General features: G+C 39.4%; 6 protein-coding genes across 7 annotated transcripts in view; 3 read left to right on the top strand and 3 right to left on the bottom strand.

Moving 5' to 3' along the window:
• The window catches only part of ugt8 (UDP glycosyltransferase 8), a 16,860-nt gene extending 952 nt beyond the window's left edge, over nt 1–15,908 (bottom strand). Inside the window, exons 1-6 of the mRNA XM_087806399.1 lie at nt 15,752–15,908; nt 9,790–10,619; nt 5,519–5,661; nt 3,866–3,942; nt 2,669–2,888; nt 1–1,963 (exon numbers count right to left, since the gene is read on the bottom strand). The exon at nt 1–1,963 is cut by the window's left edge and continues 952 nt beyond it. Coding sequence (XP_087662525.1) covers nt 1,582–1,963; nt 2,669–2,888; nt 3,866–3,942; nt 5,519–5,661; nt 9,790–10,617 — 1,650 coding nt within the window. The 5' untranslated portion in view covers nt 10,618–10,619; nt 15,752–15,908 and the 3' untranslated portion in view covers nt 1–1,581. The remainder of the gene's footprint in view (nt 1,964–2,668; nt 2,889–3,865; nt 3,943–5,518; nt 5,662–9,789; nt 10,620–15,751) is intronic.
• Nucleotides 15,909–26,778: 10,870 nt separating this feature from the next.
• On the top strand, nt 26,779–41,136 carry spock3 (SPARC (osteonectin), cwcv and kazal like domains proteoglycan 3). Its single transcript, XM_087806386.1, has 11 exons — nt 26,779–26,913; nt 27,003–27,125; nt 32,644–32,683; nt 34,416–34,524; nt 36,445–36,553; nt 36,619–36,727; nt 37,848–37,961; nt 38,026–38,247; nt 38,342–38,404; nt 38,487–38,624; nt 40,262–41,136. The coding sequence occupies exons 2-11, from the start codon at nt 27,003–27,005 to the stop codon at nt 40,420–40,422; spliced, it is 1,188 nt and encodes a 395-aa protein (XP_087662512.1). The 5' UTR covers nt 26,779–26,913; the 3' UTR covers nt 40,423–41,136.
• Nucleotides 41,137–48,598: 7,462 nt separating this feature from the next.
• Nucleotides 48,599–58,064, bottom strand: slc44a1a (solute carrier family 44 member 1a). Its single transcript, XM_087806376.1, has 16 exons — nt 57,816–58,064; nt 57,603–57,689; nt 55,488–55,630; nt 54,168–54,304; nt 53,995–54,088; nt 53,746–53,915; nt 52,922–53,011; nt 52,609–52,751; nt 52,346–52,532; nt 52,028–52,196; nt 50,919–51,075; nt 50,724–50,807; nt 50,516–50,653; nt 49,630–49,866; nt 48,952–49,026; nt 48,599–48,862 (listed from the first exon to the last, which is right to left on the bottom strand). The coding sequence occupies exons 1-16, from the start codon at nt 57,837–57,839 to the stop codon at nt 48,839–48,841; spliced, it is 1,959 nt and encodes a 652-aa protein (XP_087662502.1). The 5' UTR covers nt 57,840–58,064; the 3' UTR covers nt 48,599–48,838.
• A 6,919-nt stretch (nt 58,065–64,983) lies between these two features.
• On the top strand, nt 64,984–124,361 carry dlc1 (DLC1 Rho GTPase activating protein). 2 transcript variants are annotated; one of them, XM_087806366.1, is made up of 17 exons: nt 64,984–66,485; nt 69,374–69,502; nt 69,585–69,677; nt 77,963–77,996; nt 106,324–106,395; nt 107,543–107,624; nt 108,427–108,490; nt 109,819–111,443; nt 112,248–112,427; nt 114,222–114,381; nt 115,238–115,445; nt 115,836–116,052; nt 117,590–117,704; nt 119,634–119,849; nt 121,057–121,274; nt 121,341–121,514; nt 122,504–124,361. In XM_087806366.1, the coding sequence occupies exons 1-17, from the start codon at nt 65,031–65,033 to the stop codon at nt 122,601–122,603; spliced, it is 5,142 nt and encodes a 1,713-aa protein (XP_087662492.1). In that variant the 5' UTR covers nt 64,984–65,030; the 3' UTR covers nt 122,604–124,361. The 2 variants fall into 2 exon arrangements, with proteins under 2 accessions (XP_087662492.1, XP_087662485.1); XM_087806359.1 differs by having other exon boundaries at nt 65,001–66,485; nt 69,582–69,677.
• Nucleotides 124,362–130,136: 5,775 nt separating this feature from the next.
• Nucleotides 130,137–141,925, top strand: lonrf1 (LON peptidase N-terminal domain and ring finger 1). Its single transcript, XM_087806449.1, has 12 exons — nt 130,137–130,823; nt 131,762–131,880; nt 132,222–132,344; nt 132,766–132,963; nt 133,100–133,313; nt 133,576–133,678; nt 133,748–133,862; nt 133,931–134,052; nt 134,387–134,545; nt 134,624–134,786; nt 136,232–136,381; nt 141,010–141,925. The coding sequence occupies exons 1-12, from the start codon at nt 130,244–130,246 to the stop codon at nt 141,166–141,168; spliced, it is 2,205 nt and encodes a 734-aa protein (XP_087662575.1). The 5' UTR covers nt 130,137–130,243; the 3' UTR covers nt 141,169–141,925.
• Nucleotides 141,926–142,365: 440 nt separating this feature from the next.
• The window catches only part of cabp4 (calcium binding protein 4), a 19,857-nt gene continuing 18,043 nt past the window's right edge, over nt 142,366–144,179 (bottom strand). The window contains exons 7-8 of the mRNA XM_087806484.1: nt 143,788–143,935; nt 142,366–142,409 (exon numbers count right to left, since the gene is read on the bottom strand). Coding sequence (XP_087662610.1) covers nt 142,381–142,409; nt 143,788–143,935 — 177 coding nt within the window. The 3' untranslated portion in view covers nt 142,366–142,380. The remainder of the gene's footprint in view (nt 142,410–143,787; nt 143,936–144,179) is intronic.

Here is a 144,179-nt window from a genome sequence, read left to right as displayed (position 1 = left end):
TCCTCCCACAGTCCAAAAACCTAATAAAGTTATATCAACCGCTAACTACTCTAATGTTTGTTTAGAATCGGAAAAGTCCACCTTACGAGTCTCTTAAGTGTCACTAGTACTATGAGTTGACCAGAAAATCATGTCATATAAGTGAACCTTTAATGCAAATAAAGGGGGCAGGGCCAAGTGAATTGTGGCTTCCTATTGGCTCTCAAACATGGAGTGGATGTAATCCCTCCCACACCATCTAGTTACCGCTTTACTGGTAATACTCGTCTACTTACGCTGTTAGTCAACAATCTTATCTCTACAAGTATTACTAGCAAATGAAAAAGAAATCAATAACGATATTTTACCAAAATTACCAAAAAAAAAGTTTACTAGTAGATTCTATTAATGGTACTAGTAAACAAGTTTTAATTTGAAAAGTATTCCTAGTTAATGCATTTGTCTAGTGAAAGTTGTTGCAAGTGGGCCTTCCTAGTAGAAAAAATAGTACTAGTAAATATATGAAGCTTTATTGGTAATACTTGTGAAAGTAAAGTGTCTTCTAATAGTTAGTCGACTTTGTCACTTATTTGTTCTAATGAGACATTTGTTTGACTGGTTAGGTGTACTTGTGCACTAGTAAACCCAAGTTGAGTACTAGTTTGGTAGTATTTGGTATTATTGGAATACACAGCTTTTGATAGGTGTGAGTCCTCTCACCCTTAGTGATGAATGGATAAGGAACTAGTTAAGGTTGTATATGCATGAGTAAAAATGATGTGTTTTTACTTTTTTAGACAAAATATTTGGGATTTTTTTGGTGAATTTTAAAATGATGAATAAAATATGATGAGTTAACTATTCTTCATTGACTTTTCTTTTTCATTTTATTTGAAAAACAAGGCGTTTTAATTCCCTTACTCATGGACGATAATTACTATGACTAAGAATCATCTCGGTTAATGAAATACTGTGTAATATCGACTCATTCTTGAGCATACCTTGCAGTATCTGAACCGGTCAACACGATCTAACGTGCATGTGTATAAAAAGAAATCGAAATAAATCCATGTGCCGGTGTTCATCAATCAAATTAATCAAATTCTTTTTAAAAAAAGGACGTTGAGATTCTGCATCGAGATCATTTGTTCTGCTGCACAGACGTGTGTAAAAAGGAAGCATCTGAACAAATGAAAAGATGACCAAGAATACTGTGGTTCTAATGATGAAATGAGCTTGTTTGTGAAATAAAGGACGTGATGTGTGGATGGTAGCTTAGAGGGAGTGCAGATCCACCACAACACTATACGAACATCTGTAAAATAAATAAAATAAGACACATACATATTCATTTGTACAGAAATAAATAGATTTGCTCCTATATACAATTCGACAGACTAGTGCGTAGCAGTGTGACTTAAAATGCTAAACATCTGGAGTTTCCATTTCCTGTACCGTTTTTTTTTTTTTTCAATTTGCTTCCTAGAGACGCGGGGTTGGCTTTCAAATTTTGAAGTTGCTTTTGTTAGAGTGTTTTCGTTAAATATGTCGTGGAGCTTCCGCTTCCTGTTTGCGTAACTCCACCGTTGGTGTCTTGGCAGATCAATTTATCTTCTTCTCGTTCTTCAAAGAGCCGTTCCGTTTGTGGACTCCGTTGACCATGCCTTCGCTATGGCAGTGTCCGTTGACCATGTTGCCCTCGTCCCGACGGACGCCGCTTTCCTTCTTCCTCTCCGCAAACTTGGCCCTCAACAGTCGTGACAAATGTCTGAGGGAAAAGAAGGCGAGCGCGACGAGCGCCCCGACGGTGACCACCACGTCCAGCAGGAAGTACTGGTACGGCGACACCTGGTATACAGCAGAGCGTAGGTGATTGGCACCATTGTGACGGAGGAGGTAGCTGATCCAGTAGACGGCCCTGGTGACGGGGTGGCCGGGCTGGTCTTTGTGAATATTGGAGAGAACTATGGCTCGTTTTCGGTACCTGCAGAAGAAGGGTTAGGAAAAACTCTTTTTACATCAGGACATTGAAACCTGCACATTTTAAGAGTTTAAAGTGCGACTAAAGTGTTGATTTAAAATGTCTCCTAAATAGATGTTGGACTCTATGGTTCTCATCAGTATGTGTCTGTTTGTACTTGAAATATTTAACAATGTGCCGAAGTCCGGCACCGAAAAACAATTGGTTTTTCTGGAGATTAAATCTTGTTTACCATAACTACACCCACTCTGCTGTTATTGGTCAAGCATTAAGGTTTGTCCCCAAGGGTCATCAATCCCCGGACCTCCCATGGACTTGTTGTATAAACAAAGTGGGGCGTGAAGCCATTATTACGTCATAACGTACTCTCCTAACCTCTCGTTCGCTGAGATTTCGGTTCTTCACTGAGCTCTCAAACTCACACATCAAGGGGTTGAAAGTGCAAAATCATAACCAAACGCAAGGCGCTACCCTAAGGACACCAGACATGGAAAGTCAAAATAGCGGATGTGTTTTTCCACGAACCCAAGTTCAAGTCACTACACAAACATGTAGCACGAAGCATGAATACAGTCAAATACTCCAGACAGTGTCTTTCACCATAGATAATATTTGCACCATATTTGAATGCAGCAACGTATTTTTTTAACGCATCTGAACCTGACTGGTCAACGGACTGTCGCCGACTTTGAGAGGGATGGATCATACCTGGAGTCTTTGATGACAGAGGTCAGCGCTGTGTAGAGGTCATCCTCGGTCATGGTCTTCCAGTGAAGCATGATTCCCATTCCTTTGGCTGAGACACGAGTCATGGTATCGTAGTGGTCGCCAAACAGGGGGACCCCCACCACTGGCACGCCATGATACATGGCCTCATAGATGCTGTTCAGACCGCCGTGACTCAGGAAGGCCCGTGTGTTGACGTGACCTTGACGACAAGATGAACTATTGACATAACAGCCATGACTTGGCAGCAAACTTCTCTTTTTTCTTCATCTTCTCCTTTTTTTAGGGCTGATATAAAACCACAAATCTATCGACTTCCCAGTGTTTACCTTATACTAATAAGGAAGTTACAACTGACGTTAAATTCAATTATCTATTTAATTTAAAACATAAATCTTACTGTATAAGGCTAAGGTTATGATGTATTTTTTTTCCAAGTTTCTGTTATGATTGTTTTCTATGTTAAACAAGAGTCTGAGCGTCTGTCATTACCAATTTTTTTTAAATATAAGGATTTACAATAATTCAGTTACACTATTTCGACACTAGAGAGTGCCAGAAACATCATTGTCAAAACTACAGACATGGCCTTTAGTTTAAAAAAAAATGAAATGTATTACTTTTCTTAGATAATTTACAGCTGGAATCTAGTGTATCAAGGATACACACAAGAGAAACTCCATTCTAAGTTAAAAATAAATAGAAAATTACATTAAACTAAGCAGAAAAGTGCAAACAATATTCTAGACAAAGAAACATGTATTGCAGATAGAAACACTTTTTTGTGTTGATGATAATTGAGTAACTGTAAAGCATTTATTTTGTGAAAAAAATGGTATTTAATGTAGTGAAACCAAAATAAATGACAATATAAATAATTCTAATGTTATTTTACTTTTAGCTGTGGTTTGCAAACAAGCATATACATTTGAGAACATTCTTGTAAATTAATTTCTCTTTCATTGAAGAAAACTTTAGTTTTTGTTTACTGTTGATGTGAAAATTGACTTTATTACTTATATTGTAGTCCATGTTGTTGTTAATTTTTAATAATAATATCCATCTTATGCTTTGTTATTTGTTATTGTCTTAGTACTTTTTTTCTAGCCTACATGAGGTACCAGGAGATATCATTATAAAGTGAGAGTATATATTCTGTACACTTTATTTTTATCTCACCTAAGAGGTCATTCTGAGGCATCCAGTCGACCAGATGGGTGTTGTTTCCAAGGTTACGGGGCGGTTCACCTGAGAACCTGAGAGAAAGAAGAAAGATCAGAGTCTGGGGTGAATAAAACACTTTGTTAATATTTTTTCATATATTCATATATCTACTAAATCACTCGCCTCATGAACTTTAACTCATTAACAATGTTCAGGATATTCTGTTCTTTACAACTAGAACATCCAATCAATGATCAACATCAATTAATGATTGTGATGATTATTATGTCAACGTATGATTCTAAAGGAAAGACCTTCAGTCTGGATGTGATGAATGAGGACATTGGAGATTATGAACCACATACCAATCATTCATAAAGTAGTTAATACTTTACTGACTATGAATCAGCCTAGAAGTATTGTTCGATGTCTAACATTCCACTGAGAGTTCAGTCAATACATCGATGATGTGTTGAGTAGATGATCAACATGTTGATCTTCAGCTCGGAGCTCACCCAGCAAACATGTATGTCAAATATGTCAGCACAAAAATCCCTGTAGATTGCAAAACACCAACATTCTTAAAAATGTTGTCACAGGGAAGTAGACTAAAGTGATAGTTTACCCAAAATTTAAATTACACCCATTTTGTACTCACTCTCATGTCGACTAAGGGTTTGGATTCTTTTCAGAATAATCTGTTCCTTATAGGCCAGACTGATGTTCATGCTAATGTAGCGACGCTAGTTGTCTTCATCTTCATGTTTGTCCAAATAGGTAATTGTTCCCAAGAAAATGTAATAAGTCTATATTTTAGTCTTGTTTTAGCAGAAGATCCCGGACTATTAGCGTAAATCTTAGCATGTGCATTCCATTACAGACCTATTAGATGTTTTCAGACACCAGTACGGAGGTATTTGGATGATTTTAAGTGTCGACGAAAATGAAGAAAAAGACAACTGAGCTCCAGTCATTACGTTAAAATGGACATACATTTTTGCCTATAACTCTAAAATAACCCTTGGTCGACGTGAGGGTGAGTAGAAAATGATTGAAATTTGAGTTAAGATTGAAGATTTATGCAAGGAATTCATATATTCACTTCATCATGGTAACACATCGTGCATATAAAAACATTATACGGCAAAGAGCGCCATCTAGTGGGATCTGATAAAGAAGAAAAAGCTTCATGAAGCTTCATTACCGGGTAAGAAAAACATAATAAATGACGCATAATGACGATATCATTTCCATTTATTCATAAGGAATAATAGTCCTTTAAATTGTACCTCATTTAATTGAAACTTTTGCTTTATTTGTTGTTATTAATTGTTATCTAGATCGATACAGTAGATGGATATTACGTTGTTGATTTCTTGGGGAAAGCTACTTTGAGAAATTGGTTCAATTATTTCATTTAATAGATTTGTTTTGATTGTCAAATTGATTTGCCATAGCAGTATCTGCGAACGTCTGCAGTGAACAAGGTGGTTTGAAAAGTTCAAGTGGAAATGCAGTTTATTAACCCAGAGACCAGCACAGGAGATCATGAGATCAACAGAGTTTACAGTGGATCTCTCAATGGCCCCCAAAAGTTAAAAAGGAAGTAGATGACACTCGAAGGATATCCTTCACTTAGCAATGTCAGGCGACACCAATCAAAGTTACCTCCAAATGACACTCTGAGGAAGCCTGGCGAACGCTCCGGCAAGTTTATGAGCAATGTCGTGGGAGAGATACTTCACACCAGCGCCGAACGACACCACGATGAAGCCATGTTCTGCTGTGTCATTGACCCAGGTTTCGAAATCCTGTGGGGAACAAAAAAAATAGAGCTTTGCTCAGAGAGAATATCTTGCACTCTGATGAAATTAGGTCGCGATCTGTAATCTGTATAACTGTCACAAAATAACAATAACTAAATGTTACATTAGCCATTAGCTTCGGGACAGATTGGCTAAATGTGATCCAGATCTTTTGTTGCAAAAGAAAACATTGCTTTCTCAATGGAAACAACCAATTAAACAATTGTGTTGGACCTTAACCGAGTAGAGAATTTAGGACAGACTTTGGATCTTATCGGGCCATTGCTGTATCAGAATCAGAATCACAAACTTATATTGCCAGTGTAGTAAACACACTCTGTGCCAAAGGCGTTTCGCAAATCCCGGTTTAAGATAAAATAGATGACAGCCTTATCAGCATATACAATCTTATCACACAATTCATGAATTGAGAGAGCAAAGACGTCACATTAAATAAACTGTCTTACTTTATTACGTTTATTTTTTTCATTTAACTTCACTATATTATCATCGACATAAGCTTGGGGTAGTTTTATTTGAGCAAATACGATCCAATGATGAAGCTTCATGAAGCATTGTACTGATATAAGAACCCACTAGATGGCACTATTGCAATACTTTCTCTTTGAGCAACAGATTCAAACCTCAACAGCCTTTTAAAGCCAACAGCGCCATCTACTGACTCTAGTACATAAAGCTTCATCACCAGCAGTTACTGTACATATGAAAATTGTCTCTTAGTTTGAGCTTTTTATTGAAACACAAATATGGATGTGACTCTAAAGGGACAGTGAGGCTGGAGGGATTGTGAAGAGGGTATTACACCAGTGATCCAAACAGCAGACAAAGGAAGGAGGAGGGGGTCAGTGGTCCAGCTGTGGCTGCTTGAGGCAGGCACTGGCCTCGGATAAACACTGGGCCCTGTGTCCGAGGCGGCGCGACCCTACTGTCGCTATAAATCGACCTCAGTGACCCCATAGAAAGCGTCTCAGTGTCCCTGGTGCTGTGCCGGGAACAATGCCCTTGTTTTCTCTCTACACTTCCATTCTAACTCCCTCTACATTGTACAATGCTCCCTATTGGCCGAGGAAACATTCCGAAACCACCCGCTCAACACGCCAACAGCTCTGGCTGTCGGAGAATAAGCAACATCCCATCTTGAACCTAAAGACTTCTGTTCCATTGAACAATTAGACACGTTTGTTTTGAGCAACATATAGCGACAGACAAAGAACCGCCTTTTCTCTTGAATCTTAATCCTCGAATAAGAATGAACGTTTCATAAGAAAGTCTTTCTCAAGTCTTCAAATATTTCCTAATTTAAAAAAGACAACTGTTTACTACAGCTTTTACTGTGATACGTTAATAATGTGTTATGATACTTATTTTCTACTCACCCTCATGTCGACTAAGGGTTGCGATTATTTTCACAGTAATCTGTTCCTTTTAGGAGGTTTAGACAAAAATGTGTGTCCATATGATGTTGAGCTCACTTTTCTTCGCCCACAAAGACACTTAAAAACATCCAAATACTTCCATACTGCTCGTATGTAACGTCCATCTTGTATTGAAGCCTCGACAAGAGAAATTGTAAAAAAAAAAAATTAAATTAAAGAGTCTATTTTATGATTGTATGTAGCAAAAGATTAAGGGCTAACATTCTTCACAGACTGGAAACACTCCTGGTAAATATCGTGATGTTTTAGGTTTGTCTTTCCGGACGAAGAAAAGTCAGCTCCGGTTGCGACCATGGGCATACATTTTGGTCTATAACTCTAAAAAGGAACAGATTACTTTGGAGACAGTCCCAACCCTTGGTCAACATGAGGGTGAGTAGGAATTGATCCATTGACCACCTGGTCACACTCTGTACATTCCTAGTTTGGCATCAATCACAAAATATCAACTATGTATATTCATTTAAAAAACTAAATTTGCAGTGGCCTGTTCGGGATCATCTCCTCTTTCACATTACCAGTTCTCTCTTTCATTTCTCTTGTTTGTTTTTTTTGCTTTCGAAATTTTTGCCGCAGACAGGATTTGAAGTATACATTCCAAACATCCATAAGTAAGATCCAGGTATATCTTTTCCAGGAACTGTGAACACCAATCAAGTGTCTTTATGACTGATTATCGTCAGATATCTTGATATTTGATACGGTGCAGAGATCTGATTGGTTGGACTGAGACCTATTCTGTATTCATTCAAGACACTTGGGCTGTGTCCCATTTCGCGCACCTCTGCACTTACACTTAGCAGTGTGCGAAAACTAAATGGGTAATGAGCACTAAATTGGCGCACTCAAATGGGCAGAAAATTTAGTGTGGATCGATGGACACTTGCCACCCTCAACGACCACCATCTTAGCTACGTCACTGTTGATGCGATTTTGGAGCAGATACCGGCGTAAATGTCTCAAAAAACACAAACTTTTACCACAAAGCAGCAATAATAACACAATGAAACACAACTTAATAACTTATTCCTATTGGCGAAAAGCGCTACAAGTGTCAGTGATAGGATTCCAAAGGCTGGTTGCGATCAGCGTTAAAAAGTAGTGGAAGAAGAAGGTGTCGAGTCATTTCCGGGTTAGTGTGTAGCGACAGTGTTTGATTTGAGACAGTACTACCCTGTTGAAAATTTGCGCAATGACCAAATAAGAGCACTATCTTAATGTGTACTATAATCCAGTGCATTCAGAGAAGTAAACAATTTGGGACACAGACTCGTTACCCCCAAAACACAGAGCAGATTCCTGGACGAAGCGACCGAGAATTAGCAAACTAAATAAAACTGTTGAAATGTCTCAAGGTAAATGTGTACAATTTAATTTGAGTACAAATGTTTTCATCCAAGTGTGCTTATTAATGTAATTTTACCATAAAGTCATCATAAAGTATAATTTTTGCCATTCAAAAACTTTAATTTGATTTATTCTGGAGGAATAAGCGACACAAACCGTTCAGACAAACACAGGCGAACTGTAAATGATTGTAGTTAACCTGTGTTTAAGTGTTAACCTGTGGACTGTTAGTAGATTCTCACGTGAGCCGTCTTCGTTATCTTGGTTCTGTCAGTGTTACATCTCCAGCCCAATTCTCCTGTTTAGCTTTGATTCAGTTTGTCAAGCCTTCCTGAGCCATTTGGACCATTTTGAATATGAAAGACCTAAACATGGTTAAATCAGCTTCAGTGCTCAGTTGTTCAATCCAACCAGAAAACACAACTCCTTAGCCCTTGACATCGATTAAGGGCAGTGAGCTTCTACAATTCCTGCCATAAATAACACATAATGAACCGCTGAACCTCCACTGACGCTGTGAAGTCCAAAAGTTAAAAATGGACCCCATTTATTTCTGCAGATAAGGTCAAGCGACTGCTGTGCAACACTGGCTCCAGCAGTCTTGTGATCTCATTGTGTTTTCCTGAAAGCAACAAACTTGTTCCTCTTATATTATCTTTTTTATTTTGTACTGTTACTTCCTGTTCTCTCCTTTACCATTTTTGTTTTGATACATTTGAGTTGACTTAAGGCACATGGCTGGACCTCATCAGCAACCAACGCTCGTCATTTCATCGGTGGATACTTCTAGTTGGGACTTCTTGTAATTTTGCCCCTATTGTGCCATATTGTTTTGTTTTTTCATGTTTGTTTGCTGGTGTTTTGACCCCAATGTATTTTTTTTCTGTTTTCCGGGTAAATTTCATTTCGTTCTACATTTTCTACCTGGTTTCGTAGACACTTTTGTTTTGGGCCTTTTAGAGATATTGGACTCTGGTTTTATTTTAATTATTGTCATTTTCTAAATTGTGTTTCATTGTACTTGTTTTTTTATTTGTTGGCTGGTTAGTCTCAGCTTTAGTTGGTTTCTGCCTCATTAAAACCCCTTTATAACCCTAGACTACTTGAGATTATTTGGGCCCGTTTTCGTAATCAGCCCACAGATCCACAGTTACCTGAGAACCAATGTCCAGTGGTCCCTACATTTTAGGACAGTTATGGAGTTACTGCATTTTAAGTCATGGATATTTGGTATGTAATTGAAAACCTTGTGTCTTAGAATATAACAAAATGGTTCTGAAATAAAAGAAATGGTAACAGATACTTGGCTCTGAAACGTTCTTACACTTACCTTGGGCAGTGGGTTGGGTGGCTTGGTGAGAATCCCTCCAATGTAGACCACATGTGGAAGAGTTGGTCTTGGAAATTCCAAAGCCATGTCAGTGCAGAGCATCCACATCTGACTGCCTTGGACCAGGTCCGACATGGGCACTTGAGGCGTCACTCCATACTTGTGCATAATCCGGTCATATTTGGGCAATGCAATATAATGCACACCGAAGCGCTGTACAAGGTAAACGGCTGTGTTTGTGATCCTCTGGAACAAAGACATATGGTCTGTGAGTAAGGAATTGAATTCAGGAACATATGAAAGTGGGGCAGGAGCCCCGACCTCAGCAGGGTACCACAGACCTGTGCTGAAAACCGCGTATTTAACACCCAAAATGTGGGCGATTACAAAACCACACATTTCATTAGGGTCTACTAACAAGAGGTCAAACTTGGCTTCCTTAAGGCGCGTCATGACCTCCGTGCTGCCGACAACAGCGTCGCAGTTCTGAGAGTAATGGTCAAGAATGTCAAAAAGTTCCAAAAAGGTGAGACGTCCTGAGAAGATGTTGCTGACTTTGGACTGGAGGAAGTTGTCAGCGGTGGTGCTGTTAAAGATCCCCGGGTAGCGCTGTAAAGTGTAGTGCGGGGACGATGGCACGTCGCGCCCCTCGGAAACTAGAAAATGGGTCTCGTGGCCCTCCTGGTCCAAAGCTGTGGCCAATGTCTTGAAGATATAGAGATGTGATTCAAACATGATGGGGGGGACGACGATGACTTTAGCAGCCCACGATAGACTGGGAGCCCAGGTCAGTAGGCCAAGAAGAGGCAGCAGGGTCGAGGGTTGCATGGCTGCAATGAGAAAACATAAACAATGATTATGCTCCACAGTGATAAAAAAACAACAGCGCAAATGGTTTAAACACACACAGGGACTATATAAATTTGAATTTGGGGATAAATTTGGGGAAGGAAAATATGATGTGTTCTAGTCTGTTAATTTTTGTTTCCTTGTTCTTTATACTTTGCATTTTGTCATCCCTTGTCATCAGCTATTGTTCTTTGTTTGCACTTTATTCTTGTTTTCACGAAACTGTACTGAACTGGAAACCCAATTCCCCGAAGGAGATCTCCAGAGGGATTAATAATAAAGTCAATCTAATATTTATAGTTATAGTTATTCTGCTTGTAGACAGAAAGGTCTGTTTTGTTTTACGGAGTAAGATTACTGCCACTGTTTGATCGAGTGTGTCTTGGTTGTTGTACACTCAAAATCACATTTTGCTGCACGCTGGACCAGTCATATACACGTGTTCAACATGTTACATGCGCGCTCTAGCTGTCATACACGCGCTCAACTTCGCTGCTGCGCACTCAACATTTGTCTGCTCACAACACCAGTCTCGCTGCTGCTTGAAGCTTTTTAAACATCATTTGAATATTGTTACCATGGTAGTGAACTGAGTTGTCAGAACGCTCAATGAAGTTTGACTTTATCTGACTGTTTTGTGGACATTCCCTTTAGCACAGCTTTAACTAGTGGATGCATAACGCAACCCCAGTCAAACGTTTGAGTGAATCTTTTATTCTATGCAGTTTATAATCCGGTGCGCCCAATTTATGAAAACAGTTCTAAAATAGGCCATTCATTGAAGGTGCACCTTATAATCCGGTGTGCCTAATAGTGCGGAAAATACGATACACAAGCATGACAAAGTATCATTTATTGTTGTTCGAGTTTGGTACTGCTCTGGATATTACGATGATTGCTTTAACTATAACGTTGTGCCATTTTATAAAAAAATTAATCCACCTCATCTACGTAAACATCAACACTTAAACATGCGAATAAAGTGAAATTAAAAAGTTCCACAACAAACATCTTCCTTCGCAGGAGATATTTTGTCGAATCCATCTCTATTAATCAGCATTGTTTTCTTTTTCTTTCGCCGCATTTCAAAACCTCCCCGCTACTCCTACTCTGCGCTGCCATCGCTGACATGACGTGGGTCGCACGAACGTCATTCAAAACCTCCGACTTCTCTATTCACAGACGTAAGACAAAGAGGCCTTATCATGGCCAGTGTCAAATAAGCGCTCACTTTAACAGCCTCGGACTTGGATTAATCATTAACACAGGGGACCTCTTTGAGCCGTCATTATCCATTCTCTCCTCACAATGACTAACCTGAACACTCCTATCAAGGGCGTAACTCTTAGGGGAATGTGCTGACCTGCGGTGGAACATGGATATGGAACATAGATGTGATTTAGGGCTTTGACGTGCTATGATGTGGAGGGCAAGTACATACAGTGGTGCGACTACATACGTACAAGTTAAACCAATGTTTCATAAAATGTTAACACTCCAGACTAGTGTTTATTTCAATGACAGGAGGATGAAAATAATCCAATTACTCAAATATACGACAATAATATAAGCAAAAACATTCCTACAATATAGATGAGTGTCGAGACTGAGAAAAGACCCAACCTTAACCTGACCAAGAATTTTCCAGACTTAGAACAAGCCAGAGATCAAGACCGACCAATTTCAATCAACTTACTGGTTTTCATTTATTTGTTTAATTGAGTTTCATTCAGTCCAGGTTTATTTTTGTGTGAATTGTTATTGTCCCACACTATTGCATGTCTTATTGTCAAATATTGCTAACGTCGGATGACCAACATTTACTATGTGTCTTTTCATTTGTCGTCCCGTTATAAAGATCCTTTGATGACAATATTTTGTCGTTCCTTTTGTTTCTTAAGCAACTTTATTAGCCAAAAAAAAGAACCACCATCCTTTTGCTTCGACACCACTGGTACATTCCGAGAGCGAGCGGGACAGACGGAACCGTCGAGACGAACAACAAGATAACCGGAAATGGTCTTGAGACGACAACAGTACTCTCATGAAAAGTGACATCATGAGAATTCCTCTGAAAGTCTTTAGCTTTTTGAAAAAAAAACTTCATTGTTCCCTTAATAGCATTAGTCTGGTGATCAGAGGAAGGAGAAGAGGGAGACGGAAAAACTACAAATGACTACTTTCTTTGTTTAGAATGTCAAAAAGTTGTTTGTTATTAGCACATTTTCTAGGGATAATATTCTTGCTCTGGTTTTATCCAGGATAATTGAATGATGTATCAAAACAGACCCCGGTGATTCATCTAACAAGGATTAAAATGTACTAAAGCAATGAACACCTCATGCTGCAAACCAGGACACTTAGCTTATCATTGATATATGAAGGGAATAAAACTTCAACCTTCAACTCTCAACGACTTTCTGATATTCATTCACGAGCGATAATGAAGACGGACAAAATTTAATCTTTACAATTTGTTTACTTTTAAGGAAAAGTGAGAAGTTGATGTTTTCTTATCTAAATTTATTTAACGGATATTTGAATTGTTTTTCATCTCAGAAGCTACTTTCTAGTACAATTTCTACTTTCAGTGTAACACAAAGACATGTCATTTATTACATATTTTGAAAGAGAAATAAAGTGGATAGTCACTTAATAGGCAGATTGTGCACCAGAATCATGTGGACTCAAAGTCACATGCGACATTATCTCAAAGCCCAGGGGCCAAATCAGGCCCCTTTACACAAAGGTTTCAAATTAAACTCACATAGTTATCCCACTTTACAACTTCTTTGTGGAGTAAAAATCCTTGTTGTGACATTAGCCATTAGTCAATAGTATAGTCTCAAGGCCCTGTTAGTCCAAATGGTGACATCAAATTGTGGCTCCATAGGAGCAAAAACTATCTTTAAAACCAGTGTTTCGTTTACGTATCACGATACAGGGACAACAATAAGATATATTGCTATATATTACGATGTGTTGCGATATATTGCGAAACTGTAGGAACAAAGATATATTTGTAGTGCTGTCCGAGTGCTTTGTCACATCAAAGTCGTAACTGCTTTAATTTATTTTGAAACCAAAATTTGTTCAAACGTCAACTTTAAATGCTGCTGGAGTGGACTGCATCCTCTCATCCTCAGTCATCGCCGAGACCTCACAGGATTTCATTGTTCCTTCAGCTGCTGCTGCTTATGTCACTAATATTTGAATGTTAAATGTATTTTTTTAATTTTTTTTAAACAGTTGTGTGTCTTTGTTTGTCCTGCGACAGACTGGCGTCCTGTCCAGGGTGTCCCCCACCTTTCTCCCAATGATACTGGTATAGGCTCCAGACCCCCTGTGACTCCCATAAGAGATTCAACTACATACAAAAATTAATGAATTAATTTAAAAAAACGTATATTTTATTTTTAAACACACTTTCTTGAACTGTAAAACATAAAATAACTATAGTAGACACTTAAATATGATGATATTTTAAAGCCAAAAAAATGCTAACAGTCACCACTAGTGTCAAACTTAATCACATAATGGGCTGAAATCTTTTAGCCGTTTATGTCGAGGACAATCTAAATTTATATTTACCTTAACCGTAAGTACGAGTCTGAGTGTGATACTATTTTTCCATTCTTTGAGGCTCAATATATCTTATAATGGCATCTGAATAATTGTTTAGAATGTTTCCAATTTCATTTTATAGCTTAGATATAATCCAAGATAATGAAGACAGAAAAAACACCAGTCAAAAGTGCTTTTGTTTATGAAAATCCCTCTTGTTGTGCGAGAAAGTGAACCGTCAACTGGGCCACACTAGAAAGACAAGACTGAAAGAAGATGACGGCAAAGGTCCACAGGGTCTGAGGGGTTAAGGTACCTTGCTAATACCTTAATAGTGTGTATCATATGGCTGACCCGCACCCGGTCCCATCACCCCTCCACCGATATCCCTCACTGACCACCTGTGCAACTCTCAACACAGCTGGCCCCTTGAGGTGACACCTGAAGGTGGCCACAACTTTTTCTTCATTGTCCAGGTGATATTCGCAAATACACTTCTACAAACACTGTTGCCGGTAACCCACGGCAACACTGCACCGTCTACCCAGGACTCGGGTGCGTCATGACTTAAATTACTGACAACGGAGTCCGGTTACTCTCGACACTGCAGGCCAGGAAATCTTCTATTTCCGAGCCTTCGGAAATCTGGATTTTTCGTGTGCAATGATGTCAAAGTTTAAAAATGTGTAAAAGAATGAAATCATTAAATGGAGAGTGAAGTCAATAATTGATCGAGTGTCGGTGATGTTTATTTTACTCAGGAAGTCAAGGCTGTTGCTTAAGTGTTAAACTTTACAATGTAGAAAACATTGACGTGAGCGTTCGTGTGCAGAACAAAAGTCTTGGGCTGTTATCAGAGTTTCAAAATCACTCAAATAATGATAACACCACATAGAATACAACTTTCTTTGCAGTGTATTTAGCGGTGACTGAAAATACCAATGTTGCGTTTAATTAAATCAATTCAGTGGGAAAATATCATCAAAATATAAAAGCACATGTTAAATGCATGTTAAATATTTGTAACCAACTTAACGATTGATATGGTTGCAGACTTAGTTCCCTGGAAATGTATTTGAATGTAAAATATATTTATATATATATATATATATATATATATATTATGGTTACATATATTATCAATGCATTATTTAAAGTCAAATGTGTGTATGAGCAATAGGAGGAGAGCAAGAATAAGAAGGGGGAATTTAAAAGAAAAAGAAATATATGACGAGAACTATTAACTTTTCAGAGAGATTTATTAATAAATATGTTACAGGTGGTGTTTCAAGCAAAGATAAATTTGCTTTGCATCCAATTAAAAGTAGTAAGGAAGTAATAAATCAACTTGACATCAAGCTCTAAAGCCATAATTTCAAGCGGACTTGAACGCACCATTGACACTAAGCAGTCTGGATTTTTCATAAAGAAAAAACCGAGTTGGAAAAACGATCTCAGCACTTTTTTCTCTTCACAAATCGATCATTTAACGCGAAAAAAAAAAAAACTTTGTCTGCAATGATTTGCTCCACCTGACGCCACTTCTTACCTTTTCCAGGTGAGTTCAGCGGGAGGAGAAAGTCGATTTTTTAAAAACTCCCCCGAGTCCCCTGGTGCATTCTTTAAAAATAAAAATAAAAGGTTTAAAGGATAATTTATCAAACCCCCCCAAAAAAATGACGTGGGTCCCCGAGAGTGGAAGTGACCGATCGGAACAAACAGTTTGTGGAGTGTGGAGCGGGTACGACGCGAGGCGGGACTTAAAGAGGCTTTTGATTGACAAGGATCTTGGCCAACCAGGAGAGGAGGGAGGACGTGATAGAGGTCACTGTCGCTCACAGGTGCGTCTGTTTCCTCCCACATGACTTCTTCAGGTGGATGCAGGTACAAAGGTTTATCGATTTAGATCCACCAGCGGCATTTACAAACGTAGTTTCACACCTTTCTAAAAATAAAATTGTTTTTAATATTATTGTGTATCAATTACTGTTATTATAAACACAAAACGTTTTTTAAAGGAGTATATACAAGTGTTACAGGATAAAAAAAATGAATAAAATAAAGAAATGAGGTTTCAAATGTCCTTAAGTCAACTTTCCAAAATAAAAAATAAAGAAAGAAATGTATCATTTCAACTCATTTGTCATTATTGCTCCACTGAATCGAAGGGCGAACCCACATCACCACGTGTATTTGCACATCAAACAAACAGAGTGACCTCATCAGATGTGTTCCTGAGATTTCCCACAATGCCAAACAAAGTTAAGAGGGCGAATCCATCAAAGGACGTCTAGCAAGACATGATTAATTGATGGAAACTTCGAGAAAGGGACGTCTTTGAAACACTTAGTGTTTTTATTTCATATTTTTGAAGTTTACATTTACTTTTTTCATCTGAAATACCCTGAAATAATGACACTTCTTCTGTTAATATGTTGACACTATCAGAAGAAATCTGAAGTAAAAATATAGTAATCAAATTACCCATGAGTCATTGCAGGTCAACAACACACATGTTGATCAAGAGGAGCTGTGGCTACTACAACATTAAATATAATTGATTTTGTTCCCTGAAAAAAGAAACATTTTGACAAAAAATACCATAAACTTTTAACATTAGTTTATTTTTAGGAAATAATTGGATCTCATGTTGGGAGCTTTTGGAGACAAAGTTTAGGTGAGTCTAATCTTTGCCTTTGAGTCGCTAGTTTAATGAAAATTCCAACCATTTAAAATGTAACAGCACCATCTACTGAGCTGTGAAAATGATGACACCGCATCATGAAGCGCTCGAATCTACTGCACCTGAGAAAGCACTTTAAAAAAAAACAACAACTTTAAGGTGTTGTTGTAAAAGAAAAAAATAAATGTGGTGTGAACATTTGTAGGGAGGGGGGTATTCAAGAGAGGATGAAACATAACCTGCTGGGAAATGCAAAAATAAAAAGGAAGAGCCGTGAAAGGACGGTCATGGTTAGACCGTGAACGTCCCATTTAACTACAAAGGAAAATATGATTTTTCTTTCAGAGCTCAAGTTCAACCTGTTTCGCAATGAGAGCCTCGGCCGTCCATGACCCCTGGTGCTGGGTAACAACCTCACACTCATAGAGATCATTGCTGCAAGAAAACATGTCATAAATGAGTGTGTGTTTATGTGTGTGTGTATAATGGAGACAACTTTAGAAGTACGATTTTTGAACAATTTACTGTTTTTAAGTTAAATTTGATCGTTGTACCAATTCTTTTCTGCTGTTTTGTTGTTCGTCCTTGCTTTTGACTTTACATTATGCCAGTATTCATATATTTATTTGCTCAATAGGGTCATACATATACTGTACTTACAAAAAGCAATTTAACTGCACAATATATATTTTTTAATGATCTGAATTGGATTAAATGCACAATTTGAAAATTCAGTTTCCGCGCATTTACTTTACATCGCTCTGCAAGACATGAAAAACGCATTTGACAAAATACTTTAATGTATTAGTATATGCATTAAATTAAACGGAAAGGTATTAGTTGTAATAGCTCGTATACTTTAAATGGGGTTTCATTTATGTAATAGATACCTATATTATAGGGTTTAAACTAGAGCTGAACAATGCAGCAAACTACACCGACATGTATTTTATGTTAATAAATACTTTATTTTGCGTCAATATTGTGTTTGTAGATTAAAAAAAGAAATGTAATATAGAGCACCGGATGACAATAATGCCCTGGCGGTGTCAACGAACTAAATTACTCTTATTGTTTTACACATTTAAGTTGAGATTTACATTAAATATGTGTCACTAACATGTTTGCACAATGAATGTTATGGCACTTAGTAAGTAAGTAAGTAAGTCATTTTTATTTGTATAGCGCTTTTCCAGACCAGGGTCACAAAGCGCTTCAACAATCAAAACAATATTCAATAAAGTATATACTTTAAAGGTCAAGATAAAACTGATAACACAACAGGAGTTCCAGAAAATCAAGGAAAAGTCTGAACAAATAAAAACGTCTTAAGATGTTTCTTAAAGGACATTTAAATAAATATATACACTTTGAACAAATCGAAATTTTAGGATTTTTCGTTAAAAAATCTTATAAACCGTGATTTATCAGGGAAATTTGAGTCGCTGCCCGGTCGTAGTAAAGAACTAAAAGGTGTGGTATATAGAGTTGCTGGTGTGTCCCATTAAAAAAAAAAAAGATACGCATCTCCACAATCAACAGTGTGTGTTGACTTAAAACATCCCCAGGTGTGTTGGTCTCACATGTAAAACAAGGGTTATAATGATTCAGTTGAGTAAAAGAAAAGCACAAAGGAGGGGTGTGTGTGTGGGGGGGGGGGGTCCAGTGTAGCTTTGCTGACACAACTACACACATTAGTGTGTTTACACATCAACACAAACCTGCACACTCTCTAAAATCTCTAACAGTGGTGGCGTTGTCACTTCTTTTGGTTTTTTTTCAAATGTATCTTCTTCTTTGGTCAATCCATTCACTTAACTTCCTTTTTTTTTATCTGTGTATGTCTCACTCTCTCCATTCCTCCCCCCTTCCTGGTGAACCGTCGCCTCTGCCTGTCTGTTCTCCCTCCACCCACCCACCCCCCCCACGCATATCAGGTGTGTTACCTGAGCTGCTTATTAATTGTTTATCACCCTGGGACACCCAATCTACACTGCACGACAGAATCCTCCCATGGAGGTTTTTTTTTGCGATGTTAGCCTTTTGTGTGTCTGGCAGAAAATGCGTGAGAGGAACAACAAGGAGAAGTTGGTGATAGGACACTTATTTTGATGAACATCTGAAAAGAAAGACGAGAACGTTTATTGTTTGGATTGTTGTCGTGGAGGGGGGGAAAAAAGAGGTTTATGACTCTGAGATATTATATTTCATAACCCAAAATGAGGATGTACTTTTGAGTTTATTGTCATGATTTACTGAACTGACATATTCTATTCTTTTCTCAAACAGTGCTCTTTGAGGCCATCTAGGGGATATATTGTAGCAGTACAACAAGCAGCTCTGGTAAATAAGTAAGTACTGTAAGTAAGTATTTTTTATGTAAATGCAATTTTATATGATTAAACAATGAATTATCATTGAAATCATTGTTTATAAAAAGGCGTCCACGTACTCTGTAAAAACCACGTCAACCTGTTTATAAAAAGTCCTCAATTGTAAATGATCCTAAATAATATATTTGTTGTGTTTTAGTGTTATTTAAGTGCATAAGCATTGATGGGAAAACAGGATGGCCAATTGCAGTAGCAGCTAACAAAGCTAGGGTTAACCAAACAAAGACCAGGTGTACAATAATAACATGTGTATTTACAGTGGGTCATATTTCACCTGCAGTCACACGAGCAAGATTTAATTATAGAAATGTATTTATAACTGTCACTAAACAATACTCTTTCTTGACTGTTGTTCAAAGACCTACTCTGTCTGCATCCTGTCGAAGATTAATCTTTCAAAGAATAAAACGATTAAAAAGCTGTTAATTACATTATGTATGTTTAAGTGTCATTGTAAATTAAAATAAATAATAATAATAAAAATACACAATGTTTCACATAGAATCATCTGCTCTATAAAGGATGACACGATTTAAAATGTCACACATCTTTTTTGAGTTTGATAATTCAAGTTGAAAATGTCGCTTATTGTTTGTTGTTTCCATCACGACTGAGGGAGCAAATTATGATCTGCATTTAAAGCACTTCAAAATATACGATAAATATATTTTTTTTCTATTATATTCACTTGGAACGACATAACAAATAAAAAACACTAGAGGGAGACAAAGTATAAAGCTTAGAGTCTTCCTGGCTTCAAATAAATGGTTTGAGGTGTTTTTATTCCATTTATACACAAATATTGGTCAATATTACTACAGGTTTGTTTTTTTTAAATAAAGTTTTATTTGCATATACATTAACATTAACTTCAAATACAGGTTAACTAAATATTCCAGTCTGTTCTTCTAGAATAAAATACACAAGTTAAGCATTTTTTTTGTTTTTTTCAAGTGAAGACTTTCTTTTTCCTATTACTTATTCAGTCGTTGTTCTCCAGCCCTGCGTATCTCTGAGCTTCTTCGCTCACGCCGACTCCGTTATCAGTCGTCTCAGCTCCACACATTTGTGTTCGTCTGCATTATCACGACTGTGCAGTTTCCCTTTCTGTCATTACTTTGCTATTAGTGCTTCATCCTGGAGCTGAAACACAGGATTCCCACTGACCTTGCACTGGCTGCAGTACTCAAAAACATCTGTCTCTGTGAGATAACGGCGCCGCCCTAGCACCTCTCGCTCACATTTCCACTCCGTCTTTGGGCACATTTTTGCTTTTCCCGAAGAATTAACAGTCAATTACCAACTCACACATTGTTCAAAATGTTATCCGGCAAACTGCTGTTGGTGTTGGGGGATAAGCTACACAATGCTACACACTCAAAACACCACACTTTTCAAAGTAAATGATTGTTTTGTTTTTTATTGAGTAGGGAATTTAAAGTAGTCCAACTTTTAAAACGCAAACAATCTTTTTTTGTTGTTGTTAAGACAACAGTTAACAAGACGACTTCCATTTCCTGCTGATTTTGTGGCGTCAGGTTGAGGGGTCACCTGGACTCACCTGTCCTTAGAAACTACAACATGTAGTTGTCAATAAAAGTGCCACTAATGTCAAACTCCAACTCTCCTGACTCGCTCACACGTTTCAAATGTTGAAGTCTTCCTCTCCAAGATGCAGTAAGTCCCTCATCATGACCATGTTTTGAACTTATTACTTTATAAAGTTGAAATCTTGGCGAACAAGAGGTTACGAGAGCGGATTGGATTATGACGTAATAATGGGCTTGTATTTGTTCAGGCTTTTCCTTGAATTTCTCGAACTCCTGTGTTGTTCTCAGTATAATCTTGATCTCTAAAGTATGTACTTTTTTGAGTATTGTTTTGATTGTTTAAGCGCTTTGTGACCCTGGTCTCGAAAAGCACTATATAAATAAATATTACTTACTTACTTACTTACTTCACTCCTCCTCCAGCCAGCTGTAATCACGCCCGCTTTGTTTATACAACGAGTCATTGGAGGTTGGAGACTTCCGGGATTGATGACACGCAGTGACAAACCTTGATGCTTAACGATAACAGCAGAGTGGGTGTGGTAATGGTAAAAAAAAATGTTTCAAGTGGGCGGGGCTTAAAATCATTTTCTAATGTAAATATTATAGTTTTGTTCAAACAGACACGCATTGATGATACAATAGAGTCCAACATCTATTTAGGACTTAAATAATCACATTAGTTGACCATTAATATCACATTAACAAGTCGTAATCTATAAAATTAGACAATTATATCATGACTCACGTTTCAAAAAACAGTCGAGGGAACGACTTTCAATTATGTTTGGTAATGAGTATTTGTTGTGTCCTATTTAGGCCGTTTATCTCTCCTAACGTGTGAAATCTGTTAAGCCGCCTCAATTCACGTGTGATGGGTTTCCAAACTTCCCTCGACCCCAAATCTCCTCAGCTTTCCTCCCACCACCTCGGAGAGCAGGTGCACACCGACGGAGTCGCCGAGCCGTGAAATCATTGCTCCTTGAGAAGTGTTTTTTTTTTTACTGCGTTTTCCAAACACACTCTCTCGTACACATTTCTACCCTGTTTCACTTCAACAGCCACGTCCTTACGTTTCCTACGGTATCTGCGATCTCTCAAGACCTTTTTTTTTTTTTTTTTTTAATTTGACTGCGCGAGCGTCAGAGTGTTTCGTGTGTAATTCTGCTTCGTCAGTCTCTGACCATATCTACATCTTTAATGCCTCCGACTCAATAATTTATGAACTCTTGGGGATGGAAGAAATTGCACACAGACACACAAAACACCTATTTACTGCCTCTGCTTTCACCGAGGTCTTAGATAACAGAGCTATTCCTTCAGCAACACATTTACACCAGGCCCCGTATGCGACCAACATCTTATATCCACGGCACAACTATGCATCAAAGTACAAACACACACTCTCTCCCTCCAGACAAAGACACCTTTACCAACCCATTTCCTGTCCACACTCGCACTCTTCCCGTCACTCCTCTTTACCGCTCATTCATCTCCTCCGCCCGTGAACACTCCGGGGGCGACCAATTTGACTTTCTAATATCGGGACTCTTGACGTCCATTTACACTTCATCTAGCCCATGAAACAAAGAGGTCAAGGATGGTTTCTATGGCGACTGCATAATGGTGTCCTGACCCCTGTGACAATTTGCCTTAGCACTCAAGAGGCTCTTTAAAAATGTATAAGCGTCAACTCTCCCACCGACCACATGGTGGTCGAAACAGAACTAAGAAGAAACTGTGTCCACGTCGGTGGGATCTCCGTATAGAGCAGGTTCTGATGTCCAGTCATGGACTGCAGGAATACAGAGAAGCAGAATGAGTGCACGAATGCTCCTACCCAGGTGCAAAACAAATAGACTCAAGGACTCATTCATCCCTCGGGCTATTAAATTGTACAATTCTGAGTTTGGGGGCAGGAGTGGAGTGAAAGTATCTGGATGTTCTGTTCTATGTTAGTCTTTGTATCCTTTGTCTTTGTTGTTTTTCTTTGATCTATGTTCTTTATCTTTAGACTTAGATTGTGTAATTGTGTTCTTTCTCTTTATTTCTCTTGTTCTTATTTTATTTAGATTTATTTTTGATTCTTTGTTTTTTATCAACAAACATGTATTGGCTATTGGAAAAAAAACAATTTCCCGAAGGAGACCTCCTGAGGGATCAATAAAGTTTTACCTTACCTTACCTTACATTGTCACACTCTCATGTTCTACTTTTAACTATTCAAACAGTGTCTGCACAGTCAGGTATGTAAGCCAACAGGGACAATGTTCAGTCCATAAGCATGTTGTAGCTTCAGCCTTGTCCACAATGGAAGCAGCCGGTCATTTCCTGTCCCATTTGGCGCAAGAGTCCTCAAGTCTGTGTACTTAAGAGCGTACCCTCCGTATGATCTACATACTTTTGACCTTGGCTCCCTTTTCAGCAGTATGTAGAGCACCCGTTTCCACCGAAAAGGTTTTTTTTCTTCTCAATGGCCCTTGTCTTTGTCCTGTTCCCGGCTGATCAAGACATCTTACTTTCAGATCTATTCATGGTCAGGCTCCTCCTTCCATCAGTGATCTGATCCAGCCTTACACCCCAGCTCGGGCTCTGAGGTCTGTGGATCAGAATCTACTGATGGTTCCTGAACACGGTTCAGGACCAGAGGAGAGAAATCCTTCCAGACTGTTGCTCCTAAGCTTTGCAACGATCTTCCTCTCCCTCTGTGTTTGATGATCTACTGACTCCTTCAAGAAACATCTTAAGACGTTTTTATTTGTTCAGGCTTTTCCTTGATTTTCTGGAACTCCTGTTGTGTTATCAGTTTTATCTTGACCTTTAAAGTATATACTTTATTGAGTATTGTTTTGATTGTTTAAGCGCTTTGTGACCCTGGTCTGGAAAAGAGCTATACAAATAAAAATGACTTACTTACTACTTACTTACTTTAGTGGAAGTCCTCAACAGTGTCTTCTACTGCAGTTTTTTGTCTTTTTGGTGACTGACGAGTCTTCTATTATGCTGTCTAACTACAGCCCGGTGTTCCGTGTACCATATAGTTGGATCCCAGAACCTTCTGCTTGGTTTGCAAGATCATTCTATTTTCAAAAATGTTGGCTTCTGAAAAGCTCTGAAAGGAGGTTTTGCCATTTTGCCATTCCATGCTGACTACTGCCAGGCGCTCTTTCTTAGACTCCGTTCAACTTGTGGGTCATGGGCAGGTGCAAACCGGTCGGGGAAAAGTGGCCCCGGTGTCACTGACATCCCGGCCCACTACACGGTGAAGGAAGCCACCCAGCAAGTTTTCTGTACCTTGATAAAAAACAGCTTTTGACTTTGTTTTGAACCATAGTCATATAATAAACCTGGAGCCTTCAATACCCTACGGTAGAATGTTTACAGCAGTCTTCATTTCTAAGCATGTAATGATTTTAATGCAGGTTTCTAAACAGGTCCTTATTACAAAATAATTTGTCCGACCAATTTGCCAGGCTGTTAGAGCCACACTAACAATACCCTGAGTACACTATTAAAAGGATACATAACAACAATAATAAGCCCATTTCCATTAAAATGTTGTATAACAATAACGTTGCATAGTCAGGGTTCCTCTCCTCGGTCCACAGGTAGATCATCTTTAATCTAGATACAACATTAGGAGAGTTAATAGATTACAACATCTTCATCAGCAAATATTTTAACAAAATAGTTGTATATATCGGTAAAGTATGTACATGAGATGATGTGCTGCAAGGTTATTAAGCCTTATGAAGACAGACACACAAATTAGAGACATACAATTAATGACATTTTCATCATGATCAAAGTGAAAAATGACAAACATACAGTACTAAATATAGCAGAGACACGATGATCCTATGTAAGAAGGGCCATGTATAGACACACAAATAAACAAAAGATTAATTTGACAGTCACAGTAAAAGTGCCTCAGACACGAATTCTGAATAAAATCAATATTTTTCTTTGTACAAATGTATGTGTAACATCATCTATGGGAAGGTTGAGTAAACAAGTTACATCTTGTCAGCTAACATTGAGGATTGTTGCAGCATTAGCTTATGTTAGCCAAATTAACATTTTGACCTAAAGTATCAAACATAGTTTGAAATATAACTTACCATCAATATACTGCTGGTTGCATGAATTGGTTCTGTTCTGATTTTCTGCTGGAAGTTCCTCAAGGAATTTGTTTGTTTATCCATGAGCTTGTCAGCAACACTTTAACATCATTGGGCTTTTTTTTAATTGCTTTTTTTCTAGTGCCGTTAGAGCAGCGTGATTAACATGTGCAATAGGCCGAGCAACGGGTAGGACTTACCACAGTGACGGAAATTTGATTGGTACAGTCCATCACATCACATGCGATAGACTTTTTATCCAAATGTATTTTTAATTTTCTCACGACCGAATGGTATTCCCCTACGCCAGTCCGCCCCGGGTCTTAGGGGCGGCAAGCAGCCATACAATCTTTTCAAGTACAGTCCACTAGGAGTACATTTATCCCACTTCTTTCGTATTGGTATATCTCGTAGCGATAGCTTGTAGAGGGCGGAGCATGCATGAAGTAGAAAACCAAGGCTACTATGGTAACCATGGTATAGGATACAAGTCAAATATATCATATAATGAATGTAGATAACAATAATAAAATATATAATTCAACAGAAACAAATGCCTGAAGAGCAGGAGAAGAGAATAGAGTGGTTGTGAAAAAATGAGTGCGACTAAAAAGCAGGAAACATCCAGAGGCAGGAACTGCCTGGAGGGTGCTGCCGGACCCACCATCTGTGGTAAAAAAAAAAAAAACTGGCACTGGGGGGAGTCGCCGGTCCGACCCATGACTCTTGACACAAGAGAGGAGATGACCTAATCTTCCCGGATACGTGATATACCACACCAGGAGCCAACCAGATCTGAGGGCCAAAGTACCAGGAGCCAATGAGGGGGGAGTGGTGCGCTACTTCAACTGTATAAATGCCACTGTTTGTAAACCATCCGCGGTCAGTCACCATAGCAAAGCACTCGCTAGGTATTGTCACTGAACCAGAATTCTGAACTTGTGTTAAGACTCCTCTGTCTAAGTTAGAATAAATACTCTTTGACTTTTGGTACTCTTTGAGGTCGTAGTTGGAACAACGAACGCGCAGGAATAGGAGCGGGACCTCCACATACCTCCACAATTATTAATAATGTATCAACAAAAATATGGTAAATTATTGTTATTATGTGTTGTTTAATTGAGATTAATAACACCTCAGAACGCTCACCGATAACAGCGCTAAGCTAACAATGTTAGCTTAAAAAGTAGGGATGTATATTTGCAAGAATGTGTTTAACAGAGCCACCGCACCAACAAGATGTACAAACACACACTTCCTCTCCAGACAAAGACATAAAGGAGCAACAATACGATATACTGCGATCCTTTTTTTAGTATCACCAGAGTACAGAGAGTTAACAGAATGTATAGACCGTGTTGCTTTTGTCAAATGTATCCTCTCGTCCACAGTCATCGCTTTTGGTTCATTTAGCTGCGAAGGACGTAATTGCCGCCGCCACATAGAGACAAAACCTGTGAATATTCGTATGGAATTCTAAATATACATTCATCCAGTCAACCATTTTACTATCGCTTATTCCCTTATGCGGGGTGCGGGGTTGGGGCCCTTCACCCCGCACCCTGCATAAGGGAATAAGCGACACGCTCATTCCAATGGACGACTTCCCCCATTCATTTTATTTATATACTGTATATATGTTTTTTTCTTCTTTTTTTATCGTTTTTAGTTTACATTCCAATAAAAAAAATATCGTGATAATAGAACCACCACCGCCAGGGAGGGAGTGATGATCGAGTGTGATCGGGCGCGGGCACGCCAAAATGCGCGCTCCCGACCTTCTGCGCAGACAGACGGTGCAGAACGAGAGAGAGAGAGAGAGAGAGAGAGAGAGAGAGAGAGAAGGGAGGAGGGGTGAGGTAAGAAGGAAGGGAGGGAGAGAGTGAGGTAAGAAGAGAGAGACTATCACTAGTGACAGTAAAACCAAGACATCTACAGTCTGGAGAGGAGCTGACGCGACAAAGGTACGAGGGGCCACACCGAGGGACCCCCCTTGTCTGTGATGCTTTTTAAAAAACCACCGACCGGGTGTGTGTGTGTTGTGTGTCCGCAGATGCTGTGCGTCGCCCTGCTGTGCGTGTGCGTGTGCGCCCTCGGCTGCGTCTCCGCTCGCTCGGATAGCGGCAATTTTCTGGACGACAAATGGCTCGGAGGGAAATGGGACAAATTCAGAGACGTGAGTCGCATCTTCATCTTCCTCCTCCTCCTCATCCTCCCGTTCGCGTGACTTTCCTCTTTCCCTTCACGCGTTGAAGCGACGCGTCACGGGCCCCATTGTTGTTGAGCGTGGCGAGGCGGTGCGTGCGCGCAGGCATGTTTCGGTTGTTTTTTTTTGTCCTCCTCTTGGACCCCGGGGGGCCTCCTCGGCTCCAGTCGGTCTCCTTAAGGGGCCTAATTATTAGGCAGGTGAGGCTGCAGAGAAAGGTTGAAAAAAAAAACCCGTAAATCAACCTCTCTAGACATCAAGAGAGAGGCGTAGTTTAAGTAGGATTTATGTATAAAAATGAACTGCTCACTGGCAAAAAACTTTGTGTTGTTAAAAAATATGTTGCCTCTTGATGGACAACTACATCCATCTTAAGACGTTTTTATTTGTGCAGGCTTTTCCTGTGTTGTTCTCAGTATTATCTTGACCTTTAAAGTATATACTTTATTGAGTATTGTTTTGATTGTTTAAGCGCTTTGTGACCCTGGTCTGGAAAAAGCGCTATATAAATACAAATGACTTACTTACTTACTTAAAATGCCATTTTAGTCGTTATTGCTGATGGATGAAACGGTCCAAGAGTCCCTTTTATCTAGTTTTCTTTACATGTTTATTTTGTGTAACTCTAAATATGGTGTTGAAGTGATAGTTCCCCCAAAAATTCCAATTTCACTCATTTTCTACTCACACTAATGTCGATTTACAGTTGATATTATTTTTAGTAATCCCTGTCTTTTTGGAGTTATATTCCTGGTCCAATAGGACACGTTTTAAATCATCCAAATACCTCCATTACTGCTCGTCATTGAGGTACAGACAGGACACAAAAAATATTTAAACAAGTCTATATTTTAAACTTGTTATTACTGGAAGATTTGTGTAAATTGGTACAACGCGACCTTGAAATACATCTTAAAATATAGACTTAAATTATCTTTATTCCCCCGTTATTATTATGAGATTAGGCTGAAAACCCGACGACGAATTTGGATGTTTTTTGGACAGAGAAAAGATCCTTAGTCGACAGGAGTAGAAAATTTGTGAAAATTGAACCAGATCTTGGCAAAAATGCGGCCCTGGGTCCTCAGAAAAACTGTTAATTTATAAGAGTAACTCTTGTCTCTAGAGTATTGTGGCATAAAAGTCAATGAGCATCTTTGTTAATACAAGAATGTGAATTTTTGTCACTGGATTATGAGCACAAAATCCTGAATACATTGTAAATCAACGTTCATGTCTACTTTTACAGACGACGATGTAGACGCACACGATGCTAAAAATAATGTTTTAAGGTTCCACAAGTAACTCGGATAACAAGACAAACAACGAGATAAGAGTCTGGCTTCAAAGTTGTTGTTTTTTTCCGGGAGCTCGCAGCATGAACTGCAGATCTGGGCCTTTCAACATTTTTGACGCCAGAGGGAAGTGGAAGTAAAACAAAACATTCCTTGTGCTTTTTCATGCTTCCATCGTCAGCCCGAATTATCACCGGTTCAAGTCATGTGATTAAAAAAAGAGAAGAGAAAAGGATTTCACGAAAACAAACAGGCTTGTGTACTCGTGCACATAGAGACAGATATTCAAACACAATTTTGAGTCGCTCCAGTGATTATTTGAATGTATCACAGGAGACAGACGAGTTAAAAAAAAAAAAAAAACGCCTGTGAGTGAGAAGGTGAGGCTGAAGCTTAAATTATAGGCCTGCGGCGCACAAGTGCGGTTCATCTCTGAAGACCACGCTCAGGGGAACACATTTGATTGCTTCATCCAATGTGTGTTAGCGTGATAAGGTCATGTATATGTTGCGAGAGTATTATATTAACATATTTATTTACTTAACCTTCAAGATATCTTTGAACTTCATACAGAAAGCTGCTTCTACCTGCAGAGTATCCTATTGAAAACTGGCATTATCTCGTGAAATATTTCCCCCATTTTGGGATTTTCCTTTTCCTGATAGTATTGTTCGACATTTATTTCATCAATTTTAAGTGACACTCATTCCCCACGTTATCCTTGGATCCAGATGGTAATCCAGGTTGAATCGTCCTTATCAACCCTTCAAAATGTATTCAAATCTGTCCATCCCTTGTCGACTTTTCTTGCTGACAGAGGGATGATAAATAGACTTGAAAACAGTCAAAGCAGGTCCAGGACTTTAAAGGTAGTGCTGGATCGATGAAGCTTCGTGAAGCATTGTCCTCATTTCAAGAGCCAATTACAGTAGGAGGCGCTCTTGGCTCTATAATCTTGGCCTTTTAAGATACTATTTAAATGGAACCACCCATTGTTTCAAAGCCAACAGCGCCATCTACTGAGTTCTAAAAATAAAGGACAGCGTTTCGTGAAGCTTCATCGATCCAGCCCTCGTAATTTGTGATCACCTTTGAATCTCTAACTGGATTCAACGCAACTTAATGATGCCACGACACTTGTGTTTTGAATAAACTATGTATGTTATTTATAGGCCGATACAGATAATTTAAGCAACACATCAAACATTTTCCTTGTGAAAAAGATCAAACCTCCCACATTCATCTTATATTTGATGCTACGTTAGCAACCATTTACATAACATCGGTTTTTCATGTTTCCTGGCAACTGCAGTCAAATCGGCAGCTCATTTGAATGTCAAAGTTCTCCAGTAAATGTCAGTAGGAACTGGTTTCTAACTTGAATTCTACATATCATTGGCAATTTGGATTCTACATTAAAGTCACAGACAATGAGAGGAATTGGGTTTTCTACAGAGTATCTTTTAAAGAGAATTAAGTCCATTGTGAAAATTATCTTGCGTTGACCTTTTATTTCAACCAACGCAGGTTGAATGGTGTATGCAGTGGAGAGCATTGGTCCATGAGGCGTTTGTTAGCTTGTTTAATTTCCATTTTTGATTATTACCGACTGTCTTTTATTTATTTAAAAAAAAAAAAAGACAAAACATTTTCCTGCTGGGGCGAATTATTTAAGGCACCGAACGAAACGCTTGACTATCGTTCGGTGCCAGGCTTCAACAACCATGTGTGATCCAGACTAGATAATGGATAACTTCACTGGTACGTTCAAAGGCACTGAAATAGTAGTTATGTATCTTTTCTGTAAGAAAAAAATTGTTTTTTACTTTACCAAAGCTGAAAAATTCAACTTTAGAAATTAGTACTTTGTGTGATGTAATATATACTTTTTCCTTTTTGTAAAGGATTGTTCTAGGAATCCGGAGTACTAGCATTGATATCAGTACCATATTTTCGATCGCCTGTGATACCCAAACCCAGTTCCCGGTGAATCCGCGTTATATATTGTTTTTTGATGTACATCACAATCATTTCTTTCTGAGAATTCTACTTTATTTGTTCCTATATTAATCAGAAGGCCAGTCAGTGAAAGCCATGCTGATATTAAACCGGTCCATGATGCAAAAAAAAAGAAAAAGAAAAAAGGTTGGGGACCCCTGATTAAATGAGTGATACATTTAATAAAAACTCAATATACCAAAGAGGTGTGATGAAATTAAACTTTGGTTCATTATCAGACACAATACACTCTGTTATATGAACGACACAATCAGAGTAATACCATCATTCAAAGTATAAAAAACCAATAGAATCATTCAGCCTCCACGTAGTCTTGTACCGTCACGAGACATGAGCTCGGGCCCGGTACTATCTCTGACAAGTGATGTACTGAACATGCCACAATAATGTCTGGAGCCGCCCCGGGGCCTCCTCATGCTGCACTGTTGCATCTCAATCCACTCGTTTTTTTTTTTTGCCAACTCGACCTGGCTGCACGAGACTGATCGGCTGTTGAGAAAAAAGCGGGTTAACATCTAACCGTGGAATCAGCCTTTGCACCGACTACAGATTACACCTTTTTTATCCCTTCATCCCTTCTTTTTGTCGGCTGTTGTTCACGTCTGTGCAGTTTGTCACTGAGAGCTGATGATGTGGAGGTAGAGAGCCCAGGGCTCCTTCCACTTCAAAGCATCTTTGTGTGTGTGTGTGCGTGTGTGTGTGTGTGTGACATGCTTCAGCGAGACAACCAGAGCTGGAACAGAGAGAACAGGTAAATATAGAGGGAGACGTCATCTCCCGGTCATTGGAGAGTAGAAATTAGGTCGTCGTGTAAAAGGAATAGAAGTCCCATAGAAAAATATCGTATGAATGACGTCAATGTGCTTCACCCCTGATTTCTTCACAAGAATGTGTGCACTTAAGAGTGAAAGACTTGTGAACTGAGGAGGTGGAGAAAGACGGAGTGATGACTTAAATAGATGCTATTTTTAACACGCACTCGCTCCGACATCGGGTCGACTGTTGCGTCCTGGGTTTCCTCTGGTTCTGGTCTGGTTTGTCGTGCACTCTGTCCTCTAGATATTTGATGTTTTTGTTGTTCGGGGTATGTTGTGCGTTTGCTAATGCTGGGTCTGAATCCATTAACGTACCAGGCCACAAGCTCTTTTGTTGTTGTCTTGCGTGGTCCAGAGGTCCACCGCAGTTACAGTATCCATCATTCTCATTATTCAGATTGGACTGACTAATGGAAATGTTACTCTTATCTTTCGAACCTGTGCATTTTTGCTTTTCGCGTTTGTGTTCTCATACATCCTCACATAAGAAATGGTTGCTTGATGTTCCAGAAAAGACTCTTTTTTTTTATATAGACTAATTTTATATAACATTTGAACACTGTGACCTTTAAAAGGAGATCGAGAAATTGAAAAGGAAATGAAAAGGGCAGAAACTATAAGAAAAAGAGGCAGAAAAAAGACATTCTAAACTAAAAAAACTTGTGGGGTTCTGGATGTCCATCTGGATTCCAGAATGTATTAAAGAATTGGTTAATTAGTATTTAGTTTGGAACACTGGGGACAAATCTGGCATTTTATGTGGCCATAGAAACTGATGCTGAAGGAATGGCATTTGTTTGAGTTCAAGATATATAATTAAAATATAAATACAAGTCTTCTAATTCCTATTAGGTAAATATTCTGTCCATTTTGTTCGACCCTCAACTGAACCTGCTTAAAGATTTTTGCTCCTTGTGTGACTGAGTGATCGACATCCCTGGTTTGGAACAAGAAACAAAAAAGTCGAAAGAGAACGGCATACAATGTAATCACTAGAATTAAAGAACTTGCCGTCCGATCCATAATTCAAACACTTGGTATAAATAAATACTATCTTTGTAGTTCAACACGTAGTCAATTTTGCTTTTTATTCAACAGTTTTATATCACTGAAGGGTAATAGTCAGATCAGGATTATAAAGGTAAATAGAGTTTATAGGGAAGATTTAAGATTTCAGCTCAGCATTCGGATCGTTTTTTTTATCTACCACGATGGACAAATGACAATATATTGAATATTTTTTTCTGTCTCTGTTTTTTTGCTCTCTGCTGAAGGAAGTGGAGGTTTGTACAACTGCCTAATCGCCATTTTATTGGGGCAAGATCCGGATTTGTAATGAAGGCTTGTGCTTTTTCTCAGGAGCCCGGAACCTGGACTCCAACCAAAACCTTCGATCAAGGTCGGTCGTCCCTCTCCGGTTTATCTAATTTCCTATTTAAAACCCAACGTTTATTGACACGGCGTCCACTGGGTCATGTGCTACGAATTGATTGTGTCTTGAAACGCAACCACGAGTTAAACGACAGGCGGCTCATGATCAATCCGAGCGTGACATCCGGGGTGCAGTTACACAACTCGTGAAATAGATAACGCGATTAATGAGAAACAAACACACCACGATCATGTCCTTGAATGCAACACAGCACATTGTGTCCACTGAGGGACACCGTACAACCCTTTCAATGTAAAATTGGAAAAAAAGAATGACAAAAGAATGAATAATCTATCGTTATGTTTGGGAACACACCGAACATTTAATCGGCTTAAATAACAAATGAAATGTAGCAGCTTTAGGGAAATTAATTCATCTGCATTGTTGTGATGCAACACCTCGAAGCTGACAGTAACTAATGGCGTGTGGATTCGCAGCTGTGCAGGACAATGGTCAGGCAACAGGGCGACAACCGACATAAACTCGCAACAACAGCAGGGAATCTTTCAACAGGAGTAATGGAGCGTTTACGTTTGCACGCTGTGAGCTAAACACCAGCTGAGACACTTGATGTCTCATCATTAAGATATTGTTTCCATGTGCGAGGAGGCTGGGAATAGCTGATTGTGTTTCAATTAGTAGAAGATTGAGCCAAAAATGGCAGTGAAACCACACAAATCTACAACATTCTGAATCTAATATGGATTACAGACCCATAAATTGTTAAATGTAAGGTGTGAAAAAGAAAGAATGTCTGTCGTAACATGTTAATTGAATTGATAGTATGTTGTGGTGAGAAGTGTTAACCTAAATAACAAGTATTAAGGAAAACATTTGTCATCATTCTCGCTTCAACCAAGAATATTTTTGGTGCATTTCAAATTTAAATCCATCAGAAAAATCGAACATAACGAATCAATCGCATTTTAAAAAAGCATTTTTTTTTTATGATCCAAAAATGTTCTCTGCGTTAAAAAAAAATTCAGCCGTTATCAAAAGGAATTTGGAAGATTTTCTCTGATCCCTGTCCAGGTTGCTCCGGAGTGTGAGTCAAATCATGAGTCAGTTTTCATTTCCTTTTAACCGGTAGTGGCACCCGAGGACACACACACTCCCACACAGACACGTCAGGGAAACAATAGCATTAGATAGCACGTTGGAGGATGGAGGATGGATAATCTGCCAAAGCTGCTCTGGGATTACAGTAAGGTTCTTTAGAGGAGAGGTCATTTGAAAACTGTTCTCAGATCAGTTGAGTGTTTAACAACCCATCCATGGATTTAAAGCTGACAGCAGATGAAGGGTCCGTAGATTATCGATGAAGATCACACCTTCAGTTCTGGATTAAAGTTGTGTTCAGTTTCGTTTACGTCTGATTCCAGAGCAGTGTCCGCGTGTTGACATTCGGTCACGGCTATAAGTAGATCCATCTGTTTTTAGCCGTAAGAATACTTAACAGTATTACCGCCGTCAGTCAGGCGTGAGATCGTGCGGTAAGAAGTGTCCGACAGTTACACGCATCTCACATGGATCTGATCGAACCAGACTGAAATAAAAGATGTCCAAGACGTCAAAGAGAAACATGAGTTTCCTTTTAAATCCTTGTTTGCACTGAGATGGATTTTTTTTTTTATACCCTCTAATGAAAGTGGCATTCTTGAGGAAGTCACATTGTTCTCATCCACGCTCGTGTTTTCAGGCCTCGATCCAACCAAAGACCCTTGTCAGAAGATCAAATGCAGTCGCCACAAGGTGTGTGTGTCCGAGGATTACAAGACCGCCACCTGTGTCAGCCAGAGGAGAGTTGGGTAAGGAACACACCGAGTCACAGTTCCAACATGTGTTTCACGAAGCCTCATTTCCAGAGCACACTGGACGGCTGTATAATCTTGCCTGTATAATCTTGCCTTTGAGCAACTATTGAAATTAAACCACTTTCAATCATTCTTAGTAGCAACTACTGAGCTCCGACAATATAGACAATGCTTCATGAAGCTTCTTCAGTCCGTCACAGCTTTGATCAGGACCCGCAGCAGAAGCCAAAACTCACAATATCTTAACAAGAAGGATCTGTCTCGCCTGCAGTTGATACAGAACTCTGCAGCGAGAATTCTGACCCGCTCTAGCAGAAGAACTCACATTTCTCCGATCCTTAAAACTCTTCACTGGCTTCCAGTTTCTTTCAGGATCAACTTTAAAATTCTGGTTCTTACTTTCAGATCTATTCATGGTCAGACCTTCCATCAGTGATCTGATCCAGCCTTACACCCCAGCTCGGGCTCTGAGGTCTGTGGATCAGAATCTACTGATGGTTCCTGAACACGGTTCAGGACCAGAGGAGAGAAATCCTTCCAGACTGTTGCTCCTAAGCTTTGGAACGATCTTCCTCTCTCTTTGCGCTTGATGGATCTACTGACTCCTTCAAGAAACAACTTAAGATGTTTATATTTGTTCAGGCTTTTCCTTGATTTTCTGGAACTCCTGTTGTGTTATCAGTTTTATCTTGCCCTTTAAAGTATATACTTTATTGAGTATTGTTTTGATTGTTTAAGCGCTTTGTGACCCTTGTCTGGAAAAGTGCTATACAAATAAAAATTACTTACTTACCTACTTACAACTACGAACAATTTAGACCGTAAAGCTGAATCATCAGCACGTCTAGACTGGTTTTGGTCCCTTATTGAGATCATATTAAGCGGTTTACGAATCAAGACCTGACTGTTGTAAGACTAACAGGCTAATTGTTAGAAAATCAGTTTTTTTTTTCTCAAAACAGTCAACGGTCTGTGGATCCAGGCCATAAATGCATCACGGATCGGTCCCAATCTTGGGGTTCTGAGACGACTGATTTAGAGTACTCGATTTACTTCTGATTTCCAATAACAGCCCAGAAATATGCAGAACAAATAGACCTCACACATAAAGGAAAACGGTTGAAAGTCATTGAACAGAACTATTTTCGTCCAGAAGGAGAAACAGATTATAAAGGTGCGGGACGGCTCCTAACCCCATTCAGTACCCGCGGCTTCGCTGTTTGCGAACATTTTGTAAGCTCCGTGTCCCACTTAAAATCTGGAAAGGATGCCAGGCACACAAAAACACACAACCATTCACATACACTCATACCTATTGGAAATTTCCCCAAGTTCTTAATCAACCTCTGTATGTTTTTGGAGGAAACCCACGCAACACTAGGAGAACATACAAACTCCACACATAAAGGTCAGAAGTTGGTTCCCTCCCAACCCGGTAGTGAACTGTCAACCCCCTATTACTCGGAAGCTACTGCGCCACCGGCACCCCTCACAAATAACCAAATAACAATTGAACCAAATTGACGCCGACATGGTTAGCAAAAACAATAAAACATCCGATTTAAACTGAATCTTACAACCCGAAAATGAAGGACCCGCTACAATGTATTAGAGCTAAATCTAATCTTTTTTTTTCATCATGTGGTCTACATGCTGGTGACCACTCAATCCACGGAATCTATTCTCATTTCCAACCGCCCTTGTTTGCGTTTCTCGGCAGTCGTGTGATTTCTATTTGACATCGTTGTCCAATTACCAGAAGCACTCATCTACAATGCCAACTGGCAAGAACGAGGCCTGAGTGTGTTTAAAAAGAGGTTTCCATGAACACGGTTGCCTGACCTCATTCCACGGTGCTGAAATCTTGGTCTCAGTTCTGAAATGACCCTCTTTTTTTTTTTTGGTTTTGTTCAGTATTAAAGATGACAACTTGTATCAGAGCCCCAGGTTAAGATGTGCCACCTGCCCGGTGGTCCACCCTTCTCCCGTGTGTGGAACCGACGGCCACACCTACTCCACCAAGGTACACGAAATGACAGACCTCGTCTCCCGTGTTTTCTAACTCACCGCCTCGATGTTCGGTCACAGTGCAAGCTGGATTACCAGGCCTGCATCAGCGGAAAGAAAATCACCCTGAAGTGTCCGGGAATGTGTCCTTGCCCCACTCGGCCTAGAAGCAGGACTGCAGAGAAGAAAGGTGAGTTACACAATGTCCTGAAATAGAAGCCACTGCTTGTACGTGTTGCAGTGAGAGAAGCTGTAGAGACTGTAACACCACCATTTTCCTTTCTATTTAATCTCAATTTTAAAGACAATCCCTAAAGTGATTTTAAAGACTAATTTCCTGCAGATGTTGACTGAGGGCTAGATGGCCGGGAACATTGCTTATTTTCTTCGTCCTCCTCGTCTAAAAAGACACTCAAAAACTTCCAAATACCTCCATAATGTTTGTAAACAATGTGACATGAAGAGAAAATAATTAAAAATATACTTTACATTTTCTTTTCTTAACACAGGATAAATGTATTAAAGTTAAGAGACAATATGATTGGGCCGTATAAATCCAGACCAAAAAAAAATGTCTATCCTCACTGTAACATTTGTCACTGTGGCAGAAACAGTTTTTCCAGAACATACCATCACAGCAGGCTATAAAATTAAATCATCTTTATTATGATCAACTTTAACCCACAAAAATAAACCGAGCAAACGAGAAATAATGTTTTGTCCCTCTCAAAATGCAAACCATTTTTAAAAAATAAATAAATAATTTAGTTTTTATTTTATTTTTCCGTTTGTTTTTCTCATGTCCTTAAATAATTGTCAGTGGTTCAGAGACTGTGCTTTAATAAAATTAGGACAATTACAGCTTAAACTACATTTACAAAATTGTATTTACAATATTCCGACACTTGGGAATATCAAAACACTATTTTAAATCTGAGGATAGGACCTTTAACATCTAAGGTATATATTATTTTATATCCCTTATCAGAGACCCATGGACACACCAGTTAAAGGCATATAGACAGAAAATGTCTCTATGACGGTATCGACCAGAGACCACATTTCTTCGTCCAAAAAGACACTTAAAAACATCCTAATACGTTCATACTGTTCGTCTTTGTATTTAAACATTCACTTGAGAAAATGTTGAACAATTTATATTTAATCTTGTTTGATGCAGAAGCTAAAAGGCTAACATGATACACAGATAGGAAACACATACTGTATGAACATAAATTTCCACCTACGACTCCAAAAAGGAACATATTACTCTGAAAATAATCCCAACCCTCTGCTCTTGTTCGTTCCAGTGTGCACAGAGCTGGAACTCAAGGAGGTTGTGAGTCGGCTGAGAGATTGGTTCAGAGTGTTGCACGAGAACGGAAACCACAAGAGGGTGAAGATCATAAAAACGGAGATGACCAGTAAGTTATGGCGACACGTTGGGTGTCTTTCACACTGAAGTGTAATATATATCCACCCGTGCAGAGTTTGAGATGGGCTCGACGCCGTTGTGCAAGGATCCTCTTGGCTGGATGTTTTCTCGACTGGACACCAACTTCGACCTTAAGCTGGACCCGTCCGAGCTCAAGAGTCTCTACCTGGACAGGAACGAGCCTTGTTCCGACGGCTTCTTCAAATCCTGCGACACACACGGCGACAAATTGATCAGCAGCTCTGAATGGTGCACATGCTTCCAGAGATACACAGGTGCACATGAGGATTGACACAAGAGACCTCTCTCTCTTCAGATATTATAAACATCATCAGTTTATCTCTGTCCATGCCTTTCTCTTCTTTGCAGATTCTCCCTGTAAAGCAGAGCTGTCCAGCATCAACAGGAAACAAGCAGGGAAGAAGCTACTCGGTACGAGGAACTCGGGATAAACTTATTTAAACCTCAAAGATATTTATCTCAACTCATCGCGTCCTTCTGTGTGTGTGTGTAGGTCAGTATTTGCCGTCGTGCGACGAAGACGGCTTCTACAGGTCCCACCAGTGTCACAGCAGCAGCGGTCAGTGCTGGTGTGTGGATCGCTATGGTAACGAGGAGGCCAGTTCTCGCACCCATGGACCAGCAGATTGTGGTGAGTTGAAACCTTTACGCAGCGAATTCCTCAAATTTCATTCCTTTTTCTACTCGCCTTCTTGTCGACTAAGGGTTGGGATTATTAGAGTAACCTGTCTTTTCTTTTTGATTTTCTGGACATCTGTTGTGTTTCAGTTTTATCTTGCCCTTTAAAGTATATACTTTATTGAATATTGTTGTGATTGTTTAAGCGCTTTGTGACCCTGGTCTAGAAATTATACAAGCGTTATACAAATAAAAATTACTTACTTACTTACTGTCTATGCTAGCGACTAGTGCCAAGTCTTCATTGTCCAAAGCTGTGTCTCAAATCGCATACTTGCGTTTTTAAACTTAGTATTTTTAGTTCATAAGTGCGTCTCAATTCTTAGTATGCAAAATGAAGTGCGCCATGCACACTCAATTTCTGTACTCAAACGCCGACAAAACAGAGTATGGATCGATATGGACACTTTCTACCCTAAACGGCCGCCATCTTAATGACGTTGAATATATATATATATATATATATATATACAGTATATATATATATATTTATATGCATATACTTACAGGTGCATTTACAGCCAGCAGTAGAAGGATGACACGTCCTCTGTGCCGATACCGGCGTAAATATCTCGCAAATATTTCATTTCTCATATTTCTTGATCTAAACTTGCAAAACGTGCTACCAGCAGGTGTCGATAGTGTTCCTACAGCTGGTTGAAATCATCGTTAAATAGTAGCAGAAGAAGAAGCTGTTGCGTCATTTCCTGTTAGTGCGTAGTGGCAGTGTTTAATTTGAGACATACCGTCTGCGTACTAGTTACTACGTACACTATCCTGGTGCATACTAACCGCCAGTGCACTAAGAGAAGTGTGCGATTTGAGACACAGCACAAGTCTATACTTTAAGGTTGTTTGTAGCAGAAGATTAAAGGCTAACATGTGTTTTTCTGTCATAGCATTTAGCATGTTAGCCATTTTAGCCAGACTTTACAATGTTTTTTCGAACAATTCCTTATATGCGGGTTTCAATCCAAGAGGGACGTTACAGACGAAGTATGAAAGTATTTGGAGGTTTTTAAGAGAGTCATTTTGGACTAAGAAAGTGGTCTCTGGTCACGACTGTCATAGAGACATACATTTTCTGTCTATATCCCCTTAACTGGTGTGTTTATGGGTCTCTGAAAAGAGATATAAAACAATATAACCTTAAATAAGTATCTTACCAGATGTTAAAGGCCCTTTCTTGAGATCTAAAAAATTGCAATATACAATGTTGTAAATTCTGAGTGTAAATTTGTTTACTAGATGTCCTTGTTTTATCTTTCGCGCTTCAAAGGTTTAAGTACTTACGACAAAGCACTGTCTCTGAACCACTGACAATTGATGAAGGACATTTGAAAAATAAACGATTTGTAATACTTGATGTAAAGATGATTTACTTTTATAGCATGCTGTGATGGTATGTTCTAAAAAGCAGTTTCTGAGAAGAAGCCACAGTGACAAATGTTACAGTGAGGACGGACATCAATATTTTTAACATCATGCAATAAGGGCATATAATCCGTTTATTATATTAAACCATTATAGCCTAACATTATTAAATGAGGAGGAAGGTTTTAACATGATATTGTTCTCATTTTTTCCTAGGTGTTATTTTGGAGTCGTCCGGTGACTTGGGCAGCGGTGACTCTGTGGTCACCGACGATGATGAAGATTCATTCGTCATCAACGATCAGGTTGGACTGGATGATGAGGACGATGAAGACGAGGACGAGGACGACGAGGACGACGACGAATATCTGTCGTAATTTCAAAAACAAGAAAGAAAAAAAAAAAATCCTCCCGTTTTGTTCAAAGTGCACGTTTCTAGGTGACTCCCCCGGGCAGATCGTTCTACCTAAAGCCTCTGGACTCTCTGTGTCTTTGTTCATCAGTTTAAAAAAAGAAAAAAAAGAAAGAAAAGAAAGTCACGTCCAAACAGCTAAACAAGAGGATATGAAAAAAAACTTGACAATCCATTGGATTTGATCTCAAGAACATTTTCATAGGACGGTTTATGTCCCCTAGTATCTCGTCTTTGTGCAGCCTTCTGATGCCTGAGTATGTTGATGCCTGAGGCGAAGAGTTGTAAGAGATCCTCCTCCCTCATCCTCCACTGCTCCGTGACCACATGTCCTCTGCATAGGTGGGACGCTGACGATGTAGATAAGACGATATTTCACGCTTTTCTTTGATCTGAGGTTTTTACTGTGACTTAAAAATGTGTGTAACAACAAGATAAGAGTTAGACATGCTTCATTAGGAGGATTAATTTAATGCAGTTGGATTACATTCAAGCCCAACAAGATTGTTGTTTTTTTTTTAAAGATAAACCGACAGATTATTCCTTATATATATATAAATATAGCAGAGAGGATTATTATCTCCATTTTAATCCATTGTTGGGGAGCGTTGACGATGAACAGATTGGGTGCGGCATGTCTAACGCTGTTGTTTTACTCTTGTGGAATTGAAAAAAAGAATTGCTTGAGGTTAAAGCCCTCAGGCATGTACAAATAATCTTAAATTGCATCGCTATGAACTGCTGGAGCCACAGGAAGTTAAAAAAAAAAGAAAAACAGCGAACTGATGTCGGAGAGATGAAAGAAGGCCTCGTCATCAGTGAGCCTTTCGGGGGTTTAACGTGGCCGAGTGAAACAAGGCGAACCTCCTGCTCGTAAAAGTCATTGAATCAGAAAGTCCAGGGGGGGTGACAAGGTGTGCCTTTTATTGTGAGGACGGAGGAAGCTGAGAGTAGCACAGTGACTGGACAAGCTTGGTGTTCGAAGTGGATCCAAACAACTGAGAATCAAAGAGACTCTTATCATTATCTTATCATGTTCCATCACAAGACCTTTTAGCCCATAACTCTGAAAAGAAACAGTGTAGTCCGAGAACAATCCCAACCTTTGGTCAGCATGAGAGAAATTTTGAGAGGGAACCATCACTTAAACCGAAGCAAACAGCAACACTAGCTTGTCGTCAGCATACCGGTCACCTTTGACTGCGGAAAGCAACAATAAGGAAAGCTTCACAAGCTAACGACAATGCTAAGTAATTCCAACCAGCTTTGCCATTCGCCATCTTATACATTTCCAAAGATTATCCTTCCTTGGAATCTCCAATAGGTGGCGATAAGTTGATCGTACACCATTGCCATTTTGTTAGTTCGTTAGTTTTAAAAAAAAGGCAAGAAGGTTGGATACATCAATACACGTTTACTCATCGTTTGATCGTTAAAACCACCTTTGATTCTCAGTTTCACACTTTCAAAAAGAAGGTTTTGTCGTGGCTTGTGTGCTTGTAAGAGTGTTATATGTTTAATCTGTGCATAGAATGTAGAGAAGCACAGAATAACTGGAGCAGAAAGAAGTTGCTAGACTGGTTAGAAACGTTGCTTTGGTTTGGCTAGCCATGCAAGAAAATAAGATAATTGATTTGATGTATTTTCTTGTACAAAACTAATCTGTTACTGATCTGCATTTAGCCAATATCTGGATTTCAACTCAAACCAATTGCACATTTGAGTATTCTGTAGCGCTTTCAGGACTTTTTTATTCAGACCTGGGACCAGATTTGTTCACAGACTTCTCTTTGCTGGGCTTCTTGAAACAAAACATCACTTGAAAATCCATGTAAAAAGTGCCATCCATCCTCTTCAACGCTTCTATTTCATTTCCTTTTGTCATGGATTTTTATTTTCTTTGGACTTTGTAAGCTCGATGTGTTTTTGCTTCATGAGTGTGATGTTTCGAAGACCTCCGACACTGTAGCCGCTCTCAGATTCCAAACAGTCGTCACACCTCTGATCGATGAGGATAATGATGCATTTTCTACAGTGTATGTATAATTTGCTGAAATAAAAGCTATATTGACCAACGTCTGTGTGTCTAAACACATTTATGAAAGGATACACGGAGATGTTGAGAACTTTGTGCGTATGTTTAAACATCTTAAAAATGTCGTAAGACAGCGACTCTCAACAATTATAAAGTCTTATCACAGACATTTTATTAAATCAAATTATGAAGATACAAATAATTGTATAAGAAGCCACAATATTAAAAGATTCCCTGCCAGATGGTTGGCTAAAAATCAAAGTAAATTCTTATTCATATTTATATCACGACCGTTATTTATATAGAGACTTATAGTAAGAGTATACCTGCTGTTGTCAGAAAGTAATTTAATGTTAAGACGTCAAACACAGAGATCCTAAGGTTAGATTAAGCCTTCAAGAAAGAAAAAAACAATCGGATGCATTCCTACATTTAAAGGACAGTTAGGTAAATGTTCTCTTGTTTGATTGAGTTCGACACCCCAAGTATTTGACTAAAAATGTATTGTTAAATGAATTTGTGTTAATAAAATATGCCCGTAATGTAACATCTCCCTTTAAATTAAAGTATATTTTCATGCATTAATGTACGCTGGACTTCCCACAGACCGACATAAGCTCATCTTACAGTTCTGCCTAGTTTGACTCAATTCCCTTCCTTCCTTGTTTGTTGCTTATTCTTATGGATCTCTTTGGACATCTCCTTTTTTTGGTCAGTGCTTTTAGTTACTCAGTTTTGGTGAGTTTCACTTTGATTTTTTTGTCTTTATTCATTCGTTTTAGTGGTTTGTCAGTCTGGCCGCCAACACGTTTGTGGACATCCTCCTTTTTGATCGTTTTCATTCATTATTTATATTCCATTTAATGGTGTTAGATCATATTGTATTTTAATTCATTGTATTGTATTCATCTATCTTTTATTGAAAAACATTATTTTATGCTTTTATTATTTAAGGCTTGGCTTTAAAGTGATGGAAAATCGGTAGTAGAAAATAAGTGAATTTTAACTATAATAGAACTAAGATTGTCTCCATATATTGTCTCATAAAACAAGAGCTGCAAACTAAGCTTGAGCGCCATCAGCACAAGTACAGGAACATGTGTGTATTATTCAGGAGAAAACAAATGAATATTTCATGAACAAACGACAAGTATAGGTAAACATGTGGGGCTTAAGTGAGGATAAATATACACAAGAAAAAGAAAGTGCCATCGCAGACCTCTGATTATTTTCTTTTTCCTCCCGCATGTGAAGTTAGGAAATTCTCCTTGTAAATATAAGAAGTTATTTCCACACACTGTGCCACGGCCAGAGGATTACGGCTGATAGAATCTGCGGCTCATTTCCACCCCGCTACATAAATATGTCGGCCGGCGCTACATGAGACAGGTTGACGAAGCGTCCATGGGAAATTGTTGAATAGCAGGAAGCACTTTTCCTGTTCGGAAATCAGGTTACTTGGATAAGTGGCTCTGCCGGGTACAACAGGCGTGTGCACCAAAGAAAAACTAAATTCTAAGAACCGTGTACATTTGTGTGACTTAATCCAATCTCACCAACGTCACTTCTGTGTGTGTAGTTTAACTCCTGCTGCTACTGTGGGTGTAAGAAACTATCTCTACTCTCCTTGTTTGTTTTTTGCATTTATTTACAATTAACATGCAAATATTCACAGCAATTGTTAATCTTTTCGCTGCAGTAACACCACTGGCCACAATGTGGCAGCAGTCCTCTGCAGCTAAAGAAACAATGAAATCGATGAGATTCTGGCGATGACTGAGGATGAGAGGATACAGTCGACTCCAGCAGCTTTTAAAGCTGACGTTTGGACATATATTGGTTTTAAAAACAAATGAAAGCAGTTACAAAATCACCAAGAGTCACATGGTCTGTAAATTCTACAACACTAGAGTCAAGTACTCAGACAGAACTAAAAAACACAGTAATATATTGCATCATTGACCCCTGTAGCATGAGACATGGTATCGCTAGATTCTTGCTAATACACACCTCTACATACCCTGCTGCTACTGACCTATTACTCCTAGAGTCTAGGAGTAACACTCCTAGAGTCTAGGAGTATAACTACACAAAGCTCCTACCCACTGTAAAGCTTGGAGTATAATTTTGCGATATCGTATCTCCAGCAAGACTTGGTTCTACTACTTTATAGTACTACTCTGCGAGGCTCTTCGCCGAACTGTGAGGCTTTGTGGTATAACACCCCGATATAACACAGTTTTACTCTGCCCTACTACTAAGGTTTGTTTCTTTCTTTGTTCCTGGATCAGAGCAACATCCATGAGAAGTTTCAGTCTGGCTTCCGTAAACATCACTCTACGGAGACAGCTTTATTGAAAGTGTCCAGTGACATCATGATGTCGGCTGACTCTGGTAAATTCACTGTTCTGGTTCTCTTGGATCTGTCGTCAGCCTTTGACACAGTTGATCACCAGATCCTGCTGAGAAGACTAAGGGATGAAGTGGGACTGTCTGGGTCTGTGTTAGAATGGTTCTCATCTTACCTTTCTGGGCGCAGTTTTAGTGTATCTGCCAATCAAATGAGGTCTGAATCGGCAGATCTGTTGTGTGGAGTCCCTCAAGGTTCTGTTCTGGGTCCTTTATTGTTTTTGCTGTACTTGATTCCCCTTGGTAAAATCATTCAGAGATTTCCAGATGTTTCTTATCACATTTTTGCTGATGACATCCAGCTCTACTGCTCTTTTGACCCAACTGAGCCCCAAAGGCTGAACAGCTTAGTCAATTGTTTGCTAGAAATCAAACAATGGCTGAGTGAAAACACTTTACAGCTTAATGTGGACAAAACTGAAACTCTGGTGATTGCTCCTGATGATAAGATTCCAGGGTTGAGTCAGTACTTGGGTGACTTAGGTCAGTCTGTCAAACTGAGCCTGAGAAACCTGGGTGTTGTATTTGATAAAGACATGTCTCTTGTTCAACACTGCAGAAAACTGACCAGAAACTGTTTCCTTCAACTGAGAAAAATCTCTAAACTTAGGAAAATGTTGTCACAACATGATCTGGAGCTTGTAATCCATGCGTTTGTTTCTTCTCGTCTGGACTATTTGTAACAGTTTGTTTTCATGTCTTAACAAGAAGGATCTGTCTCGTCTGCAGTTGATTCAGAACTCTGCAGCGAGAATTCTGACCCGCTCAAGTAGAAGAACTCACATTTCTCCGATCCTTAAAACTCTTCACTGGCTTCCAGTTTCTTTCAGGATCAACTTTAAAATTCTGGTTCTTACTTTCAGAGCTATTCATGGTCAGGCTCCTCCTTACATCACTGATCTGATCCAGCCTTACACCCCAGCTCGGTCTCTGAGGTCTGTGGATCAGAATCTACTTATGGTTCCACGCACACGGCTCAGGACCAGAGGAGAGAAATCTTTTCAGGCTGTTGCTCCTAAGCTTTGGAACAATCTTCCTCTCTCTTTGCGCTTGATGGAGTCTACTGACTCCTTTAAGAAACATCTTAAGACGTTTCTATTTGTTCAGGCTTTTCCTTGAATTTCTCGAACTCCTGTGTTGTTCTCGGTGTTGTCTTGATCTTTGAAGTATGTACTTTTTTGAGTATTGTTTTGATTGTTAAAGCGCTTTGTGACCCTGGTCTCGAAAAGCGCTATATAAATAAATATTACTTACTTACTTACTTACTAAGGTCCGCCGCACTGTAAAGCTATAGAGTATTACTTTGCCAGGCTCCATAGTGTTACTCCGCAAAACTTCACTACGCCACAAGTCGATGGAATATTATTTTATGATGCTCTGTAGTATAACTCAGCGAGACTTTGTAGTATAACTCTGCAAAGCACTGTAGTATTACTCCTAGAGTCTAGGAGCATCGTAAAATAATATTTCATCGACTTGTGGCGTAGTGAAGTATTGCGAAGTAATACTATGGAGCCTGGCAAAGTAATACTCTATAGCTTTACAGTGCCTCACCGTTCCTCAAAGAGCCTCGGAGAGTAGTACTATAAAGTAGTAGAACCAAGTCGAAATAGTAGAACCAAGTCAAAATTATACTCCTAGCTTTACAGTGGGTAGGAGCTTTGTGTAGTAATACTACAGAGCCAGGCGGAGTACTACTATGTAGCATCAAGGTGGAGTTTTTTTTATGTTACCCAAGTAGTGCTAAAACATTTTTGACTGTTGTAGAGCGGCGTGAACCACACAAAAATGTGAGTCACTGGGGCTCATTAATACAAACAACAACAATCGTTGCATGTTAATATTTGTCACACATGTATCTTAGGTTGCACATATGCTGATCTGGGAGCAGCTGAGTCGGTAGAATGCTGAACAGCTACACCAGTCGATAATTTGACACACATTGGTTTCGGCTGAATCCGAAACATGCCGCACTGGGAGGCGTGACAGTGTGTGTAACAGAAAAGACATTTCATTTATGGGGCAATAATCAAATAAATGACATTCATCCTCGGAAATGTGCTCTCGTGTTGAATTATTAAACAGATCTGCCAACATTACAGTCATTTAAAATTCATTTTGAGACGCCCCAGTTAGTTTGAGAGGTTCGTCGCTGCACGCAGCCTCAGATATAACCTGTAAAGATTTAAATAAATAAGATTTTGACCTATTTCTTTTTTTTTTTTAGCATCAGACTAAAAAGAATCAAGTATCGTTCAAGCATAAACGATGAGCTGCCTTGAATTTAAAGGCTTCCAGGAAGTGTGATGTAATTACCTCAGGGATCACTTAGAGTCATGAGCCGCCATCAAGCAGCTTTCCCGGTGTTCCTGTGTTTTATGGAAGTGGACAGAGAGCTCTCTCATCAATAAGCTCGCTGATGTAGTGGCTGCACTCCCGCCGCCGGGTCAGCGTGATCTGGGAGGAAATCAGAGGCGATGGTGCAGCAGTTACTGCTCAGGCAGAAAAAAAAGACAGTTGAAACGGTTTATTGTTATGGATTATGTTTTGGTTCTTCAGTGATGGTGTTGTGGAGAAGAAATGTTGGTTCACATTTTTCTAAGTAGGTTAAGAAATAACAAATAAAAAGAACTAAATACAAGCTATTTTGTCTGATTGTGATTGTCAATTTATTCACAAAAAAAAATACATGAAAATAATGTGCACCAGAAAAGGTAAAAATGTGCTGTAAACTGTCAAATAAATCAAAAATAAACCTGTTTCATAAACTTTACAGAAACATAGACCATTTTTTGTCAGGATTTTCATCATTACAATAATCAAATGTAGTTCTTTGATACAATACAATGTCAACAAAAATGTAATTTCTTAGATAAAAGCAGGAATTTGAGACAGTGAAGCCAAGGTCTCAAGCAGGAAACTACTACACAATTTATACGACTTGTTTTCTGTTAACAATCACTGTAACACTGTAACAACACTGTAACAATAACTTGAGAAAAACAGATTCTGACATCACCTTTTTGCTGCGGTGTATCATGAGTCAAGGATCAGTTTCAGCGCTTGGGAGCAGGGACGCTCAGAGGAAGCAGTTAAAGAAACACAACACAGAGGAAAATATTTAAAAAATATATATATTATTATTAATGTTATTATTAATTAAAGAAAGGATTTTAAGGACTATTTTGAATCTTAAATTTAAAGTAGTTAAAAATGTGTCAATGGCTGAAAATATATTTTAAAGATTTGTCATAATTGTTTATGTCATAAAATTATTTTTTCATGTGATGTTTTGTTTTTTATTTGTGTTCAAAAAGGAACACAAAGACCAGAAAGAAAGAAAAAAAAAAGTTTCAATATTGACGCGAGTCTGTTCCGGAAATGACATCATCAGTTTGTCTCAAATATGTCCAATAAGAAAGTTATTTTTTTTCTCCTCCCCGTGAATTCTACTTTTTAACCCTTTAACAAAAAAGCTATGTTTAATATAATAAAATGCGTTAATAAATCTGTCGTGATCGGTCTTCTTTTCCCAAAGGGGGCGTGGCCTTATCGCAGGACCATTTTATTTTTGGGGTCTGCTGCCCTCAGGTGGTCAGAAAACCTCCAAACGCCAGTTGAAAACGACCAATTGATTTAGTTTAATTCATTAATATATTCAATCAAGAAACCTGGGTAAGCTGAAGAAAACATGAACTGGAAACACAAATGTTTATTTTAGTAGAAATTTTAACAAGAAATCCACAATAACATTCAACATTTTAGAAAAATAGTAAGAACCTTGAAAAAGCTTCACATCAAAAGTTAAAATAGCAAAATAAAAATACCCGCAAGCAAATAAAACACCCAAAATGTTTGTAACTTTCAAATGTGTGAGTCACTTTTAAAAAAGTCTAGTTTCTCTTTTTGAGTATTTGAAGTAGGACTTTCTTTAGTGTCATGCTAGCGTCCCCTTTGGTGTCTGTAACAAACACAAAAATCAACGTTTTAGTTTTAAAAATATCAGAAAGCATGACCTTTAACTCATTATAAAAACCTGAATCAACTCACCATGGTCTTCAACTCACGTCCACTTCCCTCGCCTTGCTTGTATCGACTCATTCTTTTGCTATTCTCAACAAACTCCTGAAGATAAAAAAGAGATAAAATAGTTCAAATCAAATCTTGATTTGACTCAATATCAACTTTTACAGTAAACTTCCTAAACAAGAATGGAAATCCCAGATAAACTTTAAAACTAAAAAATATAAAATGTTAGGAAATTATAAAATGAATATAGTGCAGTTACGCAGATTTAACTCCTTGCTGCCAATCCTGGAAAGTAACCCCAGCGATAAGTAATATAGTATTTTTAAGGGGTTAAAATGTGGCATTAAAAGCCTCTAATAATGAGATTAACTTGAAAACAACCCGCAGTGTTGTGTCACACGATGGTGGCAATCAACAAGCAGTTCAAAAGAGATTTTTCATAATAATAAAAGTGAGTCTTCACCATACGTTTTTTGTCTGATAACTACTGGAAAGGGCTTTGATGTAATGGGATTAGGAGGTGTTTGAATGGAGACAGAACCCTCTAGTGGTTATATAGCGCAGCTGCAATTGAAAGAGAGAATAATTCTCAGACGTGTTACCGGTTACATAATGGTTAGAAGCCTCGACTACACAAAAAAAAAAATGTATTGTTATCATTAAAACATTAAAACGCATAGTAAGGGTTTCTTTACTCACCATCAGGGATTTGTCCATGTAGTACTCCCGCCCGGGGCTGCCGTCATTGTACTTGGAATCCACGGCGAAGCAGAGAAAGAGAACGTCCACCACGTTCTCAAACACAGATAGGAAACAGTGGGCGACCAGGAAGGCGAACAGGCAGACGATGAACAGTGGCAGGACCCAAACCGTGTACTCCCGTTGATAGTTCAGAGCCAGAACTCCAGCGAACGCAGTGCACGACACAACCAGTACCTTTGCACACACACACACACACACACACACTCACATTTAGTGACAAGTATAACTTCAAACGGTGTCTTGGGTATTGAGGAAGCTTCATGAGCCTCTAAAATCAGGGGTTCCCAAGCATATTTGTACCGCAGACCGGTTAAATGTCAGGGTTATGTTCACAGGCCGTCGCTCAGAAGTAAAAAAGTATCAATACAATAGCAAGAACTAAAATTAAGTGCATAAAAAACATCTCACCATAACGCTGAATCAGCAAGAACTCTTGGTTACAACAAGATATTTGTGTGTTTGAATCCATATATATTTGATTGTATGGCGACAATGTTGTTCTGTACGTGTGTCTACTGGCTTTTAGATACTTTGTGCCAATGTGTGAGTTTGTGTTTATATGGTTGTGTAAAGAAGTGTCTGAAACAGAAGTTTTGTTTCTAAAATTTGTGTTTTACTCATTTTCACTAGTCAAGAGTCACACGCTAATGTTATTTTATAGAAAATCTGTTTTCTTTGTCTAATTAAAACACCTTTTAGTTATTAATAATAAATAGAAAATTGTTTTTTTCTTTCAGAAAACTGTGCCATATACCGTGCTCGGACAATAAGGACGACGCTTCATGAAGCTTCACCCGCCCATCACTAGTTCCTAAGGCTTCACCTTTGCCAGGAACAGGACGAAGTCGCCGATGGTGTTGATGGCCGCCACTCGGAGGGCGTTTTCCACGAGGATGACGAGGGCGTCGCGGGCGGACGTGCAGAAACTGGTGCTGTTGATGGCCGTGGCAGTGTACGCGTTCTAACGGGGGAAATGAAAGAGTTAAACGGCGGAACACTGAAAAAAAAAGCGTGGCGAGATCCAAACCTACTTGATTTAAATAGGCCAGACACTTCTCCAGACACCACAGGCAGCAGACGCAGGCCTTCAGCATGCAGCGAGCGCAGGCGTTCTCCTGCAGGCGGACGAGAAGAGAACTGACGCCTTCATCTCACGCCCCGGTGATCAGGCCCGGGATTCCTTTTTTTCCCCCGGCTGAAGCACGGACGGCGGATACTTTGCTCACCTTTCCCTTCAGCTGGCTGTGGATGTAGGTGAGGATGAGCCGAGGAATCTTGACCAAGGTGATGATGAAGGAGCCTTTGGCCACCGTGCCGAGGTGGTAACGGAAAGTCCGAGCCGTGGCGGAGAGGATGGGGGTCGCGGGCATCTGGGATTTATTTCTTTAAGGGAAAGAAAATCGTGTGATAAAAATGAACGAATAAAACGATGGTTGACTTGCGGTTGAAGTATTGTAGAGGTTCTTTTGATCAGAAAACAAATGTAATACTAGGGGGTTGAGAAAATATTGATACACTGATATATCACAATATTTTATTTTTTTAATACGGTATCAATATTCAACATCACGTGTCCATTTTTTGGCATTCAAATCATGTTTAATTTTCAGCAAAGTTATTTTATGGTTTATAGTTTAATTTAGTGTGTATAAAATATATATATATATACATTTTTTTTTAAACAGCCAACTGTTTTTGTTCATTTTTGTGTTGTGCTATTAAACTTCCAGCCTCTAGATGACAGCAGTCGTTATTTTCTCTACAGCTAAAAAATACAATGAATCCAACAAGATCCCAGCATTGACTGAGGACGAGAGGATACAGTCGACTCCAGCAGCTTTTAAAGCTGATGTTTGGACATATTTTGGTTTCAAAACAAATGAAAGCAGTTATGACTTCGTCAAGAGTCATGTGGTCTGTAAATACAGCAACACCAGAGGAAAGTACTTGACAATACTGAAAAATATATAATTATACTATAGTACTATATTGCATCATGATCTCCAGATTCTTGCAAATACACACCCCTAATACACAATAGTTTCAATGAAAATAAACTTTTTCAATTTTATATTTTCTGTGTAATTGGGTTAAAACACTAATAATAATTTTTTGAAGCAAATATTTTTTTACTCAATCCGTCCAATTATGACTATTTTGTAAAAAACATAACCAGGGACAGGATTTTCTTACCTGTATGTTTCGAGTTGATATTAACTGGGCAAAATGTAGCAACACAGTATATCGTGACCCAGGCATCGTGAAACGTATGGTATTGCAAGATCCCTGACAATACACGCCACCGTCTGTAACAGCCACCGAGTTCCGTGAATACCTGGTAAAGTAGTAGGTGACCACGGCGCCGGCGATGGTCATCTGCTGGCAGGCGAGGATGAACTCACTGATCCAGATCAGACCAACGGCGTGATACCAGACCATGTACTGAAGGGGCCCCTGCATCTGAAACTCCACAAGGTTCGTGGTGTTGTTCTTCACTGGCGTTCCTGAAACACACACAAAAGGAGATGAAGACAACCAAGCTTCAGTCGCTACATTAAAATGAACATATAATTTTTGTCTATAACTTTAAAAAGGAAAAGATTCCTTTGTTTGGGGTGAACTATCACTTTTAAGATACTGTTCATAATCTTGCCTGAAGTCCCCAGGAAGAGAAGAACCCCAATCCAGGAGACCCAGAAGAGCATGAGACAAAGGAAAGTCCAAAATGGCTGAACGACCAGCAAAGGAAGATGGATGAAGACTTTCCCCGCCACATGGAACAAGGCGATGGTGAGGGCCACTCGCTTCCTCATGAAGAACATCACCAGAAGTATAACCACCTGCAGAGACACCGTTTTAAAAAACAAATCTGTCGTGACCGTGAAGCTGGATTATTGAATCAAAGAGAATCTTTACTGTGAAAACTGTCGCCACGATTGCATAGATGAGCAGCGCCTTCACGTTATCGGACGCCACTTCTTTGCCAAACACAGAGTGGGTTTTGTTTTCCAGAGCCTTCTTGTGATCCACGTACAGCCACCAGAGGACGCCAGTCGCAGCTGAGAATCATCGTTACACTTCACAACACAGCATATGTTCACAAGAACATGTCAATCCAAGTGTAATTTTAAATATTTTACAAAATCAATCTTATGAGATCCATGAATGTGTCTTGTGTTTCAAATAAACCACGTCCGAGAGAAGGTTTTTCTTTTGTATAAATAGTTACCCAAAGTGCCGATGACAACGAGAACCGTCATGATCCAGACCAGAACTTTAGAGATGTACCGTATGATGACCATCATGATCATGGACAAAACTGCATTCAAAACAGACAAATAAAGAAACAATTAGAGTTTTTTTTGTTAATTGCTTGGTTATTATCTTATCAAATTGAATAATATAATAATACATTGACAAAAAAAACAACCATTACTACAACACATAATTGTAGCTTACATATTTCCCTGTTAATATTTTATACCTGAGATTTTTCCATCTTATAATCTTTAATATTTGATTTCGTATTCGGTCTCATTGATATGTGCATTTGATGGATGATGCTAATATCCATGTGGTAATAATTAATAGAGGACACCATTGTTTTTTATACAGAGTGAATAAGAATTCACTTTAAAAAAATAATAATTTCCTACAAGATTGCTCATCAAAGTGGAAATATATAATTCTCCGTCATTTTTAAGTGAAATAAAAGTAATGGATACATTTGGATTTAGTTTTGTTTAAAGAAATAACATTTTAAACATGTTAAAAAAAATGAAAAAATGGGTGCAAACAGCTATTTTAACTAAAATTATCTTTCGTAAAACTTTGCTGAAACCTGATTATATGAATCTTGATAAAGCATTACTTTCAGAGCTCAGTAGATGGCGCTGTTGGCTTTAAAATGATTGAAGGTTTCACTGAAATAGTTGTCCATCTACGGACAAAGAGTGCCATCTAGCAGATTGTGAGGCTTCATGAAGCTTCATCATGTCTTTAGTGCAAATGACTTCAACTCTACCATCATGCAGTTGCAGAAACGAACTTTACCTAGAGCGAGAACACAGAGACCCATGATGATGTCCTTGCTTGCCATCAGTCCTGCCACCACTCGGCGCAAAGCATTGTTGTCGCTCACGAACGAAACGAACGTCTGAGCGAACTCGGCGAAGCAGCCGAGATCGGTGGGAACACAGCGGTTGAACAGTGGAACCGCTTTACTGCCGGAGAGAACACGAGCATTCGTTTGTAAACTCAATGAGTTGTAGAAATAACAGAGGTAATCCTTGACTGGGTTACCTCGGAGGAACCGGGAGTTTCGGGCATTTTGTGAGTCTGTCTGCGTGAGATGGGTATTTACTTGGAGCAACATCGTAGTTGCACAGAGCAGATCCTTCAGGGGGAACACAATAGAAAAACAGATTTAGTTTGAATTAAATCTCTAGATCCTGTGCTTTTTAACCTTAACCGACCGTTGCTGATCGCAAACTCCTTCACGTCGGCGTAGGTCTTGAGTTCAGTGGCTGGACACTTGGGTACGCACAATGAAATGGACTTGACCCTTCGATTTATCAGATCAATGTTGCATGGATCCAGGAAGAAAACATACCTGAAATAATTGAAATAATCATGGTTAGTGTTTGTTTACAACAACGGTCAGCACTGGGTCTGTCCCGTCTGCTCAGAGAATGGCGGACGCTGACATTCGCCACCGAGAGGAACTGATGTCCCTTTGTTACAAAAAACGCCTTTAACTAAATGACCGATTGTTCGAGCAGAACTCGAGCTACAACACCACGTGCTTCCCAAACCGTACAAGAATGTCTGGAGTATAGAAGTATATCAGTGATGCAGAAGATTGAATGGTCAAATTTAAAAGGTTGAAACTTTCATGAGGTTTTTTAAGAAATCGATCATTTTATATTGAAAGGTTGATCTTTTAATTTTTTTATTAAAAGTTCAATTTTATAATTTTTATATTGAAAGGATACATTTTTTAAAGAAATTAAATGAAGAAATGTGAATATTTTCAAAATGAATTAATTGTTTGACACATGATTTTGATATTCCAATTCCAATAATTTGGAAATACTACTATAATTACTATTCTTGTCTTTTAAATTCAACTCAACAAATGTTGGTATAATAGTGCCACCCTGATTGGTGAAAAGTTTGATAAAGTAGTTTAGTCCCTTTTTAATATTGTCTGTTGCCACCATTATACTAACATTAGTCAATTTAAAACATGTAATTTAGAAAATGGTTTCGAAATACTGGGATAGGAGTATCAAACACTTGGTTTAAAATGTAAAAAGGAAAAAAGAAGTGTTCCATTTTTTAAATAAAATTAATTCTTTAAAAAGTCAAATTCAACCTTTTTAAAATATATCAAATTATCAAATTAATTATAATTCAAAATTTTAAAAAGTAGATTTCAATAAAATAATTCGACTATTACAATTATTATTTTTCAATATTCTGTTGGGACTGATACACTTCCATACTAGAGTGTAAACAAAATGCAAGACTATATTTTTATATTTAAGTTTTTTGTTTTAGCAGTAACATCATACACCTTCAAGGTAATACATGGGATATGTTAATAAAAGCCATTGTATTACTTCTAAGAAATAGGTCAATTAAAGAATTCTCATGAATTTTGAAATGGTTGGTAGGAAAGTTATGTAGTGCAAGAGTACATTTATTCAAATTATAGATCAGTAATAACATTTTAAGCTATCCCTGAGTCCAACTTAATTGGAAGATTAATAACATTTTTGTCCTTCACTTACTTGTTGTCAACCATGTTCCGGCCACTCAGTTCTACTCCTTCTATCTTGGTGTTATTGCGGCCGCATGTGTTCCCGTAACTGTCGTACCCGGAGACGAGTCGAGCTGCGGCTCCCGTGGCGAGCGTGAAGCCGCAAATGCATGCCTGCGCAAAAATATGGATTAAAAAATGACGTCAAATTACCACAAGAAAAACAGACCACGATCAGAAAGACTCTCTTCAGACACCCTTCTAATATACTCCCAGAACACATGTGTACACAGATTAAATGATTATCACATGACCTCCTTACATCAGTGATCTGATCCAGACTTACACCCCAGCTCGGGCTCTGAGGTCTGTGGATCAGAATCTACTGATGGTTCCTGAACGCGGTTCAGGACCAGAGGAGAGAAATCCTTCCAGACTGTTGCTCCTAAGCTTTGGAACGATCTTCCTCTCCCTCTGTGTTTGATGATCTACTGACTCCTTCAAGAAACATTTGAAGTCATTTTTATTTGTTGAGGCTTTTCCTTGACTTTCTGGAACTCCTAAGGTAAGGTAAGGTAAGGTAAAACTTTATTGATCCTCAGGAGGTCTCCTTCGGGAAATTGTTTTTTTCCAATAGCCAATACATACAGCAATTTTTCATTAAAAAAAAAAAAAAAAAAAAAAATAAGAACAAGATCATAAAGAGAACGAACAAGATTACACAATCTAAGTCTAAAGATAAAGACAAAGAACATAGATCAATCCTGTGTTGTTCTCAGTATTATCTTGACCTTTAAAGTATATACTTTATTGAGTATTGTTTTGATTGTTTAAGCGCTTGTTTTCCACTAGTTAACAGGTTTATTTTTATGAGTAAACTTGACTGAAACAAGCATCTTTGAGATAATAATAATACGAATGATATATTATATATTTTTTATTTTATTTTTTCCTTCTGTGCCGCCCGGTAACAAATGCCTTTCGGGGTCGGGGCCACTCTAGGGGGGTTGAAGACCACCGGGTTATAAGGATACAAGAGTGTTTTTCTTCTAAATCGCTTGTTCATAAAAGAAATAAATGTGACTCACAACTTCTAATAGACCACTCTAGGGGGGTTGAAGACCACTGGGTTATAAGGATACCAGAGTGTTTTTCTTCTAAATCGCTTGTTCATAAGAGAAATAAATGTGACTCACAACTTCTAATAGAACCTACTTTTCTTTGCAGGCTTATGTAACGGGCTCCTTTAAGAAACATCTTAAGACGTTCTTATTTGTTCAGGCTTTTCCTTGATTTTCTGGAACTCCTGTTGTGTTATCAGTTTTATCTTGATCTTTAAAGTATATACTTTATTGAGTATTGTTTTGATGGTTTAAGCTCTTTGTGACCCTGGTCTGGAAAAGCGCTATACAAATAAAAATTACTGACTTACTTACTTACAGTTATTATGGTTCATACATTTCCGTGATCGGCAGAAAAAACCCAAACCTTTTTAACGTGGGCATTATATTAACAAACCTTCATATGAAAACAGTTTTCCACTCGTTAACTAGTTTATTTTTTGAGTAAACTTGGCTGAAACAAGCGTCTTTTTGTCACAACAAAACAACTTCAAGATAATAATAAAACGAATGATATATTATATATATTTAATATATGTTTCTCCTTCTGGTAACACATGCCTTTAGTGATCGGGACCACTCTAGGGGGGTTGAAGACCACTGGGTTATAAGGATACAAGAGTGTTTTTCTTCTAAATCGCTTGATCTTCTGTTCATGAGAGAAACAAATGTGACTCACAACTTCTAATAGAACCTTCATTTTCTTTTGGGAAACGCAGGCTTATGTAATGGGCTGCATGTCTTTCATTTCATGGGTACTGTTGATAAGAATCTTACAGCGGGAAGATGAGCTTTTTGAACATACATTTTTGCCTATAACTTTTTAAAAAAAAGAAAGGATCTTTCTGAAAAACAACCCCAACCTAAAAAAAACAAGTGCATTTTAAGTGTAGCATCACTTTAAATGGCATGATGACGATTTAACCTACTTTCTCATCGGATCACATGTAGTTACCGACCATGTCGACGTGCAGATCGTTATAACCCTTTAATGCTAAGTTAGTTTAGTTAGTTTAAAAAGTTACCATTCCAATGCAGAAGAGCGTGAACAGGACGAGCCATGGGATGTCGGTGCAGCTGCGCTCCTGCAGCGGGTTCCAGTCACGTTTGACCTGCGTTTTAAAAAGAAAGATAACAAACATGAACTCATGCTGCTCCAAAATAAACCCAGAATCGTCGGTAGCTTCTCCTCCTGGTTGCTGGGCGTGTAAGAAGCCACCACAGTGCAGCTAACTCACCTGCGTGCTGCCGCAACACCCCATTGTCAAACACCCGCGGGTGGAAACTTGTTGACAACTTTTCTCCTTTGTTTTGAGGCGCCTCGCCCGTTCCTCGACCCCGACGACAAAAAAATCGATTAAAAAACAGTAGAATGCACTTAAAATTACCCGCAAATATAGTGTAACTATGGACGCACGGCTACAGTCTCGCACAAAGAGCAGCGACAGGTAAATGCGGAAGAAAACAAGAAAGTTGAAAATGCTGCGTTCAAGAACTGTCGGAAATCTACTCTTCGCTTTGAAAAGAAGTTAAGGAACGGATGCCGTTTTAGAAGGGAACTTGCAGTAAAATTAGTTTTTGGATCATTTTACTTTATCAAGATTTCAAATCTGTAGTGAATGTTGATTTAATTTTTTTAAAGGAGGAAAATTTACAATATCTAGAAAGAGGTTCGGAATGTCCTTGAACGCAGCTTCGACGCGATTGACTTCACAGCGACGTTCACTGGAGAAAGTTTAAAAATATATATATAATTTAAAAAATTTTTTTTAAAAAGAGTAAAATTTACATTTCTGGGCTCAATAAATTGATCAATTTCGTAAATATAAACCTATTATAATATTTCTGCATTAGTTAATTACAAGTATTTGAGTGGTCAAAACTACGTCACTATCTACGAGTCAATTCTCGTTTTTATGCCAAAGGGATGATTAAAAAATATAAACTTGAAAATTAAAAGCTATTAATATGTTGAATTAATAGATATTTAAATATGTTTCGTCACAGTGTATTTATTACAAATACAAACAAAGGGGCTTCAACAGTATTCGTCTCGTACGAGCAAATTTACTCGAGATTAAATAAATATTTTTAAGTGATTATCAGAGACTTTTGTAAACCTATATTATCCACATCTTCAATTCGTCCCTTTCTTTCTATTAAATTGAATCGTAGGGCCTTTGACGCCCTCATCTGTCAACATCCCCATCTAGTGGCCCTAAATGTGTAACGCAAAGAAAACTAGAAAGTTCATTTCCAGAAGAAAATGCTGTGTGAATGTAGATTTAGTAGTGGAATTACTAGTTAATGTAGAAGTAGTATAAATGTAAAAGAGGTAGTAGAATAAGTATTAAAAGTAGAAGTAGTAGTAGTATTAGTAGTAGAAGTAGAAGTGGAAGTAGTAGTGGGATTAGTAGTTAAAGTATAAGTAGTAGGTAAAAGTGGAAGTGAAGTTGAAGATTTTCCCCATTGAAATGAATGGGGTAGAAAAAGAGGAAGAAAAGAAAGAGTGGAAGAGATAAAAGAAAGCTAGAACATAGCCCTCTGAATTGATGAAAGTTCAAAATCACATAAGATTTGTTGGAGGAGAAGCGTCACAAAGTTTAGGGGAGAAGAAAACTGGACCTAAAAATATATATATATGGAAGAATAAAAACATTTTACTCATAAAATAGTCAACAAATTAAAGCAATTTAAAAATATATTTTCAGTTTTGCACCAAACCAGAATTCCAACTTCGATCCAGAGGGAAAACACAAATTGTAGAACGAGCTAGAATGAGGATGTTTAGGGTACATTAGTGATGACTATTATGGAATACAAAATGTCTCATTGTTTGATGCTGAATCATCTGACCACTTATGTGGTGACTCTTTGTTTTATGAGGGTTCTCGTCAGGTTGCTGTGGCAACAGTGCCCAAGAACAAGACTTTCAACTTCAAAACAAGTATAAAACACAGACCAGAAGGTCAACGTACAGTTAATGGTTGATTTTGCTATCAGATATTCAAGTGGATGTCTCCATGCAAAACATCATGCAATCATGTATACACATTACATATGCATTTTAATTTATATATATATATATATATATATATATATATATATATATATATATATATATATATATATATATATATATATGAAAAACATTGCATGAACAAATTCAGTATAAAGTTAAATATGGAGAAAAAAAATTAAATGTAAAAAAGATTATCAGTGTAAACAATAATACAATAATAATTGTAAAAAAAAAGAAGAAAATTGTTCTGTAAATTAAATACGTACATATAAAAACGTAAATAAATCCAGTGTAAAAAAAAAAACCCATCAACGACTGATAACAAAGGGGCAACCAAGGAGCAATTGTAGATGTTGAAATATGATGGGTTTTTTATCAATTCAAAGTCTGATTTTGACGCTGTGTCACTGTTTTATTTGTTTGACTATGAGCAACGCCTTTGGTTTTATTGTGCAGAAATTGTGCAACACAGATACACTTGCTTTGCTTTGCCTGAGGAGGGCGCTATTGATCCTAATCTACACTACTAGTCCTCAAGTCTGTTTGTCAAATTTAAATGAAAACACTACATGGTAAGATTATCGATAGCCATACTATCAGATTCTTATATCGATCTTTACATTGTAATAAAAATGTTTTCTTTTATTTTAAATAATTTGCTTTACTTAAAAAGTTCATTAATTTTCTTTTACATTTTAAATAATCAAGTTTAATTATATTATATTAAAATCCAGTTAACAGTATTTTTTAGTGAGGGAAGTTAAAGATTCCCAGCATGAGCAATGCGGTCATATCCAATCGGAAACTTGTCATTATGTCCAAACACTGGGAGTTTAACACAGATTAAAGCAGATTTTTAAGCACGCATGGGAGTCCAGAGTATTAGAATGAGGTGCTGTAGGTCCAAGAGTTATGGGCATGTGTTTGTGAGCACAAATGGAGCACAGCTGCTGCTGCCACCCAGCTGAGAGCGAAACCATATGGAAGGTGTTTGTCTGGGATGTGAGTCATCTTCACAAGCTAACTAACAAACACACAGAACATTTTACATTCAGTCTGTATGATTTTGTGTTATAAGTACTATTCATTAGGTGATAGTACTTATAATGACTGTATTTATTGTAGGTACATGATGTAAGTATTTATCTGCTCTATATACCTTATCTTCCATTTCCTAGTTGGAGAATCTCCTCTTAAAACAAATAAAAACTGAGCAGAATTGTGAAATACATGTTGTTTTCGAGAGTTTGTCAATGTTTTTCAGGAAATTGCTTGATTTGTTTTAATATTTTTAATTTGATCCAGGAAATGTGGTTTATGTTTCAATGATTATTATTGTTTAAGAGTTTGTCAATATGTCATGGAAATCAGTATTTTCTAGGACATTTTTGACCTGTTACTTGAGTTTATAAAGTTGTTTCTAGAGGTTGTAAATACTTTTCAGAAGTTTGTACATGTGTTGTATTTTTGTACATTTGTTTCAGTAAGTAGTTTTTTCGGTTTCAATGTGTGTAAATTTGTTTCGGAAAAGAAGTTTATACTGTTTAAAAAACATTACATTTGATCCTAAATCTACTTGGAAATGTAGATAAAGCCATTTTTAATTTGATTAATGAGTAATTACTTAAATAGTTTTTACATTTGTTTAAAAGTATTTGACATTTTTAAGATTCTGGTTCAGTCTTAATTTGTTTTTGTGTTATTTTGTTGCGGTAAAATCTTACATCTCAGCCACAAGTTGGCAAAAAAGCGTGTGTTATAACTTAAGAAAGTTAAAGCACAGAATTGTGTGAGAAAAGTAACGGGTGTGCCTCACTGCTGCTGTGTCCTCCCCTTAACCCTGACCACAGTGAGAACGGTAGTGCGGAGCTCCATCAAGGAATGTAATAATCAAAATCTTCGTCAGCTAAGCGGTCATATTAATTCCTTTTCGGAAAATACGAGACGAAAGGATCAACAATATCATTTTGCCCATTAAAAAAAAACAACACTCTTGGAAAAGAAGATTAGATGGATAATTTTAGATTGTTATGGTCTGTGTTCTCAATAACTCGTACTTCCTGTTCCCACACAGTCACACTATAACTCATGATCAGAGGCCAAGACCCCTTGGTGTCTCCCACAGTACAGTTAAATAAAGCATCTTGTATAGTTGCTCTCGTGATACAGGAGAGTAAGCTTTCATATCCTAACTGACCTTTTTTTTTAAGTGCAATAGAAAATCCAAATGAAACGTAAGCTTACGTTTCCATCAACATTGCAAGTCTTTCATTCAGGAATATTGCAAGTTATTGCGTACCCACCCTTGGCTCAAACACAGTTATTTAAAATAACTTCTGGCTTCTGAGAGGAGTATCTTAACCACAGATTGCATCAAGTGACAAGGATTGAAGGGATGTTGCTACTTTTTGGTTTTACAGTATTTTTAGGACTTCAAATTACATGCCTGTGTTTTGTGTGCTTTTAAAGTTATTCTGACATCAACACAAACGATTTACTTCCTTTTCGACTTGAATCACCTGCTATAAAGCGTCTGGCGATATGTATGTTTCACAATTATTATTATTTATTTATTTATTATTTTTTTTTTTTTCTTTGTTCTTGTTCTTGTTTTATTTTATTTTGATTTATGTTTTGTGAAAAATTGCTGTATTTGCTGTGGCTATTGGAAAAAAAAACAATTAAGTTGTACCTTACCTTACCTTACAAACAGGGGCAACAATAAGATATATTGTGATACTGTAGTTACAAGGATATATTTTTAGTATTGTCGAGAGTCTGGTGTTGCATAATTTACAGACTACATGACTCTTGGAGAAGTCGCAACTGCTTTCATTTGTTTTGAAACCAAAATATGTCCAAACATCAGCTTCAAAAGCAGCTGGTCGCGACTGTATCCTCTCGTCCTCAGTCATCGCCAGGATCTCATGGGATTTCAATGCTCTATAGTTGCGGACGATGTAATTGCTGCTGCCATCTAGTGGCCAGAATTGACATGAAATATTTCCATTCTAAATAATATTTTTATTATTTTACTTTACACACACAATTTGAACTAGAAATCTTTAAAGAACCAGGGTTACACATTATAATATGATTTGCAAACCAGAAATTACAAACACAGAAATCGATTCAATATACTTGCCGAATATCATGGAGAAGAAAATCGCGATTATTCTGCCATATCCATATTCACGAACACCCCTACTGCGAAACACACCTCTCCTTCATTTGACGCATGTTGCTTTTCAGCCTCTTTTCTTGAAGCCCGACACGTCTGCAGGCGTCTGTCCTTGAACCTTATCAATGCCATAGCACTAAATGTTTACATACTTGCGATAAAGAAAACGTCTTCTGTACCTTTGAAAAAACATCTGTTTTCCACAGTTATTTTTCCCCAGAAAGGCCTCTGAGAAGAAGCATCCTGTGCTCACATCTGGATGACCCAGAGGTTAGATGCAGAAGGAATGTGTTTGTCTCTGATAGGACCCTCCGAATGAAGGCTGCGTAATGTGGCGACCGATTGGGTTCAAAAATACATCGCTATGGGATGGGAACACTGGTTGATCGCTGAACAACGGGGCTGGAAAAAATAAAAAAAGATTTGTCGCTGAAGGAGAGCAAACATAACAGAGGGTGGAGTGAATAAGTGCTAATAGTTTGCTGGGTAACTTAACAGATGGGGGGATGGGTTCTTTAAAATGACTGGGTCCCTGTCGAAAAAGCCAGCAGGGAGGAGAGATGATGAGAGAGGGATGGACAGGGGAGGATGGTCGGAGGGAAAACCCACCTCTTTAACGCCGCCCGAGACTCTCCGTTCTCCGTCAGCAAAAAACCCTAATGTGATCAAGATGGAAGCTTTTGGGAGAGTTCTCGCTGTGCCCCGGCTCTCCGCCTGCCTCTGGGGTGTCGACTGCCTTCGCGGCTGCTTCACAGGGAGAACGTCGGTTGGATTCTACAAACGTTCTCACAGAAACCAGCAATGAAGAGTTCTTATGAAACTGGATGCATCTGGATTCACGCTAACGACAGGGGACCGGTTTTATTCCCAGGATAAATGAAGAGAAACTTGCGACTCACTTTTGGATCATTCCTCGCAGGATTGTGGAGGACTGTCATGCTACTTCATTGTGGAGAAAGTTTGGTGGAATATTCAAGGATTTCGTTTTGGAATATATAGCCTTGCTGAACTGATCGCCGGCTGCAGATTCATACAACGACTGGTTTATGGTCCACTTCGACATTGAGAAGGTAAAAGGTGGGCATATTTAGTGACCCTTTGTCAAATCATGTCAAAGTTTGGAAGCAATATGAACTTCTGTCTGTCTTTCCATCTAAGTAAGTAACAGTCATTCGTAAAGAGCCTTTCTAGACCAGGGTCACAAAGCGCTTGAACAATCAAAAACAATACACAGTTAGAAATACCTAGAAATTAAAAAACTTTGTATTGCAAAGACACATAAAACAAACACAGGAGTCTCAGAAAATCAGGAAAAAGCACAAATAAGAAGATCTTAAGATGTTTCTTGAAGGAGTCAGTAGGTCCATCAAACACAGAGGGAGAGGAAGATCGTTCCAAAACTTAGGAGCAACAGCCTGGAAGGATTTCTCTCCTCTGGTCCTGAACCGTTTTCAGGAACCATCAGTAGATTCTGATCCACAGACCTCAGAGCCTGAGCTGGGGTGTAAGGCTGGATCAGATCACTGATGTAAGGTCTGACCATGAATAGATCTGAAAGTAAAAACCAGAATTTTAAAGTTGATCCTGAAAGAAACTGGAAGCCAGTGAAGAGTTTTAAGGATCAGGAAATGTGAGTTCTTCTACTAGTGCTGGTCAGAATTCTCACTGTAGAGTTTTGTAATAACTTCAGGCGAGACAGCTCCTTCTAGACACGAAAAATAAACTGTTCCAATAGTCAAGACGGGAAGACACAAATTCACCGATTATAGCTCCTTAATCGTATCTGAACTGACCTCCATTTCAACCAACTTGACATAAAATTGTGATGATATTTTAAACACATTTTATTGAGTCAACAGTGAAGCATCTAATGTTGTGTGACCAAACGGGAAATCACCCCCTCATTTTCACACCAACTCTTTGTCCGCCACTTTTTCTGACCAAACAGAAGAACTATTCTACACTGCGGAGCATCAACACGACAGCCACACTCCCTTAAGAATGTGTCAATAATTTGGAATGCTGGCATCATGGGTTAAAAACAGGCCACAGCACAAGTGGTGCATTCAAGAAAAATGGAATGATTGTCGTCAACCTTAACCTTAACCTTATCTGCTTAAATATGTAAATATCCACATTGTTCTTGTTAGTAACGCTGTTTTTATTTGTCCTTCCATCCGCTTTAGGTTCTGGTTGTCCAGTTCACCTGGCACAGGAAAATCCCTTTATGACAGCACAAGGTCTTCAACCATGCCGGTAGCCATTCACAAAAGAAGTTGGGAGGAGCATGTGACGCATCCCAGAGGACTCCACTACAGCTTGGATGATCTAGATCTGGTCTGCTGTCACGGCGGTGATGGTGGTGGTGGTCTCTGGCTGAGGTTGCGGGGCTCCAAGCAGGGACGTCGTTCAAGGTGCGCCTCCTTGCCAGAGAGCTGCCATCAGGATCACCAGAGTGTGGATGGAGGGAAGTCTGCGCTTTTAAAGCGAAACGCTTCCGACGAAGCTGATTCACAGAACATCCCTCACGCGACTGGTGCGTTGCTCGATGGGGATGCTGTTCAAGAAGGCCTGGATCATGGGACCTCTGGGCTGGTTTACTCTAACAATGGGGTGTCTACTGAAAACATTTTCTTTGAAAAGGATAGCAGCAGTCAAGAAAATGCTGAAGGTGAAACAACCAGTCAAATCTGCAATCATCTCACACATGATTCACTTCAGGAGAGCAGACAGCCGAGAATTCCAGATGTTGAGGATAGAAGGAGTCCTTGGATGTGCGAGGCTACCCTTGTGGATTTACCAGCGTCTGTGTCATCCCATCAAACTGATGGGCCGACCACTGAAGAAAAGACAGTTTTATCTCCTCCATACAATGGGTTGTGTGGATCTGATCTGTCACTCATTGATGGAAAATCTGACACAGGAAGTTCTGAAACCTGGAACTTAGATCTGGAAGAACAGGATGTATTGAATGACCATAAACGTCTAAGTGAAGGAGCAGATCGGGATTTTCATGACGGCACAGAAGTGTCGGAGCAGGTCAGCGGTAGTGAAACACTCCTCCAGACGTCGTTCGGAGACTCTAACGTTGAGATGACGAGTGAAAATGTCCAAAATAAGATGAGCGGTGAATCTGGAGAAGACATTACATCCGACCCAGTGCCGTCATCTGATATTTCTACCAGTGATGACAACGCAGAGTTGTTTGAAGACGAAGGTCGCATGAACGACGACCCCGCAGACACAAGCAGATGCTTTTCAACGGATTTGAAAAAGGTCACAACTGCGAGTCAAACTAAAGAATCTCAATCTGAAGAGCTTTATCAATACGAAGAAAATAACTCTTCTGAACTGTGTAGTACTCAAGAAGTGAGTGGGGACCCTCTCTTGGATGAAGAGAGCCGTGGAAGTGTCATTGAATCTCAAGCATTAAACGCAGCAATGGATGATACAGAAGGTACTAAACAATCCTCTCAAGGCTCCGACGATGTGGGAAATGGGATTTCAAGTGCTCAACTCTGTGAGTCGCCTGTTTCGCACAGCGCAGATGGCCAGAGCCAGTGGCCTCGGTTAAAAGAAAGGAACTGCGAGATGGGGGAGTCTAACCAGACGTACCACGCAGTTATGTGCAGTGACACAGAGCTTAACGGAACTGAGACCAAAGAGCGAGAGGGACATGAAGAAGATAAAGTGCGGACAAAAAAGGTGAGAATCAATGTACATAATGCACGATAATTGACCCGCGGGACCAAGTTGAAGCTGCAAAAGTGAAGCATGTAGTTAATGTGAATGAATTCTGCTTTAGTGAAAAGTGATGAGCTCACCCTTAACTCTGGTTATTCCGCCTGATGGTAAGGTTCCTTGGTTGAGTCAGTACTTGGGTGACTTAGGTTATTCTGTCAAACTGAGCCCGAGAAACCTGGGTGTTGTATTTGACAAAGACATGTCTCTTGTTCAACACTGCAGCAAACTGACCAGAAACTGTTTCCTTCAACTGAGGAAAAATCTCTAAATTTAGGAAAATTATGTCACAACACGATCTGGAGTTTATAATCCATGCGTTTGAATCTTCTCTTTTAGACTATTATAACAGTTTATTTTGGTGTCTTAACAAGAAGGAGCAGTCTAGTCTGCAGTTAATACAAAACTCTGCAGCGAGAATTCTGACCAGCTCCAGTAGAAGAACTCACATTCACCCGATCCTTAAAACTCTTCACTGGCTTCCAGTTTCTTTCAGGATCAATTTTAAAATTCTACTTGTTAATCTCAGAGCTACTCATGGTCAGACTCCTCCTTACATCGGTGATCTGATCCAGCCTTACACCCAAGCTCGGGCTCTGAGGTCTGTGGATCAGAATCTACTGATGGTTCCTAAACACGCTTCTGGACCAGAGGAGAGAAATCCTTCCAGACTGTTGCTCCTAAGCTTTGGAACGATCTTCCTCTCCCTCTGTGTTTGATGGATCTACTGACTTCTTCAAGAAACACCTTAAGACCTTTATATTTGTGCAGGCTTTTCCCTGGGACTTTGTGACCCTGGTCTGGAAAGGCGCTTTACAAATAACGATTACTTACTTATTTACCTTTTGAACGCGTGGCAGTGGACTTTTAGGTTGTGATTCACTCGAATTTGAAGTCCACCAACCCTTGTGGTTTTGGCACCTTACACTTCAAAGTCAGTTAGGAAAGCCAACTGGCAAGTGGAGCCTGTGAATAATTTCTGTACCACACTCTGGCAAGCTTCTTGGAAAACAATGACTTCACTCTCACATGCTTACAGATCTGCGAGTGGGGGGATCTGTGAAATGTACTCTTTCTCAACCTCACTTGCAAAACAAGGTCCTATAAGGGCATGCAGAAAGTTTCAAACGTGTCTCTAGGCCAAGCGGCTTTCTGTTATTTATCCACTAATCATGTAATTTACCTTAGTTTAACACCATCTCAATACATTTCTGGTAAAGGAAACATCATCCAATGCATGATATTTCCACAGGTTAGATTCAATAATCTTTACAAATGCTCTCATGTCATCATAAGTGTAAGCTGTTAACTACTGTGTAGCTAGGACCGAAATATAAACATATTTAAATAAACAAGAAGAATAGATATATTGCTGTTGCATTTTCCAGAGCAACTGCAAACCTATTGCAAGTATATTCATTCATTGTTGCTGTATTAATTATTGATTCACTGGCTCTGAATAATTATTCAAATGAAACCGCCAATCGTTTTTCTAAGTCAACAGCAAAGCCATCCACTGAGCTTTGAAAAAAAAGGAAAATTTCAAAATAATAAATGGTCCATTCAAGATTTAATAAAAGAGAGTTTTAGATTTGACTTTCTCCCGCCCTAAATGCAAATAAATACATGTTTAAAGCCATTTAGGATGACTTGGTTATACTTTAGCATTTTTCGACATGTCTGCACTCTGTTTGTTCTTTGTGTTGTTTGTATTTGTCGATAAAGTTATCACTGACAAGAGAAAGTGATTATCCTCTCTTTGAAAATGAAGTCATAGCAGATTCCTGTTAACTGAATGAACCTCATCTGGTTTACGTTATGACTCGAGATTAAACTGACATTGTGCCTTGTTACAATGTTTATTTGTTTTAGCAACAAAGCCCTCAGACCTTAGGGGCTGAACTGGAAACGTATGACTTGGTAACATCTGCGTTGTGTCCCGCACTCCATTCACAAAGTATCAACAAAATGACAAAGATAAACAATCATTTAATTGAATAGATACATGTGATGTAGACGGCATATGATACCCCTCTTGAATATATTCGACTTGTCGCCGAGCTACTTGTGTCCATTGACCAACGGCCAGTGAAGACATCTTTGTTTTCGCAGCACAATGTCTCATTGTAAATATTGTGAAGTCGGTGACGTGCCATGAGTCTGGAATGACGTGCATAGCAATCCTGTTCCATGCAAACCTCCTCCGAGGAAATTCAATTCTGATACAATCCCTATTGTTACTCCTTTATTTTTTTTGGATGAAAAACTGTATTTTGTTTGCATAATTGACATCATGGCTCCTGATTCCTTTTTGAATCAGACCGAAATAGCTCGAGTTCAAAGGTCAAACCAGACAAATCCATGACAATTTGAACGTGGAATGAATGTCAGAGCTGATGTAAACGTGTGGCCAGAACGTTGTATTACCTGTGAGACACCAGCGGAGGTCAGTGTTAGGCTTTTCAACTCAACTTTTCAACTCCGTGTGACTCCAGGCAACATAAATAACATAAACAACAATGTATCAATTGTCAATAAAAGAAAGCTCATTTACAAATAAACAAATATTATTATAAAATTGTTGGTTTCTATTCAAAAAAGACTACATTTGGACGATATGTTAAATGTCAGTGGAATCATTTCTGTTGCTATGATTTTTCAGTCTCACATACTGTAATGAAGGTGATGAGAGACATAACAAGAGTTAGAATAGAAGCAAGTGGGTGTTGAAAGGAAAAAATAAGGAAACTGAGTCAGTTAATCACATTTTGAACTTTAATTGCAACTGTGATTCAACCATTCCTTAGAGTCATCTATAGTCATAAGAGTTCATGTTGTTCAACTTTGTTCAGCACGCCCGTATGGACTCGATGGTACTTCTGCTGATGAAGCTGGACCAGCTGGACCAGGAAATAGAGAACGCTCTTAGTGCCACATCTTCTATGAACAGCACTCCCACGGTGCAGCGACGACAACTCCTGGTACAATTTTTCATTTCATTTGCACGATATCACTGTAAAAAACAAACACTTTTATTGAACTGTTCATTATGTTTTGAAGCAGGAGTTGGATTCTGTTAAAGTACCATTTTCAAACCCTCCACATCCTACTTCTACCTCTGCTTCAGAACTTACACAAGTAAAGCCAAAGACTGGGGTAAGTCCTTCTCCTCACCCTTGGCTGTATAATCTTTGCCTTTAAGAAACTCTTTTCAATCTTCTTGGGATAAAAAATCTTCTGTCACCATTTCTTAAAATGATTCCACTATATAGGTTTTCAAAAAATGACTTGAAAATATACTGTTCAAAATACTGCTTATACTTCAATACTATTTTCATGATATGACTATTGGAAAACACCCTGTACTTTTTAAGTAGATGGAGGATGGTTGGATGGATGGATGGATGGATGGATGGTTGGATGATGATGTGGATGGATGGATGGATGGATGGATGGATGGATGGATGGATGGATGGATAGATGGATGGATGGATGGATGGATGGATGGATGGATGGATGGATGGATGGATGGATGGATGGATGGATGGATGGATGGATGGATGGATGGATGGATGGATGGATGGATGGATGGATGGATGGATGGATGGATGGATGGATGGATGGATGGATGGCTTAACAGCACCAACAATCCACTATTTAACTTGTTTTCTAATGAACATGCATACATATTTTTTTAAGTGGTAATAAGCAGCCTTCAGGTATAATAACAAACTCAAACATTTGTTTCATTAATTTGTAAAAAAACAAAACAAAACCTACAATATTTATTCATTCAAACCGTGGTAATGAGCACTTCAAGTATAAAAAACCTAAACGTGCTTAAAAGAAAAGAACTGTGATGTAAATGTTTAAGATGGAAACTTGTTTCATGAACAAAAACACTATACTCTACACTATATATGTTTTTAACTTCATTTGAAGTTGAGTCATGTGTTCTTTGCCTTTAAAACACGTCTCTCCATTCTGCTTCTGGTCAGCGTCATCCGACTGATACCGTGAAGTGAAAAGGTCACGTAAAGTTTATTTCAAATAACATGAGCTCAGGGAACCCTCTGAATATACGTCTCTCTAGATCTAATAACACGTGTTTCCATTTTATGTTTAACGTTAAAGTTTTATCGAACAAAAATTCCATCACTCCTGCTAACAACAGACTTGTGTGTCCGATACTGAAGCAAATTGGTACCAAATTGTCTGTTCTTATAAAAACTCTAGCCTACACTGTAGCCTACAAATTGCAATAATAGAATAGAAACAATAAGAGAGAAATGACCACATTTTTCTATCGTCCCTACGGTTTATATCATTATATATATTTATATCGCCCGTCGATAGAATCTACATGATATTAAAGCCAACGTTGCATCTACTGACTGCTGAAAATAAGGATGTTTCTTGAAGCCTCATCATTACCCCATCACTACTAGATACCAAATATTTTCTGGACCTGAGAGGAGTCCTTGTTGGAATGTTGTTATAATCCGTTAATTACATTCTCCATTGTTTGACTACAGATCTGGAGAAAGCTCAGAAAATAATATGTTCCTCCAACGGTTCATGTTTGGACCTCGGATGCATCTCGACTTGTAGAAACGCCTCGCAGCACTTAGCAAAGCTTGTCGACCTCAAAAGTCGACAATTAGCTGGTTCTATAGATCTAGACCTGTTAGCCCAAACAAAGGGGTCAGGAAAGAGGCCTGTGAGGTGAAAAACCAGCACCGGGAGGGGGGGCGGGGAAGGGGTACCATGGGGGCATTGAGGGACACACTTAAGGTAAGATGTGCTCGCTCGCTTAATGACCCTGTCAGGCTTCTTCGAGCAGAACCGAGGAATCAAGACCAATGCAGACTTCTTTATCTTATATTAGGTAGAGTTGTTTATTTATTTATTATTAAATAAATAAAGTTGGTACAATAAAAATAAAAATAAACAATCAAAAAGAAAGTTGATTCAACAAATAATTAAAAAAAAATATATATATATATATATTAATTGAAGTTGTGTCTTAAATTATTGTGTTACACTAGTTTATTTCAGAGAGGACTGTGGGACCTGTAAGGTGTTGTGTCTTTGAGGAAACTGTTTCCACAACCTTCATTACTGAAGTGTTCCAAGGTAACTGGCTCAGCTTGTGTAAACAGCCCTAACAGGAGGCTTCTTTTTTTCCTTTTTTTTTTTTTACAGTGGAGGCCCTGCAGGGTGATTGATAGTGGCCAAAGAGATGCTGACTTCATGAAGAGGATTCTTAGTAGTTCTGGAGTCCTTTCACACACACAGTGTAGCTACTCCCACTTAATCTTTTCAGGCAGACAATTCTAATCCTTTAAATGACGCAAACACGAGGTCGATGTGAGAAAGGAACAGGGTCAGAGGTCAGAGCCGCTTTGACAGAAGAAAGTGAAGCCGGCAGTGATTGTTTTGTTTTTAAGTTGTTGTTCAAGAATTTTATTTTCAATTTCAAAATATATCATTTTTGTTTCTCATATATTGAGTATACATGGAGTAAAAAACAAAATCTTGTGTATCATAACCACGCCCACTCTACTGTGATTGGTCAAACATCAAGGTTTGTCACCGCGCGTCATCAATCCCGGAAGTATCCACCTACAAGGGACTCGTTGTATAAACAAAGCAGCTGGAAGAGGAGTGAAGCCATTATCATGCCATGATGGACTCCGCTCTCGTATCTTCTCGTTCGCTGAGATTTTCTTTCCTGTCCCTTCTAGTTTTAATATTACTTGTTTAAAAAACAGTCACAGTTAGGGTTGGGTATAGAACTTCTATTCTTTTGGTCCGCCGATTGAAATGCTTCAGTAATACAGAGTATTCAAACACGGGTCTTATTTTTCGGTATCCACACCGAATCAAAATAATGTGTGGATTTTTCAAATTATTTTTTGTTTATTCTGTAAGAAAACATCTTGTAGTGGAAACTTAAATTAATATTTGCACTCTGAATATTGTTTTTTGTTTAGAATTCATCTCGCGAGATATGTATTTTTAAAAAGTAAATTATAGAGCGTAATTTTTGGTACCGGTATTGAAAAGTTTCGATCGATACACGGCCCTAGTCACAGTATTAAATATGGTCGCTTAACGGTCTTTATCTACACTTTAATGAGTTTACAAATGGACGATAAATATACCAACAATTCAATTTTTTCTCCAATATAATAACAAGTAGAAATATATTAGGTTTGATTAGATTTGTGTGATATAATGGGTGTGTTTACAAGTTGTATCAGTGTACCTCACACAGTGACACTTGTCTTTTAGTGATTTTTGTAAAGATTCCTTTGCACTTGCTAGAGTTGCCATTGTGTATTATTAGCCTTTAGCAGGTGGCTCCTATTCTTGCTAACCTCCAGCGGATATTTGCCACAGCAGGTGTTTGTTTGTTTTTTTTACTAATGGTGGAAGTACTATTCTTTGCCTGGATTGTTTTTACTGGCAGGTTTTAATGACTGGTTATTTCAGCAGGTGTCGTTTCATTGTCGTTTTTTTGGAGAGAGAGATCTTTTTGTACTGTGATACTTGTGTTGTGTTGAGTATAACAGGTTTTTTTTTCTATCCATGTCAGGAAGTGGTGGAAGGTCTAGAGTAATTTAGCCTGTAAAAAAAATGTGAGAGAAGTCGGTTTTTGGGTCTATTTTTAGAATCTGCGGCTTCATTCAATGTGCCAACTCCAGAGGCGGGTGAAGGATGCTGACCTCTGACCACCTTCCTCTGGACGTTATGGTAGGAAACAACAAATCAGTCACTTTCAGCGCAGACTCTTCCTGCCAGTAAGATACTCTACGTCCCCTCAAGACCACTGTGACTAAATAGAGGCAGAAGCCATTGTTGTCAGGCTTGATAAATGCTTGACAAGACAGTTTGGGTAAAAGCACTTCCCTCATCTCAGATCTATGTTGAGTTTCCATGGAAACAAAATACTCTGATGAGCTTCATTGGGTTTTTCACTTAATAGTTTATAAATAACGCCTGGTTGTATGAAGTCTTGAACATCTTTTAAACAAATTTAACATTTTAAAGTTCAGTTTCATAAGCAATGCTTTATTTTTAGCATTTAAGCAAATCTATCATAAATTATCTAGTGAAGGCTCACAGTCACAAAGATACCCAACTTAAAAAAAAAATCTCTCTTCAGGCTGTGTTTAAAGATAGCTCACTATCTGCAGCAACTGGACAATGGAAATGATGTGGTTTGCGTGCTAAGGTCTCCAGCAGATCTCTGCCCTGTCCTTTCCCAGTGTTCCGTTTTGGCAGCGTCAGAGCCCAAAACATCCTTTTCCCCAGCCACACCTTCTCAGTTTGCAACCAAAAAAGACCCTGAATACTTAGCTATTAACTATATCTGTAACACTCCAGCGTCTCATTTATACAACAGCACTAATATTATCTTTGTGTCTTTTATAGAGAAAATGAGTTTGTTGACAATGAAACAGCAACAGAAATAGTGATAGTTCACCCAAAATTCAAATTGAATAGGTAAGTAAGAAAAGGTTATTTGTAAAGTGCCTTTCTAGACCAGGGTCACAAAGCACTTTAACAATCAAAAACAATACACAGTTAAAATATATACTTCACAAATAAAACACAAATAAAAATGTCTTCAGATGTTTCTTGAAGGAGTCAGTAGATCCAACAAACACAGAGGGAGAGGAAGATAATTCCAAAGCTAATAGCAAATAGCTCTAAAAGAAAGAACCAGAATTTAAAAATTGAGCCTGAAAGAAACTGGCAGTCAGTGAAGAGTTTTAAGGATCAGGGAAATGTGAGTTCTTCTACTAGAGTGAGTCAGAATTGCAGAGTTCTGTATTAACTGCAGGCGAGATAACTCCTTGTTTAGACGCGAAAATAAACCGTTACAATAGTCTAAACTATAAACTTATTTCTACTCACCCTCATTTCGACGAAGGTTGGAATTATTTTCAGAGTTATCCTTCCGTCTTTTTGGTCTTACAAGAAGAAATGTATGTTAATTTGACAGTCTCAAACGGTGTCCACTTTTCTTCGTCTTCATCTGAAAAGAAGTCCTACCTTCATTGATGCCCTGATATAAGAAAATACATTATAAGCTTGTTTGTAGCAGAAGCTAAAATGCTAACATGCTACAGAGACAGTAAAAACTCACAGTAGACACTTGGACTTTTTTTAATCACCTTTTTCTAAAGCCATCATGTTCTGTACAAGAAGAGGAAACGGAACATTACCAATTCAGCCACTTGGTGATGAGTATTTGTCGCGAAAGATATCATTTTGTTGACCACAGCTTAAACCAGACTTCACAAATAGTGCTGAAGGGAAAACACGTGTTTCAAGTTGGAATATAATTGCCTATTCATTTTAATATTAGATTTGGGAAAAAACTTTTTTTTTTTTAAGAAACATTTTAAAATAAAGGGATTAATGAACAAATAATAATGTATTTTAGCTGCTTGCTTAGTTCCTATTTTCTTTAAACCAGGGGGGGCCTCTTTAAACTCAACTGGCTCAGGGGCCACTAGAGGTAGATTCTAGGTTGTAGACTGGGTGGTCTTTCAGCTATTTTTCCAATTTCTTTCTGCACATATTGATCTAAATTTAATTAATATTTTATTGTTGGATGATTTTTTATATTTTATTGGGTTTCAGTGTTCAGTCTTATCTTATTTCAGTATTATTTCTTGAATAAATCTTAACTTTACAACAGTCAATAAAAAAACTTGTTGCTGCAGCCCCGTCGTACAAACATTTGACAATAAAAAGAATAGCCGTGGAGAGATACTTGTTGACGCTCAGCTTTGGTATGACTGTTAAACACATGCATCTGGAAACACCCTTGCAGCTGACTGATAATTTGCTGCCATAAATCACAGTCGGAACAAACAAACCGAGTGCACTCTCATAACAACACACACTCTCATCAACAAATCCATGGATGAAAGAAGCATGGCTGCTGGAATCCATAAAAAAAAAAAAACAGGTGCCTTAAAAGTCCACATGCATGGGATGGACACATTCTTTCAGTTTAACCTCCTAGCCCTCATTTAGAATGGGGTCTTTCAATATTTATCAATGAAATCCACTGACTTTTTTTATCCTCTTCTTGGCTAATTTAGCCAAAGAGAATGAGAATGTTTCACTGGCTCCCAGTGACCACAGCATATGATAGAAATGATCATAAAGATGATAATAATATCTATATTCAAGATAGCGTCATAACAGACAATACCAAACATAAGCAAAGTCATAATGACACTTTATAATGTGATTAAAGGGCCAATTATGTCAAAAGTTAACTCTCCTGACTCACTCACATTTTCCAAATTCAACTGTTCCTCTCCAAGATGCAATAAGTCCCTCATCATGACCATGATTTGAACTTATTACTTTATAAAGTTCTCCCCCGTCCGGAATCTCGGCAAACGAGAGGTTACGAGAGCGGCTCCTATTATGACGTTATAATGGGCTTCACTCCTCCTCCAGCCAGCTGTAATCACGTCCCGCTTTGTTTATACAATGAGTCCCTTTGAGGTGGAGACTTCTAGGATTGATGACACGCAGTGACAAACCTCAATGCTTGACCAATCATAACATAGTGGTCGTGGCTAGGGTAAACAAAATTTAATCTCCAAAAAAAAGAAAGTGTTTTCAGTGGGCGGGGCTTAAGCACATTTTCTTATGTAAATATTTCAATAAAAGGAGAGTTTTGTACAAACAGACACATACTGATGATACGATAGAGGAACAAGATCAATCCTTTTGACATACATTGCGTCACATGAAAACCATTTTGTTGTGGTTGTCGGGAAGCAAAACTAAATTGTTTCCCACAATTTCATGCACACGTGCAAATGGGTGACGACACAGAGTTGCAGATGGATTCCTTAGAGAGAGATAGAACGCACACACACACACACATTACGTCTGGTGTATCTGGAGCCATCAGATTACCTGACCATAAGCCATCTGCACCAATTTGGCTGTTTCCATTAAGTGGCGGGGACAAGAGTTTGGGTGAGTCTGAGCTCCCTAATCCCTGGTGAGCAGAAACCATGGGTGGTCACACAAACACACACACACACACACACACACTTGCATACACACAAACACATTCTGCAGCTGTAGTTGAAGGTGGTTGAGTCATGGCGGACCGATCTTTGTGCAAGTGTTTTCCTAAAAGGACTCAAATGACTTGATAGCAATTAGGTAAAAAGCTAAAAAAAAAACGACATAAGATGCTCGACATTCGCGGTTGTTTGTACAAACAGCCGCACCTGAGATGCCTCTTTCTTTCCGTGGTTGTGACTTCACTCCGTAACTAAATATTTAAGCCATTATGCTGGATTAGAGCCTCAGAATGAGCGGGGCACTCCGGTTAATTCCTCGGGCACACAGTCGAAGGCCACCACAAGCACACACATATGTGTAAAACAAACACATACCATACCCCCCCAGTGCCCTGACACAACCTACTTCCAGTAAATTAGCGGCAGCTGACACTTCCAGCTCTCTGGTGAACACCTGACACAGACCACACCGCCCTGCATCATGAGTATCAACTATAGAAATGTGCATCTTTCACGACGTGTGTGTTGGTGGACCCTCAAGCACATTTTGGTAAAAACAGGAGATTCATAACACGGGTCTTCACGGGTCATGGGCAGGATCTCGTGCTTGGGTGTTTACACAATAGAAGGGCCGTACACCGTTGAACTGAGATGTCTTGTTAGTGTGAGGAGGAGAAGTCTCGCGGACCTCCCACATTCATGCCTCTGTGGATGTCTGAAGGAAATCTTGCATGAAGGCTAACCTAATATTGGAAATAAAAATAATCCCCTTTTTGTTGACCTTTTACTACAGAGAGGAAATAGACGTGGTTAAGAATGTTCCACCTATTTGTTTCTGCCTCGTTGTCGTCACTGTTTAAACTGATGCTAAAATATCGTCATCGTCTTACGAGCTTGAATTTAAAGCGACACCCATGGAAAATGTATAAAGGAAAAGAGAGTGGGAATGAAACTTTTACATAGTCCAACGTTCGATGTTCAAGTTTTGTCTGAAGTCTTCAGTGGGTTGTGGTGGTTCGCAATGACCAGGGTGTGGAGGTCAAGCTGTGAACTTAAGGTCAAAAGTCAGAGGCAAGAAAAACCTCTGCATTCCAATAGATCACCACACACACACACACACACACACACACTCACACACACACTTATGTACCGTCAAGCCCTTTTAGTTTTTGTGATAGATGAAGATATTTTTACGAGTTCTGTTTTTAAGTAACAGATCTCAAATGAAGTGTAACCTTTTTATTCTGTCTTTTCTGTCAAAAATGTTTCCATGTCGTCATGATATCATAAAAGAATCAAGTGCTTTAATGTGTGTGACATATATTAAAGAAATGTATTAAAGTGCTCTTTCTTTTTTATCCTCAGAAAATGTATACCCTCCTAGAGAAAGGAAAAGCTGGTGAGTTTTTGATCTTTTTTAATTTGACTCAAGCCACACAAATCACACAATATTAATTATGTTGGAACAGTTTGTTCTTGGTACATTTACGGGGGTTGAAGGGTTGAAGTGTGTCCGTGAAGTTGTGTGTTTGTTGAAAGCGTGTTCGTCACCCGCCTGCATATCTCATGATCGGCGTCTCTGCAGTCATGTGAAGTTCTGGAGATGCTAAAAGACAAGAGAGGGAGGGGAGGAGAGCAGAACCTGTACGCGACACACTGGATGCCAGTGTTGATAAGGGTCTCCACTCATCTAGCAGACCATCAAGTCTGCCGCCTGGAGCAGATAAGAGTCAGACGAGATGTCGACTCGGACTCCCCGAATCTGTATTTATTCATTTTAGAAGTGAAGTAGGTCCTAGTTTGGTAAAGAAAAGGGTTCACATTTTTAAACTCTGTCTTTGCATCATAGTGTAAACGTTGCATTTTATTTACGATAAAAAATGACTTCTTCCGCGTTCTTTCATGATAGACATGGAGTCACTATCAGACGTCTCTTGGACCTGTTTCTGGCCAAGTTACAAAACAATGAAGTACGTCTTCTGGCGCTGTTCAATCTGCTATAGCGCCCTCTACTGATCATATATTGCTTGTTGGACTGTTGTCCTTACGCTTGATGCGGTGCAGAAAGTCATCCAATTCATTGTATAGATCTATCTGGTCGCCTGTTAAGAGGTTATGTAACCTTTGTGTGATGGAACCCAGATTGAAAAAGGGGAGGTCGTGCCCAGAAAGCTGTTGGAGGGTTTTTTGGGACCGTGACACAAAGCACAGTGTTCATTATGGGGCTTCAAAGACTCCTATGTTGAAGCCCCACAAGAACAGCACATTTGTGACATCACATTCTTTGCCCTGCAGGCTGCATCTCCGTGAAAGCATCAGTCTTCATGTCTGTTCTCTGAAAACATGCTAGTCAATGAGGATTCAAAAACCAATGACTCACGAACAACCAAAAACTTCGAGCAGATGGTCCAAACCTGACCTTTTTCTTTGGATCTGGATCAATTGTCACATGAAAGTTGACTCACTTTGTTTAAAAAAATATAAGTTTTCACTTTTTAAATCATTCGTAATGAAGATAGCCGTACAAAACAAAACCGTGGTAAATGAAATCACTTTCCTTATGAGGTCATTTTCTACTGAAAAATGAACGAAAAAAGGTACGGCTAAATGAGTTTTGTTGTTTACTAGCATACTAGAGGTGTATATTGGCAAGAATCTGTAAGAACTCGCATCACGATACTGGGACAATGATAAAATATATTGTGATATTGTAGGAACAAGGATAAATTTGTACTATTGTACTTGACTCTGGTGTTTCAGAATTTACAGACCACATGACTTGAAGTCGTAACTGCTTTCATTTGTTTTGCAACAAAAATATGTCCAAGCTGCTGGAGTTGAGTGTATCCTCTCGTCCTCTGTTTTTCCTTGGATATTACAGAATTTAATTGTTCCTTTAGCCGCAAAGGACGTAATGACCGGAAGTTGAATTGCAACACAAAAATGAACAGATAGCACTGTTGAAGATTGGAGTCCGGTCCAGGGTGTCCCCCATTTCATGCCCAAAGAAACTGGGATAGGCTCCAGCCCTCTGTGACCCCCACAAGGGAATAAGCAACTGAATGGATGGATGGAAAGCAAAAGTGCTTTCAAATATCAATACAGTATCGTGAAAAAATGTATTGCGATGCATCGTGTTATCGATATAGCATTCACTCATTCATTCATTTAAGATGTTGCTTAATCCCTAATGGGGGTCGCGGGGGGCTGGATCACAGTTTCTTTAAGTGAGAAGCAGGGGACACCCTGGACAGGACGCCAACCATTCACACACACACTCATACCTATGGACAATTTCCCCAAGTTCCCAATCAACATCTGTATATTTTGGGACTGTGGGAGGAAACCAGAGTTCCAGGAGTAAACGCACGCAACACTGGGAGAACACAAACTCTTTATTTAGTCATTGAAGTTCCCCTTGTTCATGGGCCAGCTCCTTAGATTCAGACAGTCCAGGGCGGCGATGATATCCATGTATCATCGTCAGACAGGAAACATCAGTCAGCGGATGATTGTGCACGCTTCCCAGAATGACACATACCACAACAATGTAGGTACAATTTTAGAGCCTGTCGACGACAATCTTAGAAATTCCTGCTTCTAATAATGAGGCACATTTATTTCCTTTGATGGTTGTCCTGACGCCGTATCTTCCTGATCTAAATATAAACGTAACAACAATAAAGACATTGTACTATTTTTGCAGAGAGCACATAACTCCGGGTATGTGCTACGGAAAGTTGCCGCAGGAGAAAGGAAGTGGTTTAAAACATTCAGATCATGTGGGTGGTCATGTTGACGTTGTTGTTTATCGCTCTGACCTGATAGTTTGAATCAACATTTAAAGCAGACGAAGGATCTAAATAAGCCCTGTTGCCAATGTTTAAATTAAGATAATAATAATTTACAATAAGATGATCCAGAGAAGGTACAAATACCTTGGTATTTTTCTTGATAACTCCCTGACTTTTAATCCCCATATTGAAGGTCTTAAAGGGCAACTAATGTGTTGATTTAAGTGTCTCTTAAATATATATTTGACCTCTATTGTATCATCAGTATGTGTCTGTTTGTACAAAACTCTCCTTTAATTTAAATATTTACGTTCCAAAATGTGCTTAAGCACCACGCACTGAAAACGCTTGATTTTTCTCAAGCTTAAATCTTGTTTACCATAAACACGCCCACTCATCAATCCAGGTAGTATCCACCTCCAAGAGTCAGGAATGTTTGGTTTTCAGATTAGTTGCCCTTTAAACCCAAATTTTGCTTTTTATTTCAAAATCAATTTTGTTTTTCTTGTCTTCGAAGGCAAAACGGCGCCTGGTTATTGCAGCATTTGTATATATTTAAGACTATGGAGACCTGTTGTATACGCATGCCTCTGCTCAACGTTTACATAAGATTGACACTGTATGTCGAGCTATATTAATAACTACAGGGCAGTGACTCGTCTATTGTGAACTGTATTCTTGGTCGGGATGGTCTTCTCCAGGAGGCAGGGTCATCAGTACACTTGTATTCATAGGGCAATGCTGGCTCTACAGCTCTCCTACATTTGTAAGTTAATCACAAGGTGAAGTTTTGCATTGAAATAATCATTGGTCGCTCGCTTTTCCTTTTGACATAGAAGGGAAAACTGTTCTCCTCCATATGGAAAATCTTGCAAAAAGATTGGAAAATAACTGAACTTGTTTAACTGAACGCTTTTAACCCTTGCGTTATCTCAGGGTCAAGGTGACCCGAAGACAAAATCAAGACCTCCTGAAGACCTTCACCACTACATATGTATTTCTGGAAGCCAGGGAGGTTGTTCACTTGACCCTCAGACAAGACAAGGGATACCACAAACACATTTGTTTTGGGGCCTTTTGCGTCACCTTGACACGGCGATAACATGAGGGTTGAAACACAGGCTTGTCTGGAACAAATGCCAAGAAGGGCCGAAGGAAGCTAAACGTGCCTCTATTGCTCAGCACTTTCAAATCTAGGTCACTTCACTGCTCTAAGATTTACCACCTCGACGTCCAGGCAGCTGTGGAGATAAAAACTATACGATATGTTAAACTGAGTACTACATAATATACTACAGGTGTTTGGACTGTATATCTAAAGAAGATATATATCATGCAAATGTGAAAGTCGGTGAAAAAAATGAACTTAGAAGTGGCGTAAAGTTTAGAATTTATGTTCTTTGCAGATGTCGACATCAAAGGAACTACCATACAATTAGAGTGGAGCCTGAGCACTCCCCTGAAAACATGCTTCAACACACTGACACATTTTTGGCCACACTGTAAAGAATGGAGTGCAGGGCATTGTTGTGATGATCGATTTTTCATACTGCTGTGTGTGCCGTTTGAAAGCGACCCCGAGACAACACCCCACCTCTTTGGTTTTTTGTCTCACGTTTTCTACCTACATTTCAACACCCCACCTCTTTGGTTTTTTGTCTCACGTTTTCTACCTACATTTCTAGGTCAGCATGTAACTGCTGTTTTTTTTTTTTTTATTATTTTTCATTTTGTTTAGTAGAACTGGATTTTTTCTTGTTTTTTCCTCCAAAATGTGAGATTGAGGGACATTTCTATTGTTTTTTACTTCTCACTCGTGTTGTCTTTAGCTCAACCAGTGTTTGTGAAAAGATAGTAAAACAGTTTGTTTGCTTTGCTACATCCTGATTTTACTTTACAACACATTTAACCGGTCATTCAGCAAATGCAAGCAGCAGCCAAAAGTCTCAGGAAACAATCCTTATCTGTCCCAGCAAAAGCTCAGAAGGCTGTTAAGTTAATTGACCGTGAAGCTGTAATGCTATCAGCAGGCTGCAATATGTCAGTGCGGGAGCTTCACCTTCTGCTCCGTTGTGATTCCGTTGTGATTTTTCTCAAGATGTCGTCGCTCCGGGGTGGATGTGGACCAAACTGTGCTGAACATTCTGTTCACAGCCAGAGGGTCCAAGCAATTGGTACTAAATTAGTAACACGGACGATTTCAAACAGGAAAACTTCTCTTCGGTGCCAGATCAAATAGTTATAGCGAAGAAAACTTTGCTATTCTCCTCCATGACTCACTGTATAAATTTTTAAGCTGCACTTAGAGTCACTTTGGCATCTCGACAGTATAATACATTAATGTGAAAGTTTAAAACGCGGTGGAGCTCCTGGGACAAAAAGAAACTGACAGACCCTGAAGCACGTTCTAAATATGAAAAGCTGAGAATGCAATGGCGGGATTTGCCAAAGAAGGAACATTGAATTGAAAAATCGAAATCATTTTTGTTCACTTGGAATCCCCATCTTTTGGACTATTGGATTGGGTGCATATGCAAACTTAGCTTTAAGGTAAACATTTTCACAACTATTCTGGTTTTGCCTTGTAGTTAGAAAAATATTCTGGAACACCCTCTTTCACTACCTCCTTATCACATGTTTTCTGTCTTAATTCTACCAACTAACATCTCCCAAACATCTACGCGAATTCTCTGACACTCAGATGTTTCCTTGGTTACGAGAAGCCAAATCGAACTTTATCCGATCAATCCTGTCAAGTATTTGTTTCCATTGTTTTGTTTATTGTCCTTTTCAAATGCTTAAAGGTCAACTAAGGTTAAACCCAACTCTTTGCCACATGTTCACAACTCTTCCTCTCCAAGATGTAGTAAGTCCCTCATCACTCCTCCTCCAGCCAGCTGTAATCACGCCCCGCTTTGTTTATACAACAAGTCCCTTAGAGGTGGAGACTTCTGGGATTGATGACTTACCGCGACAAACCCGTGATGCTTGACCAACCACAGCATAGTGGGCGTGGTTATGGTTAACACAGTGATTTCAGTGGGCGGGGCTTAACATCATTTTCTAGCATAAATATTTCACTGAAAAGTGACACATACTGATGATACAATTGAGTCCAACATCTATTTAAGACACAATTAAATCAACACATTATTTGACCTTTAAGATTTTCTTACATAAGGTGCAAAGTATGCTGAATAGCTTGTTCAACTTTCCATATACCTGTGTATGTCCATGTCCTGTATGAAAGTCCAACGAGCGGAAATCATTTCTTATTCATACTATTTCACTCTAAAACATCCATGTTCTGTGTGTAGTTGTCAGATGCAGGAAACAGGTGATGCTGTACGGAACACTCTGTGCTCACACTGACGTAATTGTTGCCTGTCTCAGGGATTGGATTTGAAAAAAAAGAAAAAAGAGTGCATAGTTTGAGGTGACAGAGTGATGAAAACGAGATGGAAAAAAAAAAAAGCCTTGGCTGCGTGACTGCTCTTCGCTTAGATATTCAGAGCGGCAGAGGTTCTGTCAGAAAGCACTTACTCACTCATGCACTGGAGAGAATATCATATGAGGGCAGCACAGGCTTGGATGTGTCCCAGCTGATGCTGCTGATGCTTCTGCTGCAGCAGGATGGGAGTGAACAGTCCTGTCTGAAACAGTGCAGCAGGAGGGAAAGCGTCGGCACGACTGGAACTCTCGACTGCCTGAGTTATTCCTGGAGACGGTTTGGGTGGATGAAGCAGACATGTCTCGATCGATTAGGCTGTTGCTGCTGCAGAGGTCCTTGAGCGACCACATCAGGTCGTCCACCTCCAGAGCCTTCGGCAAAACAGCTGAGGAAACAACCGGTGAGTCCATGACGCGATCTTGGATGATTATGGTTTATTACTGAGCTTGGCAAAGATCAGATGCTCACACTCAGAAATGGTGAGCTGCGAGGAAAAAACTGCAAGTCACTCCCTGATGCTGCTACAGTAACAATTGAGATGGTTCATTGTCATTTATTAAAGGTTATGATGGTGGTTGCCATGTGAGGATTTGCCCTTGTAACTGATTGTTTGTGCTATTACTGAACTGGATTTACCCCATAAAATACTAATAACCATTAGCCTACGTGGCCATTGCTGTAGAGATTTTCCTTTTTAATATTTTATACAGCAGAAACAGTGGAATACTAATATAATCAGCTCAGCAGAATTGTACCAATAACGTGGATTCATAGCTCCAAGGTCTATTCAGGGTTACTGCAGAGGAAGCTGGAGTCTATAGGATGTGGTTTTGGTCATGGAAGAGTGGTCCAGTTCCTCTACTCTCAGCAGGGTCTACAAGGGTTCATGGGAGTTTGCTCAACCAGTTCACATGTGTTTTGTGGACATGGGAAAGCATTAGACCCTGATCTTCCAGGTATCCTGTGGGGGTTGGTTGCAAATATTTCCAAGAAGAAAACAAACCAAAAGGTTGGTTTTGTGTCACAGCTGGCTGGTTTAAAAGTACTAATGTCAAACTCCAACTCTCCTGACTCACTCTCATGTTTCAAAGTCTTCCTCTCCAAGATGCAGTAAGTCCCTCATCATGACCATGTTTTGAACTTATTACTTTATATAGTTCTCCCGCGGCAGAAATCTTAGCAAACGAGAGGTTACAATGGAGGCGACCGTTATGGTAAACAACATTTAATCACTAGAAAAAAAAGGATTTTTCAGTGGGCTTGGCTTAAGCACATTTTCTAATGCAAATATTTAAATGAAAAGAGAGTTTTATAATATATATCTTATATTTATATATATATGATCAGCTTTATATAAAAGTATCTCTGGTGTGTGTGTGTGTGTGTGTACAATTGTTTTAGCTGTAGCATGTAGAAATAGACATGCAAGATAATATGTCCGCCCGAGGCCAGGAGTATAACAGTTTGTTTCCACTTCATCAATGATCTTATCTTAAGACCTTGTCTTACCACGAGTGTTGTTTTTCTGTGCTTTCTTTTTTTCTCTCCTTGTAGAGCAGGGGTCTACAACCTTTTTTTGCATCGCAGACTGGATTTAAAGTATGCTTTAATATAATATTAGACCGACCTTAATATAAAAACATGACATTTTATTGCTATTGTTACTTTATACAGGCTATTTCTTTTTGCAAAAACTGCAAAAAGCATCACTGGCTAACAGTGCCAATCCAAAATAAAACACCTTTCAGATATTATTCATCAATAGAACAGATATTTGATTAACTAATTTTTTTCTCATGGATCACAGGTCTTGTCCGTACATTTTGTCAGGTTTAAGCTCAAGACTGTTTTAAAGCAACCAATCCACTCTACATCAAGTAGAGACACGAGAGAGAATTTAAACAGAGAAGAAGAAGTTCTATGAATGGCTGACATGTCATATCTTGGTTGCAGACGTTGATTTATTGACGTGAGCACTCCAGGTCGGCACCTTTTGACCTACCGTCTCAGTGGAAGCGAGTCGAACCCAGTGATACATATCCGTGGGCTACCTTCCGTCAAGATTCTCCTGAGTTCTAAGGTTTGACTGTCCAACATGAAAGGAGGAAGTGGAATGTAGGCCAAATAATTATGAATTGATCTATTGTCAGTTTCATGTTTTTTTAGCCTCTACTTGTACATAAACAAAGCTTCATTGCTTTATCAAGTTATCTTGTTAGGTCGTCATCGAGCTAACAAATACAGGAAGTTTAATGTTGGCTTAAACCTGGATTATCGAGGTAGCTCGCCAAATCGTTGGACTGAAGCTGTCATGCAACACTTATAACCTGCATCCTAAACCTGATAGCCTTGTCCAAGTCTACCGCCCACGTTGTGGTATGAGCACGTCGCATATTTATGCATCTTTACAGCTGAACATGTGCCGGCGAATACATGTGTCATTGTTTTGACCAAGACCAGCTGTCATGCTAGCGATTGTACATACCTCATAGACTTTGTGTTAGATGTGTGTGTGAGCCACTATCTTCTGACCCACACCATTTTATAACGCACTCCTTGGAGACAAACATGCAAGAGTGTGTCCATGGAACTGGAAGTTGTTTTTTTTATTTTACCATCTTTTCTCGCTTCCATCGTCGACATGATTCTCCCCCATATTGCCTCACAAGCAGAAGAAGTAGTTTCTGCTAAATGTTCGCTCAAGTGCGACGAAAACCGCTGAGCAAGTGTTATGAATGCATGAAATATTTTGCTATTTCATGTCACTAGATGTTCCTTTTTTGGTTTCTGCTGGTTGTGTACGCAGTAACCGGAACGATCTTATCAGAATTTTCTGTCTCTTGAAATTAATATTTTACGAAGAGCCAAGCTAACAGGTTGAGGGAATGCAACATCTTTTTCCTGCCAAAGACACATTTGGAAGAATTCTAAGCTCTATAATAGCTTTATAACTTCCCTGGTTTCCATCTGTGCTTGTGCACTCTCGGGCATGAATGCATTTGACCAGGCTTTTGTAGCCGGCTTAAGGGTGGACCAGTAGGTGGTCCATTGTCATGTTCCGGTCATCTCATTCGATGTCTACTGTTAAAACACACAGATGTCCGTGTCCATTGTGGCCCAGAGCAGCCCAGCAGGATTGTTTCACGCCCCAAGGATGCCCAAAGAGAATGGCAGAAAGGGCGCACCGCAGTGGCATCGGTCAGAACCCTCTGAATAAAGAGGCAGCAGGCAGCCGTGTAACAAATTAGCCTCGACAAGATACTTTCACTCGTAACACAATCAGGTCTTGGAGATTGACTCAGTTTAGAGAAATTGGATTAGCCTTGAGTGTACTTTAGACGAGAGCTGTCAGGAAGTATCAATGGAGAGAGAGAGTGTAGATCGGAACTATCTATATCATGTTTAATAAACCTATTGGAACCTTTCATGTGATGTCTTTGTACATGCTCGATATATATTTGAAATAAATATACCTCAATGACTACATTCAGTCCCTTCATCTATGTCAACCTCATCTTCTGGTCAGGTTTCTTTAAGGCTACCATTTATCAAGCATTCGGGTCGATTGAGGTCTATGAAAAGAACATTATCATTATTAATTTAGCAAGACAAGAAGCACTGTGTTGTGCCTTAGAGCCACAGGCTTTGTAAAAGTAGGCCAACACTTTGTCTCTGCCTTGTTTCTTTGGCGCTCATGTGTTGTCTCTTCAGGGAATTGTGCGGCGACTCAACTGCGAGTCATACAAAATGTGTGGCTGTGCGTGGGAGTTGGTATGGATGAGTTGTCGGTGAGGTTTCTGAGTACACCCAAAAGCATGCATATAAACACCGTATGATTACAGTCAAGCTCGACGAAACATGACTGTGGAATGCATGCCACGATTTTACATTTTCATCCTGTCCCTCACACTCCTTCTTTTCTATACCACATGTTCCCACTTCCATGATACCGTTATCCAACCAATCATCTAACTTCAAATATGTGAGAGTCAGATTTGGGCAGATCCCTTCTAGTCTGGTGAGACAGCCTGTGTCTCTCGACTCTAAATCATAGATGTGAATTTATAAGCAGGAGAAAAATCATTGAGCGTGTTTGCTGCTGCGGTCTTCTTCTTCTTCTGACTACCAAACTGTATTTTCTAGCTTGCTTGATCCTTTTTAGTCCCATGATCTCAGGCAACATATTCATCAAAGGAGGCACAGTCAATTTCACAAGCAGTACCAAATGTCAAATGTATGGTTATAAACTGAAAAGATTACTATATTTCCTGGACTTTAAGACTATCAATGAACGGTTCTATTTTCATACATGAGGTGCAGTTTGTTTGCCTTTTGTTTTACTGCGTGACTTTAGCTTGAAATTTGCTTCATAAGTATATTAAACGGAGACATTTTGGGGTTCTGAAAAGCCTTGCCGTATGGCCAGGAATAATACGAAAAACTTGTGGAGTAATACTACAGATTCTAGCGATGCAACTTCGTACCGAAGTCGTACATTTGACAGATTTTTGAGCACCGTGTACCACATAAAACTCGGTTTGTGGTCAGTCAATACAACCAGAATAAATACATAGGGTGCTAGGATTACAAAGCGCACTGTACCTTTTTAAAAAAGGAAAAAAAAAAACGGTCAGAAAAATGAGCTTATAGCTACAGAATGGATTCATTTACTGATTAATTGATTAACCCTTGTGTTATCTCAGGGTCAAGGTGACCCAAAGGCCTTAAAACAAATTAGTTTGAAGATATTCTTTGAGTTGTCTCTATACCACAGACACATTTGATTTCAGGCCTTTGGGTCACCTTGACCCTGAGATAACACAAGGGTGAAGATGGATTTAATGCTGCTTACCTGGAAGTCATGTTATATTATAGTAAAAGTAACTATAATATAACAAGATAATAGTTTATAGTAACATAGTTTTAAGATGCTAATACATTTCAACAGGTGCAATTGTGTCAGTGTCTCATTTAAGTGACTGACCCATCATATGCCACCACACCCGGGTACACACTGAAATTCAAGCTTGAGCTGGAGCACCTCAGCGGCGTTCCTGTTCTGGGAGTTCAAGCCCTCTTGTTTTTGTTGCTGTCCCCTCACAAGGCTGCTTGTTTCCAAAAACTCAGGAATGTTTTGCTAAACTCAACGACTCTAGCGAGCTCACACCAATCTTGTTTACTTTGGTTGTTAAACGGTACCCCCCCCATACACCCCACCCACACACCCGCTCACAGACACACTTTTATGCACGTGAACTAACTTGGTAAAACTTTCTTTCATGTAGAAACTCCTGTCCAAATCTGTGCACAGCTTTGAAGGAATATGTGTAAAAACACAAGTTAGTCTGTTTACACAAAGTCTTTATATTCCGCTTTTGTCCCGAGTCTGACCCTCAGTCAGCACTTCTTCTGTTCACACACAAGTTCCTAAGTGAGCTGGAACAGCAAGTCTGCATCTTCAAGAGTCCATAGAAAAAGCTCTGCAGCGTAGAGCAGATCCCTGCAGAGTCAGCACCTTACAGAAGTCCTGTGACCATTTTCTGAAATGGTTTTTTAAAGGGTTTTTTCAGGTGTTTCAGATTTTTCCTATAAAGTTCATCAAACATATGCATTAATGTTTATACCTCTAGCATCATCAGTGTTCAAAGATAAGGAAAGGAACATACATTTTTAAAGGTGGCACAGTGGTTACTCCGGGCACTCCGGTTTCCTCCCACAATCCACAAACTTACTATTGGAAATTGGGGAATTTCTCCGTAGTGATGAGTTTGTTAGTCAATGGTTGTATGTCTTTGTGTCCTGCGACAGACTGGTGTCCTGTTCATGGTGTACTCTGCCTCTCGCCCGGAGAAACTGCGATAGACTCCAGACCCTCCTCTTCCTCGGAAAAAAACATGGAGATAATCTATATAGATCATTGCTCAAAAAGTAATAACCAATCTTGCATGAGATCCATACTTCCTGTTTAGTACGTACGCATTTCCTTCAGATCAAGACCTTGACTCTAAAAACAGTTGAGCCCCTTGATTGAGTTTGACGCCCCTGACCTAAAATAACCAATACATAAAACAAATAAAACATTGAACTGCTGCAGATAATTCCAACAACCAATTACCCCAAGACAAAGATACAACTAAAAAGTTTCTTGGATGGAAGACGTCAAAAATAACTTCTTCCTTGTGGCTCGAAATGTAACCCACTCACGGCATTTCCATTCACAATATGGTATCAGCGTACATGCTCTGTGTTTAAGACCAAAAAGAAGAGCTCTTAATCCGTGACAGCAAAGTTTTTGGTTGTGATTATTTATCACTTAAAGCCTTTTTTCAATCCAACTTGAGTGCGTGCCAACTTGTCACTAGTAATTAGCTGTTAAACTTTTGCATTCCGGAAGAATCTTTTCCAGATGGGTACTCTAGACTTGTTTTAGTGCCCCATTAAATGGCCTCATTTCTTGTGACTGCTTAGGGGTTCCTGATCTCATGGTATGTTGTTTGTTTACTCTCCAGTGGGCCTTCATTTCCTGTGTCTGTGACTTTTTAGGGTCTAAAAGGATCACTTTTAATTGACTTGTAAGAGTTTCAGTGAACCCCCGGGGTTTGGGGCGGATTTCGACCAATCAATTACTGTTGTTGGAATAATTCCGAAATGTTCTGAGGCTAAACAGGGTTTGATTTGGTTTTGTGTTGTTTCTTCTTGTTGTGACCATCCTTATCTTGGAGTTCTGAGTGTCTGAAATGAATCATATATTATTGGAGTTGAAGATGTCTTGCATCTTGTTGTAAAAGTAAAGGAGTTCTGCAGCATAAGTGAATCTGTAACTTATTTCTCCTTGGGTGTTACTTAAAGAGGCTGAACAACTTGCTAGAAATCAAACAATGGCTGAGTGAAAACACTTTCCATCTAAATGTGGAAAAACTGAAACTCTGGTTATTGCGCCTGATGATGAAGTTCCAGGGTTGAGTCAGTACTTTGGTGACTTAGGAGCCTGAGAAACCTGGGTGTTGTATTTGACAAAGACATTTCTCTAGTGCAACACTGCATAAAACTGACCAGAAACTGTTTCCTTCAACTGAGAAAAATCTCTAAACTTAGGAAAATGTTGTCACAACATGATCTGGAGCGTTTGTGTTCTTCTCGTTCAGACTATTGTAGCAGTTTGTTTTGGTGTCTAAACAAGAGAAGCTGTCTCGCCTGCAGTTAATACAAAACTTTGCAGTGAGAATTCTGAGCCGATCTAGTAGAAGAACTCACATTTCCCCGATCGTGGCTGTCAGTTTCTTTCAGGATAAATTTAAAAATTCTGGTTCTAACTTTCAGATCTATTCATGGTCAGGCTCCTCCTTACATCACTGATCTGATCCAGACTTACACCCCAGCTCGGGCTCTGAGGTCTGTGGATCAGAATCTACTGATGGTTCCTGAACGCGGTTCAGGACCAGAGGAGAGAAATCCTTCCAGGCTGTTGCTCCTAAGCTTTGGAACGATCTTCCTCTCTCTTTGTGTTTGATGATCTACAGAAACATTTTTATTTGTTCAGGCTTTTCCCTGATTTTCTGGGACTCATGTGTTTGTCTTATGTGTCTTGAACTTTTAAAGTATATTATAGTCTATTAAAGTCTAGTATATTGTTTTTGATTGTTAAAGTGCTTTGTGACCCTGGTCTAGAAAGGCGCTTTACAAATAATCTTTACTTTACTTTACTTCACTTACTTTGAACAAGCAAAAAATAAATATTTATACGAATTAGGATTGCTCCATTTTTAGCTTTTTTTATTCTCCAAGCAAGTTTAGCATTTTTAATTATAATATGTTGAAAAAGAAGAGTACCTTTCAGTAGGTGGAGAATTACATGATAATAATAATTAATTAGACGTCATGATAAACACAATAGTCGTTCATGAATAAATAAAAAAGTGGAATATCTGGTTCCCACTGACTTTTAAAAAAAGAAATCTTTTACACTTTTTCACCCTTTTCATGTGCTAAGTTCTGTTAAGTCCTCTCTGTAGCCAGTCACCTTTCACCTCACGGTCATTCAGGGATCATAACCCCTTGAAAGGTTGAACACGTGGCCACTGGCTAAGTGTATCGGTCTTGCTAAACAACCTTTAACATCGTTCAGCCGACTTGAACGGAGCGTTCAGGATGAGACATCTGTTTATCATTTCATCAGGTATCTGAAGCCATCGGGTCAGAAATGTGGTGACTTCTGTTTCCAGACAGGTCGTATCCAAAAGTCGCTGAATGCGGCAGGTTTTTAATAATCTGATCGTGTGCAAGCTGTGAAAACAATTTAGTTCTTCTTCGATCATTATTGTGACCTTTGTTTCTTGAATGATGCAATTATTGTAGTGTAAGTTTTGGCACATTTGAATCCATGATTTAATGGCTATTTAGTTTATTTTAAATATTGATGAATCTATTTGTTGAAGTTTTGTCGCCTATCTATGACTTCCAACTGATCTGTGTCTGGTCTTTCATGAAACGCAGTAACAAAAGGATCAACAAAATAAGTAAACATGAGTTTGAGTTAGAGATAGTTTCATGTTTAACACGTTTAAAAACCATCCAGCGATGCAGTGGTTAGTTCCTGGTGAAAAAATGTTTCAAGTAGTTTTAATGATTTCTTTTATATATTTTCTTTTCATAAAGTTAAATGACTCGAGCTCTATTGCGAATGTATGCTCTGTCTCAGTGTCCGACTCCAAAATAATCAAATAAAACTGACCATTTACAAAAGTCTCCAACAATTGTATAACTAGTTCAACTCTACATAATAACTTATATGTCTAATATATTTGTTTGTATTATATTTTAAATGAAAATATTGCAAAATTAAATTCTTATTAAAGCTTTTTTCAGAATACCGTTTTAATTATTTATTTTTTATTTGTTTTCTCATGTTCAAGGTGGGGTCACCTTGACCCTGAGATAAGACATTCAATTTGGTCTTTGTGTCACAAGTTGGTCGTCATAGATGAAAGTAAGAACATGGATGAACATGTCAATAAAGAGCTTTTTGCCTCAGCCCTTATTTTCTCCACTCGTGAACAACATCCCAAGATACTAGTAAATCTTTCTTATCAGGCTGCGCTCGCAACTGTCGAAATCTTTGTTTCAAAGATTTGCCAAAGCCTGAAATACTACTTTACTTTTTCTCTTTGATGTTAAGTTTGTCGTGAGATAAATCTATTGCTTCCTTCAAACAGTTGCTCAAGGGCAGACAAAAAAAGAAAACGGGTTGCTGGAGTGGGAGAGATGTGAGGGTGTTTCTTCTCTAATAAATAGACAATATCAGATGCGATTGGATGTTGCTTTTTAGAAGAAAAAATACATGAATGAGTTTATTTCTACAAAAGAAAATAAGAGCAAAGAAAAAAAAAACCCTTGTAGTGATAATACTTTGAGTCAGAGACACTCCAACCTTTTGAAACTCTTCTTCAGTCAAGAGACATCCTGGCTTGTGCTACAGCCTCGATGTCTGTCCATCTCCTCACGTGGTTCTCTGGAGGTCAGGGAGCGTAGGGGGTCACAGGTCAGTGCGGAAAAAAGGACCAAGAAATTAACTTCCTGTCTTACCCACCAACTGATGTTGCTCAGAGAACGAGCAGAGCCGTTTCAGTTTGGAATGCCGGACCGTGACCCAAAGGACAATAAGACAGAAATTAAAAACAGGAAACGCTAACACAGGAAAAGTCAATCCAACACTTTCTATTGTCAAAAGTGGACACGAGTGGACACTACAGCAAGCGTGCACGATTTTAAAAACATATACTAAAAAAGGTTGCTTACGAATCCAAAAAGCGAGAGCATCAGGCTTGTATCTACAAACTCACACTTGCCCCTATTTTCTTCCTGATGTCATAAATCTGTTATCTTCTGACACACTGAACATTCATCAACCTACAGTGTTCCTCCTTCCCTCTCTCAACGCCGTCGCTCGGTAAAAGAAAGTCTTCTGCAGCGTTCATGACTCATTCTGAGAGTGTAGCCGAAGTATGCAAGACTCGTGCCAACATTTGTGTCTTGTGCCATTTATGCATTATTTTTTAATTGTCAGTATCAAAGATTGGAAAGCTCAGTGCTCAGAGTGCAGTGTAATGATCATGTCATAACACAAGAGGGATCAATAAAGTTTTACCTTACCTTACCTTACAAGCTTTTGAACCAATGGTGTTGTTGATTTTAATTTCGATTGAAAAAACGATCAGAATTTGCAAAAAATTAAAGGCACTGATGGTGACGGAAAGTTGATGATAAATAAGGTCATCTATTCCAAAGTAAATACCACAATAAACAAATAGCTTCAATTATTTGAAAACAGAAATTTTCGTTTTGGTCATAGTACCCTGTTGTTTACAGCAGATTGCTCACCCCAGAGAGAAGTTTTTGGGTTTTGTGTGAAAGAAGAAGTTGTTTAGAAAACCTACCTCGTCGTAGGTATGTATGTGTTTGTGCATGCATGTTAGCTTGTGTGTCGACATGTGTGTGAGCGTAATTCGGAGAATTACGAGCCACGGAGGTCGTGAGAATGTGAATGAATTCCACTGGCGTGGTTTATGATGCCAACCATATGGTTGTCAAATGCACTCACCATTGTAGAGATTTTCCCTTTCGTCTGCGGGCTTCAGTGTTCTTCGTGGCGGGAATATGACCATACGTATCATGATACAGGGGCTACGATATGATATAGATTAGATCGGACTTTATTGATCCCACAGCACGATACATTCACATGTGCGGTAGAAAAAACATTTAACCGGGACAAAAACCGAGACAGAACACTAAAGAAAAACAGACATGAGAGAAGAGGGAAAGTCAGAATACCATCAACTACGTACATCACTGAAACACTGACCAACAATACCATAATTAAAGTGGTATGAAGCCTACAGTGAAAAATTGCATTATGTTACAGAATGATTGCACGGGGATGGATTTTTGCCCAGGATAGCTGTACCGGAAGTTAAGCACTGGAGTTTAAGAATTGTAATGTCTGACTGCGGTTGGAATGAATGACTTGCGGAAGCGTTCCTTTTTACACCTGGTGTGCCAGAGTCTGTGACTAAAAGAGCTGCTCAAGGCTCCCACAGTAGTGTTGAGGGGGTGTTAGTTTTGAAAACAACCTCCTCTCACCCACCACCTCAATGGAGTCCAGAGAACAGTCCAGGACTGAGCCAGCTCTCCTGACCAGCCCCAGCAGACAAAAGACTGCATAAGCAATCTTCTCCACAATTGGACTTTGGCCCCTCTTGTACAGGGCATCGGTGTTGTGGGACCAGTCAAGTTTGTTGTTGACGTGAACACCCAGGGTATTTGTACACCTCCACCTTTTCAATGTCCAACCCCTGGATGAAGTCGACCACCACCTCCTTCGTCTTGGTGGCATTGATTTGTAGGTGGTTCAGCTCACACCATATGTTGCAATACTGTAGTAAAAAAAAATATGAGTGTAGTATTGTCGAGTACTTGACTCTGGTGTTGCAGAATTTACAGACCACATGACTCCTGACGAAGTCGTACCTGCATTTATTGGTTTTTAAACTAAAATATGTGCAAACATCAGCTTCAACAGCTGCTGGAGTCAACTGTATCCTCTCGTCCACAGTCATTACTGGGATCTTGCGGGATTCCATTTTTCCTTTAGCTGTGGAGGACGTAATTACTGCTGCCATCTAGCACCTGGAGGTTTCATTGGCAACACAATAATGAACATTTTAATAAAAATAAAAATGTTTTTTCATACAATTTTCAAAAAATTAAATGTGATATGAAAGCTTAAAATAAAGAAATATACGTTATAATCTATACAGTGGTTCTGAATACCAATGCAATATCATTTAGTATTCTTTCTATCGAAAACAGTTAATGAAATTAACAAAAAGCACAAAATTGGCAACGATATGATGAAATATAAATTAAATGAGTTAATAAAATAGCATATCCGAGTAAAATGGTTAAAAATAAGTCTACATGTTGACAAATACTACATAATACAAAATAAAACAGAGAAAAGGTCAATTTGAAACAAAGAAAGAAATTTTCTGAACTTGTTTGACCAGTTTGGCCCATTTGGAAATAGATTTTTGTCTTTGATTGTTGGAGACCGAGAGTACATTCTGTTGGAACACAGTGAGCCACAATCCAAGATATCAAATACACACTCACTGTTATGCTGAGTTTTTGTCACTAAATCCTCACGTGGAGTGAAGTCGACTCCACTAATGACTCGACACCGTGTGTTTCTCAGTCATGCTCATGTTTGCAGGGACTCTAATGTTGTTTGCTTTACCATTTGCACATTAGTGTTGGCCAATAACTCTCAATGTCAGCAGGAGAATGCAGAGGTTGAACCAAAGCCACACATGTTAGCGTTTTTGCAGGGTAACAGATGTTTGTTTTTTTTTTCTTCCCCACATGTCTCAGGCAGCAGGATTTACAGTTGACTGAGGCGACAGTAGTAATTAAAAACATTTCCCATTATTTAAATTTGAAAATAACTAAAAACTCTATTATTAAAATAAAATACATGTGATGTAGTTTCAATTTTATTGGTATTAATTCAGATTAAAAATACTAGAAAAATGCTTTTATTCAAAGATAAAGAACTATAATAAAAATGCATGGTTGAACTTAAATATATACTTATATTTATACATATATGTATACAATAGAGATGTAGGCTGACTGTGTGAAAAACAGGAAATGGCTACACTGGCAGCAATTAATCAACATGTGTGTGTCGGAGGAGCGACAAACATGTTATACAACACACTTGAGGCTACAACGTTATGGTAAATGTGTGACATGTCAACCCAGTTTCCTTCACAACAGCATGCAAGGGAGACATTATGTAAGCTCTCACGGTCGTGACTCAATCGGCAGACCCCTCCACACGTCAAACATTCTGCCTCTGAAATGAGCAATTCATCAATAGAAATCTGGGTCACTCTGAAAAAAAACAGTTTGATTGTATTTTTTAATGGTAATATCTTCCAAGAAAAACAAAAAAAAATTAAATGGCGGTATATAAAGTTTGTGTTTTTCTCATTTTAGCTTCACAGGTTATTTTTTTAGTAAACGAATGAAACTAGCGTCTTGGCGACATTGGCCTTACTATATTTATGATTTTTTTTTTCAAAATAAAACACCTTTAAGAGAGTAATGATCCAAAAACAGTGATTATGTTGTTTTTTTTCAATTGTTGTTGGAATGATATAAAGCTAAATCAAGCGCTACATTTCTCTCATAGAAAATTGCAGCTAGCCCTGTAGCTAACAAGAATACATTTAAAACCTTCACTTAAAAACACAGTTGAGAAAAGTAATACAATTTGAAGAGAATTTTGCTCATTTTTCCTTGTAGAGTTAAATTGATGTGAATTAAATGTGTTACAAGGTATAATGATGGAGCTGGCATATGTCCCTCATTTTTAGTGTTTTAGATGAAAACTACATTCTTTACTGTTTATTGTATATTAATTCACTAATCTCTAATGGATTTATATACATAACACTTGAAGCTAATGTAAATCAAGTTAATTGAAAGAGCTTCATTTACTTCAAGATAAACAAAAATATGGCTCTATACCAGTTTAAAAAAAGATAATCCTCTACTTGTGAATGCTTTAAAAATAAAACAAGAACGTCATTATCATGTACATAAGCTTTGAATGTTTACAAAGACCCAAAATATTACGTGGTGTTAAATTTCCTCTTAGACTGACTGCAGCTGCCTTACCAACTTTCTAACTACGTATATATAAATACATATAAGACTCAAGTATTCACAGCAGTTCACAGAACATTTAAGCATACGTAGGATTACACAATGATTAAAACATACAGTACACATGTTGAAATAACCATAACATTGACATATTAAATAATTAAAAAATACATTTAATAAGAAATAATAAGCAAGGATGAAATTAATTAAATAATGATTTAATAGTATAATAGAACCTGTGAAATGAATCGACACTTTCATTTCAAAGCAATATAAAAGAGGTCAATTTATTCTCCTCCTGGCTTGTTATTGACTTCATAACCCGTGATCCACTGAAACATCCTCTGTGCTGCAACACTGAGCCATTGTTTCAGTGCAAGTGTGTCAACCTCCTGTCTCCATTGTGATCGCGGTCATTCCATTGAAGCCGGGAGAGGGTGTCTGCAAGACATTTGCTGCTCTGTCTGCTTCACACTTCCTTTGTTTGTGTGTGCCGGTCCCCCCGAACCCACCAGCACCTCTCCATCTTCTGTCTAATCGCTGTCTCAGCCGGCTGGTCCTGAAGGATGAGCTATTTATGGAGATTCCTGTTGTGAAAATACTCGTCTGTCTCCACATGCTTTTCTGCTGATCATTTGTATGCTCGTCTTTCTCTTTAGTTCTTACAATATAATGTAGTATCCCCGATATTTTTTATAAATATATGTCTCTTTTCAGAACTGTTAAAGATAATCCTCTACTTGTGAATGCTTTAAAAATAAAACAAGAACGTCATTATTATGCTTATAAGCTTTGAATGTTTACAAAAACCCAAAATATTTTGGTGTTAAATTTCCTCTTAGACTGACTGCAGCTGCCTTACCAATTTTCTAACTACGTATATATAAATACATATAAGACTCAAGTATTCACAGCAGTTCACAGTACTAATAAACAATATTAATATCAGAGGCAGCAGTGGATTGAAGCCATTATTATGCCATAATGTAACCTCGTAACCTCTCGTTCGCTGGGATTTCAGGAGAACTTTTTAAAGTAACAAGTTCAAAACATCTTGGAGAGGAAGACTTCGACATTTGAAACATGCGAGTGAGTCAGGAGAGTTGGAGTTTGACATTAGTTGCCCTTTAAGTTTAGTGTTTCGTATGGAAAACCTGTCATTTGTTGGTGATCATCTCCTGGTCTCCTAACCAAGTTCCTCTGAATAGATTGCATCAGTCAGATTATTTTGACCCTAAACAATCTAATGACCTACTTTTGTGAAAAAGATCAAATATCTATTGAATATTATGTATTACTAAGTAGATCAAAGCTATGTTGTTAAAGTCACTCCAGCTAAATTCATCATGGGTTCCGGAGCCCTTATTTGGTCTTCTACACTTCTTGGAAAACACCGCCTCAGGTGCTTGTGTATAAATCGTGACATGTCCATCCGCTGACCCTCACCTAGTCCTCCTGTTTGTGGTTAGACGTTGTCATCAGAATCCCCCCCGAGGCATGTCCGCCCTGTGTTGTAGGGTCTCTTATCTGTTTGCAACACGACAGCGTTTCAGTCTTCTCAAAGTCATCCATCCCCAATGACTCTACGGTGTATCTGGTCCCGGCAGTCCCATTGATCCGAGGATCAACATTGTTATAACGCTTGAGCTGCGCTCAGTTACAACATTCTGGAACATGAGTCATCTTTGTTGTGATTTAAAGAAACATTCCCTTTAAATTTACGATGAAAGTAAGAGTGTTTAAAGAAGACTTTTGGAGGATGAAGCAGATTAAACTTGACGTGACAAGTCGTGGTAATGCTATGTCTTCGACTTTGTCCAGGAATCACAATGATACTGGCGCGCATTAGATCTCTGAAAGCATTGAAACAATTGAAAGACTTTGATGAGCTTTATGGAATTAGTCAGGATGAAAACAGCAGACGCTCGACGGTCTGATCCCCGTACGTCACACAGCGTTTTAGTTAGTCCCGGTGTGTGGTCGGAAGAACGCCTTAGGCGGTCCTGAAGAAGCCTGTGATACGCTGCATAAAAGTCATACACAAATATGACTTCAAGGGAAACAAACAGACAGTAAACGGCGTCACGAGAACTCCAACATCTTGTGATCTCGGAGCAGTCACTGTTAGTGACGATGCTTCACTCGTGACTCGTCAGCCGGACCCTCGGGGACCAAACCGGCTTTAGTCGCCCGAGATTCCCTGAATCACCTTTTCCGCTCTTACCAGAAGAATTTTCGAAATAAAAAGTCCAACTCATGATTTCCCTGCCACGTGGAAAAACAATCTGTGTTTTAGGCAATACTGAGTTTCTGTGGAAACAACGCAGGAAACCGAGGAAGGAAAATACGCTTCATGCTTCTGAGAAGTCTCTGTATTCATTTTTAACTGCATGTGCTGATTGGGAAGAGCAACATTTATTCATTACAAATATATTATATTATATCATTATATATATATATATATATATATATAAGTAAGTAAGTCATTTTTATTTGTATAGCGCTTTTCCAGACCAGGGTCACAAAGCGCTTAAACAATCAAAACAATATTCAATAAAGTATATACTTTAAAGGGCAAGATAACACTGATAACACAACAGGAGTTCCAGAAAATCAAAAACGTCTTAAGATGTTTCTTAAATATATATATACTGTATATATATATATATATATATATATATATATACAGACAGTATATTTGCAATGTACTATTACAAATAATATATTACAAATATATATATTTATTTACAAAAATATTTACATTATTATTATATTATAACAATTATAATAACAAAAGACATTTTGAAAAAATAATGTATTTATCTGAAAGAGAAAATAGCATTAAGCATAAATCTAATAATGAAATTCAAAGGAAATTTGGTTAAAATATACAGTATTTCAGTGAATTAGTTGGGGGTTCATTCGTGTGAAAACTTTGTGTGATACACAGAGAGAAATGGGATTTGATCTCAATGACTTTCTCATGAAATTCAAATAAAATCAATGTTTTATTTATTTATAATATTCAGAATATGACTGTCGGTCCACGACTGTGAATATTGAATCCATTATAACCACGTGACCTAATCTACCTTGGGGATAAACTACGTGGCGTGGGGTCATGTGTTGCGTTCAAGGGCCCAGACTAGGTGTTAACGGAGAAGTCCATTAACACATGGCCAGGTATTCTTATTTGCAGCCTGATCCGCGTCACAAAAGGACGCCACAGTTGTCTCCGGGGAATCTAGTGATATGTAAAATCCCAATCCCTGCTTAATGGCTCTTTGAAGATTGAATGAGATTCACTTTCTTTTAAAAAAAAACAACAACAACTCGTTTAATTATCTATAACAAAAGCGTGGAGTGACTCATAACGGTGCGTAAAAGCGCAGTTTATTGAACGAGGAACCTGTGGCCCCTCCGAGAGCCTCCAGTTTTCTTCTTATCAGGTGGGAGCAGCAGGGTGGAGGTGGAGCCAAACTCCAGTTATCCATTCCTAAAGCTTGAATCATTCCGGCCCCATTCACATTCCTGCTCGGAGCCGCGTCACGCAGGGACCCACGGAGGATCCTAAAAAGAAAAAGAAAGAAAAAAAAAACCACCGAGGAGTTCATTTTCAATTTTCCTTTGAACGACAAATTATGGATTTACAGCATTACGTGAGAGGCGAATGACTTCTCCGCCCGGGTTTGTAGTTCGAAACTGGCTGGGACTATCATGCAGACTTCGCGTCGGACCTGATGATATCTTTCATCTAGAAAATGATTCTAACACGTAAGTCCAGCGTTTTTTTGTTACACCAACGAGTGTTAAATCGGATTTTAACTCTATTTTAAGTGATGGACTTCTGTTCTTGGATGTTGGTTTAAATCCTATTTCTGGTCTTGTAAGATCACCGGTACCAGTTCCTCCCATCTCGTTGACTTCCACTATATAGGAAAAAAAAGCCGTTTACAGCAGGCAGTTGCCCAAAGGATGTGTCCTTGTACAGATTCCTCTTTTGAGTTATGTTGACTTGCTCAGGCTGATATGGCTCTTTTCCCTGGACTGTTAGTCCCAACACATCTTATCAACCAGTCTGGAACTGATATCTGCACTGTTGGCCTCTGGCCAAGCCTAAACAATTGAATTAAAACATATAAAATAAACTAGCATTTTTATAATCTTCATATATGTTCATATATCTGTTGACTTGTTGCGTTTCTACACTTGATATGGAAGACAAGTTATTCCTATAAAGAAGTTTTGACAAGAGATTACAGAGCATTATAAACTGGGGCCCTATACATATATATATATATATATATATATATAGGGCCCCAGTTAATAATGTATTGGGCAACTATATATATATATATATTATTTTTTGTACATTGTTCATCTGGGGGGAAATATACTTGTATTCAAGTAGTTTGTAAGTTAAGGGTTCTATATATATATATATATATATATGTATTTATATATATTTATATATATATATATATACAGTTGCCCAATACAGATGGAAACAACTAAGATTCTAAAAATATGTCTTGGTTGAATACCTATTCAAATTGAAACTTGAAACTAAAAATGTTTGTTTCTATTACATGGGCAATTTAAACTGAATGAAAATGTAGGAAATGAACACTAAAAAAACACAGGAACTTAAACCCTGAACCGCCATTTTTGTTACACTGCAGGAGCAGTTGAAATAAAGAGGCAGGAAGTGAACTGGACGTTTACAACTCGTGGTTTAGGGTATCAGCGTCGCTCATCGCTACGTTCATGGACCGCTGTCATCCGGGTTTAGAAAATGAGTTTTTGAGTCTTTCGGGTCACCTGATCCTGAAAGGGGGGGGCCCTCTGAAATCCATCATCTGCAACCTCGAGGTCCTCCGGGGTTCAATCTGAGATGATCCATCTGGACCAGCTGTGTGTTGGCATGCCGATGCCAGCTGGTGGGAGATAACTTGAGCAGCTCGTGGTCGAGCGCTCGTTACGCTCATTCGTGGCTTGTGTCAGTTTGAGACTGTCCAGATGGAGATATTCTTGGCTCCATCTCTACAACATCCTGGTTTTCTCAACAGCTGTTTCACCACAAGATGTGATCCACAAATGTTATTTACACTCTACAAGCACATCTTAAAGGTCAACTATGTATTGATTTAAATGTCTTAAATAGATCTTGGATTTATATTGTATCATCAGTGTGTGTCTGTTTGTACAAAAACTCTCTTTTCATTTAAATATTTACATTAGAAAATGATCTTAAGCCCCGCCCACTGAAAACACCTTTGCCCAGTGAAGAAATCTAGTGTACTATAACCACACCCGCACTGCTGTGATTGGTCAAGCGCCGAAGTCTGTCACCAGCCCTGGAATTATCCAACTCCAAGAGACTTGTTGTTTAAACAAAGCGGGGTGTGATTACAGCCAGCTGGAGGAGCGAAGCCATTATTAAGTTGTAATGGACTCTTGTAACCTCTAGTTCGCTGAGATTTCAGTCGGGGCAGAACTTTATAAAGTAATACCTTCAAAACATGATCATGATGAGAGAGTTACTGCATCTAGGAGAGGAAGAAACAAACGACTCAGGAGAGGTGGGTTTTCACATTAGTTGCCTTTTAAGTTGAGTATTTTATAAGTTAAGGGTACTTTAAAGATAAGACGTCGGTGAAAGTGTTGATTCATCCTTGAGCCACCGAGTCTGGCCCGGGTTTATCATATCAGCCATCACAGCCTTCACAGCTCCTTCAGAGAGAGGCTATAGAGTTGATTAGAGCTCCTCTGATTCCACAGTTCGCACTCCAACCCCAGGACACTTCCAGATAAGACACTTTGACTCATAGATTATTATCAGAACTTCAAAGCCGCGACTGTATTCGGAACGACTCGGTCCAAGTTTAAGGTGGGTGTCGCGCGGGCCTTTGAGGTGGGCGCAGCATCCTTTGTTTGTGAGCTTCTGAACGAACTCCCAGTGGAGCATTCAGAGCCGGCCAAGCCAGACCTTGTAGCCTCCTGCGATGGAGGGAAACTCTGGCCAGCAATTGTGAGAATTTCCTGCCACAGGAAGGAAGGAAAGAGGAGAAGGGGTGAGCAGAGGCGAGCGCAGTGGTGGGAGCAAAGATGGTGGACAGTCGTGTGCGGCTTTTAACTCCGAGGTCATGTTTGCAGAAGATTTCTAAACATACTTATTATTTGTCTGTACGATCACTTCTTAGCAAGAGGGCAAGGAAACCAAGCAAATGTGGTTGACGATCTTGAAGACGTTCACCTTTTGTTGACGGTTCCTTATGGGGCTCCTGGATGGTCTGCGGGGTCAACCCGTCACAAGGCTGACAAAGGGCCTGTCAACTGCTGTGTATTTTGGACGAGCTAAATGCAACCACACTTGTTTTCATTCCACATCAACAGTTGCCCTTGCACGGAAAAAAAGAAAAAGAAAAACAGATCTTTATCTGTAATTATAAGGTTAGTCGAAGAAAAAATAGCAGCTCTAATTTAAGTGTTTGTCTAAGGTGGACATCTGGTTACAAGTATAACACAGCTATTGTTGGAGAAGGAGTGAAGTCCCTTCTTATGTGTGATGGCGGTGAAGTTTCCACCTCCAGGGCCATTGTTTTGTTCTCGATGCTCCGTCCACATATTATTTAGACAAGAACAAACGAAGTCAGAGCCTCACTAAGGGGTGGCCAGTGACCACAGGAGCGGCACACTGCTCTCTTCCTGCGAAGGAAGCAGGAAAAGGAAGTGAGGTCATTCCCTGGCGAGGGCAAAATAATTGCATTGAAGGAGTCAACCTAAGATTTATTTTCTAAAAGAATGTCAAAGGACAGGCAGAGGTGGTAAACTATGGGGTTAATGAAAATTAATTTTCTTAAAGCAGCACTGGGTAGTTTTGGGTACCTTAATATTTTTGTACTAAACTAACTTGGGATGACACATAAACATAAAACCAGTTGAATGACTCGTATACCGTGACTTGAGGTGTTTTGTTTGATTTTTATTGTCACTGTAAAAGTTCTTCGGGATAAAATTAAAGTTATGTTATTTATAAAGCCGACATAACGCATATCATATTTCATTATCCACGATCTCACTCATTACCTCATCGGTATCCATCCTTCATTCAGCCAATGGAAGTCTGGAAACAGAAAATTGTGATATTTCACCCAAAATTCAAACTTCACTTTCATATTCTACTCATGTCGACTAAGGGTTGGGTTTTGGAGTAATATTTCCCCTTTTTAGGGTTATAGACAAAAGTGTGTATTCATTTTAATGTAGCGACTGGAGCTCAATTGTCTTCATATTGTTCAAAAAGACACTTAAAAACATCCAAATACCTCCATACTGTTCGTCTTTAACGTCCGTGTTGTACTGAAGCCTCAAGAAGAAGAATTGTTCCTGGAAAAATGAAACAAGTCTATATTTTACACTCATTTGTGGAAGACGTTTAAATAATAACAAGCGATATAAAAAGGAAGTACTCTGAAAGTATTCCAGGTAAATATCGTAAGCGAAAGATGGACATTACAGACGAGCACCACGGAGGTATATGGATGTTTTTATGTCATTTATGGAAGAAGATAAAGATGAAGAGAACTGAGTTTCAGTTGCTATGTTAAAACGAACAGCCCATCTAACCCTTAGGCGACATGAGGCTGAATAAACTTCTGGTAGTCTTCTAGGTATGTGAAGGTATTTTGACATACACACATACACAGTACTAAAGCACTGTGACTGTGGTATTACTGCATCCCAATGGCAAGGGTTGAGTGAAGAAGCTCAATATGCTTGTATCTCCAATCTGCATCTCAATAGCTCTACTGTCTTTGGGGTTGTTTGTCTTTAAACACGAGGCTAGACTTTGCAAACACATACTGACCTGTCGACAAACACACTAACGAAGACAAACAAGCTAATTCAACGGCTTTCGATGTCCGATGGCCAACTGGATTCTAGTATCTTTAGGTGTCTCTGTATAAGCAAATAGGAGTCGCGACACAATATATGAGTTTGCTTTAACATCTTAAATGCAGCTTTCAATGTGTCACTTAACACTCCGGTACAATCTGGTGTTGTATTGCCCCTGCAGTGGTAAAAGGGGAGACCCTGTGTCATTCAAGTCACAGCTTGTTGTTAGTGGGTTTGTCTGCCGTCTAGGCTTGTTGTCGGTATGTAAATGCTACATTTGGTTGAGATTCTTTCTGAGCTGTCTTGCAGCCCAGTTATCTTTTATTGTAGTTTAAATCATATCAAACTTTTACTCTCACTCTGTATGAAGTTCACATTTTCATCCCTATCTGTGATATCTCCTTGTCTCAGCCCTCAAAACCCCTGACTGTCGGGGTGTGGGCAACCATTTGTCATGTGTCATCTAAAGGGCTTTCACGGATAATTGAGAGATGTCTCCACGGGCGCTGACACAACCACCTGTCCTACGCCGAGTACAGCACCAATAATAAACAGCGAGAAACACAAGATTATGATCCAGGAAAAAAAAAATGTGGAGAAAGAACATGGCCGTGTCAATAGGCTTTACCACGTTATGTAACGCTATTTTGTGTACTTTTCAGATTAGTGTGACACGCTTGAGAATGTGCGAACGTCAGTTTGTTTTACGGCGAGATTCATTATTTAATTTAATAAAATTATTTACATGTTGTATAGAGTTTAATTGAAGCAATATTTTTAACCTCTAAAGACTTGTTAATAATGATTCCTTCCTTGTGATTCACTCTTTGTTTTTTTCCCATCACATCCAGAAATCGAAGCCAAAGAGGCTTGTACCTGGCTGAGAGCTGCAGGGTTTCCTCAGTATGCACAGCTTTATGAAGGTAAGAATCTTGGAATACACATTCCATTCTCTTTTAGAAAACAAATCGCTGCATTTATGATTGTCACATATGTCATGTAAGACACATTTTACCTTTAGATTGGACCTCTTAAGTCACAACCATTGAAAATAATCATACACTAGATCACAGTTTTTAATACATCAATATAGTTGTGATTGTTAATATATACAGTAAGACAAAAAGAAAAACGTCTGTCTTTTTTTGGAGTTTTATTAATAATGCTATTATTGCGCGCTGCATTTTTTTTCATTAGGTTAAAGCAATTCTAAAGCAACGAATTGTCCTCATTATGGTTCGACAATCATCAACATGTCCCCTTATATAACCACCTACTCATGACAGAAGCTTCCCCCTGTCAACAGATCATTATTCCTCATGGCTTACCAGTGGAAAGGTTTCCTACTAAAATGGTACATCTGCTTTTGTTAAGGCACTGATAAATATATATACTGTATATATATATATATAAACCTCGGTTCTTTAATTCTTGTTACATAAAAACAGCTGCTTTGTCCCTTGATGTTGGAACCAGTCAAATACGTGAGGTGTTGTCGTGTGCTAGAACCAGCGGGACTGTCAGGAACCATTGCACCACTTAAGATAAGCACACTGATAGGTAAAGAGAGCCGGAGGCATTGGCGGTCCCTGAGTCACATTCTCTTTTCATCAGGTCACTAAGGTTTCAAAAGGATGGAGTTTAGCAATAAAAAAGCTTGGACATATTTACAAGTTTTTCTTTCTCGTCGCATGGTCAACACAGTTTTTTAAACATCTTTAAATCTATGATATTGCGGAGCGTGACCATTCTCAGGTGCGCCGTAGGAAATCAAGTAACTCAGAGCAGGGAAGACTACCTATTGTCATTCTTCAATCAGCCTCCAGTACTCTCCCTCTGTGCTCCACATCCCCCCTGCCTGCCTGCCCTGAAAGGTGCAGCTGTGTTTGTTTGGTCGGGTAAGACGCCACTTCCTCTCTCGGCTTTTCATCCCGCCTGTATGGGGGAGAAGAACGCTTTGGCGGGCGTTTGAGTGGGTGCTCTTTTCCTTTGGGTTGGAGGCTGTATCTTTAACAGATCAGCTCGGCAATGGGGAAGATACCTTCAAGTAATCCGATCCTGTCTTTTTAGATGCCCAGTTTCCCATCGACATCTCGTCAGTGACGAGAGACCACGACTTCCTGAACCGAGATGCTATTGAGGCTCTCTGCAGGTGAGATGAAACATGTTTTTTTTTCTTACTCAGAGATGTTCCTGGACTCTTTTACATCATGTTAAGTGCTATCTTAAGTTGTCTTTGGTTGACCAACCATGTTGGTACGTTAAATAAAATTGGAATTTGATGGAAAACTGTATGATACTGGTGCTAGAACTTCCACTACTAAATTTCTAACGTCATATCTACTATATGTTCTTCTTGTGGAAGGTAATGCCAGTTTCACAAATCAAGGCATTATAATTCTTAAAACAGTTTGGCTCCTAAAGGTAAAAGTGAACACGATATTTGTTTGACGGCAACAAGAGATTCACCAGAATAAAATGGGTATTTCAGCACACAGCTGGTGCATCTTATTTACATCTGGATTTTAACATTTCTTAGCAGGCCATCACCCCCGACCATTCCTACGTCTACATCCCTTTATATCTCCATTGTTACATGATCTTATCCAGACGGGGCCTGCCCATCTTACACCCCTCCCAACCCCCCTCCTGAGCCCAGGTGGCTCAGGGATAAGCTTTCCTCAAGTCCCCTCCTAAAGTTTTCATCTTGACTTCAGCAGACTTCATTATCCCCCCCTTATCCCCCCCATGTCCCTCCCTGTCATTTGTGTTCATGTGTGGATTATCCTTCAGCAGCTCATTAGCCACATCCCTTCCTCTCTATCTTCTCCCCTCAACTTGTAACGTTTCATCCTTTACTTGACCCAAAGACCAGGCCGAGAGAGTGCAGCCAATGCTCTGTGATGCACTTTTTTAACCTCGCTCCAAACATTAACTTTTCTTTTCTTCTGCAGGAGATTGAACACCCTCAACAAATGCGCGTTAATGAGACTTGACATTTCGCCACAAAGAAAACGAGTGAGTTTGAATCTATTACGATGTTCATTTGTAGCGTTGGGTCATGGACTATCATATTTCTTAAATAAATCATCATGATCTTCATGAACAGGAAGTGCATAGAAAATGACACCAGTTTTTTATTCCGGGGCCACACGGGAAAGCTGAGTTTTCTCTTATCTAGTTTAATGAGAAGGCACCTGTCGAGTTTGTTGCTAAATGCTGAGTTGAAGTCTACCCTAAGGGGAAGGTGGGTAGGTTTAATGTCTAAATCAGGGGGTTGCCAGATCTGGGACATCCCCCCAAGGCGGCGTTTTCCTAAATATTTCCTTCTACCATAGTAAAGAATTAAAGAGAAGAGGTTTGAAAACATATAATTTTCAATCAGGATGTGTCGAGTGAACAGAATGATCTTCTGATCTGTAGCAGACGAACAAGCGTTCAATTTTTCCAGCCACGTGGTCTTCACTCGACTGACGCTCCTTAAGTATCATCGGCCTTAAGAGTGAAATGGCCTGAAGTGTTACAGAGTTACATCCTTGTTCCATGTGTGGTGGTATTCATTGAGATGACCCCGTCTGTGTCACCTTTCATTCCTGGAGTCCGCAGAGAAGACTCCAGCAGTCAAAAGGGTCATTTGCCATCTTTGTGGGATGACAACCCACCCACCCCCCTCTCTTTTTCAACAGCTTAGGAATGCATTGATCTCCTTATGGGTTCACATTCTCCCCGTCTTTAATCTCAGACGACTATCCTCGTTAGAGCTTGTGGCAGCGGAACATACGCTTCGTTCTACCTGCCTTAAGAGAGGCGAGACAAGGTTGCATGGATGATAGTGACGAGCTGTCGAGTACCCTTCAACATTTATCCTACTAAAAATGGAAGATTACAACTAAGGTTAGGTATATAAAATAAACGTAACTCATGTATTTGTATGGATACTTTTTTTTTTGGGGGGGGGGGATGTACATAGAAGAATTCCATATATGAAGCAGTACACAGCAAGGGTTTCTTCATACTCACTTGGGGCGCACAAGTGTACAGACAGAGGGGATAAAACTGTAGGGGGGATTGACCCGAGTCTGTCTGGCAGCATTCTGAGCAACCAAGGACTTAATGGAATTTCCTGAAGTCCCTCCAGGGCCTGAGATAGATTAACCAAAGGGGGAGGTGTGTGTGTGTGTTTTAAAAAATCTGCTATATGTAAGACATCATAGAGAGAATAAATAATTTAAAAAAATACAGATATGTGGTATCAGTTGTCAGATTTCATGGTAACCTAGTCTCTGTCCCTCTAATACCTTTTATGATTTCCGAGCCAGCTCTAATTCCTTCTCCGTCTTTTCCAGAGTGAGGATTCGGACGAGGATGAGCCATGTGCCATCAGTGGTCGCTGGACCTTCCAAAGGGACAGCAAGCGCTGGTCCCGTCTGGAGGAACTGGAGGTCTTCTCCTCGCTCTACACAGATGCCGCACAGCCGACATTCCCGAAGACACAAATGACACCAAAAAGCAATCTCGCTCTCTGCGAAGGAACCAGTTCGGAGAGCGTGTTGACGGATCTCAGTGAACAGCCTGAAGTGGGCTCCATCCACAGCAGTGGGAGTGTGGGCCAAATAGAGAAGAGCCAGAATGCCAGCTTACAGAATGAAGCTGTATCTGCCGGTGCCACCCGTGCTAGCTCTGTAGCTAGCATGTGTTCGTCGTCGGGTACGGGCGGGTCCGGATGCGCCAACGAGGACTCGCTTTCTGATGGTTTGCCTCCATCTCCCTTAGAAACCCTTGGACATTTTAACTTTGACGTGAAAATGGGAATGGGAGGTGGAAGTCTGGATAGGAGTGGGGGTAGCGGGAAAAGCACCCGCTCCCGGGCCAAGAGCTTCCTGAAGAGGATGGAGAGTCTACGACTTCGCAGCGGCAGTTCATCCAAGAGAAAGAAAAGAGGAAGTACAGGTAGGATTGAGATCAGCGGCCCCGTCATCAAAGAGGGGCTTGACGAGGAAAAGCTTCAGAGGCTCAACTGCGTGGACATCTCCAGCATGAATCTCAACCAAAATCTCAATAATTTCCGCAACCCAACCCAGACCATGACCCTCAACCGTAATCGCTCTGTGTCGTATTCCACGCAGACTAGCAACGGCAGTACAGGGAGTTCTGGGAGTAGCCACTCTGAAGCCAGCAGTGGAAGCGCAGTAAGCACACCAAGCCCAGTGACTCGGGCTCGTAGTCACAGCACGGCCGCTGGTTCCGCCAAGAGGGGAGGGATGTATTTAGAAGGTTTTGACCCCTTCAGCATTGTTCCTCAACCTCCAGAAACATCACAGGCTCCCAAGTCCGCCCCACCCATTCCGTGTCTGGCCGCCAACGGAATGACGGTGATTGAGCAGAACTGCAAGAACAATCAGAGCGACAAAAGCAGACAAGTTGAGGAAGAAGACAACGGCATGATCTTCTTCTACTTACCGGAGGGTCACAAGCCGGGAACTTTCCCTAAAGCACTTCAGGACGGGAGTTCACGCAACAACAATGGGAATGATAATGGGAACTCAGTTATCCTCAGGGGGCGACGAAGTAGACGTGAGCGTCACACCTCTTCTGGCTCCGTGGACAGCCGGATGAGCTTTTATGATAACGTCCAGTACACTGGAAGGGAGGAAGATGTTGAGGAAGAGGGAAACGAACGGAAACTTGACGAAGTGCTGCAGCACGTCAGCGGCCTGCAGCACTTTGTTAACGCATGGTCGGAGGCCGTCGCCAGGGAAGAGGACGAGGAGGACGAGGAGGAGGAAGGAGATTCGGACTCGGCTCTGGACTCTGCCTCCCCATGTCCGTCTTCTCCCCTACAGAACCAGCTGGAAGAGACAGAGAATGGAAGTGATCAAGACAGCACAGGAAGTCCTCTCGGTGAGGGAGAAGATGGGAATCGAGAGAGGAGAGATTCTGGTGTGGGAGCATCTTTAACCAGAACTAGCAGGTTAGTCTCAAACGGACTTAAAATCGAGTGGTAAATAGAAAAGGCCAGAAGACAGTGTTGTAGAGGTGGTGATGATTATAGACCGGCCGAGACTTCTCTGCTTATGTAACGCTCTGGAATGCTGCTAGTTCTCTATGGTGACTCTTGTTGTCGCCTAAGGAATCTCACGGCTCATTCAGAAGCATGTTAATCAGCCTCTCTGATTGATGCATACACAGAACCATGTGACCTGATCACCTCATGTATAGTCCTGGAACTGTAGGGATTTTCATATAACAAACAAAAGTAGGGATGTAAGAAAGACATCTATTTTTTCACAACACCGTTGAAATTTAACACTGTTTTGATCTAAAAACTCATAATTTATTAACATACAAATATCCATGCTCATTTTTGTGTTGCAATTAAACTTCTGGACAATGGATGGCAGCAGTCATTACGTCATAGACAGCTAAAGGAACAATTACATCCTGGCTATGGCTGAGAACAAGAGGATACAGTCGACTCCCGCAGCTTTTAAAGCTGACGTTTGGACATAATTTGGTTTCCAAATAAAAGGAAAGCACTAATGACTTTGCCAAGAGTCTTGTGGTCTGTTAACTCAGAGTCAAGTACTCGAAATGTCCTACAAATGTATCTTTGTTCCTATATCATTGCACTATATCGTCAATTGACCCTGTATCGTATATCGTAATATTATACTGTCACCCCTACACAAGAGGGAAAAGGGTTTCCTGCAGTTCATGCGTTTCTGTTCTCCAACATCATAAGAAGATAATCATCAGCTTCTCTTTTGCCCTCCAGGCCACAGAAGATGCGCTGGCCGAGCTTTCAAAACTCTCATCGGCCGAGCTCGGCCTCAGCTCAACTTCAGATCAGCTGCCAGTCCGTGTTGCAGATGAATGTCCTGCAAAAGCTTTCGCTGCTTCATCTCACTGCCCTGCTGGAGAGACACACCCCGACGAACAAACACGGATTCAGCTGGTGAGTTAACAGAAAACATACTGTGTTCAGACCATTTAACTGGAAGTATGACACATGGCTTGAGCAAATAGTAGAAAGTAACGTGCGTGTCTGAATTTATTTAAGAAATGGCTACATGTGGAGTAGTATTACTACTGTGACAGAGCTTTGCAGAGTAATACCACGAAGCCACACCACAATTAATGAACCGTATGACCCGTCAAAAACGATGATACTTTTTATTTGTCATCAATTTGCATGATATACTTAGTTATATTTATAGTCTCACAAGTCGTTTTTTCTTTTATTGTTACACAACAAAAGTTTCAATAGTATGCATTAACGTAAACTGCCATATGGCCATTTGAATAAAAACGTATTTACAAGTGGTGCATCCTGCTGACCTCCATCTCCAGTTCTAGTGTCGTTTAATGAGGTCTGTCTGCAGAATGTTCCATTCTTTTCCCAGACAGGCAAATGTTGGTTAGATTCTCTAACTTATAGAGGCACAATCGTTGTAGTTTCACAAGCTTGTTGCTACAATTATCATCTAGATTTATTCGTAAGAATACATTAAAATGGTTGGTTCCAATATATTACTTTAAATTCCCTGTTTTCCCCTGATCTCAGCTTGAATGACATTCAAGTGGAAAATGTTCTTATCAGAATCAGAAACTTTTATTGCCAGCGTTGTAAACACAACATGACAGACAGAAGGACCTTGTTGATGGCTGGCCGACACATATTCCGAATTCCTGGCCTGGATCATAATGAAGTTCATTTTCCGTTTTAGCAAAAAAAAAAAAAAAAAAAGATTCTGAGAAGAACCCGTGAGGGTTCTGCAGGCAAGCGCTCACAAAGAAGAACTTGTCTCAGCTCTATACACTCAAACCCATGAAGGTCCACAGTCACGCAGTCAGCAGTCAACCACATCTTCCAAAAATATTCAAAATAAATGTCACACAATCACCCACTTTGACTTTTCTCGTACACTTCTTGTCGCCGTGACGATCCACCTCCAAGCTATTTTACCAAGCTCGACAGAGATGAATGCTAATAAGTTATAACGTTCTGCATTTGTACCAATTTTTTTTTTTAACAATTCTTTACATTTTCTATAGAGTTTTGTTATGAGAAAGAACAAATACACCCTGTCTTTGTCTCTGAAATGCAATCATATATAACGTATCATCTACGATTATGGTCTTTCTGATTAAATATATAAATATTATGGTCTTTCTTGATGGAATTTATTGCTTTTTGAATTAAGATGGTTTTACATTTTCATCTAGCAGCTGTTTTATGAGTCATTCCTGCCATGGTGTTTTCACAGAACTATGTGTAAGATGGTTTGTGTAGTGTCTGTAATGTTGTGTTAAAATAGAAATAGGTTTGTGGTGGTCAAAGAAAAAAAAAATGTAGTTACAGTCTCTAGAAAGTATAAAGTGTATTACAAAGGTGTTTTTTTGTTTTATTTAAAACTCTGTGTTTGTCTTTTATATTTTAAACTAATGCTTGTTGGGTATATAAGACACTCACGCACACACACACAAAGAGAGAGAGAGTGCCTTCCTGTCCTCTCTTCCCCCTGTTTATCCACCCCTCTCATAAACCTGGAGACAGAATTCTGCCGCCACTTGGTTTTCCTCATCATAAACTACTGAGGAACAGGAAACTGTCTGAGGTGCATAATTGACTTTGGGTTCTTCAGTAAACCCAAATACGAAGTTTAACAATGAGTGTTTTAAAAAAAAAAAACCAACATAATTGTTTAGTCTTTTTGTCACATTTTTGTTTATCGTTTGTTGATTGCAGGGCCGTTCCAAAGTTTATGAAGCGGATCAAGGTGCGCGACTACAAAGACAGGAATGTGTTCGGTGTGCCACTACAAGTCATTGTTCAGCGGACGGGTCAGCCCCTCCCTCAGGGCATCCAGCAGGCTATGCGCTACTTAAGAAGCCAATGCCTTGACCAGGTAAACGCACAAGAAAGAAAAAAATGATTACTTAAATGTCTGAGCTTCTTAGCGCTTCTTATAATTCCTTGAGGATGTTTGTGTGGATTCCTGAAGAGCTTCTGCAGTCACTCAAATATTTTCTTTCACTGTATGTTACATAAGGCGATTTAAAAACAATCACTTAAGCTGGTGAGCCGTTTGACATCTCCATACTGTCTCTGTCAATCTTACGCTGGAGCAGCGAAGCATGCCGTGGGATAATATGTGCAGCTGTCACAACACCTGTCTGGTCTGCTCAATCCAAATGCATTATATAAGAAGACGGTTGATTTTAAAGATATGATTGTCGTGTGTGAACCGTCTCAACCGGGTGAGCAGAGGTTTTACTTTTACTAAAATCTCATTTCTTTGTTGTTTATAGTTGTGTGTATAAAATAAAATATAACGCTTTTTTATTTTTTATTTACAACAGTACAACCTGCAAATATTGACCGCGTTTGTCCATTTTTGTGTTGTAAATGAACCGCTAGATGGCAGCAGTTATTATATAAAATCCAGCGAGATCCTGGCAATGACTGAGGACAAGAGGATACAGTCGACTCCAACAGTTTTCTGAAGCTGATATATTGACATATTTAGGTTTCAAAACAAATGAAAGCAGTTACGACTTCGTCCAGCCTAAGACAATACTAAAAATACTTCCTTGTTCCAAGAGTATCACAATATATCATAAGACATCCTATTGTATTGTTGCCTCTCTATAATGATATTTATCGTATCCACTCATTCTTTATCATCCCTCAATAAGAGTAGGAATGTACTTCATCGCTACAAAAAAATATTGACCCTTCGGTTGTCTGTTCTCTCCCGCCAGGTCGGCCTGTTCAGGAAATCAGGAGTAAAATCTCGTATCCAGGCCCTGCGTCAGATGAACGAGGCCAGCGGGTCGGACGGGGGCGCGGTCAGCTACGAGGGACAGTCCGCCTACGACGTGGCCGACATGCTGAAGCAGTACTTCAGGGATTTGCCGGAACCTCTGCTCACGAGCAAACTCTCAGAGACCTTCCTTCAGATATATCAATGTAAGAACGCTGAGAGAGTTCTTCATGTGGCCGCCGTGAAAACAAACCTTATCTGTAGACAAGAGCATGCTGTTCTGAGGCGAGATGCGTGGAATGGTGATATGATTCAGTAAAGTAGACAGTGATGGAAATACCTGAGGAATGAGGGCATATGTGTGTACAGAGAACTGCTGGAGGCTGCACTCTTTCTGCTGTGACTCACGGTGAACATGAACGCCCTGTCAGAGTCTGTTCCATCACGAGTGTTTAGATTAGATGAAGAAATGCTGTTATACTCATGATGTATAGTACGTAGGACAGGCTTATATAACCGTCTTCAGTGAGTTTCAGGACGGCCCTAAAGGTAAAATCCACTTTTATCTGACAGTATCTTTGTTTTTCAAAAAACAGACATGCCCAAAGAACTGCGTCTTCAAGCTGCACGCGCCGCCGTCCTGCTGCTGCCCGACGAAAACCGCGAGGCCCTGAGAACCCTCCTGTGTCTCCTGAGCGACGTGACGGCCAGCGTGTCGGAGAATCAGATGACGCCGACCAACCTGGCCGTGTGTCTGGCGCCCTCCCTGTTCCACCTCAACACCCTGCGGCGCAAAGAGAGCTCCTCGCCCAGGTGTGTGTTTGTCTTGCCCCGGCTTATATAAGAGAGCGCATGCTTGAAAACAGGAAGTGGCCTCTCAGGCCAAAACAAAAAGCAGGATATTAGAGACGTACAGACACAAAAACAAAGCAAGAACAGAGAGAAATTTAGCTGTATGCATTTAGGTGAAGCTAATTTTCTCACTGGTTATAAGCTAGTTGGCTCAGACACCTTTTTAGGAATGCGTACCGGGACACCCTCCTCAGGAGGTGTTCTGAGCAACTGGGAGAAGACCTTGGAGCAGAACCAGGATATGTTGGATAAACTAAGTCTCCGTCTTTACCTGGGAACACCTTAGTGTTCTCCTAGAAGAGCTAGAAGTGGTTTCTTGGGAGAAAAAAGGCTAGAGCTCTTTGCTTTGGCTGCTGCCTCCACGACCTGACCCTGGATAAGTCAAGAGGATTGGATGGATGGATGGGTGGATGGGTGGATGGATGGATGGATGGATGGATGGATGGATGGATGGATGGATGGATGGATGGATGGATGGATGGATGGATGGATGGATGGATGGATGACTGCTTGGATGGATGGATGACTGCATGGATGGATGGATGGATGCATGGATGGATGGATGGATGGATGGATGGATGGATGGATGGATGACTGCATGGATGGATGACTGCATGGATGGATGGATGGATGGATGGATGACTGCATGGATGGATGGATGGATGGATGGATGGATGACTGCATGGATGGATGGATGGATAGATGGATGACTGCATGGATGGATGGATGGATGGATGGATGGATGGATGGATGACTGCATGGATGGATGGATGGATGACTGCATGGATGGATGACTGCATGGATGGATGAGGATGAATATTACATTTGAATGGAAGGATTGATCAATGGATGTAATGTTAATGTACGTATAAATGATGAGAGGCATTGGCGATTGGACAGATTACTGGGTTGATTGATGGATGGATAGCTGGATGAATTAATAGATAGATGGACAGGTATATGGAGGGATAAATGGATGGATAGACAGACCGATAAATGGAAAGATGGATGAGTGGACAAACAGATGAACAATCAGATAAATAGATGGATGGACTGATAAAAAAAATGGATGCAAACGATCGATGGACACATAGATAAATGGATAGATAGATGGAAGGATGAATGGGGTAATGGGGGATTGACAGGTGACTGGATGGATTGATGGATAACTGGATAGTGGGATGGATAAATAGATGGATGGAGGCTATCAACCGATGGATGGACGCACAGAAACAGATTGATGGACAAGTGGATGGAAATGAATGGTCAGATAAATAGATAGATGGACTGAAAAACCAATAGATGAAAAGGAACAATGGACACATAGATTAACAGATAGATAGATGGATGGATAAGAGGATGGATAACGGAAGGATGGACAGAAGACGAATGTAATATAGTTTGAATCAGAAATTAATAAGTCTTCAGGTGGAAACATACCCAGTGAAATACGGTTGATGACACGTATCTGATGTTTCTTTTCTTTTTTTTTCAACAGGGTGATGAACAGGAAGCCAACGTTGGGGAAACCAGACCAGAGGGACTTGAACGAGAACCTGGCAGCCACTCACGGTCTTGCTCATATGATCCAGGAGTGCCGGAAGCTGTTCAGGGTCAGTATATATTCCTGTAGAATACAATACAATATCAATGATACTGTTGAGTAAGGTTTAGTTGAAAGTTAGGTCAATATTTAAAAAAATAACCTTTTTTATAATGTTACAATCATGATTAGAGGATAATTAGGAATGTGCTTTATAAGATCATAAACGTCAACTAAAGCAGGAAGTCGGAATTAAGCCCCTAAACACGACAATCACATCTCTGTGCGAGACTTTCATTAGCGTGAAAACTCCGCCTTCTGCATGACAGATAATTCAATTTCAGCGACGTTGATGCAAAATGGCGCTCTCGCTCGCTCGTTAATGGACCATCTAATTTTATTATTGGATCAACTTCCTGCCGGCACAGTTGCAAACAAAGTTACAAGCAGAACTATTAGATTTGTGTGTTGCTAGTTGGAGTTCAGGGTAAGAAGTTAAGTTTAAATTCATTGAACTAAATGAGCTTTCTTTTCAACAAACAGGACTAATCTAACGTATCTATTAAAGTATTTAAAATCAACTGTGCGCCTTATGTATTAAATCTGGTTTGACTTTGGAACGAATTGTATGTGATACACTCACAAATCTATAAAATGTTTTAGTACAACTTGAACAACTGGAAAACTATAAAGCTCTGTAGTATAAGACCTCACCACACGACAAGGGGCGGAAGTATTACTCCATAAGGCTCCATAGTATTACTCTATAAAGCTCTGTGGTATTATTCCGCAAGGCCACGCAGTACAGCGAGGCACCATAATAAAACACTGTAAAGATTTGAAGTATTTACTCTGTAAGGGCCCCGTAGTATATTCTTCTGGACAACGTGATTTACATTTGTGAGGGTTCGTAGTATTGCTCTATGAGGCTGCTTAGTATTTCTTTGCGAGGCCCAGTAATATATTCTGAAAGGCCCTGTAGTATTACTCCACCTCGAGGCTATGTACAATTACTCTACAAGTCTCCGTAGTATTACTCGATAAGGCCACATAGTATGACTTTGCAAGGTCTCGCAGTATTACTGAACGAGCCGATCCCACACCGTAAGGCTGCTTAGTATTACTTTGCAAAGTCCAGTAATATTTTCTGCAAGACCCTTTAGTATTACTCTATGAGCCCATGCTACAACTCAAGGCTATGTAGTATTACTCTGTGAGGCTCAGTAGTGTTACTCCATGAGACCCCATAGTATTACTCTGCAAGGTCCCGCAGTATTACTCAGAGAGCCGATCCTACACCGCGAGGCTGCTTAGTTCTACTTTGCGCAGCCCAGTAATATATTCCGCAAGGCCCTGTAGTATTACTCCATAAGCCCATGACACACCTCAAGGCTACAAGTATTACTCCCCAAGGCAGAGTAGTATTACTTCATGAGGCACCGTAGTACTACTCTGCAAGGCTCTGTAGTATTACTCCACAAGCCTCTGTAGTATCGCTCTGCGAAGCCCTGAAGTATTACTCTGTTAGCCCATGCCACACTGCAAGTTACTGTAGTATTACTCTGCAATGCACCATAATATTATTCCATGAGGCTCTGTAGTATTACTCTGCAAGGCCCTGTAGTATTACTCCACAAGGCCGCGTAACATTAGAACCTGAGCCCATGCCACATCACAAGGCATCATAGTATTACTCTGTGAGGCTCTGTAGTATTACTTTAATAGGCTCCATAGTATTAGGCCTTGTTTTTCAAGGGAGAAGGTGGTGTTTGTGTTTGGTTGTTTTGAAATTATTTTCTGATCAAACACTTTAATACCTAGAGTTAAAAACTGCTGAACATTACTTGTTTTTAAAGTAACCATTAGTCCAGTTGTCAACTGTGCAGGTAAAAAGTGTGACTAATCGTGTTCCCACCATATTTGTAGGAGCCGGGTCACTCAGACAAGATGTAATACGAACAAAATTAAATCCTGATCCCCACACACTGTCTGTCCTCAGATCCCAGAGGAAATGAATCGCTGCAGGAACTCGTACGTGGAGCAGGCTCTGCTGCCGCGGCCTCTGGAGGAGCTCGGCGGCGAAGAGGCAGGACAGCGAGGGCACCGGGCGTTCCTCCAGGACAGCCTGGACGCCCTGCAGAAGGAGGCCAAGGACAAATTCAAGGGTTATGACAACTTCTCCACCCCTGAGCAAGCGGAGTTGTCCTGTCGAAAGGTAACTCAAGCGTACACTTAAATGAACTTACAGTGGCAGGGCAAATGGTAGGTCCATCTGCTTGGGTCTAATGTTGGGGGAGAGTCAAAAATACAGCCGTTAGTCAGGAGAAAATCTGGGCTCTGATAGGTTAACGGGACTTTACGTCTTATTTTACAACACCTGTTACAACAGATGCCGTGCCATGACAGACACGCGTGTCACTTGTACCGCGCCCATATGGTTGCGCAACAGTTTCACGGACCGTCTTCTGGCGGCCTCTTGTATCTGCCCTGCTTCTTTAAATATGGAGTGGAAAAGTAGCAGTTTGGGGTTTCCTGTGTTGAAACACGTCCGTGTGAAACTGGCCCGGCCCTTGACTTCACATTCCCTCTCCAGCCCTGGACTATGTCCCATGATGACATCACTTTGTCAAACTAACCCACACACACACACACACATATACACACTGTCCAGCAAGTGCTCACTTCCTGTCTCTGACACATTTCTGGTTACAAGTTATAGAAGAAGAAGCTGATTTTCCTCTGAAACAATATGGAAGTATATAAGCGCCACCAGAGGTTTTCAAATAGGGTTTAACATTATATATATTGAAATTAATTTCCTTTTGTTTTGGATAAAATACTGGATAAAATACTTTTTAATAATTTGTTGGGCAATGGAATTACATTTTTTAAAATTGGTAACTTATCAAAATATATTTTATTCACATAGAGTTTCATATTCCAATAATTAATATATGCAATTTCTAAATTCAATTTTTTTTATTTCATAGCATTTTAAATTCGATATAAAAATGTTGGTATATTAGTTACACCAGACCATTATCACGTTATCGTCTTTCTTCTTTTGCTAATTATTTCCCCAACATTGTTATATTGGAATGTTGTTGTTTTTTAAGCATTTAATTTATTTTATTTTATAATATTTTAAATCAGTTTCTATATTTAAGGATTTTTTTCTTTTTTTTAAAAATTATTTTCATTTTATAATAATTGAATTAATAAATAATATTTAATAAGTTTAGTCTTCTAATTTTAATTAATGAAATAATTGAAAAATACATTTATTAAAACTTAATATATTTTCATTCAAAGCCTTTTAAATTCAATATAACAATGACATTTTTTAACATTTTAAAAGTTATTTCAAAACTCACGTCGTTCTATTCAACAATAAGTTAACCTCTCGACTGCTGCTCCTCCAGGTGCATGATGGGTTCCCGCTCCGGCTGTGGAAGGCGACAGTGGAAGTGCCCGCGACCCCAGAGGAGGTGTTGACCCGGGTGCTGCGAGAGCAGGGCCACTGGGACGAGGACCTGTGTGAGAGTCGGGTGGTGGAGACCCTGGACGAGAGGACGGAGGTCTACCAGTATGTGCGCAACACCATGGCCCCGCACCCCTCCAGAGACCACCTGGTGCTGAGGTAAGCGTCCATCGTCCCGCTTTTTCGTCGTCTCCTGTGAGTCTGACCCAAACCTTCTTTCTCCAGAACATGGACGACAGACCTGCCGAAGGGGGCGTGTGCTCTGGTCTGCACCTCCGTGGACCACGAAGGGGCCTCGGTCTTAGGGGTCCGAGTGAACGTCCTGACCTCGCGCTACTTCATCGAACCCTGCGGCGCCAACAAGTCAAGGCTGACGCACGTCTCCAGGATTGACTGCAGGTATTTTCAACTTCCAATAAACAACAATACACTTAAATATTGCAATATTTTTTTGCCATGATACTGTATCGACATTCAACAGCACTGTATTTCAAAATTATGTTTCATTTTTATCATAGTTCTTATGGTTAAGATTATTCTAACTAAAGCATGTATAAAATATTTTTTTAAATAATTACAATTAACATGAAAATGTTCACCGCTTTTGTTCATTTTTGTGTAAAACAATTAAACTTAAAACTTAAACGTAGTTTATGGAACAGTGAAATCCCACACGATCTTAATGATGACTGAGGATGAGAGGATACAGTCAACTCCAATAGCTTTTAAAGCTGATGTCTGGATGTATTTTGATTTGATTTAGCAACGACTACATCAAGAGTCATGTGGTCTGTAAATTCTGAACCGTCAGAGTCAAGTACTCGACTATACTACAAATATATCCTATTTACTACAGTATCACAATATAGCGTATTGTTGCCCCTGTATTGTGATACGTATCGTAGCACCAAATTATTGCCAATACACACCCTATAGTCAAACCCTAGGACGCCAAGTCAAACCCGGCCTATGATATAATGATGTTGGTGATATTTAACAAACAAACTTGATCATTTTATATCTATAAAATAATTTATATAATTATAATGTAATTTTAATTTCAGTATTTTCCCGAATATTTTGTCAATTCATTTATTATTTGATAATAGTACCAGTTTTTGGATTATTTTATTTATTTATTTTTATTTATTTATTTCATGTATTTGTATTTATGTTACTCGTAGCATCCAATCTAACACTGAACTGTTACTTTGAAAGTAAATTAGCCAACAATGAATAGTACTTAGTTAAAAAATAAGAAATACGTTTTTTTGTTTGTTTGTTTTTTCATCCTTTATCCTTTAACCATTTCCTGGAGGGGTTATGAATCTGATCCGACATGATTCATGGAGACATTAAATCAAGTATTTTTCCCTCGTCTCTTGCAGGGGTCGCTTCCCAGAGTGGTACAACAAGTCCTACGGACACCTGAGCGCCGCCGAGGCGGCGAGGATTCGCGACTCGTTCACGATCCCGGTGGAAAAATAAGAACTTGGTCCGTGGCGCGTCTTCGTCTGAAAGATCTGGATTATTTCAACAACAGACTCTTCTCTCTTCCTCTGTGCTCTCGACGTCAGGTCAAAGTTCAGGGGGACCAATGGGTTGATGAAATAGGACCAGCTTTAGGATCTACCAAAAAAGGTGCTACTGCTTCTGAGAAGCAAACGTGTGTGTGTGTGTGTGTGTGTGTGTAAGAGATGGATGTATGTGTCACCGTAATTCACGTCATAATCTTTGCACTGGCTTCAGTTGTACATACACTACTCACCTGATAACACTCGTCCGTGTCGTGTCACTCTCACTGACCTGGTTGATGTTAGAAGAACGTGGACGGTCTTGCTTTTGACAGATCTGTAGGGGGGACGGAGACGGGGATCGGTGGCTGGCTCACCAAAAAGAAAGTGAATTCAGGACGAAAAAGCTACAGTGCAAGAAAACAAATCTCTCACTGGCTCCGTCGGTCAAGACAGAAGCAACAACCGACGACGATCTTTGGGTTCCTGAACTATCGGTGCTGCTTCTGAAAATGTTAAAACGTAGATCGAGATGAGCGTCGTCCACACACACACACCTGCGTTTTTCAGTCCGTGTTATGGTTTGCTGCTAACTGAAAATGGCCGACGCGACGGAAGAAGATGCTAACTTCGTCGCACAACAAACACTTTTTCTTGACCTTGTCTCGGGTGTGATAAAGTGTGTATCACTTAAAGTGATAATTCTACTCACCTTCATGTCAACTAAGGAGAAAATTGGGTAATTTTCAGAGAAGTCTTTGTTTTTTCGTGTTACAAGCAGAAATGTGTGGACGGTCGCTAAAGGCACCCACTTTTGTCCGCCCATCTTTTTCAAAAAGCCACTTAAAAACATCCAAATACCTCCAAACTGCTCGTCTGTAACATCCATCTTGTATTGAAACCTTGATGTTAGAAATTCAACCAAAAAAATGCAAGTCTAAATTCTAAGCTTGTTTTTAGCTGAAGCTAAAAGTCTTAACGTGCTACAAAACAAGCTTAAAATATAGACTTGTTTATTGTTTTTCTGAACAATTCCTCCTGTCTAGGCTTCAATACAAGATGGACATTACAGACGAGCAGTCCTGAGGTATTTGGAGGGTTTTTTAAGTTTGTCTTTTTGGACGAAGAAAAGTGAGCACCGTTTATACTGAACTTACCTTTCTGCCTGTAACTCTACAATAGGAAAATAATTCCAACCCTTAGTCGACAAGAGGGTGATTAGAAAATGGGTGAAGTTTAAATTTCGGGTGAACTATCACTATTAAGTCATGTGACCAACGGCTACAATGGACCAAACTGAGAAAGAAGCTACTTTTACTTCCGGCTTGTTTTAAAAAAAAAAAAGAAAAGAAAAACATGTCAGAGACGACAACAGCTCCTTTTATAAAGGTGGACATTTTACAGGTTTTACTGTAAAGACGAGAGCGGAGTGAATGTTTGAAGGAATGTTTCGTATCGTATCACAGTATTGATTAAAAAAAAACAACCCAACAATATAAAAGTCAAGTTGTCATATCCTCCACATTGTAATGTGTCTCTACCAAACAGTTACGCATGACAGTTAATTTAAGTATATTTATACCTCAGATATAAGTTTGTCGTGTATCATAGTTATTGTAAATGTTACGCCTCGTGTTACAGAAAAAAACCCAAATGTTTTATCTTTTCTATTAATATTATTTCTGTACAGGTTAATCAAAGTGCACTATTAAATGTATTATAATAATAATCACCACGTGTGTCTTGTTTTTTTTGATGTATTTGTTCACTTTCCGTGCCAGTCTGATCCTCTTGATCCTTTAAACAGGTTGTGACAAAAAAAAGATCAAGAACCAGCACCAACTTAACTTTTACTCATATATTTTAAACTACGAGCTTGACCATGTCCAAATTCTGACACGATTGTCATTTGTGGCTGATGATCATAACTGGAATTACAACTCAAGTAAAAAGAAGAAGAATGGAAACTTTTAGGTCAATTCGTTTTAAAAATATTTCGTAAAAACGACTGCCATTTTGACTCTCCACTGACATTAGACGTACTTTTTCAGACGGGCTTTATTTGTGTTGTCAGAGTCTGGTGTAGGTCAACCAATTATATTCAGTTAATGCTTTAAAAAGTCAGAATCGTAAAACGCTAGACAGAATAGTGCGGTCGGGGGCCAAATGCGGCCCTCTGACTGTATCTTTGCAGCCCTAGTATACACATACTGTATATATGTTTCCCCTTTACATAATGTGAGTAAATATTAAGGCATAAAAACGTCTTTTCTATATATTTCTTTTGATAATTTATTTTTTCTTTTCTTACTTGCTTTGTTTTTTAAAGGTTTCCCTTTAAATTTTGTCTCTTCGCTCCACTCTTTCAACTTTACGGCCCCTAGCAACACTCCCAACTATATAATGTGGCCCCTGAGGAAACTGTCCTAGACTGATGTGGTTGATTGTGTGTTTTCACTTCATGCTTTTTGACCTTCAGCTATTTTTTGGAAGGACTTGGTTTTCCTATTGAGGCACATTTACTTATAAATGGTTAAACGGTTTCTGGCTGTTTTGATACTTTATAATATATATATTTATATATATTTATTTAAAGTTTTAAGGAGCTCTTAAAAACATGTGAACATGAAACGGTTAACAGAAAGTCTGCTCTAATGATGTCACTGTTTCTTACATAAGTTTGATAATACAGGAACAATGGGGGGGTCTGTTGTGCCACAGCTGGCCTTTCAAAGACCCCGGCTGGGTGGTACAGTCACGGTGAAAGAAATGTAGTGACGGGAGGGTTTGGCCGCCGCTTGTTGCCAGATTTAGGCAGAAAATAAAAAAAAAGGGCTTCCGTCTGTCAGCATTTATTTGTATATATTTTAAATCAAAAATAATTAGTAAATAGAATAAACTATAATTAAATGTTTCAATATCACTATTAATATGAGAAAAACAACTCAAAATGGATGCAAAAGTAAAGTATGATACAATGAATGAGAAAAAGGTGGCGTTATAATTAAGATACGTATCATAAAACAGGGGCAACGATACGATATATTGTGATACTGTTGTAACAAGGATATATTTGTAGTATTGTCGAGTACTTGACTCTGGCGGTGCAGAATTTACAGACCACATGACTCTTGATGTAGTCGTAGCGAAATTAAATCAAAATACATCCAAACATTAGCTTTAAAAGCTGCTGCAGTTGACTGTATCCTCTCATCCTCAGTCATCATTGGGATCGCGTGGGATTTCACTGTTCCTATAACTGCGTTTAAGTTTAATTGTTTTACACCAAAATGAACAAAAGCTGTGAACGTTTTCACGTTAATTATAATTTCTTTTAACAGTTTGAGCGAACAAGGGCCACTTAAACACAAGAAAGACTCGTTGACTTGTCCATTTTCTAAAACTTTCGACGAGGAAACCAAACTGAGGAAGTGTCTCTGCAGGCCGAGGATGAGCGAGTCCTGGGAACCGAAGGCCTCGGTGAGATAATTCCGCCTTCAGATAAAGCGGAGCAAAAGTCAGCGCCCGGGCAACATTCCTGCTCCGTGTTCAGGATGTTTCCCACATTGATAGTTAAACTCCGACTCCAGAGTTCACGTCTCCTCTCAGAGCTCAGGAGGAAATGAAGCCAGTCGTTGAGGAAAAGTTGTTTTATTTGTTGTTCACTTATCTGGAGCGAAACAATTATAGCTTTAAAACACGTATGCTGAAGCGAAATGGAACAAAGTGGCCTCGGCCGGATGATATGTGACAACACAACTGTTGTGTGGTTATGATAAGAGTGTGTTTGTGTAGTCAACATCAAGAAGGTACACACTAATTATGTTGATACTGTAAACCTACCTGCTGCACACTTCTGACATTCCACAACAAACACCTGCTGTAACATCAGTGCCGCGGCGAAGGTTGCAGGTTTGAATCCATCACAAAGCTTCTGTTCTTGGCTCTGCTGCTGCCTGTGTGTGTTTCCTGCTACACTGAAAACAAAATTTAAAAAAATGTCCGGAAAAGTAGCACCAAATGATTGCCAATAATCACCCCTAGTCAAACCCTAGGATGCCAAGTCTAACCCGGCCTATGATATAATGAATTATCTTGGACAGTGCAAATGGGCCCCCAGGGGCCACAAAAAATGTAAGAAAAGTCCACATATAATTAACACCTACTTCAAATTGATTTCAAACTCCAAATTCAAACCACGTTGATTGACATCTGAGGCAGTCATTGGGATAATTATTGATCTATAGCATCATAAACCCGTCATTCCTGACAATGACATGCATACTGTAGCTAAAACGTGTATTATCTATTCTCTAAATCTGTACTTTTAAATGTTATGATATTTTGTAGCATCATAAACACATCATATTGACAACGCCATATATATGCGACTGAGCTAAAATGTGATTAAATTTTTAATCATTAATTTCTCTACATTTGTACAAATATAATGATATTTTGCGGGATGGTAGTTCATATGCTATAAAAGAGACCTGCGGCTGTGATTGGTTGTAACTTATAATTATTGATTTCTAGCAACATTAACTCGCCATTAACAATGCCATATATATATATATATATATATATATGGCATTGTTATACGCAACACACTGTAGCAAAATTGCTAAAATGAGATGATTTAATTATAGATTTCTCTAAATGACTTTAAATGTTATGATATTTTATAGGATTTACGTTTATTTGATGTGTAACTTGGGATAATAATGGATTTTTTACCATCTTAAACATAGATAGATAGATAAACTTTCTGGAGATCTCCTTCGGGAAATTGTTTATCACCACTTGAATGAAATCTATTATCTGGGAGATCATCTAACTTTGTTTTAAACCATCACTTTATATTTCCTTATACTTCATATTTTAGACAAAAATTTCTAAATAAAGAATGGAATAACAGATTTCTGTTATCAATAATAATAGGTAGTTTGCCACAAATGCATTGTATTTTATGAGCGTGCAGATTTATTAAACTAACATCAAGACTTAGATAGCTAGAGGTTGATAAGTCATAGTAACAACAGGAAAGTACACAAATGGAGTGTAAAAAATGTTGGGTTAAAATAATCATGGTAAAATTTGGGATTTTTTAAAAGTCAGCTGGGAATAGGAAGTGATAATATCTTTAAAAGACAAATGAGTAATTTGAGTTTAAACTCTCTTTTTTTTTATTATCTGTGTCATAGATTCTAGGGGTAGTTTCTGGCGTAGGGTTCGGTGTTCTTAGCGACGACAAATTATAATTCACGCAACAACACTGCACTCTGCTGGTCGTTCTGTTTTACTACAGTTGAACCAAGATCAGGCCAAGATTTAACAGGCGTCATTTTCTCCATTTATTTGAATTATAACAGATTCCATACATATGTTTGTAGCTGAAAAGACTAAATAAACCATTCTAACTTCTGGGTTCAGACTTATTATAAGTTTATTTCAATAACAATAATAATAATAATAATACATGTTTAATAACGTATAAAATAATCTAGCAGTACTGGTATTGACCACTGTGCGGAGACTACATGACCTTAGATAACTCCATCTTCAAATGACTTCCGACATGAAGGAAGAATTGTGAGTTGTTGACATGTGATCGTCAAAACATTCCGACCTATCACTGTCAAACCTGGAAACTTTAGCTAAGATCTGTTTTATTTCTTTTTTGCAAGTGAAGACTCGTCGTGTTGAGGATCTCTCGGTGGTAGATCTTAAATTGGTCATTTTCGGCAACTTTGGACACACTTGTTGATAATAACAATCACATGAGATTAAACTATAAATAGTTCAGTGACAAAAACTCCTTTTACTCGTCTGCTGTCTGGATCATGAATCTTATTAAATTGAACTGACTGTTATGTTTATTAAAAGAGATCTGCTTTGCTCAAGGGCATAGGATCATGTAAGTTTGTTCCTCTGACTTTGCCTGTTTCACTAAATGAGATTAAAAAGATCTGTGACTCACACTAGTATAGTACAGGTTTGTTTTTTTGTTTTCTACAAGTCTTCAATTCCGCATGCGTGCCTTCAGGATTACGAGTATGAATAAGTAGTTACGTCAATGCAACTTAATAGTACGAGTACACATCTCATGTTACGGGTATGCGGGACTTTTGCACCCGTTCTGGTTCGCACTGTCATCAAACGATTGGAGGGAGGGATGGAGGGATGGATGGATGGATGGATGGATGGATGGATGGATGGATGGATGGCAACCGTTAAAAACACAGCAGAATGAATGTATATGTAAAAAGTATAAATATAAATATTAATAAGTTAAAAATAGTGCAAAATAGTGTAAACAGAATAAATAAATGACGTTTTAAACATTGCATATAACACTTAATGTATACTCCTGTTGTGTTATCAGTTTTATCTTGAAGTATATACTTTATTGATTGTTTGATTGTTTAAGCGCTTTGGAAAAGCGCTAAATAAATAAAAATTACTTACTGAGTTACGATTAGGAAAGAGACGTCAAGATATTGCTACATTTATCTGATGATTATAAAAATGTTATAACTGTTTTGTTTTGTAGTGGATGGATGGATGGATGGATGGATGGATGGATGGATGGATGGATGGATGGATGGATGGATGGATAGGCAACCGTTAAAAACACAGCAGAATGAATGTATATGTAAAAAGTATAAATATTAATAAGTTAAAAATAGTGTTATATAGTATAAAGAGAATAAATAAATACGATTTTAAACATTGCATATAATAATTAATGTATATAAAAGTATAAATAAGTTAAATATAGTGGTAATATGTTATAATACAATAAAAACATGATATTTGAAATAGTGCATAGCTCAAGTCATATTACATAGTAACCCGCGACTCGCTCAAGTAGAAGAACTAATTTAAACTACATTTATCTGATGATTATAAAAATGTTATAACTGTTTTGTTTTGTAGTGGATGGATGGATGGATGGATGCATAGATACACAGACAGACAGACAGACATATACATATTAATAAGTTAAAAATAGTGTAATATAATATAAAGAGAATAAATAAATAAGATTTTAAACATTGCAAATAATAATTAATGTATATAAAAGTATAAATAATGCTAATATGTTATAATAGAAATAATACATCATATTTTAAATACTGCATAGCTCAAGTCATATTACATAAGATAAAGTAAGGTAAGGTAGAACTTTATTGATCCCTCAGGAGGTTAAAATTGTTTCATACATACTAATACTAATTAATACATACTAATTACATCGTAATTACAATTAGGAAAGAGACGTCAAGATTTTGCTACATTTATCTGATGATTATAAAAACGTTAAATCTGTTTTGTTTTAATAGATAAAGCAAGTTAACGTTCACTGGAAACGCAGCCACTGCCTCCGCAGTTACGAAACTTCCCAGCACAGGTTTTATAACAGGGCGCAGCCACAGCCAATCAGAGGCCGAGCCCGCTTGCTCACGTGACAGGGGTTTTTTTTTTTTTTTTTTTACGTAACGCCGTGGCGTCCTGAGAGGAAAAGTGAAATGTTCCCAAAGCTGCGGCGCGACTAGAAACAATGTCTGGACGCGGCGGAGGAAAAAACTCGTTTCTCCCATCCTTGCTGTGATGTCGCTCAAACCGGGAGCGGGGAGCCCCAACACCGGGTTCTACATCGGGGAGGATGGCGGCGAGGACGAGCTGGACCACCGTGACCTGATGCTGCAGACGGCTAACACGCTAGCCTCCGAGGACAGCCTGAAGGAGTCCATAGACTTCCTGTCGGCGGCGGCGCGACACGGTCCGGTTCGACCGGAGCAGCTCGGCACCGTCGTGGACTGTATCGTGCGGCACTTTCGGAGGACGACCCTGGGAGGAAGCGCGTCCCCGAGACGGGAGCCGGCGGAGACTAGAGACTCTTTATTCGACTGCCCGAATTGTGGCGGGTTTCTAGCCGAGCCGGCGAGCCTGGCGTGCGGACACTCGTACTGCAGACGCTGCCTGCAGCGGCGGCTTCTCTCCGGGTGTAAAGTGTGTGGCGAGGCGGCGCGGGGGGACGAGAAGGCGAACGTGGTTCTGTGCGGACTGGTGGACAAGTGGTTCCCGGGAGACTCGAGGAGCTCCCGGACCCTGACCGAGGTCGACAACTTGTGTCGGAACCGTCATTTTGAAGCGGCGGTGAGGCTCGCCAGTGATGTAGTGGAGTCTGGTGAGTTTGTGTGTTGACGTGTGTTCACTTCCTGGTTGCGTTCCACTGCGCAACCGCAGTTGGCGTTCACCTTAAACATGTTAGATAAACAAAAAAAAAAAGTAACCTTCAAATGACTTATTATATTATTAATTATTATATTATTTGGGGGTCACCTGTCAGTCAAACACAAGTCTAACTTGACCAACATTCGATATAAACGGGTTACGTCAGGGGGACTTGCGCATGCGCTCTGGCTCAAGTTGCGTAAGGCCCCGTTAGGGACGAGTGTCTGAGGTTTCGTAACTTCTGGAGGATGGAATTTTTGTTATGCGTGTGAGGAACTGTTTCATAAGTTCAAAAGAAATGATTACTCATCGAGTTTTTAAGAACACCGTGCATCGTTGTCTGTAAATATGACTAAATGTGTTGTTTTTTTTTAGTTTTGGGACTAGATCTTTTTTGGGAAAACACTTCTATCAGAATTATAAACTTGTTTACTAGTGTTGTAAACGCAACACGTTTTTTCTGTGGTGACAGTACAGATTAAATAATTAAATAATACGAGTGAAATAGAAATACGAGAAATGAAATTGAAATACGGGAAATTACCATAAAATGGCATATCAATAATTAATAAGGAACAAAAACGAATTGCGTTAAATTGAATGAAATAATAATCTGGACAGCAGACAGTTAATAGAATATAAGCTTTATAAAATACTATAATACATTCTTATTGTATTTAATGTAAAAGTTACTATGTTAATAAAGACCATGTGACCCTCAAGGATAAAACTGTTATTATTATGCATTTCTTAAAGCAGACCATTTTTGCATATTAAACATACTTTATAAGAATACAGCTGATGTATTTTTTTAACTTAACTTTAACTTGAATTTCCACAATAACATGTGGTACGTTTTCCTGCTAACATGTTTTTCTTTCTTCCTTCTAGATCCCACTTGGAGTGAGATGGCACGTTTTTCCCGCGCAGAGTCATACTTGGCTCTCAAGCAGTATCGTTTGGCCCTTGAAGATATTGAGATATCTCCTCACACGACCCATCTACCTGAAGTAAGTCATTCATTATCACTACTATAATCCATGTAGAATACGTGTGCAAATTCATATAATTTTGGCAATTATTTGAATTGCTGTATATATATATATATTAATCTAAAAAAAAAAGGGCTTTAACAGTGAAATGGTTTCACGAGCCCTGTCACTTGATGTCCATCTGAGGACAAATCAATTAGGAAAGCAGTCACAAGTTCCTGCTGAACTGAACTCACAAGGTCAAAGGAATTAGTGATTTTGTAACAGTGAGACAGCACTCGAGTGGGGGTTTTTTGCCTTATGTAAGCCCTGCAACAGACCTTTTGTGTATTTACACCCTTTTTTTTAAACCCCGACAGGCCTTTTATTGGAAAGCAATGGTGCTGCACGACATGGGCCAAGTCGATGAGTCCCTGCAGGTCTTCCTCCACTGCCTAGCCCTTAAAGAGGACTTCCCATGTGCTAAAAGTATAGTAGAGCAGGTGAGTGACATTGAACATGTGTATCAGTGAAGGGGTTTATTGTTGGTTTTGAATCAAACTTAACTTTATGATGAAACAGGCCAACTCATTGTGATTACCTATGAAAACAGACACTTAATCCTACATGCCGTGTTTAAACCATTCGAATCCATCCTGTCGTCATGAGAAAGTATTTTCCCATTGCAGGAACGACGTCTTGTGACTGTTTATGTAACGCTTTGATAACCATTTTAAAGGTCCTTCAGTCATTCTCTGTGTTGATCTTATGCAACTGAACAATCGCTTGGTCGCGACTCGTCTGATCTGATAACATTTCGTGTAATGTGTGTGTTGTTGAAATCTGGTTTAAAATAGATTTCAGCCCTCAAAGCAGTACGTTTATATAAATACAATAACCATTAAATAATTCGTCTTGTTTTAGATCATCTGTGATCTTCTGTCTCTGGCCGACGAGGGCGTGAAGGTCGGCCTGAGGGAGACCACGCAGAGCACGTCACCTCGCCAACGTTGTAAAACTCTGCTGGCGGACGCACAAAGATCACCTCAAAAACCCGGTGGGGTTTCGCTCCAGCATCAGGCACGCGCCGCGTCGGCCCACAGCTCCTCAGAACACCGAGAGGTAGTAACACTATCTTTTAAAAAGCATCCTGATCCACCAATCAAATGACAAATATACACAGAATATAACTTATTACTCCTTCAAATGAATGAAAATCAATGTCTGTTAACCTCTCATCGGCCTGCTTTTGTTGCAGAAGCGCTGTGAAAGTGTGGAGCGCCACGGTCTGAGCCGCGCTCAGTCGCTTCGATCAGCTGACATCGCGTTCGGCGAGGAGTGTCTGAAGCGCGTTTGTTCGGCTCCTCAGCTGGGGGATCAGGAAAAGGCCAGCCTGTTGAAGAGGAAGCTGTCGGTGTCCGACGCTGAACCGTGTGTGGTGAAAAGTGGAGGCAGTAAACATAAAAAACAAGGTATTACGTTCGTTTCGTGGGTTTAAAATCTAGATAGATCCAAACACTAGATGCAGCAGATTGTGTGACTGATTAACTAATAGCGGCGGTGAGGCTTGGAATCCTCACTGTGCAGCGAGGAATTCTAGGAAGCCTTGCTGATGAATGTCTTTTATCATTGTATTCACTTCCCTTCATTCATCTGCTGCTGCTTTAACTGTTTGTTTTGCCATCATATCTGTGTTCCAAATCTAATTTGATGATTTTATTTTTGGTTACACAGGTGGGAAAAAGGCCTCCAGAAAACATGCAGCCAAAACTATAAGCAGAATAATTCCAAGAGATCTGTTAGACCCCAACGACCTTGAATGTTCTCTGTGCATGAGGTGAGGAGACGAGCGTGAGCTCCCTTTATTCGAACCATGAATTAAACGTCGATCGTTGTCTCTCCACAGGTTATTTTATGAGCCGGTGACGACGCCATGTGGGCACACGTTTTGTAAGAACTGTCTAGAACGATGCTTGGACCACACGGCTCAGTGTCCCCTGTGCAAGGAGAGCCTTAAAGAGGTATTTTGGGAACACGGTGAAGTTTGTCATTTGATCTATTTTTCCTGATGGGTGTCCCGTCTGTGCAGTATTTAGCCTGTAGGAAATATACTGTGACGTCAGTCTTGGACAAGGTGATCAAAGAGTATCTGTGTCGGGAGCATGCAGAGAGGGAGACGGCTCACCACGAGGAAACCAGGGAGCTCTCTGAGTAAGTCTTACCTTAAATCCTCACACAAGCATTTAGAAAACGGTATTAAATACTTGCACTGGATGTTGGATGTTGAAGTCAAAATAATAATCCTTGACATTTGAAACAAAATTCATGAAGCTTCATGAAGCATCAATTTTTATTGAGTCCACTAGATGGCACTGTTGGCTTTGTGAAATGTTTGTGAGCCCCTATTTCAATGAAACCTCCTGTTTTTTTTTTTTAAAGCCTTTAGCGCCATCTCCTGAAAATGATGCAACTGTATCAATATTTAATACATAAACAATGACGTGCAAATGTTCAACAGTGAGATGATTCTGACTTTTTGCTGCAGTTTAACAAAGAACGTGCCTATCTTCGTTTGCACAATGGCGTACCCCACTGTGCCTTGCCCTCTACACATCTTCGAACCCCGCTACCGCCTCATGATCCGCCGCTGCATGGACACTGGCACGAAACAGTTTGGCATGTGCATTAGTGATCCCCAAAAAGGGTAAGTCTGAGTCCTCAACATTCACCCTTGTACTGTGCTGCCATCGTCTGATCGAAGCCCCCCCCCCACACTCTGAAGGTTTGTAGATTATGGATGCATGCTGGTCATCCGGAGCGTCCACTTCCTTCCCGACGGACGCTCGGTTGTCGACACTGTGGGTGGAAAGCGCTTCAGAGTCATGTCACGAGATATGAAGGACGGCTACAGTATCGCCGATATCCAGCATCTGGAGGACGCCAAGGTATGATCTGAGGCACTTTTTCACGTCACTATCGATGAGGGCTGGTGGAGCTTCATGAAGCCTCATTTTCAGAGTTCGCTAGATGACACACTTGGCTGTATAATCTTTGGCTTTGAGCAATTTCACTTAAACCTCCCATTGATTTAAAGGTAACGGTTCCATCTACTGAGCTCAGAAAATAATGACGATGCTTTAAAGTAAGTGTTTAAAATACCCGTCTGCAATTTGCAGATCGGTTTTCAAGATTGCAGAAGAAAAATTAAACGACCTGCAATTTTGCAGAAGTCTAAAATTGGAGGTACGGTGAAAAAAACTGTGACCCACGCATCCGATCCAAGCAGTTTAATAGCTACTTTTGCGCTGATGCCACACGACGGCGCTGACGAAGCAGCTGTTAGCCGAGAGGAAAAAAATCGCTTCACAAGATTTAACCACCAACTTTATCAAGCATCTAGAGAAGCATCACAACAAAAAATATTAACAGATCGAAGAAAAAAGAAAGACTAAGCAGTTAACTTTGCTGTTCTGTTAAGAAAAGAGAAACTTTCAGTCTGCGTCAACAATAACAAATGTTGTTGTTAGTGTTAATGTTGACTTGATTATTGGAATCTGCCTGAATTCATAAATGGAGAGTTTGTGTTGAAAAAAGACTGACCTGATCTGTGTGTCTGTGACGTCAACGCTCCCTTAAATTTAAATTGAACAAACTTCAGGATGATAAATAAAGACACAAAAATACATTTAACAAGTTAAGTTTAGTCATAAAACCGTTAAACGCTTCACTGAGCTTTTAAACCACGTCAATACTAATTTGATTATTGAGTTTCTTGTATTAAAATTGTGTTTACAACCGTGATCATGAACAAAAGTCTTCCAGCCCATAGAGCTAATGTCCTTCTATGCACGTGCACCTTTTGTGAATCAGATTCAGTATAGTTTATTGGATTTGTTTACATAATTTTAAGATAGAAAAACAAACTTTTTTAGCGTAGAATTATGTTTTTGAATAATATTAAAATATTTATATAATAAAAGGTTGACTTTGTTTTTAAATTAAATGATGAATTCAACATTTTCTTAATTTAAAGGTAAAGTTTGTTTTTAATAATAATCATGTAAGTCAAATGTTTTTTTTACACATGGAGTTTGACATTCTAATTCCAACGATCAAAAAAGTATTATAAACCAACAAACATTTTCAAAATGCTTTGGATTTATTTTTGAATAATTTGAAATGGAATAGCAAACTCTTATGTGTAGAAAACTACATTATTTGATTAAAAAATATATACATATATTTTTTAATTCAATTATTAAAAATCATTTTTTTACATTTAAGTATACAAATGATTTCATTGAAGACGTCAGACTGCAGGGCAGCAGTTTGTGAGATTGTTGTGAAGCTGCTTCAGACTCTTCACCTCATATCTACATGACTTCACCAGGTGGAAGAACACGAGCTGCAGAGTCTGCAGGAGCTGCACGATGCCGTGTACGAACAAGCCTGCATCTGGTTCCAGGACCTGAAAGTTCGTTTCCATGACCAGATCCTGCAGCACTTTGGTCCAATGCCCAGACAAGAGGAAGACATTCAGGTGAGGATTTTTACAGAAAATCTATCTCAGCGCCTGTTGTTTGACTCTTGACAACTGAAAGGAAGCTGAAGGTCCGTTAGTAACTGCACCTGACCCGAACCTTTAAGCTAGACTTGGTCAAAGTAAGTAAGTATGTAATTTTTATTTGTACAGCACTTTTCCAGACCAGGGTCACAAAGCGCTTAAACAATAAAAACAATATTCAATATAGTATATACTTTAAAGGGCAAGATAAAACTGATGACACAACAGGAGTTCCAGAAAATCAAGGAAAAGCCTGAACAAATAAAAATGTCTTAAGATGTTTCTTGAAGGAGTCAGTAGACTCCATCAAGCGCAAAGAGAGAGGAAGATCGTTCCAAAGCTTAGGAGCAACAGTCTGGAAGGATTTCTCTCCTGAACCGTGTGCGTGGAACCATCTACTATCAGTAGATTCTGATCCACAGACCTCATAGCCCGAGCTGGGGTGTAAGGCTGGATCAGATCAATGATGTAAGGAGGAGCCTGACCATGAATAGATCTGAAAGTAAGAACCAGAGTTTTAAGGATCGGAGAAATGTGAGTTCTTCTACTTGAGCGAGTCAGAATTCTCGCTGCAGAGTTCTGAATTAACTGCAGGCTAGACAGCTCCTTCTTGTTAAGACATGAAAATAAACTGTTACAATAGTCCAGGCGAGAAGACACAAATGCAAGCTCCAGATCATGTTGTGACAACATTTTCCTAAGTTTAGAGATTTTTCTCAGTTGAAGGAAACAGTTTCTGGTCAGTTTTCTGCAGTGTTTAACAAGAGACATGTCTTTATCAAATGCAACACCCAGGTTTCTCATGCTCAGTTTGACTGACTGACCTAAGTCACCCAAGTACCAACTCAACCCTGGAACCTTATCATCAGGAGCAATTACCAGAGTTTCAGTTTTGTCCACATTTAGCTGCAAAGTGTTTTCACTCAGCCATTGTTTGATTTCTAGCAAACAATTGACTAAGCTGTTCAGCCTCTGGGGCTCAGTTGGATCAAAAGAGCAGTAGAACTGAATGTCATCAGCAAAAATGTGATAAGAAACATCAGGAAATCTCTGAATGATTTTACCGAGGGGAATCAAGTACAGCAAAAACAATAATGGACCCAGAACAGAACCTTGAGGGACTCCACACAACAGATCTGTCGATTCAGACCTCATTTGATTCGCAGATACACTAAAACTGTGCCCAGAAAGGTATGATGAGAACCATTCTAACACAGACCCAGACAGTCCCACTTCATCCCTCAGTCTTTTCAGCAGGATCTGGTGATCAACTGTGTCAAAGGCTGAGGACAGATCCAAAAGAACCACAACAGTGAATTTACCTGAGTCAGCCGAAATCATGATGTCACTGGACACCTTCAGTAAAGCTGTCTCCGTAGAGTGATGTTTACGGAAGCCAGACTGAAACTTCTCATGGATGTCGTTCTGATCCTGGAACAAAGACAGCTGTTCAGACACCACCTTCTCCAAGATCTTGGACAAGAAAGGGAGCTTAGAAATGGGCCTGAAATTACTGAGGTCAGTTGGGTCTAAGCCTGGCTTTTTGAGCTGAGGCTCTACAATGGCATGTTTAAATGCATTGGGAAAAACCCCTGTGGAAAGGGAGAGGTTCACTATATTGGTAACCCAGGGGCCAATTACATCAAATACTTTGATTAAAAGCCTACAAGGAAGGACGTCATCTGAGCAAGAGGAGGGTTTCATCTTGTTCACTAGTGCCGAAATATCACCCAAAGATACAGCAGTGAAGGAAGACCAAGAGGAGGAGAGGGGCTCAGAGACAGTAGGGGTTCCAAAGAAAGGGGGAGAGATTTTTCTCTTTGATCAATTTCATTTTGTCAATGAAAAATATCAACAATGCATTGCTGTCAGCTTCACAGAAGACAGGCGTGATTTGAGGAGCAGGAGACATGAGAGAATTAATAGTGTCAAACAACACTTTGGGGTTGTTCTTATTTGCTGCTACCAGTTTTCTGATGTAATCAGATCTAGCAGTTTCTACCATCTCATTGTAAGAAGACATCAGATTCCTGAGGTGAAGTATGTGCACCTCAAGATTAGTGGACCTCCAGAGACGCTCAGTCTTTCGACAAAGTCTCTTCAGACTCAGGAGATCTTCATTTGTCCAAGGGCACCGATTTTTCTGGATTTTTAAGTTCGATTTAACAGGTGCCATTTGATCCAGTATTTCAACACAATGAGTAGTGAAACCGTGAATCAAACTGTCCACGTTTGGGCAGTCATCAAAGGAAAGAGGGTCAATAAGAACAGATTCCATTTGAATAATGGAAGATAAGAAGTCACTGAAGTCTTTCAAGAACACCGCGAAGGACCAGGCGGGCGGTAGATTGACACACAATAGAAAGGTCTTGTAGAACCAACCAAGATCATCTGAGACTCAAAAGAAGTGAATTCCTGTGTCTGAATCACTTTGCAAGAACAACTCTCCCTAAAAACTGTAGCAAGACCTCCCCCACGACCAGAGAGGCGAGGCTTCCCCAGGACAGCGCTCCCTACTGGACAGAGTTTGTTCAGATGAATAAACTCTTCCTCTCTCTGCCAAGTCTCAGAAAGACATAATAAATCCAAATTAACTCTTGTGAAAAGATCATTAAGAATAAAGGATTTATAAGTAATGGAGCGAACATTCAGAAGTCCTACATTCGTCACTGATGACGCCGCGTCACTGGCGGGCGCGCAGAGCGTGATCTTTTGAAGAGAACAGCAGCGGTCACCCGGTTGACAGCTGTCACTCACGTTCAACTCGGTAGTAAAAGCCGAATTAAAGAGAGGAAATGAAAAAATCTTACCACCTTTCGTTGAGGTCTGGGCAGACGGCAGCGCTGACGTGTCGTCACACACTTCAGTGAGAGGAACGTCGATCAAACATCGATGACGTCCGATGACGTCAGAGTTCTTCTGAGCGATCGCGACTGCTTGTCTAATCCTGACCTGTACTCCAGACCTACTCGATTGCTTGTGGAAATCGCCCGATACCCGAGAGATCAAACGATATTCCACAGAGTCTGAGTCGATGATGAATGAATTTTTTTTTTTCTTGTACTGACATGTGACATGATCAGCCTAGATTGTATCATCTTGTTATTTCTCTTTATTCTCTTTGTTCTTGTTCTTATTATTTTTTATGAAAAAATGCTGTATTAGCTGTGGATAATTTGTAAAAAAAACAATTTCCCGAAGGACACCTCCTGAGGGATCAATAAAGTTCTACCTACCTACCTACCTACTTAAATATTTGGTACTTTTTGTTATTAACAAAGAAAATATAGATACACTTAAATATCTCCATGTTTTTTTTTTTTTAATGATACTGTATTGACATTCAATAAAAAAATATTAATTTGTTTGCTATTTCAATCTTAATTAAATAATATTTAACTTTTATTTATCATAGTTCTTATGGTTTATGCTTTTTGTACATTTTTCAATGACAATTAAAGTTCTGCCCGCTAGAAGTCAGAAGTCATTACATCGTCACCGCAACTAGAAGAACAATAAAATGCCGCTTATGACTGAGGACGAGAGGATGCAGTCTTGGCCTCACAATAAGTGTCTGCAAGTTGTGAGTTACTTGACTAAAAGAAAGTGCGTCTGGACCAGTAGCCATGTTGACACAGTAACACAGTCACTGAACAGTTCCTGGCTTCCCCTACTTTAGTCGCCCTAATGCCGGAACTCCGTCGTTTGTGCCGCTGGAGCCTCTCTTGACAGGATTACAGCGGCTCTGTGGACAACGGCCGGGCGGAGTCGTCCCACAACGCAGTCTAAGAAGCTTTATGAGGCTGCGGCGATAATCCCTCGGCTTCTCCTGCCTCATCACAACCCCTCGCTCGTAATAGAAAAACCCTAAATGTAGCATCAACTCTATTTAAACATTGGTATTAAGAGTTAAACATGGAAATGATTACATAATTGTTAAGAGAATCGTATCAAATATGTGGGCGTCGTACGAGATTGTAGCTTCGCCTCCAGCTCAAGGCAAGCTCTGCTTTTGCATTCATTGAAATTGTTGCTCGAAGCCAAAGGTTTATCAGCCAACAGTGCCATCTTGTGGACTCTGATGATCAACACAATGCTTTGTGAAGCTCCATCAGTCCATCACTTGGTTATAAGAAGTTTGAAAAGGGAAATTCTGAAACTCAAGCGGTGTAAATATAGATACACTTGAATATACACTGTATTTTTCAAGTGTTAATTGTTATTCTGATGTAAAAGGATTCACGGTTTATATTTTAAATGTGTCTATTAAGAAAAATAATTCGATTTTGAATCGACAATTAACAGAGGTTTACACCATTACCGCCGCAACTAAAGGAAATGGTGATGACTGAGGATGAGAGGATACAGTCAACCACAGCAGCTTTTAAAGCTGATGTTTGGACATATTTTGGTTTCAAAACAAATGAAAGCAGTTAGGAGTTTGTCAAGAGTCATGTGGTCTATAAATTCTGCAACACCAGAGTGAAGTACTTGACAATACTAAAAATATATTTTTGTTACTACAGTATGACAATGTATCTTATAGTGGCCCCTGTATCGTGATTAACAAAGAAGACTAAATATATCTGTTCTTTTTTTTAAAGGCGACCGTCAACGGGCCCGCCTGGTGCTGGTGGCTCCTGGCTGTTCTACCCATCGACCCACGGTACCAGCTGTCTCTCCTCTCCATGACCAGCTTGAGAGAACGTCTGGAGAAAGTCCAGCAGATCCTCACATATCTACAGAGCATCCCCAACAGCTAGAGCTAGCATCCGCGAGAAAAATCACCAGCCACCTGAACAGCCTCAGGGAAGCCTCTGACGGGCGACGAACTTCCTCCGGACCGTGAGACGGCTTTGACACGTGAATCGTGCTCTTCATGTAACGTTTAGTTTCTCTGTCGGGAGGAAAAGTTGTGTTGATGATGATGTGCTAAAGAATTCCCAAGTGACGAGTCGCACAAGAACATTAATCCGTATTGGTTAAACTTCCATGTTTGTTACTTCTGTCCAGCCTTCCGACAGAGTCCGTGACTCCACATGCGTCTCCATAGCTTGTCTTGACCGGACGGGCGCCTTAATCGTGTGGCTGCGTCCCTGAGATTCATTTAGTGAAAACGGGATTTTAGCTTCCATGTTTACACCCGCTGCACTTCTAATGAGGGAAACTTTATTGAAAACCGTCCTCGGACGTGTTCTTCCTTCTTAGGTCCACGAGTGTCTCGGTGGAAAATCCCTCGCTTCCTTTTTCCCTCAACCATGTTTCCGCTTCCTAGACGAGCGAGCGAGTGAGTTCACTTCTCTTGACGGCCGTGCAATAGGAGGACAGACCACGTCACAGGTCAAGTGTTGTGTGGAAAAGGTCGCTATTCCAGGTCAGACCGTCGACATCCTTCCTTCTCTGTGACATGTCGTCTTAGGATAATTTAAAAAATGAAACATTTGTTTCCAAATGTTTTCCTTCCGCTTTGATGTTTTAAGTTATGGATTTTCATCATTAAAAGCACTTCTCTTTTGTAAATCTTAATGTCTGCTTGTGTTTGTGCTTGTGTGTAGACTCCTGTCCAGGGTGTCCACTCCTCTTAAGCTATGTAGCTGGGATGGACTCCAGCCACTTTGATCCCACAGTGGGTGTAACCTGGATATATTATAAGTGAATATGTGTCAACTGAGGTTCGTGATCTGAGCTTGAGAGAAAGACAGCCTCGATTCTTAAGTTAGGTCCAATTCTTTTTACAATGAACGGTTACGCACTTTCCTGCTGCAGCCACAAGGGGGCGTAAAAGGAACATTCTTACCCAACCACGCTTCATTAAGATCCATTTCATTTTCCTCGACTGACAAAATAATGAATATCCAAGATCCTTATGATTTTTTTATTTTTATATTTTATTTTTATATTTTAAAAGTGGGGTTTCACCTCTTCTTTACTTGACCTCTGACCTTTTGTTTCGGCCCTCCTCCATCCTCCTGAGGTTATATTGCGGAGAGCATCATCACAAACTCTGTGAAAGACGACAAAAGAGGACATGAAGCAGAGATGATTGACACGTGTCAGAGGATCAATAATAAACATCAGCTGGTCACTTGACGTAAAAGTGCTTTTCTCAATTTTAAGTTGTGTTGAGCTTTTCCGTATTGGAATTATTGTAGTTTTTTAACGTATGCTTGTGTTGAACTGCAGTGTTTCCCAAGAATAGCATAGTCAACAAAAACAATGTCATATTTTACGTCATGTTAGGGAACCGAGATGCAGCGTAAAAGAGAAGAATAAAAAACGCTTTTAAACGTCTGTCCTTGTGTGCCTTGCGACAGACTGGCATCCTGTCCAGGGTGTCCCCTGCCTCTTGCCCTATGATACTGGAATAGGTTCCAGTCTCCCCACGACCCCGACCCCGGGATAAAGTGGTAGACAATGAATGAATGAATGAATGAATTACATTTTTTTCTTGAATTAATTGTGTTCGGTGAAAGATATATTAAATGGTAATTTGTTTTTTGGTTACATATTGCAATCATACATTTATTTATTTAGATTAACATGGAATATAATCATCTTTTCACTTCACTCCTGTCCCCAAACTCAGAATTAAACGATCTAATAGCAGGAGGAATGAATGAGTCCCTGAGTCCATTAGTGTTGCATCATGGGAGGAGCACTCGTGCACGCCACCTGCTTCTCCGCTCACTGATAATATTCTAATGAGACCGATTTATTACAAAAAAAAAGAAGTGATTTTATGGAAAAAAAAACTAAATTTAATTTGCTTAATTCATTTTCAATTCTAGCACCAAACAAAATTCAACAAATTAAGACAAACATCATTAATGTGGACTTTGATAATAGAAAAAAAAATGTAATGTTAAATTTAACTAGACAATATTCAGATGGCAGTTACATACTTCCATAACAAGAGAATGATGACATTTTTGTTTGGTTATTGTTATAAAAAAAAAAGAGTTTCTTACCCTCAGAGTTGCTATTATTTCTATGGGAGACGCTGCCTCTAGCTAAGGAGTGATTGATCCGATCCGCTGGTCATAATTGCACAGACAACAGAATTGATGACACCTCCCACAGTGACACGCGAGTGTGTGTGTGTGTGTGTGTGTGTGTGTGTGTGTGTGTGTGTGTGTGTGTGTGTGTGTGTGTGTGTGTGTGTGTGTGTGTGTGTGTGTGTGTGTGTGTGTGTGTGTGTGTGGGACATTGTTACGACAATGTCGTTGTTTACTCTGATATACGGATGCTAATCGGATTTCTGCTTGAGCGATGGTTCCATGGAACGAGTATCGATCCGAAGCTCGTGCATCGCCGAGCCGTTCCCAGACACCTTTTGCTTAACCCACGTTCCCTCCGCCCGTCTCTGACGTCCGCCCACTCACCGTCAAAGTCGATGTTCCCGTCTTTGTTGAGGTCGATGTCGCCCAGGATCTCCTCCAGCTCTCCTTTCTTCAGCTTCTCTCCGAGCAGACCCTTCATGCCTTCCTTCAGCTCCTCCATGGTGATCTTCCCGTCGCCGTCACAGTCAAACTGCACGTTCAAAGACCAATCTTTTATTTTCTTAAACAGATTTTAAGAGAGTAAGTAAGTAATACTAGTACTAGAGAACGCAGTGGTGGCCCAACGAGGCTTCGTGAAGCTTCGTCATTATTTTCTCCTCATTTCATCCCGGTGATGACTGAGTACAAGAGGATACAGTCGCCTCCAGGATATTTTAAAGCTGATGTTCGGACATATTTTGGTTTCAAAACAAATGAAAGCAGTTACGACTTCA

This window comes from Callionymus lyra, chromosome 1 (genome assembly GCF_982586985.1).
Source record: "Callionymus lyra chromosome 1, fCalLyr1.hap1.1, whole genome shotgun sequence".
In the NCBI taxonomy this organism is placed as follows: Eukaryota; Metazoa; Chordata; class Actinopteri; order Syngnathiformes; family Callionymidae; genus Callionymus; species Callionymus lyra.
Note: the sequence above shows the minus strand (reverse complement) of the source record. Positions and strands in the feature narration are given on the sequence as shown.

What these genes read in the sequence shown, in the direction of transcription:
- spock3 (XM_087806386.1), top strand. Translation starts at nt 27,003, where the DNA reads ATGCTGTGCGTCGCCCTGCTGTGCGTGTGCGTGTGCGCCCTCGGCTGC. An exon ending in ATGCTTCCAGAGATACACAG is followed by an intron (nt 38,248 to 38,341) that starts GTGCACATGAGG and finishes TCTTCTTTGCAG; the next exon opens with ATTCTCCCTGTAAAGCAGAG. An exon ending in CCATGGACCAGCAGATTGTG is followed by an intron (nt 38,625 to 40,261) that starts GTGAGTTGAAAC and finishes ATTTTTTCCTAG; the next exon opens with GTGTTATTTTGGAGTCGTCC.
- slc44a1a (XM_087806376.1), bottom strand. Translation starts at nt 57,839, where the DNA reads ATGGGGTGTTGCGGCAGCACGCAG. An exon ending in GTCACCTACTACTTTACCAG is followed by an intron (nt 51,076 to 52,027) that starts GTATTCACGGAA and finishes TTTCCCTTAAAG; the next exon opens with AAATAAATCCCAGATGCCCG. An exon ending in GACGTGAGTTGAAGACCATG is followed by an intron (nt 48,863 to 48,951) that starts GTGAGTTGATTC and finishes TGTTTGTTACAG; the next exon opens with ACACCAAAGGGGACGCTAGC.
- dlc1 (XM_087806359.1), top strand. Translation starts at nt 65,031, where the DNA reads ATGCCGGTAGCCATTCACAAAAGAAGTTGGGAGGAGCATGTGACGCAT. An exon ending in TTTCGCCACAAAGAAAACGA is followed by an intron (nt 108,491 to 109,818) that starts GTGAGTTTGAAT and finishes CGTCTTTTCCAG; the next exon opens with AGTGAGGATTCGGACGAGGA. An exon ending in AACAAACACGGATTCAGCTG is followed by an intron (nt 112,428 to 114,221) that starts GTGAGTTAACAG and finishes TGTTGATTGCAG; the next exon opens with GGCCGTTCCAAAGTTTATGA.
- lonrf1 (XM_087806449.1), top strand. Translation starts at nt 130,244, where the DNA reads ATGTCGCTCAAACCGGGAGCGGGGAGCCCCAACACCGGGTTCTACATC. An exon ending in ACACGACCCATCTACCTGAA is followed by an intron (nt 131,881 to 132,221) that starts GTAAGTCATTCA and finishes AAACCCCGACAG; the next exon opens with GCCTTTTATTGGAAAGCAAT. An exon ending in CTAAAAGTATAGTAGAGCAG is followed by an intron (nt 132,345 to 132,765) that starts GTGAGTGACATT and finishes GTCTTGTTTTAG; the next exon opens with ATCATCTGTGATCTTCTGTC.